Source organism: Electrona antarctica (assembly GCF_951216825.1).
Source record: "Electrona antarctica genome assembly, chromosome: 5".
NCBI classification, from domain to species: Eukaryota; Metazoa; Chordata; class Actinopteri; order Myctophiformes; family Myctophidae; genus Electrona; species Electrona antarctica.
This window is the reverse complement of record NC_136810.1, coordinates 3,136,525-3,280,703: the sequence shown is the minus strand read 5'-3', so window position 1 is coordinate 3,280,703 and position 144,179 is coordinate 3,136,525. Positions and strand designations below refer to the sequence as shown.

The window sequence follows — 144,179 nt, the reverse complement described above, 5'->3', positions numbered from 1 at the left end:
TACAGACAACCTTAATGTCAGTTATGTCCAGGTATAAGTGACACTACAGACAACCTAAAGGTGGCCTTACACTAGCCGATTTATTTCAATCTGAAATCTGATAGCACCACACACTGCAGGATAATCGGAGCGGGGCAGAGCAAATATCAAACATTCTTGATGTTGATCGGGCAGATCCCGATCGTGCTTTGAGCGGTCGGGCACCCCCGAGTGTCAAAAATGCCCGATTATCGGCTAGTGTAAGGCCACCTTTAATGCTAGTTATGTCCAGGTATCAGTGACACTAGAGACAACATATATATACGGCATTAGCCAAATGTCATCATGCTTTAAGTAGCATGTGTCAAACATCTAACCCTGGATGTGTGGAAAAAGTTTGCACACGTAAGATGTTACCAAATGGGGGGGGGGGGGGGGGGGGGGGGCAGGTTAACCACAGAGGAAGGGTTAGAAGGGTTGCTATGGTGATGAGCTCACAGCACACGCGCGCGCGCGCGCGCGCGCACGCACGCACACACACACACACACACACACACACACACACACACACACACACACACACACACACACACACACACACACACACACACACACACACACACACACACACACACACACACACACACACACACACACACACACCAGTCAAATAGTCGATCAGTTACTAAATGTATTTTATGTAACATTTTATACATACAGAAAGTTCTTTACTTACTGAAGGCATGAGAATAAAAGGCAATATAAATAATATGATAGAAAATGGGGTGGGGTGGGGGTGGGCTCCTACCGTGGTAGTATACTGTAAACTACTCAACATGAGTTTAAATATTAGCGCCCCTCACTTCACACGGGTGTGATTTTTTATCTCCCTACATGATTTCCTGTTTGTTTTTAGTTCAATATTAGTTTTAAAAACTCCATTGACAATGAAGGGAACATGTACGCCATCTTGTCCCCTAACACAAACATTAAACTCCATTGACAATGAAGGGAACATGTACGCCATCTTGTCCCCTAACACAAACATTAAACTCCATTGACAATGAAGGGAACATGTACGCCATCTTGTCCCCTAACACAAACATTAAACTCCATTGACAATGAAGGGAACATGTACGCCATCTTGTCCCCTAAACACAAACATTAAACTCCATTGACAATGAAGGGAACATGTACGCCATCTTAATGTCAGTTATGTCCAGGTATCAGTGACACCACAGACAACCTTAATGTCAGTTATGTCCAGGTATCAGTGACACCACAGACAACCTTAATGTCAGTTATGTCCAGGTATAAGTGACACTAAAGACAACCTTAATGTCAGTTATGTCCAGGTATAAGTGACACTAAAGACAACCTTAATGTCAGTTATGTCCAGGTATAAGTGACACTACAGACAACATTAATGTCAGTTATGTCCAGGTATCAGTGACACCATAGACAACCTTAATGTCAGTTATGTCCAGGTATCAGTGACACTACAGACAACCTTAATGTCAGTTATGTCCAGGTATAAGTGACACCATTAATGTCAGTTATGTCCAGGTATCAGTGACACTACAGACAACCTTAATTTCAGTTATGTCCAGTGCTTTGAGCGGTCGGGCACCCCCCGAGTGTCAAAAATGCCCGATTATCGGCTAGTGTAAGGCCACCTTTAATGCTAGTTATGTCCAGGTATCAGTGACACTAGAGACAACCTATATATACGGCATTAGCCAAATGTCATCATGCTTTAAGTAGCATGTGTCAAACATCTAACCCTGGATGTGTGGAAAAAAATTAAGTTTGCACACGTAAGATGTTACCAAATGGGGGGGGGGGGGGGGGGGGGCAGGTTAACCACAGAGGAAGGGTTAGAAGGGTTGCTATGGTGATGAGCTCACAGCACACGCGCGCGCACGCACGCACGCACGCGCGCACACACACACACACACACACACACACACACACACACACACACACACACACACACACACACACACACACACACACACACACACACACACACACACACACACCAGTCAAATAGTCGATCAGTTACTAAATGTATTTTATGTAACATTTTATACATACAGAAAGTTCTTTACTTACTGAAGGCATGAGAATAAAAGGCAATATAAATAATATGATAGAAAATGGGGTGGGGTGGGGGTGGGCTCCTACCGTGGTAGTATACTGTAAACTACTCAACATGAGTTTAAATATTAGCGCCCCTCACTTCACACGGGTGTGATTTTTTATCTCCCTACATGATTTCCTGTTTGTTTTTAGTTCAATATTAGTTTTAAAAACTCCATTGACAATGAAGGGAACATGTACGCCATCTTGTCCCCTAACACAAACATTAAACTCCATTGACAATGAAGGGAACATGTACGCCATCTTGTCCCCTAAACACAAACATTAAACTCCATTGACAATGAAGGGAACATGTACGCCATCTTGTCCCCTAAACACAAACATTAAACTCCATTGACAATGAAGGGAACATGTACGCCATCTTGTCCCCTAACACAAACATTAAACTCCATTGACAATGAAGGGAACATGTACGCCATCTTGTCCCCTAAACACAAACATTAAACTCCATTGACAATGAAGGGAACATGTACGCCATCTTGTCCCCTAACACAAACATTAAACTCCATTGACAATGAAGGGAACATGTACGCCATATTGTCCCCTAAACACAAACATTAAACTCCATTGACAATGAAGGGAACATGTACGCCATCTTGTCCCCTAACACAAACATTAAACTCCATTGACAATGAAGGGAACATGTACGCCATCTTGTCCCATAACACAAACATTAAACTCCATTGACAATGAAGGGAACATGTACGCCATCTTGTCCCCTAATACAAACATTAAACTCCATTGACAATGAAGGGAACATGTACGCCATCTTGTCCCTAAACACAAACATTAAACTCCATTGACAATGAAGGGAACATGTACGCCATCTTGTCCCCTAATACAAACATTAAACTCCATTGACAATGAAGGGAACATGTACGCCATCTTGTCCCCTAAACACAAACATTAAACTCCATTGACAATGAAGGGAACATGTACGCCATCTTGTCCCCTAACACAAACATTAAACTCCATTGACAATGAAGGGAACATGTACGCCATCTTGTCCCCTAACACAAACAATGATCAAAAAAACATTGTACTGTATTCTACATACTGTTAATCAATCAATCAACCAATACATTTATACATGCTGTGTGAGGTCATCTAATAATGATCAATAAAACATTGTGGAAAAAATGAATAGTGTGGAGAAAAATAAAGTTTGTACACGTAAGAAGATACCAAATGGAAGGCGGGGGGAGGGGGGAGGGCAGTGTGGTAGAATGCAGGCAGGAAGTTAACCACAGGAAGAGTTAGAAGGGTTGCTATGGTGATGAGCTGACAGCACACACACACACACACACACACACACACACACACACACACACACACACACACACACACACACACACACACACACACACACACACACACACACACACACACACACACACACACACACCAGTCAAATAGTCGATCAGTTACTAAATGTATTTTTAAACATGTAACATTTTATACATACAGAAAGTTCTTTACTTACTGAAGGCATGAGAATAAAAGTCAATATAAATAATATGATAGAAAATAGGGGGGGGGGGGGGCAGTCGAAACACAGCTGAAAGACGTATAAGCATGTTGTTTTCATTTAAACCTCCTCTCCTGCTGGTTTAGAATTAATCCCTTATTGATACTTAAATCAAAGTTTAAAGTAGTGGTGCAACAGGATTGACATTAATCCAGGTTTACTGTGAAAATGAAAACCAAGATTAAAAAAACAAAACCAAGATTAAAAGGATGGTTCAAAACTAAACCGGATTAGTGAAAACTAGGTTTAAAGTTTGGTGCAACTGGATTAATAGATAAACCTTGATTTAAACCAGATTAAGGCTTAATCTTTCTGATTTAAACCAGATTAAGGCTTAATCTTTCTGATTTAAACCAGATTAAGGCTTAATCTTTCTGATTTAAACCAGATTAAGGCTTAATCTTTCTGATTTAAACCAGATTAAGGCTTAATCTTTCTGATTTAAACCAGATTAAGGCTTAGTCTTTCTTGGTGCAAACGACCCTATGGATCAGAAAAAACCTTCAAAGATTACTATTGAGATTTATTTTGGGTCACGCCCCTTTTTAGATCAGATTGAGCGGCCTATAAGGAGCTGGCTCCTGGGTGAGGAAGGGTCTGATTGGCTGACTCCTGGGTGAGGAAGGATCTGATTGGCTGACTCCTGGGTGAAGAAGGGTCTGAATTTGGCTGACTCCTGGGTGAGGAAGGGTCTGATTGGCTGACTCCTGGGTGAGGAAGGATCTGATTGGCTGACTCCTGGGTGAAGAAGGGTCTGATTGGCTGACTCCTGGGTGAGGAAGGGTCTGATTGGTCAAATGTTACACAGTGTAAACCTACAGGTTGGAGTGACTACAGGTTAACCAGAGAGGAAGAGGAAGGATGGCTGACTACGCACACACACACGCACGCACGCACGCACGCACGCACACACATGATGAACGATGACAAGAGCGCCCCTCACTTCACACAGGTGTGATTTTTTTTTCTTGATAAGTTCTGCACTCACTCCAGAGGGCCACTATAGTTCCACACTCACTCCAGAGGGCCACTATAGTTCCACACTCACTCCAGAGGGCCGCTATAGTTCCACACTCACTCCAGAGGGCCACTATAGTTCCACACTCACTCCAGAGGGCCACTATAGTTCCACACTCACTCCAGAGGGCCACTATAGTTCCACACTCACTCCAGAGGGCCACTATAGTTCCACACTCACTCCAGAGGGCCACCATAGTTCCACACTCACTCCAGAGGGCCAGTTACACACTCACTCCAGAGGGCCACTGTAGTTCCACACTCACTCCAGAGGGCCACTATAGTTCCACACTCACTCCAGAGGGCCACTATAGTTCCACACTCACTCCAGAGGGCCAGTTCCACACTCACTCCAGAGGGCCACTGTAGTTCCACACTCACTCCAGAGGGTCATTATATTTGGGCAACATTGTATAATAGTGTCTTTCTAATGCCAGGTCATTATTGGTCTGTGAGCAGGTTGTGGACAACCTGACAGCTCAGCAGGTTGTGGACACCCTGACAGCTCAGCAGGTTGTGGACAACCTGACAGCTCAGCAGGTTGTGGACAACCTGACAGCTCAGCAGGTTGTGGACAACCTGACAGCTCAGCTCATAATGGAACAAGTCAAAGAAACATTTTGACCCAAAACCAGAGTGATACAAATACATCATCAATCATTTAAAACCAACACTCATTAAACCACAGAGTGATAAAATGACATCATCAATCATTAAAACTCAATCCTACCTGAACGCCACAACAAGAGGAACAGCATCAGGATTCCACCCATTCCTCCCATTGGAGTCTGGACCGGATTCACAGGAGTCTGGACCGGATTCACAGGAGTCTGGACCGGATTCACAGGAGTCTGGACCGGATTCACAGGAGACCGGATTTACAGGAGTCTGGACCGGATTTACAGGAGTCTGGACCGGACTGGACTGACTGACTGACTATAAACTGACTGACTGACTATAAACTGACTGACTGACTGACTGACTGACTGGCTGACTAACGGACTGGCTGGCTGGCCGGCCGGCCGACCGACTGGCCGACTGGCTGGCTGACTCGCTGACTGACTGACTGGCTGACTGGCGAACGGACTGGCTGGCTGGCCGGCCGGCCGACTGGCCGACTGGCTGGCTGGTTGGCTGACTCGCTGACTGACTGACTGGCTGACTGACTGACTGGCTGACTGGCGAACGGACTGGCTGGCTGGCTGGCTGGCTGGCTGGCTGGCTGGCTGGCTGGCTGGCTGGCTGGCTGGCTGGCTGGCTGGCTGGCTGGCTGGATGGCGGGCGAACGGACTGGCTGGCTGAGACTGACAGGAGTCTGAACTAACTGTCACAGAAGTAGACGAGTCGTCCCTTATATCTGTAAGAATATGCTGTCGACGCCTCTACATGTTTATCTGTTCATCAGTGTGTGTGTGTGTGTGTGTGTGTGTGTGTGTGTGGTCACATTTAAAGTCTTCACGTACATTCTGACAGGAAGCTGTTATCACTATCTTCAATCTGACATGGAAACTCCAACTCAACTTGCAGTAAACACTACGTCACATACAGTCCACCTGTCAACCATCTTAACATAATTTACTAAATGTAATATTTAATCACATTGTACCTCTACATATACAACACATACATATATATATATATCAACATACATGTTGCACTAATGACCCGTTCTTGCAGCATGTGTGCGTGCGTGCGTGAGTGCGTGCGTGTCACTCTGTGGAGTCAGCTCATCACCATAGCAACCCTTCCTCTTCCTCTGTGGTTAACCTCCTGAATTCAACACACTGAAAGCACCCTCTTTAAAAGATATATTTATTATTGATGAATTATCAATGAAACCAATGTTTTGAAAAAAGAGAATGCTGGGAATATTATCTTTCTTTAAATAAAATTGCCTGCCTCTCTCTCTCTCTCTTCATGTTTTTATTTCCTTGATAAGTTTATGAAATCACATCAACATAAACAATATCCAACAGATATTGATTGTCCAGAAACAGGACATAACCTTTCTTTCTTTCTCTCTTTCGACATACATGTTGCACTAATGATTGCATACCGTGTCCCGATTGGCCACATCCGGTTAACAGATACGCTTGTTTTATCTATCTATAAATGCACCAAGTCTCTGTCTGTCTGTACGTCTGTCCGTGTGTAATCCACGTAACTCGAGAACAGTTTGCCCCACCGACTTCATATTCAACAGACGTGTTCTACACCCCCACAAGGAGTACAGTGCCCGGTGTCGTTCCACACCCCCACAGGGAGTACAGTGCCCGGTGTCGTTCCACACCCCCACAGGGAGTGCAGTGCCCGGTGTCGTTCCACACCCCCACAGGGAGTGCAGTGCCCGGTGTCGTTCCACACCCCCACAGGGAGTACAGTGCCCGGTGTCGTTCCACACCCCCACAGGGAGTACAGTGCCCGGTGTCGTTCCACACCCCCACAGGGAGTACAGTGCCCGGTGTCGTTCCACACCCCCACAGGGAGTGCAGTGCCCGGTGTCGTTCCACACCCCCACAGGGAGTACAGTGCCCGGTGTCGTTCCACACCCCCACAGGGAGTGCAGTGCCCGGTGTCGTTCCACACCCCCACAGGGAGTACAGTGCCCGGTGTCGTTCCACACCCCCACAGGGAGTACAGTGCCCGGTGTCGTTCCACACCCCCACAGGGAGTACAGTGCCCGGTGTCGTTCCACACCCCCACAGGGAGTACAGTGCCCGGTGTCGTTCCACACCCCCACAGGGAGTACAGTGCCCGGTGTCGTTCCACACCCCCACAGGGAGTGCAGTGCCCGGTGTCGTTCCACACCCCCACAGGGAGTACAGTGCCCGGTGTCGTTCCACACCCCCACAAGGAGTACAGTGCCCGGTGTCGTTCCACACCCCCACAGGGAGTACAGTGCCCGGTGTCGTTCCACACCCCCACAGGGAGTACAGTGCCCGGTGTCGTTCCACACCCCCACAGGGAGTGCAGTGCCCGGTGTCGTTCCACACCCCCACAGGGAGTACAGTGCCCGGTGTCGTTCCACACCCCCACAGGGAGTACAGTGCCCGGTGTCGTTCCACACCCCCACAGGGAGTACAGTGCCCGGTGTCGTTCCACACCCCCACAGGGAGTACAGTGCCCGGTGTCGTTCCACACCCCCACAGGGAGTACAGTGCCCGGTGTCGTTCCACACCCCCACAGGGAGTGCAGTGCCCGGTGTCGTTCCACACCCCCACAGGGAGTACAGTGCCCGGTGTCGTTCCACACCCCCACAAGGAGTACAGTGCCCGGTGTCGTTCCACACCCCCACAGGGAGTACAGTGCCCGGTGTCGTTCCACACCCCCACAAGGAGTACAGTGCCCGGTGTCGTTCCACACCCCCACAGGGAGTGCAGTGCCCGGTGTCGTTCCACACCCCCACAGGGAGTACAGTGCCCGGTGTCGTTCCACACCCCCACAGGGAGTACAGTGCCCGGTGTCGTTCCACACCCCCACAGGGAGTGCAGTGCCCGGTGTCGTTCCACACCCCCACAGGGAGTACAGTGCCCGGCGTCGTTCCACACCCCCACAGGGAGTACAGTGCCCGGTGTCGTTCCACACCCCCACAGGGAGTACAGTGCCCGGTGTCGTTCCACACCCCCACAAGGAGTGCAGTGCCCGGTGTCATTCCACACCCCCACAAGGAGTGCAGTGCCCGGTGTCGTTCCACACCCCCACAGGGAGTGCAGTGCCCGGTGTCGTTCCACACCCCCACAGGGAGTGCAGTGCCCGGTGTCGTTCCACACCCCCACAGGGAGTACAGTGCCCGGTGTCGTTCCACACCCCCACAGGGAGTACAGTGCCCGGTGTCGTTCCTGACTGACTGACTATAAACTATAAACTGACTGACTGACTGACTGACTGACTGACTGGCTGACTGACTGACTAGCTGGCTGACTGGCGAACGGACTGGCTGGCCGGCCGGCCGGCCGACCGACTGGCCGACTGGCTGGCTGACTCGCTGACTGACTGACTGGCTGACTGGCGAACGGACTGGCTGGCTGGCCGGCCGGCCGACTGGCACAGAAGTAGACGAGTCGTTCCTTATATCTGTAAGAATATGCTGTCGACGCCTCTACATGTTTATCTGTTCATCAGTGTGTGTGTGTGTGTGTGTGTGTGTGTGGTCACATTTAAAGTCTTCACGTACATTCTGACAGGAAGCTGTTATCACTATCTTCAATCTGACATGGAAACTCCAACTCAACTTGCAGTAAACACTACGTCACATACAGTCCACCTGTCAACCATCTTAACATCATTTACTAAATGTAATATTTAATCACATTGTACCTCTACATATACAACACATACATATATATACATATATATCAACATACATGTTGCACTAATGACAGGTTCTTGCAGCATGTGTGCGTGCGTGCGTGCGTGCGTGCGTGTCACTCTGTGGAGTCAGCTCATCACCCCCACAGGGAGTACAGTGCCCGGTGTCGTTCCACACCCCCACAGGGAGTACAGTGCCCGGTGTCGTTCCACACCCCCACAAGGAGTGCAGTGCCCGGTGTCGTTCCACACCCCCACAGGGAGTGCAGTGCCCGGTGTCGTTCCACACCCCCACAGGGAGTACAGTGCCCGGTGTCGTTCCACACCCCCACAGGAAGTACAGTGCCCGGTGTCGTTCCACACCCCCACAGGGAGTACAGTGCCCGGTGTCGTTCCACACCCCCACAGGGAGTGCAGTGCCCGGTGTTGTTCCACACCCCCACAGGGAGTGCAGTGCCCGGTGTCGTTCCACACCCCCACAGGGAGTGCAGTGCCCGGTGTCGTTCCCACCCCCACAGGGAGGGCAGTTCCCAGCAGCCACGCTACCGGGAACGATATGACACCGGGCGGCAATGCAGGAGTGGACTGGTGGTCCAGCCTGAGACATACCCGTGGACTGGTTGTTGGTGGCCGGTGTAGGATGCATGCCTACACTACCCATGGAATGCTGGGTGGCATTCTTGTTGTATCGCGACATATTACTTGATTTTGTGGATGTAACTTTGCTGCACCTGAACTATTTATGTCCTTGTATGCAAATTCCTCTGTGTGGACATAAATACATTGTTAAAGTGTGTGTGTGTGTGTCTACTGCAGTTTCTACTGTATGGCAGCTGGCTGCTATGTCACAGCCCCAGTGCGGAATTTAATCGAGTCCCAGCCTAATTTAAAAACAAAATATGGGAGGAAAATAACAGCTCTTAATCAATGTTTTAATGAAAAAGTACATATACATTACATCATAAAGTAGATCATCTGTACAGTATAGAGTTAATTACAGTCTGGCCCCTTTTCCACCAGGGTTGAACAGGCCCGGTTCTTAGTCCATGAGCCAGAGCCCCAAAATTGGAACGTTAATTACGAATTGAGTGTGCAAAACCATACGTATATTCAATTGGTTATAGGATCAATATAAGTGAATTAATGTATGATAACCCTTCCACAGGAGTAGCTTTTTCATATTCACACATTGTTATTTTCACCTACATTATATACAGTAAATGATAAGGTGAATAGGTAAAGATTTAATTAATAGTTATCACCATGAAATGTCCCCAGTTAATTTCTTACACAGAAGACAATGATGTATTGTATTACAAGTTTTCTGAAATTGTATATTTAAATATGCAAATGATGCATTATATAGTCAAATATGCAAAAGAATATAAAATATGAAAAAGCTACTACTGTGGAAGGGTTACCATGTTAATGTACTTATATTGACCCTATGGTTCTGCTGCCCACTCATAATTCATAATTAACGTTCCGATTTTGGAGCTCTGGCTCATGGACTAAGAACCGGGCCGGTTCCAACCCTGGTGGAAAAGAGGCCTCCGTACCTGAGATTAGTATAGTCATATTCTCTTGAATAGTTTTCATTTAGTTTTAGTCACATTTTAGTCACCTGGAATGTTTTAGTGTTACAGCTACAGATGATTTTGTCGACTGAAATGTATTTTGGCGGGCCTTGATGCCGTCGTAATGACTGTTCTTACACTTGCTGAAAATAGCCGATCTACAAGCGCACAACGCGTCGCAGAGCTTGTAGATCTGCTATTTTCAGCATGCAACCAAATGCAAAATGACTTATACTGGAAAAAGGTAGTCGACGAACATTTTTCGTCTTTCGTCTAGTCGACGAAATAAACACTGGGTGACCGTCCACTGGAGTCATCGCCTTTTTTGTATCTCAGCAGCACTTGGCTCGCCTCTGTTCCATAGCCGATCTATAATTGCGTTGTGAGCTTACAGGTCGACTAATTTCAGAGAATGTTTGTTCAGCTATTTTCACAGAATGTTCGCCTGCTAGGACAGAGACGCTGCTACAGAGTGAAGGAACGACAGGGCTTGTTAGGGCTCCCGTGAAGTGATCGTCTGCTTGCCAGTCCATAGAGCCCAATGTGAACAAGGGCATTTTGAGTACCCAAATGTTTTAGGTTAGAAATATTGCGTATGGGTCCCCAGCATGTAACAACTGCTGGATGCTAACTTGCATATATGTTGAGTAATTTTCATAATTGGCATATGTGGGGGGGGGGGAGAAAAAAATCATCATGCTTTAACTCATTTTAGGCGGGAACCCGTTGGTGTTTCAAGCATTATGTAATACTTTAGCTACTGAAAAATAGCAGATCTACAAGCTCATAGCTTGTAGGTCTGCTATTTTTGAAATATCGTGAAAATGTGGTGCAAATCTCTGAATATATATTTCAGAGCGAACATTTTGAACTAAAATATTGGCTTCTGGGGGGGTCCCTGGAACTACATGTTTTGAGATGGGGGTCCGTGGCCCAATAGAGATAATTCTGGGGGTCCTTGACATGAAAAAGGTTGAGCACCGCTGACATAGAAACATGGGGTTTTCAGAAAAATGTTAGGATTTAGATTAGAAGCCTTTTTTTTAATCGACCTCAGTCCAAAATGGGTTAAGTATAGCATGTGACATGTCAAACTGGGGGTTTTCTTGATTCTGAATCCATTCCAAGCATTCGTTTTGCACAAAAAAACACTCCTTGGGCTAAAAACGGCCATAGCCGTCATCACAAATGTGATGAGGTCAGCAGTGGCAACACTCGCATGACTCAAGTAAGAGATGGTATAAGTAGCCTATGCTTAAATTCATAGTTTCAGATGTTAAAAAAAATCACACCTGTGTGAACTGAGTGGTGCAACTCCCCCTTCCTCCCCCCCCCCCCCCTCTCTCTCTCTCTCTCTCTCTCTCTCTGTTTCTGGCACAACAGCACCACTTTTGGTAGTCATTATTGGTACTCGTGGTCATAGTCACATAGTTAGTTAGGTGAACACGGACATTGCTGTTCGTTGGAGTGGTTGCACCACTCAAAAAAAAGAAAAATCTGAGATGATTTGAATCGAATATTTAGGGAAAGTCATGGAAGGGGAACCTTCTGAAAGCTTCATGGACAAAGATAATCATCTTAACCGTCTGCCCGCCGGAAACGAGGAACACGAGGGTGTAAATTAGTACCCTCGCCCGCCAAACCTGAGATTCTCGGGTTTGAATTGTTTAATCCAAGTTTTAATTCGGATCGTATCGTAGCTAATGAAGCTATCGCGTAAACATTGAGTGAGCCACTGGCCGCGGCCATTTTGAAGATGCGCGCGCATCCACTTGCATTGTAAGCCCTGTCTTCAAAGCCCTGTATCTCAGAAAGGACATTGAGGGGGCAGTTTCTGGCCCAGACATTTTTCAACGTTTTCAACGGCCTGTAGCAGGCGCTGTGATACTCGTGGTCAGCTTTTTCCACCGCCGAGCGAGACAACAACCGGTCATGACAACACACACAGCAGTTTGTCATTGTAATATGAGATTACGGATATTTGGATCTTCAAAGTAAGTGTTACGCACGATAAAACCTTGGCAATACGTTAGCGAGGGATTAATAATGCTGTCGGTTAAAGTATTAACGCATTATTTTGTTGCCTCACGGCCACGCTACACCAGGCTTTTCGCGCACAAAACGGGCGCGTTAACCCCCGCGCGTGTGTTTAATTTAGGTCCAGTCCTATTTAAAAAAACGCACACGCAGGCCGCGCGTTTAGGGTAAACACGTGAGAAAAGCCTGGTGTAGCTTGGCCGTTATATGGGTTGTTAATGGTATGGTCACATATTATGCCAAATATGAAATTGCTCAACATGTGCAAGTTAGCATCCGGCAGTTTCTAAATGCTGGGGAGCATACAACTTTAGGGTACTCAAAATGCCAGGGTTCACATTTTGGCAAGTGGACTATGATGGACTTGTAGTTTTGTGGTTAGAGCTTGACGTTCCGTGACACGATGGACTTGCAGATCTGCGGGGACAGGACTACGTAGGTCTTCTGCTCGGGGTCCAGGAAGTACAGAGGGTCTGAGATGTTGTCCGGGTCGAAGCCTTCCTCCACCAACCTCACCTTCTTCATCTTGAACGTCCCCGTCATCTCCAGACAGCTCTGTAAAACACATTCATTCACTCATTAACACTCGTGATGCCCAGAACGTCCACACACGTCCCATCAAATAAAACCGCGGGGTGCCTGTGACTAACATCACAGTAATGACCTGTCATCTCTATAACACATCACAGTAATGACCCGTCATCTCTATAACACATCACAGTAATGACCCGTCATCTCTATAACACATCACAGTAATGACCTGTCATCTCTATAACACATCACAGTAATGACCCGTCATCTCTCTAACACATCACAGTAATGACCCGTCATCTCTATAACACATCACAGTAATGACCCGTCATCTCTATAACACATCACAGTAATGACCCGTCATCTCTATTACACATCACAGTAATGACCCGTCATCTCTATAACACATCACAGTAATGACCCGTCATCTCTATAACACATCACAGTAATGACCCGTCATCTCTATAACACATCACAGTAATGACCCGTCATCTCTATAACACATCACAGTAATGACCCGTCATCTCTATAACACATCACAGTAATGACCCGTCATCTCTATAACACATCACAGTAATGACCCGTCATCTCTATAACACATCACAGTAATGACCCGTCATCTCTATAACACCTCACAGTAATGACCCGTCATCTCTATATCTCTATATCTCGTTGCCGATTGGTTAATTAATACGTGTACGTCCTGATGAAGAGAGGTGGTTGCTGATTGGTTAACACCTGTAGCCTGATGAAGCGAGGTCGTTGCTGACTGGTTAACGCCTGTATATCCTGATGAAGCCAGGTCGTTAAGCAGGCAGGCTGCTGATTGGTTCATACCTGTATCCTGATGATGAAACGAGGTTGTTGCCGATTGGTTCATACCTGTATCCTGATGAAACGAGGTCGTGCGTACGCAGGCAGGAAGCTGCTCACTAGCTTAAAGGTTTCAGCTGCGTTCCACTCCGAGTCTTCTGTCAACGTGACGGCAGCCATGCCGATCCTTCCTTCATGCCCTGTGTAGAAATACATAATAATAAATCATTTGAAGGCTATTCAATTTAACCCATTTTGACCTGAGATCAGATTCTAAAAATGTCTTCTACATCCTGACAGTTTTCTGAAAAAGCTATGTTTCTATGTCAGTCGTTCTTCGATTTTTCAAAAATAGCAGACCTACAAGCTCATAGCGCGCCACTTGGTGGCGCGCTACGAGCTTGTAGATCTTCTATTTTTCAATAGCTAAAGCATAACATAATGCTAACACCAAAATGGGTTAAGGTTACTTCCCATCTCTGTATACATTATATACATTTGTTACATCTATTATATAGTCCTTACCCGTTCTGAATATATGAACAGCAAATGATGTTCAGTGTGGGTAATGTGATAGGGGGAGGGGGGAATTGTTTACCCGTGTGGGTCTGTTGCGCGGAAAAGTGTGTCCCAGTATTAATCTGTGTCCGTCCCAACATGCATTTCACTGGTGACACGTGATTTGCGGGGAGATTTTTTTTTGTTGACGCAAATTAATTTAATTAAGATGAATGTTACAATGTTTGACGTGTGTAATGCAGGGCAGATTGAGGTTGGAGGACAGGGCTGTGCAGCGCTAGGTTCCGTGAGGCGGTCCGTGCGTCGTGGCGTTGTGAGGAGGCGCTAGGTTCCGTGAGACGGTCCGTGCGTCGTGGCGTCGTGAGGAGGCGCTAGGTTCCGTGAGGCGGTCCATGCGTCGTGGCGTCGTGAGGAGGCGCTAGGTTCCGTGAGGCGGTCCGTGCGTCGTGGCGTTGTGAGGAGGCGCTAGGTTCCGTGAGGCGGTCCGTGCGTCGTGGCGTTGTGAGGAGGTGCTATAGGTTCCGTGAGGCGGTCCGTGCGTCGTGGCGTTGTGAGGAGGTGCTATAGGTTCCGTGAGGCGGTCCGTGCGTCGTGGCGTTGTGAGGAGGCGCTAGGTTCCGTGAGGCGGTCCGTGCGTCGTGGCGTCGTGAGGAGGTGCTATAGGTTCCGTGAGGCGGTCCGTGCGTCGTGGCGTCGTGAGGAGGCGCTAGGTTCCGTGAGGCGGTCCGTGCGTCGTGGCGTTGTGAGGAGGCGCTAGGTTCCGTGAGGCGGTCCGTGCGTCGTGGCGTTGTGAGGAGGCGCTAGGTTCCGTGAGGCGGTCCGTGCGTCGTGGCGTTGTGAGGAGGTGCTATAGGTTCCGTGAGGCGGTCCGTGCGTCGTGGCGTCGTGAGGAGGCGCTAGGTTCCGTGAGGCGGTCCGTGCGTCGTGAGGAGGCGCTAGGTTCCGTGAGGCGGTCCGTGCGTCGTGGCGTTGTGAGGAGGCGCTAGGTTCCGTGAGGCGGTCCGTGCGTCGTGGCGTCGTGAGGAGGCGCTAGGTTCCGTGAGGCGGTCCGTGCGTCGTGGCGTCGTGAGGAGGCGCTATAGGTTCCGTGAGGCGGTCCGTGCGTCGTGGCGTCGTGAGGAGGTGCTATAGGTTCCGTGAGGCGGTCCGTGCGTCGTGGCGTTGTGAGGAGGCGCTATAGGTTCCGTGAGGCGGTCCGTGCGTCGTGGCGTTGTGAGGAGGCGCTAGGTTCCGTGAGGCGGTCCATGCGTCGTGGCGTTGTGAGGAGGCGCTAGGTTCCGTGAGGCGGTCCGTGCGTCGTGAGGAGGCGCTAGGTTCCGTGAGGCGGTCTGTGCGTCGTGAGGAGGCGCTAGGTTCCGTGAGGCGGTCCATGCGTCGTGGCGTTGTGAGGAGGCGCTAGGTTCCGTGAGGCGGTCCGTGCGTCGTGAGGAGGCGCTAGGTTCCGTGAGGCGGTCCGTGCGTCGTGGCGTTGTGAGGAGGCGCTAGGTTCCGTGAGGCGGTCCGTGCGTCGTGGCGTTGTGAGGAGGTGCTATAGGTTCCGTGAGGCGGTCCGTGCGTCGTGGCGTTGTGAGGAGGCGCTAGGTTCCGTGAGGCGGTCCGTGCGTCGTGGCGTCGTGAGGAGGCGCTAGGTTCCGTGAGGCGGTCCATGCGTCGTGGCGTCGTGAGGAGGCGCTAGGTTCCGTGAGGCGGTCCGTGCGTCGTGGCGTTGTGAGGAGGTGCTATAGGTTCCGTGAGGCGGTCCGTGCGTCGTGGCGTTGTGAGGAGGCGCTAGGTTCCGTGAGGCGGTCCGTGCGTCGTGGCGTTGTGAGGAGGCGCTAGGTTCCGTGAGGCGGTCCGTGCGTCGTGAGGAGGCGCTAGGTTCCGTGAGGCGGCCCGTGCGTCGTGAGGAGGCGCTAGGTTCTGTGAGGCGGTCCATGCGTTGTGAGGAGGCGCTAGGTTCTGTGAGGCGGTCCGTGCGTCGTGGCGTTGTGAGGAGGCGCTAGGTTCCGTGAGGCGGTCCGTGCGTCGTGAGGAGGCGCTAGGTTCCGTGAGGCGGTCCGTGCGTCGTGAGGAGGCGCTAGGTTCCGTGAGGCGGTCCGTGCGTCGTGAGGAGGCGCTAGGTTCCGTGAGGCGGTCCGTGCGTTGTGAGGAGGCGCTAGGTTCCGTGAGGCGGTCGGTGCGTCGTGGCGTCGTGAGGAGGCGCTAGGTTCTGTGAGGCGGCCCGTGCATCGTGAGGAGGCGCTAGGTTCCGTGAGGCGGTCCGTGCGTCGTGGCGTCGTGAGGAGGCGCTAGGTTCCGTGAGGCGGTCCGTGTGGGTAATTGATTGGAATAGTCATTTTACTTATTCAATACTTTCATATATGCTTAAATGGCTTTTTAATGCAAGATTCTGCACACAAATGGAATAATTTGAAAATAAGTCTTTCCCAATTTGAAAGTATATGCTGAATGAGAAGGAGCATGTTCAGTGAGGGTAAAACACACATAGGCCCTCATTTATCAATCGAGTGTAAAATCTGCCCCAAATTCGAGTGTAGGATTCGTAGTACACCCACGTCGGGTCGGCATTTACAAAGTGATCGCAGACAGCTGTTTCTTCCTTAATTTCGTTCCGACGTTAATAAATGTGACGGCTGAAATCTATCTGGCACGCCCTATGAAATCAAGCCTCGCCCTCGTTTTTGCGACATGAACAACTGCCATACGACCTGGAAACCATGGTTACAGGAAGAAAAAAAAGGTTCCCTCGCTGCCCCCTCTCTCATACACAGGCACACGCAACTAAGGCAACTTGCAACTTGTTGTATCTTAAATAAATAAACCTGCATGAATTAAATAAAGCTGTATAAAGGCCTACCCTGTCTGTTTCTCCTCTCGCTTCGCTTCCCTTGCTGCCTGCCTCACCCCCCCCCGCACGCACGCACGCACATATCGCAATTTGCAAGCAACTGTCACTGTGTGTTGTTAGTTGTATATTAAATTATTAAAGTCTTTTTAATTTAATATACAACAAGATATATTAGTGAACGAAAACCTGAACCTGTGAACCATGAATTAAATAACAAATAGGCACACACACGCTGCTGTTTTGCATAGGTGCTCCTCCTGTCCTGTCTGTCTGTCTCTCTCTATCACTGTGGTCCGTCCGTGACCGTGACCAACGCACCGCACGTTCGACAGTATTTAGATTGCCTCGCAGTCGCTGGGCACTGGTGGTGGTGGGCTGGCTGGGTATAGCCTACCTATCTCCGATGCTGTTCCCACTTGCGCTGGCACGGTACATTTGGCATTCGAGCGACGCGTCAGGTTTATTAAACGAGGAGGAGATTGCACATACAGTAACTCCAGAAAGACATTGGCCTGCTGTAGATTAGGCTACAGTATAGGCTACCCACGTTGGGACTCAGCTGCACTAGCCTATAGTAGCCTACTCTCCAACGTCCCGTCATGGAAATATTTCAGCACAGACAGCCCAAATCCTCGCATGTATGCGCTCATGCAAAACACTGTTTAAATGGCTTGCAACATTGGCAAAACATTGTTTTTAATTGCGCGATTTTAATTACTTGTAAAGTTGGAAATCTCCTACTAATTTCATATGACACAAAGACACATCTTATATGTATTTAGCCCATATATACCTATACAGTTTTATATAAACATTTTAGGAGTGAATACATATGTTTAGATGCCTGTGACAGCCTCTCAGCTGGTCAAACAATGCTGCTCCGCTGTTCTACGACAGAAAAACAGGTGAGGACAAAGCGTACGACAGCTCCCGACCAGACGTGAGTTTTGTCCTGGCTCAAGTTCAAAATCAAACGTTGGCGCAAATGGTAAATGCCGAAAATTGCGGTAATTTCGGCGTACACCCATATTTTGGCGTACGCACGGTTGATAAATGAGGGCCATACTGTATAAATAGTTACTGTAGATTTAAGTCAATATTTCACCCTCAGGAAGATCCAACATGTCCTGTGACTATAGTGACTACAGTAGCCTGGGGAACTAAGCGCTCAGTCCCAAGCCATGATGAGGCAACACGCGTGAACATGTGTGCTGTACATTGAAATGTAACTCATGTTTGCTTCCCACAGACCCTAATAACCGTAATAACACCTATGCTTTCTATGGCATAGGCAGCTCCCGGCAGGATCTGCTGGGAGAATCTAGACGCAGCTGCGCGACATGAGTAATTAATTAGAGCGACAGAGAGAGAGAAGAGGTGTGTCTGTACGTGTGTGCGTGTGTGCGTCAATTTATCAAAGGTGCAGACGATCAGAAATCAGCAGTGATCGACGTTATGCGCTACTGTATGCCGTATTGAAGTGGACTCGGACCCAGACTTTTTTTTTCTCCCTGGAAATATAAACGTCTGTGTTTCCGAGGCTACTAAAAACCGTCACCGTCAAGACAATCTTCTTTCTTTGGTGTATCATGGTCAGATGTCCGGTCTATATACAACAAGGTACAGCCAGGTGGTGATTTAAGCAATATTACACAAGAGGGGTGTGCTTCACTGTCATAATGGCACGTCTCACTCTGGGGTTTGGACTTGGATAGAGGATATATATGATTGTCATTCACTGAGTCCATGCTGTTCCTCCTGACTTCATGATGTGCCTGTGGGAATGTTTGTATAGAGTCAATAATCATGCAGTCTCATGATCCACGGAACTAACATGATGTTAATATCCCAAGGCGTGAACACACACAGACAGAATTACCCTTACTTTGTCCCGCATGCCAGAGCCGTAAAGGCGAGTTTTGTTGAATCAGCGCTAATGCCCGTTTGATTAGCATCACGTTAGCATGTTGCAGCATTTTTAGCTAGTGCAGAGCGATTTTCACGTAAAAACAGCCAAAAATCCCGTGTGATGTGATTTTTAAATCCAGCTCCGTTGAGCCTCCAATATAACAGGATTTTCAAAGCTCCGTATCTCCAAAGGTTCGAGAGCTGTCCATGGTGCGCCGCCGCACACCCAACGATCGTAAATCATTTGTGAGTTTGTACCGCATCCAGGGACGGCTCCAGACATTTGTGCATGGGGGAGCTATGGGGGGGCTGTTTTTTTTTATAGCAGGGGTTAATGAATTTTGGCAAAAACAATGAATAATATATATATATATACGACAAATGACATTCAAATGATTCAATGGTCCTAGGCCACATAACGTAAATACACATTATAAGTGTGACACAACAATGCAAATCATTATTGTGACACGGTCACCGGCTAATTTCCAAAAAGAATGATTCAGGTCCAGACAGAAAATAAGGTTGAGTTGAACTTTATTCCCTATTAATATTACAGGCTGACGGAGGCAAAAAGGTGTGCACTTTATTTGTCCTTCAGACAAAATAAACAGCCACTGTTTCCTCTGCCTAATTTGACATTCCTTGGGCTCTTCGGGGCACAGTGACAGCACAGCATACACACAGACCGCAGTTTGAGAGAGTCCATGAGCCAGACCCCCCTAATTTGCGCGTTAATTACGAAATGGGTGGGCAAATTCTTGTTTGAATTTTTGACTAGCTGTACATCTCTACTTCACATTTTTGTATGATAACAATCGCAGAATAGCATCTTAGTGGTAGTTATCATGCATTGAATACATGCACCCCTATATTGCCACATGCAAATTGTGACAACAAATATATGATCAACTTTTGAACCTTACTTTGTGCAGAGACCAATGAAACCACTTTTCTGCATAATTCAAATATGGGGAATTGATTGGAATGGTTATTTTACTTCCACAAAACTTCCATATATGCTTAAATGGGCTTTTAATGCAGTATTTTGCACACACATCTAAGAAATTTAAAATAAGGCTTGCAAATATCCCCATTTTGGAAGTGTGTGCTAAGAACCAACATGTTCCTAATGGCTATAGAAAACTGCTCACCATTCTAAGCTTTAATTTGAGTGTTGTATGTGTTTATACGTTTTGTAACTCTAGAGATATAATCAGAAACACTATTATAGTGTGATAACACAAGCCAGGGCCATAGCTATAGAATCAAATGGGTGGGCAAAACTGGTGTGATTTTTTTGACTTGTTGTGCATCTCTACTTCACAGTTTGGCATGATAACCATTGCAGACACATAGCTTAGTGGTCGTTATCATGCATTGAATATGTGGACACCTATATTACCACACACATTCTTACAAAAATATATGATCAACGTTTGAGCCATTATTGTGTAGAGACCTATAATCACACCTTTCTGCATAATTCAAGTGGGTAATTGATTGGAATAGTCATTGTACTTATTCAATACTTTCATATATGCTTAAATGGCTTTTTAATGCAAGATTCTGCACACAAATGGAATAATTTGAAAATAAGTCTTTCCCAATTTGAAAGTATATGCTGAATGAGGACATCAACACATTACGTCACCAGCTTTTCTGTGCACAACGTGGGCACCCTGGGCAAGACCTACCCTGAAAAGACTATCAGCGGAAGTGGCGGAAGTGTTGCGTGTAAGATAACTACGTCACGCGGTGCGGCTGTGTTTACTAGTCCCCACCCAATGATCATTTCAGCGGGAATACATCACTTGAGTCGAGCCAGCTGACACCATGCAAGGACTGTCTTTTCATGCATGCCATGCGTGCCAACTACCAGGCTGGTGAACGTCTTAGTTTAGTTGGCTATATAAACATTTACACAACATGAGATATTGAACGTGGTCATTGCGCACCGCCTCTGCATCTTCCCCTGCTTTCTAGCTCTCTCCCAAGCAACCTCCTGCCGCCGCCACCACCACCACCACCACACACACTGTAGCTCTACTAGCCTGTGTGAAGCTATGAGAGAGGTCCCTGCTCCAGCTAAATCTGGAGCCCCCCAAAACAGGCCAGCAGCCTGGGGAAAAGGTAAAAAATACTACGGACACAGTCACAGAGAGGAAAAAGTGACGACAGAAAAAGTAAATGGGTCAGAACGACGTCAGCGAAAGTTTCTCGAGGAGTGGACTGTCGCGTTTCCATGGCTGCTACTACAGCACCGTCCTTCTCTGCAAAGTTTTGCCGTGACTTCCCCAGCTTTCTGACCGGTATGTTCAGTCGGTAAACAATCTAAACATGGCATCATGACGACGCCACAACCCGCTTCGCGAGTCGCCAATAAAGCTCTGCCCGAGCAACACTATGCGGCGATGCTCCTTCGTACGGCGGTGTCGCGCCTCGAGTGTTGCATGCATGCTTCACAATGCTTGGGATGCGATGCGCCGTGAGCTTGTGTGTGGATCAGCTGTTTTCACGCACACACCACCGTTGTACCACAAAGTAAATCTCGCAGAACGTGCACAGTGCACACATCAATATACATTGCCTGCAAATTGTCAACAATACCATCACTGGTTGTTGTCTCCACCAGGCCGAAGGCATGATCAGGCTCCTACTTGGCCTCACCCCCCGAACCCACCTCACCCCTGCCCACTTTGACAGACTGGCATGGCTTAGGGTCGGCGACAGAGTACAGCATCTTGCAATGGGTCTGGTCCACAAGATTCGATACTCCACCAAGATACCCATGTACCTGTGTAGATACTTCCTTAATGTTAACGAAGTCCACACCCACAACACCAGAGGGAGTGCAACGAATCATGTTCAACCCAGATTCTGCACAAACAAGGGACTAAATTATTTTCGCTCCTATGCCACCAAAATGTGGAACGCCCTACCAACAGTCATTAAGACATGCGAATCCCTTGACTCCTTCAAAACCGCTCTCAAAGGGCACCTACGGATGGCTGCAATTCGAAACTGGCCCCCGTAAAATCTGAATCCCCCCCCACCGCCCCCCCCCCCCTTTTTCCCCTCACTGTATATGTTTCTTTTCCCTTTTTACCTCCATTATGATGAATTCCTGTACTGTTCTTTGTCTATATAGAAGTGTCTATTTGTACGTCTCTAAATGTTTTGATGAATTGAACATGGTGGACCCTGTTGTAAACAAGTGTAATGCTTAATTGGGTCGTCCACTCACAGTTAACAGCCTTTGTATTGAGTTTGTGCTTGAAATGTACTGTAATTCTGCAAACTGTTAATAAAATTTTCAATCAATCAATCAATGGGGAGAGAGTATGTTTTGCACTCCGTCCGTGTGTGTGTGTGTGTGTGTGTGTGTGTGTGTGTGTGTGTGTGTGTGTGCGTCCGTCCGTCCGTCCTTCCTTCTGTCCGTCTGTTACCAGCTAATCTCCGGCACCATTGGCCCGATCCATGCCAAACTTTGCACACACACTCCCTGGATGCCAACGACGAACCTCTGCCCCAAATATTCTTCAACGGCCTGTTATAGCGCCACCATGAGGCCGATTTAGGCAAAACACATTTCTGTAGATTACTCGTACACATTTTATCCATACATCACACAATTCGGTATACACTATCTCCATAGTCATGTGATCAACACGGATCTGCACCATTTCCCATCTTCCATCCTGATTGGCTAAGATTCGCTTCCAAAGCTCACATGATTGGTCCGTTTCGAACAAAATGCCACAAATCACAAACACCGTGTGCAATTTCCGTGAAATTATACACGCACATTTCCACTAGGCTGAGGACGACATGACACAATTTATTTTCCAAACCAGCCTCATGGTGGCGCTATAACAGGGCAATTCCTGTTTTTACCTATAACTGCCTCGTTCTGTGTACAACTTTGTATGCGCACTCCCTAGAGGCATGGAAAAACATTTTCCCTGCATCCCTCCACATTCTACACTGATTGGCTAAGATTGCCTTCCAAAGTCTTCAGGAGTGGCCCCTGCTCATCCAGAATTCTATCCTCAGAGATGCTATGAGTGATCTGACTCTGCATTTCCTCAACACAATGAAGAAAATTGTTGCAAAAAACAAACAAACATGTTTATATCACTCCTAAACATTTTGCCAAACATCACACACACTCCTATCCTCCTGGTGGAGACCTGTGCCCAGAAGGGCACTTTTTCTAGTTTATTGTGTTTTCAGAACGTCGTTGTTTAATGGTTGCCAGTCATTCAATACTCATCTCATGCTGATACTGATAGTATGCTAATGAATGTGTGAAAGTGGAACCTCCAGTAATGAGGTGTCCTCCCAATGGAAGAACAACTATGAAGATAGCTACCTCTAATGTTAAAATAAACCTCATATTGTTAAAATAAAATATAGTATTTACATTACTTGATTGTTCACTGTAGCCTATTGTGACTGTGACTTAAAAAAAACATAATTTTCAAAGTTTTCAACTGGGAAAGGAAACGTTGCAACCATGCAAGTAGAAAGTAAAAAATCACACCCGTGTGAACTGAGTGGTGTAAGGTCTTATATAGACTGATCAGCTGTGGTCTGACGTAATGTCTGACGTAATGAAATCACACCCGTGTGAACTGGGTGACCATAGCAACCATGCTCATTTTTTGTTACGAACAGACAGACAGACAAACTAACAAAGCCAGTTGTAGGAGTGGTTTACACCACTCGATAACAAAGCCAGTTGTAGGAGTGGTTTACACCACTCAAAAATACGTTAAAATAAACAGTAATGCAAAATGTAGGCCTACGAATATATTTTGGGGGGCAAGTGGCCATGACCTTTACTTGCCCGACGGGCAAGTGCCTCTGAGACCTTAGTGTCAACCCCTGGGATCTCCAGCTCCTGATGTAGTGTTGCAGCTGCTGCAGTCGCAAATGCAAGCTCCCAGGATGCACGTGCTTGACATGGCTTGAAATGCACATCAATGTGCAAATTACAAACATGCAATAACCAACCCCAAGAAGAGGACCTGATTATCACAGAGGTAGCCTTGACTGACTCGGAAATAAAGGACTGAATTTACCAGTGCTCCCATGGGCCAGTGCCCGTGGGAGCCTGGGCAGGGGCCCTGCCCAGAGCCTGGGCAGAGGACTTTTGTGGCGGTTCTGGACAACCGTGGGTCTGACCGACTCGACACCGGGCACTGCACTTATATTGTAAGGACCTCTTTAAAAACAACATTGCAAAACCCAGTATTGCTCAGTGGTTTAGGGAGCTGTCATTGTGTCTTCCTCTGGAAAGAATCACTTATACTTTGAAAAATAAACAAGAGATGTTTGATAAGATATGGGGACGGTTTATCCAGTATATTACGGTTAATGATTTATCTTATTTAATGGTGGAAACTGAAAATGTTTAATTGTATTCTCTGCAGCTATTTGGTCTTGTGGCCATAAGGACTCTGTTGTTGTTACCAGTCTAAGTGCCCTTATTTTATTTTAATATACTGTATTCATATGTATGTACTGTATGTTTGTTTTGTTTTTGTTTTGTTTTTTTAAGTAATTGTATTGTCTGATGTATTATGTATTGTTCTGTTGTATTGTCTGTTTGTAAAAAAGAAAAGAAAAATGCAATAAATATATTGTTAAAAAAAACAAAAACAACATTGCTGATAAACTGGCACTTCTTGTTTGTCTCTTCATCTCGAGCAAGAATGCCTGCTTGATTTGCTAACCCTACTGGCCGCCACATAGAACTGGCCATGGCTGAAGAAGTCCCTCATGCAGAAGACCCCAACACGGTGTAGTGTCTGGCCCTGAGACTTATTGAGTCATGCCGAAGCAGGGTCTCACTGGAAACTGTTGGCGGGGCAGAGTGAATGGATAGATGTCGGTTGGACACAGGGTGATGCGTGGACTGAGTGTGCATCCCGTATTGACACCAATCACAGATCTTGCAGCTTTAGGCGTGCATCTCGTGCTTTGTCTGACTCAGCTCTCTGTGCACGTTGTTGTGTGTCACGCATCCAGTTGCGGTAGGCTCGGGTACCTTTCGGCATAATTATTGGCATGTAAAAAAGGTGATCTGTAACTGCCATCTATTAGCCAATGTATCATTCTGTTGAGCTGGTCAAGTCATGGTGATGTCAGCGGTATCACCTTTTATGCCCATCTTTGTCAGGCATGCCCAAATATGGGGTCTATGCAGATGTCAGAAGTCGGTGGGACGAACCCGTATTTAGGCATGCCCAAATATAGAGTTGCAGAGGCAGAGGCCTTGTGATGTCAGCTGTGGCCCGGGCAGAGGCCTTTTGTGGCGGTTCTGGACAACCATGGGTCCGACCAACTCGACACCGGGCACTGCACTCCCTGTGGGGGTGTGGAACGCGTGTGTCGAATTTGAAGTAGGTGGGGCGAACGGTTCTCGTGTTACATGGATTACAGACGTACAGCTGTACAGACACAGAGACTTTTATATTTACATTTATAGTTAGATGATACATTGGCTACTACCGGTATATGGACATTGAATATTCCCTCGTTTAAAACCTTTGACTTTGACATGTTAACAAAATAAAATAAGAATGTTGACTCTGTCAATACAATATTCAATCCAATATTTGGATTGAATATTGATTCGGGAAAGTTAGGCAAAATCAGGCATATTTTCCTATATAATACCTAATTTGCATATTTAAATATACAATTTCAGAAAACTTGTAATACAATAAATCATTGTTTGCATGTAATTAATCAACTAGGGAAGTTTCATGGTTATCACTAGTTCTTAATTATTTTCATCCTATTCACCCATCATGTATATAGGTGAAAATAACAAAATGTGTGATAAATATGAAAAAGCTGCTCCTGTGGAAGTGTTATCATATATTAATTTACTTATATTGACCTTCTAAACAATTTAATATAGGTATGGTTTTGCCCACTCATTTCGTAATGAAAACTTGTCCGGCTCATGGACTAAGTGGGGCATCCATCCATCCATCTTCGACGACGGTGGCTCAAGAGGTAGAGCAGGTCGTCCAATGATCCATGGGTCGGCGGTTCGAATCCCGGCTCCTTCTGGCTACATGTCGAAGTGTTCTTGGGCAAGACACTGAACCCCAAATTGCTCCCGATGTGCTGGTTGGTACCTTGCATGGCTTCCGCCGCAATCGGTGTATGAATGTGTGTGTGAATGGGTGAATGTAATGCACAATCTATGTAAAGCGCCTTGGATAAAGGCGCTATATAAATGCACCATTTACCGTTTAATTTCAAGGACCCCCCACCCCCAGTTTGACATGCATTAGTCTACGGTTGCCTCCCTCGCTCTCTGGCGGTTCCTTGGGATGCCTCCCTCGCACATAACAGAGCCACACTTCTTTACAGTTTGTCTAAAGTCTGTGTGGGTCAGTTTTACAGTCGAGCAGCAGCTGAAAGACAGATCACACAAACAACAGTGAGGAAGATAGAGTGTATATCCCATACAATTTATTGTCTCCACCAGGCCGTAGGCATGGGGAGAGAGTATGTTTTGCACTCTGTCCGTGTGTGTGTGTGTGTGTCCTTCCTTCCTTCCGTCCGTCCGTCCGTCCGTCCGTCCGTCCGTTATCAGCTAATCTCCGGCACCGTTGGCCCGATCAATGCCAAACTTTGCACACACACTCCCTGGATGCCAACGATGAACCTCTGCCCCACATTTTCCAGAACGGCCTGTTATAGCGCCACCATGAGGCAGCTTTTCACATTGTTTACCTAAAACTGCACCGATCTGCGTGATACGTTGCATGCACACTCCCTAGAGGCCAAGGACAAACCTTTGACCTGCATTTTCCGCATCTGCCTTTTATAGCGCCACCAGGAGGCCGACTTTTGTAAAACACATTTTTGGATATTACTCCTCCAGATTCTGTCCAAAAATCTCACAAATCGTTACAATGTATCTCTATGGTCATGTGCTCAAGTCGGATCTGTCCGATATTTCATATTCCATCCTAATTGGCTATAATTGGCTTTCACAGTTTGCAAGATTGCCCCGTTTTGAACAAAAGCCTCAAATCATGAACGCAGCATGCAATTTACGTGAAATCTTTCACACATTTTCTTACTAGGCTGAGGAATATATCCCACCCTTTTCACATTGGCCTGTTATAGCGCCACCAACAGGTTGATTTTTGCAAAACACATTTTTGGAACAAAATGCCTCAAAAACATGTTTATATTAATCCTAAACATTTTGCCAAACATCTCACACAGTCCTATCCTCCTGGTGGAGACCTGTGCCCAGAAGGGCACTTTTTCTAGTTGTTTTTGTATTTATTATAATCACTAACAATTATTTGTTTACAAACATTGGGACTGGGCACACGGGTGACTGTTTCATGTAATCAATTCCCAACAGATCTCCAAACCTGTTGTTTTGGGGAGTGCTGGTTTCAGTCCATTCAACCTCCTCTTGTGTGTTGGCTAGTGAGGTGCACCCTAGGATACATTTATACTTCATTGTGTGTTGGCTAGTGAGATGCACCCTAGGATACATTTATACTTCATTGTGTGTTGACTAGTGAGATGCACCCTAGGATACATTTATACTTCATTGTGTGTTGGCTAGTGAGGTGCACCCTAGGAGACATTTATACTTCATTGTGTGTTGGCTAGTGAGATGCACCCTAGGATCAATTTATACTTCATTGTGTGTTGGCTAGTGAGGTGCACCCTAGGAGACATTTATACTTCATTGTGTGTTGGCTAGTGAGATGCACCCTATAGACATTTATACTTCATTGTGTGTTGGCTAGTGAGATGCACCCTAGGATACATTTATACTTCATTGTGTGTTGGCTAGTGAGGTGCACCCTAGGATCAATTTATACTTCATTGTGTGTTGGCTAGTGAGGTGCACCCTAGGAGACATTTATACTTCATTGTGTGTTGGCTAGTGAGGTGCACCCCAGGAGACATTTATACTTCATTGTGTGTTGGCTAGTGAGGTGCACCCTAGGAGACATTTATACTTCATTGTGTGTTGGCTAGTGAGATGCACCCTAGGAGACATTTATACTTAATTGTGTGTTGACTAGTGAGATGCACCCTAGGAGACATTTATACTTCATTGTGTGTTGGCTAGTGAGATGCACCCTAGAAGACATTTATACTTCATTGTGTGTTGACTAGTGAGATGCACCCTAGGAGACATTTATACTTAATTGTGTGTTGACTAGTGAGATGCACCCTAGGAGACATTTATACTTCATTGTGTGTTGGCTAGTGAGGTGCACCCTAGGAGACATTTATACTTAATTGTGTGTTGACTAGTGAGATGCACCCTAGGAGACATTTATACTTCATTGTGTGTTGGCTAGTGAGATGCACCCTAGGAGACATTTATACTTCATTGTGTGTTGGCTAGTGAGATGCACCCTAGAAGACATTTATACTTCATTGTGTGTTGGCTAGTGAGATGCACCCTAGGAGACATTTATACTTCATTGTGTGTTGACTAGTGAGATGCACCCTAGGAGACATTTATACTTCATTGTGTGTTGGCTAGTGAGATGCACCCTAGGAGACATTTATACTTCATTGTGTGTTGGCTAGTGAGATGCACCCTATAGACATTTATACTGCATTGTGTGTTGGCTAGTGAGATGCACCCTAGGAGACATTTATACTTCATTGTGTGTTGGCTAGTGAGATGCACCCTAGGAGACATTTATACTTCATTGTGTGTTGGCTAGTGAGATGCACCCTATAGACATTTATACTTCATTGTGTGTTGGCTAGTGAGATGCACCCTAGGAGACATTTATACTTCATTGTGTGTTGGCTAGTGAGATGCACCCTAGGAGACATTTATACTTCATTGTGTGTTGGCTAGTGAGATGCACCCTAGGAGACATTTGCCCACTTTTTTAAACCGCCTCCTCGCCACTCGCCCTACACACTTGCCCTCGATATGCGCGTTCACGCGAGGCTGCGCCGTATTAAATGTCGTCCGAAACCAAGCAGCCTTGAGTGGAAGTGGCTTATAAAGCCCCCAAGAGCGAGTCTGTGCCGATCTAGACTCCATTACCTTGTGCTGATAAATAAACTGCTCCTAAACAATCTTCATCTGATGCAGAATAGACAACACTCCAACTGATGTTCGAAAGGGCACTTTATTTACCCCACTGTGAAAAACTATAAATGAAACCACACAAACGAAACAACTTTTAACACAATGATTTATAAACACCATGGATGTATATGTCATGTCCTTTTTGACAGTCACGCTGTATTTCCTTTTAAATGTCCATATTAATGAAATCCACATGACACACAAACATACACGATGCAATGCAATATAACTGTACAAACAAAATAACAGGTACAATTGCATGAAAAAAAACCCTTACGGTCCGTATTTACTCAGTGCTTAGAGGTAACAGTGAAAAGGTGTAGGCTGAAGCCCAGGCTTTATTATGCCAACCCAAGAGTAACTTTCTTACTTACAAAACAAAACCAGGGGGTCCCTATATAGCCAAGATTGGTGGGAACCAAATGGACCCTTAATGTTAATACATTTGAATTGAATTGAATTGAAACTCAGCGTACAAAAGGAACCCATATGCTGGCACATATGCACACATGGCATCAATGCATGGTGTTGTGTGCTGGCACACTATACACTCTGTCTTTCTTTTATCTGTATTGTATTGCATTGTATTATACTGTATGTGTCGTTGTAGGTTTAGTTTTACTACCTTTTTAAGAGCCTGCTCAGGGACTACAGATGAAAATTAGCTTATGGCTAACTCTGGCACATTTACATGGAAGTGAAAACTGAAATGTTGATTAATGAGCATTGTCCCTGTCAAATAAATAAATACAAATAAAAAAACAAATGGACCGGAGTTACGGGTCCATTTGGTTTCTGTTTGCACACTCGATACTACAGCATACATCATGTAGGGGGTCTTCGAAATCAAAACGGTATCAAATGAGGGTCCGTGGGCGCCACAGCCTATGGCCTGACTCACACCTTCGCATCTAGCATACAACATTGTTGGCATGAGACTTGTTTACTGATGCAAGCTTGCAATGCATTTCCAATGGAAGTCACATGGTTTGACACACCATTTGTGTTGTACGGCTTTCGGCTGTGTTTCGACTGCCCCCCACCCCCTCATACAACACAAATGTTGTGTCAAACCATGTGACTCCCATTGGAAATGCATTGTGAGCTAGCATCAGTCAATAAGTCTCATGCATCAGCTATACATCAATCTGTTGCGAAGGTGTGAGTCAGTAGCCTGGCTAATAAGCCAGACTAATATCACACAACACTGTCGCGGTATATTAGTCTGGGCTGGCTCCACTTGGATTTCATTTCCCGGGGGGCGGGTTCAAACATTTTCTCTTCGACGCAATTGGTCAGAGCTACTGTCAGTCAAAGGTCTCAAGCATTGAACGTCACTGTACCAAAGCCCGCCCATATTGCATACCGTGTCCCGATTGGCCCGACCTGTTCTCGGTTGTAGGAAAGAGGCGTGCTACTGAGCCTCGCCAGACCCTAATCCGCTGGCAGGCAAAAAAAAAATTGCCAACGGCTGATTCGGTCTGGTTTATTAACCAGGCTAGTGAGTCAGGCCTATGGCCTCTGTCTGTCTGTCTGTCTGTCTGAATGCCCTCATTTTAATGCAAACAAAAGTGAAAAGACAGAACACATCTTAAAAGATAAAAAAAATAAAGAACAGCATACATAGTATGTCAAAAAGTGGAGTGATAGAATATTGTGTGCAGGGTAGCCGCATGGCCTCTAGGTGGTGCTATAGTGAGGGATTTTACACTAGACTGCAGGTTCCCAAACGTTGAAGCCCCAATTAAATAGCCCCAAGCCCAGAGCATCAGGCTTTACAGAACAGTGGCTACAAAATAATACAATACAATTAGCAGCTCTATGAATTCATTTATTTTCATAGAGACATTTAAACATTCATCTCACGGCTCTTGTGTTTTATGAAGCAGCATAATTATATCCCTGGACTTCAGAGTTCAAAGTCTGAGCTTCAAAAACAAGACTATAGAGTACAGTAACATGTGGACATGACGTCCAGATAGTAGACCTTCTGCTCTCGGTGGCAGCTGTCTGCATTGTCAGCTGTCTGCGTTGTCAGCTGTCTGCGTTGTCAGCTGTCTGTGTTGTCAGCTGTCTGCGTTGGCTTTGCCGTTTGCAGCAGCAGAAAAAGGTAAGAAACACCTTATAGGCCTATGCATAGTTACACACGCACACACAAGTGAGCTTGTAGATCTGCTATTTGCACCAAAGGGTTTAGTTAACTTAAAACCAGCTTGTGACAGAATGCACAAACTGCACGTTATAGATTGAGCAAGAAAATGTCATCCCCCCCCCCCCCCCCCCCACACTTCACAGCAGGCTGCTACTGCCACCCTACTGTAATGTCATTCCCCCCCCCCCCCCACCCCCACAGCAGGCTGCTACTGCCACCCTACTGTAATGTCACCCCCCCCCCCCACCCCCACCCCCACAGCAGGCTGCTACTGCCACCCTACTGTAATGTCATTCCCCCCCACCCCCACCCCCACCCTACTGTAATGTCATTCCCCCCACCCCCACACTTCACCGCAGGCTGCTACTGCCACCCTACTGTAATGTCATTCCCCCCCACCCCCACCCCCACAGCAGGCTGCTACTGCCACCCTACTGTAATGTCACCCCCCCCCCCACCCCCACCCCCACAGCAGGCTGCTACTGCCACCCTACTGTAATGTCATTCCCCCCCCCACCCCCACCCCCACAGCAGGCTGCTACTGCCACCCTACTGTAATGTCATTCCCCCCCACCCCCACAGCAGGCTGCTACTGCCACCCTACTGTAATGTCATTCCCCCCCACCCCCACCCCCACAGCAGGCTGCTACTGCCACCCTACTGTAATGTCATCCCCCCCCCCCCCCCCCCCACAGCAGGCTGCTACTGCCACCCTACTGTAATGTCATTCCCCCCCCACCCCACCCCCACCCCCACAGCAGGCTGCTACTGCCACCCTACTGTAATGTCATTCCCCCCCCCACCCCCACCCCCACAGCAGGCTGCTACTGCCACCCTACTGTAATGTCATTCCCCCCCCTCCCCACCCCCACACTTCACCGCAGGCTGCTACTGCCACCCTACTGTAATGTCATTCCCCCCCCACCCCCACCCCCACCGCAGGCTGCTACTGCCACCCTACTGTAATGTCATTCCCCCCCCCCCCCCACCCCCACCGCAGGCTGCTACTGCCACCCTACTGTAATGTCATTCCCCCCCACCCCCACCCCCACCGCAGGCTGCTACTGCCACCCTACTGTAATGTCATTCCCCCCCCCCCCCCACCCCCACCGCAGGCTGCTACTGCCACCCTACTGTAATGTCATCCCCCCCCCCACCCCCACCCCCACAGCAGGCTGCTACTGCCACCCTACTGTAATGTCATTCCCCCCCCCCCCCCCACACTTCACAGCAGGCTGCTACTGCCACCCTACTGTAATGTCATTCCCCCCCACCCCCACCCCCACAGCAGGCTGCTACTGCCACCCTACTGTAATGTCATTCCCCCCCCCCCACCCCCACCCCCACAGCAGGCTGCTACTGCCACCCTACTGTAATGTCATTCCCCCCCACCCCCACCCCCACAGCAGGCTGCTACTGCCACCCTACTGTAATGTCATCCCCCCCCCCCACCCCCACAGCAGGCTGCTACTGCCACCCTACTGTAATGTCATTCCCCCCCCACCCCCACCCCCACAGCAGGCTGCTACTGCCACCCTACTGTAATGTCATTCCCCCCCCCCCCCCACCCCCACAGCAGGCTGCTACTGCCACCCTACTGTAATGTCATTCCCCCCCACCCCCACCCCCACAGCAGGCTGCTACTGCCACCCTACTGTAATGTCATTCCCCCCCCCCACCCCCACAGCAGGCTGCTACTGCCACCCTACTGTAATGTCATTCCCCCCCCCCACCCCCACAGCAGGCTGCTACTGCCACCCTACTGTAATGTCATTCCCCCCCACCCCCACCCCCACAGCAGGCTGCTACTGCCACCCTACTGTAATGTCATTCCCCCCCACCCCCACCCCCACAGCAGGCTGCTACTGCCACCCTACTGTAATGTCATTCCCCCCCCCCCCCCCCCACCCCCACACTTCACAGCAGGCTGCTACTGCCACCCTACTGTAATGTCATTCCCCCCCCACCCCCACACTTCACCGCAGGCTGCTACTGCCACCCTACTGTAATGTCATTCCCCCCCCCCCCCCCCACCCCCACAGCAGGCTGCTACTGCCACCCTACTGTAATGTCATTCCCCCCCCCCCCCCCACCCCCACAGCAGGCTGCTACTGCCACCCTACTGTAATGTCATTCCCCCCCACCCCCACACTTCACCGCAGGCTGCTACTGCCACCCTACTGTAATGTCATTCCCCCCCCACCCCCACACTTCACAGCAGGCTGCTACTGCCACCCTACTGTAATGTCATTCCCCCCCACCCCCCCCCCCCCACAGCAGGCTGCTACTGCCACCCTACTGTAATGTCATTCCCCCCCACCCCCCCCCCCACAGCAGGCTGCTACTGCCACCCTACTGTAATGTCATTCCCCCCCCACCCCCACCCCCACAGCAGGCTGCTACTGCCACCCTACTGTAATGTCAATCCCCCCCCCCCCCACCCCCACACTTCACAGCAGGCTGCTACTGCCACCCTACTGTAATGTCATTCCCCCCCCACCCCCACCCCCACAGCAGGCTGCTACTGCCACCCTACTGTAATGTCATTCCCCCCCACCCCCACCCCCACAGCAGGCTGCTACTGCCACCCTACTGTAATGTCATTCCCCCCCCACCCCCACCCCCACAGCAGGCTGCTACTGCCACCCTACTGTAATGTCATCCCCCCCCCACCCCCACCCCCACACTTCACAGCAGGCTGCTACTGCCACCCTACTGTAATGTCATTCCCCCCCCACCCCCACCCCCACACTTCACAGCAGGCTGCTACTGCCACCCTACTGTAATGTCATTCCCCCCCCCCCCCCACCCCCACACTTCACAGCAGGCTGCTACTGCCACCCTACTGTAATGTCATTCCCCCCCCCCCCCACCCCCACACTTCACAGCAGGCTGCTACTGCCACCCTACTGTAATGTCATCCCCCCCCACCCCCACCCCCACAGCAGGCTGCTACTGCCACCCTACTGTAATGTCATTCCCCCCCACCCCCACACTTCACAGCAGGCTGCTACTGCCACCCTACTGTAATGTCATTCCCCCCCCCCCCCCCACCCCCACAGCAGGCTGCTACTGCCACCCTACTGTAATGTCATTCCCCCCCACCCCCACACTTCACCGCAGGCTGCTACTGCCACCCTACTGTAATGTCATCCCCCCCCCCCCCACCCCCACACTTCACAGCAGGCTGCTACTGCCACCCTACTGTAATGTCATTCCCCCCCACCCCCACACTTCACAGCAGGCTGCTACTGCCACCCTACTGTAATGTCATTCCCCCCCACCCCCACACTTCACAGCAGGCTGCTACTGCCACCCTACTGTAATGTCATTCCCCCCCACCCCCACACTTCACCGCAGGCTGCTACTGCCACCCTACTGTAATGTCATTCCCCCCCACCCCCACACTTCACAGCAGGCTGCTACTGCCACCCTACTGTAAGACTTTAAGCACTATTTTCACCAACAGCTAATGACATGCCCAACATTGGGATGCCTGATCAAATGTGGGGGACTCGATTTAGTAGAAGTTTTGTCTTAAACCAAAGCCTTGTTTGTGGATGCATTAATGGAGAGTATTGTCTATACCAGGCTGTATATGTTTCTGTGTAGAATGGCCTGATGTGGAAACTAATATATAGGCTGGGACGATAAAGTCTAATCTAATATAACATTCAATAATAAACTAATATATAGGCTGGGACGATAAAGTCTAGTCTAACATTCAATAATAAACTAATATGGGCTGGGACGATAAAGTCTAATCTAATATAACATTCAATAATAAACTAATATATAGGCTGGGACGATAAAGTCTATCACAGCTGTGATATTGTCAAGTGGAAACACTGCATGTCTGTCCAAAAACCTTAATTTGTTTTGTAGTTTATAAAACATTTATAAAACACACTGAACCACTTACAACGTAATATTTTGGGCATGTCATTATTATTAGTTATTATTATATTTACATTTACCTGGTAGCCTAATAGATTAACTTGTAGATCTGCTACTTTTGTTTGACGCTGTGGTGTGATCAAGCAGGACGTTAATTTACGAAAAAGTGCCCTTCTGGGCACAGGTCTCCACCAGGAGGATAGGAGTGTGTGTGATGTCACAGGTCTCCACCAGGAGGATAGGAGTGTGTGTGATGTCACAGGTCTCCACCAGGAGGATAGGAGTGTGTGTGATGTCACAGGTCTCCACCAGGAGGATAGGAGTGTGTGTGATGTCACAGGTCTCCACCAGGAGGATAGGAGTGTGTGTGATGTCACAGGTCTCCACCAGGAGGATAGGAGTGTGTGTGATGTCACAGGTCTCCACCAGGAGGATAGGAGTGTGTGTGATGTCACAGGTCTCCACCAGGAGGATAGGAGTGTGTGTGATGTCACAGGTCTCCACCAGGAGGATAGGAGTGTGTGTGATGTCACAGGTCTCCACCAGGAGGATAGGAGTGTGTGTGATGTCACAGGTCTCCACCAGGAGGATAGGAGTGTGTGTGATGTCACAGGTCTCCACCAGGAGGATAGGAGTGTGTGTGATGTTTGGCAAAATGTTTAGGAGTAATATAAATGTTTTTTTGATTGTTTGTTTCTTGCAACAATTGTCTTCATTTTGTTGAGGAAATGCAGAGCCAGATCACTCATAGCATCTCTGAGGATATAATTCTGGATGAGCAGGACATGTGCAGCATTTTGTACAAAACGGGCTACTCCTGAAAACTTTGGAAGGCAATCTTAGCTAATCAGTGTAGAATCTGAGAAATCCAACAGGCTCGTCTTGATCACATGACTACAGAGATCATGTGTACCGATTTGCGTGAGATTTGGATGAAATCTGTGCGACTACATAAACAATGGGTTTTGCAGAAATCGGCCTCATGGTGGCGCTATAACCGGCAGATGTGGAGGGATGCAGGGAAAATGTTTTCCATGGCCTCTAGGGAGTGCACATACATAAGTTGTCGATGCAGTTATAGGTAAAAACAGGAATTGGCCTGTTATAGCGCCACCGTGAGGCTGATTTTGGAAAAAAATAGTGGCATGTCGTCCTCGGCCTAGTGGAAATGTGCGTGTATAATTTCGTGGAAATTGGACACTGTGTTTGTGATTTGTGGCATTTTGTTCGAAACGGACCAATCATGTCATCTTTGGAAGCCAATCTTAGCCAAACAGGATGGAAGATGGGAAATTGTGCAGATCTGTGTTGATCACATGACTATGGAGATAGTGTATACCGAATTGTGTGATGTATGGATAAAATGTTTACGAGTTATCTACAGAAATGTGTTTTGCCTAAATCGGCCTCATGGTGGCGCTATCACAGGCCGTTGAGGAATATTTGGGGCAGAGGTTCGTCGTTGGCATCCAGGGAGTGTGTGTGCAAAGTTTGGCATGGATCGGGCCAACGGTGCCGGAGATTAGCTGATAACGGACGGACGGAAGTGGGTTAAGTACAATTGTGGGGTATTTGTACTTTGTATTTGTTCCTGTACTATATTGAAACAGATTGAAGCTGCTGCCAAACCAAAATAATTGATACAATAGATTTTTCAATGGATTCTGTTACTATTGGGTGTGCTAAATAACATACTAGGTTTAGGAATAACGAACAACCAGAAAGGCATCGTTTTCAAGATGGCGTCCACGGTGGCTAAAATGAGCAAAACTGGGATTTAATACATATAAAAAAGTTATAACAATTTTTTACTTTTTGTAACTTTTCAAATTTTGGTGGTGTTAGGTATGGGCATAAGGTTTTCTAATCTAACTAATTTAGCAATGAAACCACTATTAGATATGTCAGTATGGTTGAAATATACCATATACCAAATAATTGATAGAAGAGATTTGTCAATGGATTATGTTACTATTGTGTGTGCTAAATAACATACTACATTTTCATGAAAGACAAACAACTAGAAAGGCATTGTTTTTTGAAAACCTTATGACCATACCTGACAGCATGCCAAAATTCAAAGAGCAGTTACCAAGTGCATAATTATTGTTGTTATTTTTTACATTAATCCCAGTTTATACAGTTTAAGTAAAACTCACTCTGGATTAAAGAAATCACACTCGTGTGACGTGAGGGTCGCTCTTATCATCATACATCATCACATTCCGGCCAATCACTTTTGGCGTCCTCACTTTTTATCCTCACATTCCGTGCTCAGCCAATCAAAACATTGCTATGGGGTACACACAAACACACAAAACTGGGCATAGGAGCCCCTCAAAAAGTGTTGGCAGGATTTAAACAGAGAGTGAAGGGGCCAGTTTGATCCCCCATAGGTACAAGCTTAGTGCATGGGGACCACCAGCAGCAGCTTGCCTGCTGTCTGCTGATCTCAATGTCCTTGCGGGGACAAGGTCAGAAATATAAGATTGTGCTAGCCCATGGAAAGATTTATAAACAAACAATACAATTTTAAACTTAATCCCCTAAAACATACAGGGAGCTAGTCAACTGTTATTAGTCAATTACTATGATCTGGTTCATTTTCTTATATTTTGTAATACAGACATTGAAAACAAAGTCATTTGAGTGGTGTGCGTACGCGTGTGTGCTTGTATGTACTTGTATGTACTGTTATTGTGAGCGCCAAATGTCCCCACATGAATAACATTTGAGAAATAATTGTCCTGCGGGTTTCCTCGCCGTATTTTTGAGTGGTGTAAACCACTCCTACGACTGGCTTTGTTAGTTTACGTGTCTGTCTGTCTTGTTCGTACCAAAAAATGAGCATGGTTGCTACGGTCACCCAGTTCATCCGGGTGTGATTTCATTACGTCAGACATTAAGTCAGACCACAGCTGATCAGGCTATATAAGACCTTACACCACTCAGTTCACACGGGTGTGATTTTTTATTAATTTAGAATAGATTCGGGTTAAAAGTATGTATTTAGAGGTTAGGTTCGAGTTATGCTGAAAACACTTAGTTGTGGCAGCAGTATGATCAAAGCGAACGATGCTGAGGTCGTTGGGGTTCTGTGTTGTAAATGTAAAAGCCCAAGTGAAACAGTTACGGCCAAAGGTCAACTTCAGCAGCCAGGAAGCCATGAGAGGATAGTTACCCACCAAAGGTAGAGTTCATAGGCGCTGATCCGCCACAGGTTCAGCCTCTCTGCTGCCGTAATCCGAAACCACTGCATCCTGGACCTCGCCGTGCTCTTCTTGTGACTCGCGAGGGCACGGACGCAGCAGCGTGACATGTTGATGAAGCTGGACGAGCTGGCTCTGGTTTCCAGCGCCACCTCGATGCCGTGCAGCAGGTCGTTGGTCTTCAACAGCAGCAGCAGCGGACGGGGCATGCGGTTGAGAAGCTCGCTGATCTGGGGCAGGTACAGCGCGGCATTAGTCCGGATTTTCACATCCTCCGAGTTCGTGAGAGGTGTGGAGCTGATGCCCGTGTTAACGGAGGACCAGGCTCTGGCGGTGAGGATGCAGGCGAACAGTGGATACAGATCTCCGGCACCCATCCTACGACTATAACGCTCCACCTCTGACATGTCCGCTCTGATCAGAGCCTGCCACAGATGACAGTAGTCCAACCTTAAGTCTGGCTGCAGCACCTGGTAGAGTCCGTGGTCGAGTAGGACAATCTCCGTCTTGTTACTGAAGGGACACTTGTGTACCAGCACATTGCCAGGGTGGGGGTCACAGTGGACAAAACCGTGCACAAATATCATCTCGCTGTACATCTCCCCCAAGTTCTGGGAGATATCATTGACGTTGATACCATGTCTCTTCATGTAGTCGCGGTCGCTGACCTCTCCACCGTCTGCAAAGTCCATGGTCAGAATTCTGTTGGTGGACAGGTCCCGGTGGACCCGAGGGATCTTGAGGAAGGTCAAATGCGATAGCATGAGCGCCACCTTCTCTGCATTGCGTGCCTCATTGAGGAAGTCCAGTTCGATAGGGATGTTCCTCTTGACCTCGTCCACTAGCCACATGAAGGCAAAATCTGGGAAGAGCCAGTGGACCGCCTTGAACAGCAGCTCCATGACCTCTATATCCTTGGAGCTCTGTTTGCGGACTTTGGGGTGCTGGACCTTGACGGCCACCGTCCTGCCGTCATGGAGCACAGCTTTATGGACCTGGGCTAAAGAAGCTGCTCCTCGGGGCTTCTCTTCAAAGGACGCAAATAGCTCAGGCAGGTCTTTGCCCAGGTCCTCTCTGATGACCCGCCGGACCTCTTCCAAGGTGCTCTGTGGAGCACGGCTGTGCAGAACCTTCAGAGTGGAGGTGTACTCCTCAGGCAGCAGGTAGTTCATGGCTCCCAGGTGTTGGCCAACCTTGATGAAGATCCCACGGTTGGCACAGCACAGGTCCCTCAGACGCTCTGCTGAACGCCTGTGTACCTTGGAGCTGAGGCTGGAGTACGCCTCTGTTCCATATTGCACGTGTCTGAAAGCAGTGAGGTAATCATAGCTGATGACAGCCGTCGTGGCAGCGGCGTGTCCGAAGCGAACGATGCTGAGGTCGTTGGGGTCCTTGTTGTAAAGGTAAAAGCCAGAGGAGACAAACGCTGTGGCCAAAGATGACACTTTCAGCAGCCGGACAGCCATGTGAAGACAGACACCAACTAGGATATTTCATATCGCTTTCTTGGTACAGTTTGTACTTTTGTGCGCCGCTCCATGCCGATTTAGTACCCAGTCTGTCCACGGTGACAGACAGCCGAATCACCAATGACGTCATAACATAATAACCATATATGGCCAGAAACTTTCAAACTACATCAGACTCCAACATTTACTACTTTTGCTTAAAGGGCCACTTCACCCCTTTTGCAACCAGATCTTATTTGAATGATGTTTGGGAGACAAGAAACACTTTCCTGGGGGTTTTTATGTGGGTAAAATGTGTTTTTAGATATTTCAGTATTGAAATATCTAAAAACACATATTACCCACATAGAAAACATGACATCATGGACACTGGGCTCACTTATTTCCTGGACTACATGTTGTCTCAGTAAGACAGCCCTCCCCCTATCCACAAGGAGAAGCAGTGGACCAAAGCATTATGGGAATTGTAGTCCAGGAAGGAAGTGAGCCCATGCAGTGTCCATGACATCGTGGAGCCCATGGACATTTTGAAATATGACAATGTGTAAAAACACACATTACCCACATAAAAACCGTCTGTCTGTCTGTCTGTCTGTCTGTCTGTCTGTCTGTGTCTGTCTGCAGATAATCTCGCAAACTACTACTATGACACTGATCGGTGAGATCAGTGACATTATTATTTCCTGTGCATGTTTTCATTGGGCCAAAGAACTAAATTAACTTAAATACTTTCCCATTTTCCTGTGGGACCTACATTGTAACATCCTTCGCTTTAATTTAACGATACTCTTCACAGTAACTCCTCTCAGCTAGTGTCAGGGCACAGCCGTAGAACACGACCATTCTGTCTCACCGGGACAACGCTCCACACGTCACAAACTATTCTCCCTTCTGGCTCCAAAACTATGGAATGCACTTCCCATTACAATCAGAACTGCAGCATCACTCCCAATCTTCCGCCATATTCTGAAAACCCACCATTTCAGACTCCATCATGGCCCGTAGCACTGCCCTAGCCCCTTAGATAGCATTTTATACAGACTTATAGCATGTTATGTAGACAGCACTAGAATTGCATTTTATGTAGTCATAGCACTTTATAGTATGTACAGCATAGTATATATGTATAGTTTATATGTATAGTTTCATTATATAGATATTCCAATGTTACGTTCTCAGTTTACGTTTCATGATAACTACTTTTTATGTATGTGATGTATTGCCATGCTTTTTGTTCTTGCTCTCGCTCTGGATTAGGAGCATCTGCTAAATGCCTACATTGTAAATTGTCTCTGTTCTCCCCCCTTCCCGGACATACTGTAGCGCCTGCCAGCAGATGCGTATGACTTCACCTGGGCTCCATCAATAACCAGTAGATGCGTATGACTTCACCTGGGCTCCATCAATAACCAACAGATGCGTATGACTTCACCTGGGCTCCATCAATAACCAACAGATGCGTATGACTTCACCTGGGCTCCATCAATAACCAACAGATGCGTATGACTTCACCTGGGCTCCATCAATAACCAACAGATGCGTATGACTTCACCTGGGCTCCGTCAATAACCAACAGATATATCTAGCAACCCGTCATGACATACTGTATACTGCCTTTGACCTGCATGCTCACAGCAGCTGTGCATAACTCCTTGTCCTTGTGTGCATTCTGTAAGTGAATCCCAATACAGGAACTACTCAGTGTGAACTGTAGGGGGCGCCTGTGTGAATCGGCGTAGTTAGGCATGAATGGCAATGGTTTGCTCTGGTCAACCTATATTAGGTGATCTCCATGTTTTCCAGCTTCAACGCCACCATCTGAACCACTGAACATTTTTAATCCAGTTTTAGTTGCTGTTAGAAAGCAGGAAGAGCCGGGGGAACACGATGAAGCTTATAACAATCCTTGCAAATACGGTCTTTCCGGATCAAAACGAACTGGAGGTGGCACAGAAGTTTCTGGAGCAGGCGGCGATTGAGAGCCTGCCGTCCTTCCTGGTTGAGTTGTCCAAAGTCCTAGCCAATCGAAGGAGCACCAAAGAGGCTCGCATGGCTGCCGGCCTGCAGGTGAAGAACTATCTGACCTCCAAAGACCCAGACACCAAGAAGCAGTACCAGGAGAGATGGATGACCATTGATGCCAATGTGCGATGGAGGATCAAGGCCTTCGTTCTTAAGACACTGGGTACAGAGCCATACCATCCAAGCTCTGCACCCCAGTGTGTGGCAGGTATCGCCTGTGCTGAGATCTCGGCCAACCGGGGGGCCGAGCTCATTTCTGACCTGTTGAATAATGTAACCGACGCCAAAAACACTGAACGCCTGAAGGTGTCAACATTTGAGGCCATTGGATACATTTGCCAAGACATAGACCCAGAACATCTACAGGATAAGTCCAACCAGATCCTGACAGCCATCATCGAGGGAATGAGGAAGGAGGAATCCAGCAACAAGATCAAACTGGCAGCAACCAATGCCCTGATCAACTCATTGGAGTTCACCAAAGCCAACCTTGCTAAGGCGACAGAGAGAGAGCTCATCATGCAGGTGGTATGTGAAGCAACACAGTGTCCGGATATCAGAGTGCAAGTGACGGCCTTACAGACCTTGGTGAAGATCATGTCTCTGTATTACGAGTACATGGAGACCCACATGGGCGAGGATCTCTTCCCGATCACCACAGAATCCATGCGCAGTGACATAGACGAAGTGGCCTTACAGGGCATCGAGTTCTGGTCTACTGTCTGTGACAAGGAGATAGAGCTAGCTGTTCAAGTTTACGAGGCTACGGAGAAGGGCCAGTTTCCGGAGCATACCAGTAAACATTTTGCCAAAGCGGCCTTGGAGGACCTGGTCCCCATCCTCATACAGACCCTCACCAAACAGAATGAGAATGGCGACGATGATGATTGGAACCCGTGCCACGCAGCCAGTGTATGTCTGATGTTGCTGGCCACCTGCTGTGAGGATGATGTCATTCCTCACGTCCAGCTCTTTCTCAAAAAGTATATCAAACACCCTGACTGGCGTTACCGCGATGCCTGCATCATGGCCTTTGGTATCATCCTGGAAGGACCTGATCCCGTCCTACTGAAACCCCAAGTCATAGAAGTTATGCCCACCCTGATAGAGCTAATGAAAGACCCCAGTGTGGTGGTGAGGGACACCACAGCGTGGATAGCAGGCAGGATCTGTGCACTGCTGCCCGAAGCAGCCATCGATGAGAGCCACCTCCACCCCTTGCTGCAGTGTCTGATAGAAGGACTCGGGGATGAGCCCCGTGTGGCCTCCAAAGTCTGCTGGGCCTTCTTCTGTCTGGCGGTAGCCGATAAGGCTCCGGATTCAGCGGACCAGGAGAAACCCAGCACATACTGTCTGTCTTCCTCCTTTGAGATCATCCTACAGAAACTGCTGGAGGCCACAGACAGGCCCGACGGCCACCAGAACAACCTGAGCTCAGAAGCCTATGATGCTCTGATGATGATTGTCATGAACAGCCCCGAGGACTGTTACCCTGCCATCCAGAAGATCTCGGATAAGGTGATGGAGTCCCTGCTGAGAATGTTCTTCCAGAGCAGTTCTGGAGGGGTCCAGGAAGATACTCTAATGGCCATATCCACCCTATCCAACCTTTGCTGGACGCTGAAGATCAACATCCTGCCTTACTGTGACGAATTCGTGCAGCTACTGCTGGAAACCTTGGGGAATGAGAACGCCCCCTGGTCAGTAAAGCCCCAGATTCTGTCTGCGTTTGGTCACATTGCTCTAAACATCGGAGGAGAGTTTGAGAAATACCTGAAGGTTGTCCTGGACACTGTGCAGCAGGTCTCCCGTGCCCAGGGGAACAGGACGGAATGTGACACGGTCGCTAACCTAAACGAATGGAGGGAGGGTTGTCTGATGGCCTACACAGGCATCGTTCATGGTCTGCATCCCCACGAGATGCTGGTGCAGCCGTGGGTGGGGTTCATCCTGGCCTTCACCAACCAGATTGCGGAGGATGAGCACCACTCCGATGCCATCTTGGCCAGTGCTGTTGGCCTCATCGGTGACCTGAGCAGGGCGTTTGGTAAGGGTGTGCTTCTCGTAGGGAAATGTCCTCTCCTCGGCAACTTGCTCTTGGAGGGCCGGCGCTCCAAGACCTTGAGCACCAAGAAACTGGCAATGTGGGCGACGGAGGAATACAAGAAGCACAAGAGCAAGCACAAGAACAAGGCCTGATGTGACTCTACAGACTATAACAAATAGGAGGGCAGCTGTAATTCCCAGACATTCCTTTCCAGTCAGTTACTCCAGACCTGATGATTGAAGCCTAACCCAGTTGCGGTCCAAACATTGTCATTAAGAAACTATTTTCCTGGAAGCTGACACACAAAATGTTGACTTTTTCTTCTCTCCAGCTCTACTGAGAGCACCTTTCTAGTGGTATTATATTATCAACAAAACTAAATGTAGTAGCATAGTATAGAATAGTATGAGTACAATAATTGAGCAGTTAAGACGAATAACCATCCAAGTCCATAATTTATTCTGACCCCTCCCCGAAAAGGCCTATGTGCCCTGACCCCTCATTATCCATGATTTATACATTATGGATAATTAGTATGGACTTTACGGTCGTGTCTATAAACAATGCATTATTTTATATATTCATTAAATACGTATATTTTGGGTGTATAATTATAGTTGTAAGCAACTGATAAATAATATTCATCACTGATGCGGTTATAAAATAAATAACAGTAATAATAACACTTTATAAAGCATTTTATAATGAATTATGAATTATCATGATCGCTCGATAGTCGTTGGACTTTATCTTTTTTTGAAAGATAATATAAGTGTCATAGTCGTATGTGACCTATACACACAAAGCCACACATTGGAGCAGCCTCTCAAAAACAGATGTGGGTTTTGGATCGACAGACATCCACAAACATCTTTGCTATAGTGAATGAGTTAACCTTTTCAACTCTGCCTCCAACTCCCTCTATACCGGGTGTCGTGTGATACTCCTGACCTCACCATACATTATATGGAGCGTCCATAGGCCTATCTCCTTGTATGGTACGTTCTGTCCGTGACATGTCGGTCTTAAAGGGATAATTCACACTTTTCGAACTTAAGTTGTATGAAATACTTGCCATTAATATAGTGGTTGCAACTGTATTGAATATTAAGTAGTTCCGGTCATTTTGTGGGGGACACAGTGGGGCCACGCATTCACAAAACTAGCGCCATTTGTATTGTTGACCTATTTCTAAAATAGGTGGAGTGGATTAAAGTGGATTATGTATCTCAATGTTTCATCTTCAAAAACAGAGTGGTTTAAGGAGCTAGCCGCGGGTCAAATTTGACCAACAAAAACAAACGCTGTTATCCATTATCTTCATTATAGGACCTATAATGAAGATAATGGATAACAACGTTTGTTTTTTAACTTAAAAACATGTTATTAACAATGTGTTGTGGGTGTTATGGGTCAAAATATACCCATTCCCATTTACAGGAAAGAAAAGTACCGCCATACCACCCTCACTTCACACGAGTGTGATTTTTCAAAAAACCAAACTTTTTACTCCTAATGAAGCAAATGCAAATTGAGGGCAAGTTTCTCCCCATCTCAAACATGTAAACATGCTGGGTCATATTTGACTGGTAATGTAGGCTATATATACACGCACCTATAGGCAACACACACTATTGTTCTCTTTGTGAGAACTTTTGCCAGCAAAGTGAACCTGATTTTTGTTAACGTTTGCGCAACAGAACAGTGAAGATTTTGTCATGCTTCACACACTGTTGTCACTGTATAATATATTATATAGTATAGTATGTATAGTTTACATAGATACTCCACTGTTACGTTCTTAGTTTACGCATGATTCATGATAACTACTTTTTATATATGTGATGTATGCCATGCTTTTGTTATTACTTAATGTAAATCGCTCTGGATTAAGAGCGTCTGCTAAATGCCTAAATTGTAAATTGTCATGCTTCACATGACATTATAATACCAGTAAGACGCCCTGAAGGTGAGAACTAAGTGCGAGGTTGTGTGCACGCATCCGCCTGGGTGACAGCAGACTGCTGGGCGAGCACTGGCACTTTGGCATGGGGGGTCAGATCAACATATGGAATGTCAGAACAGGTCAGCTCCATAAATGGCAATCTAAGGGTGGCACTGGCAGTGGTCTTGAGTGTACAGGTTTTGAGGAGGCCCCAGGTAGGGCCGGGCCTTAATTTTGAATGTACATGGTATCAGTCAAAAGGGAGACATCAAAGAGGAAGGACGGAAACATATGGAATGTCAGAACAGGTCAGCTCCATATATGGAGATCTAAGGGTTTGAGGTCAGATGTAGAGTTGCTGGCCGGCTCCATATACATGTATGCAGATCTAGGTGTTGATCCAGTCTTTTCCATGTATGTCTATGGTTTGATGAGGTCAGGTTCTATCTTCAGCTTCCAGTGGATTCCTTGAATTTCCTAGAATTAAAGGTCTCCACACACCGAGCGCGAATTCGGATTTTTAAGCAGCGTTTCTCCATCGATTTTCCGAAAAACGCGGCCGGTGTGCAACCACCTTTAATCCCATAGACTTGGCTGCCACATGACATCACGGGGGGATCGAGGCTGCACACACAAAACCACGCGTTTGAGTGGCTATAGCGTCGCTCAAAAGGTTGAGAATCACCGATTTAAGGCCTTTCGTTTGTGAACGCGCCGCGGGCGACTATAGACCTGGATTGTGATGATCTTTCTTTTCACACTGTATGCGTCCTGTCGCTCCCCGTCTGAAACGGCCTTTATACTGGGAAAGAAAATATGGACAGCCCTTCATGCCAGTCTTCTGAAGCCTCGAGTTCAGCCATAGAGCCCCACAAAAAAAGTGCACAAACAGATTATATTTGTGGATTTAATTCATTGGCCTATAGCTGGCAGCCTACACAAAAAGTGGGCGCTGATCAGTCCAGCGTCATTGTACGTTGACTAAATTGGCAATAAAATGGTTTAAAAAAAACATAAAAGAAAACAGCTGGCCAAGTTGGAATGAGTTCTCAGCACTGTGTGAATGGGATGCATAAAGGGGCTACACACCCTCTCCAGCCCAACAAGGGAGGGATTAGCAAAAAATTAAATAAAAATGCATTTAATGCAGATGAATTTGAACTATTACTTTCTAGGAGATTCAAAATATTAAGTGCCGCCCCGTCTTCTTTCCAGTAGTCGTCTCACACACACATAACTTCACATCCTATATTCTGGCACACAAAGTTCTGACATTCATTTTTATTTTCAAATAAAGCAGTCATCTTTCAGCAGGTAGAGAAGCCCGGTAGAACAGGTGGGATTAATGGATCACTGGAGGTTTGCGGGACCTGTCGGACTCAGTGAGGGCCTCTGGAAGGTTTGTGGGACTGGTAGAGGGGGAGGCGTTGTTGCTCCCGTCGGCTCAGCTCCAGTGCCAGGGCCATCTCGTCCTCGACGCCGTTGATGAGGACCTTTTTCAGCTCCCCGTCCTCCTCGACCTCCGTCCTCTGCTGCCCGTTCTCGTTGATGTTCGTGGTGGTGGTGCGCTTGCCGTTGTTGAGGTGATGTGACACGGTGATGGACTTAAAGGAGCCCCCTGTGCCCATGCCCATCGCCCCTTGTTTTCTCACCGAGGGGAACACGGAGTGGACTCGACTGTAGCCGAACTGAGAGAAGCCCGGCTGGTCTTCGAAGTCGGGGAAACTGTTCAGTTTCGAACGTGTAAAATCGTTGAACGGATCCTGCCCGCAGAAAAAGTCTCTGAACACGTCGAGTGGATTGCGGAACGGGTGGTTGAAATCTGGGAACTGCGAGGAGGAGGAGACGTCTGCGCTAGAGAGGCCTCTGGGTCTCGCTCCGCCGCAGCCATGGTCGTACGCCTCCCGCTTAATCTTATCCGACAACACTTCGTAGGCCTCGGCCACTTCTTTAAACCTCTTCTCTGCGTCGTCCTGGCTGTCGGGGTTCTTGTCTGGATGCCATTTCAGTGCCAACTTCCGGTAGGCTTTCTTGATGTCTTCATGAGAGGCCATTTTGGAAACGCCCAGGATGTCATAGTGATTCACCATTTCGGCCCTCCCTCCTCACAACAGTGTTTGTATATACCTTTTGGGATGGATCGGTAAGTATAGGTCGGAGTTTTAAACCTATGGTTCAAGTTCTTTTCGTAGCAGTGCCCCGCGTTTGTCCCTTCTTCGTGACAGTCTCTCACTGCACACAGTTTATGACTTCTTTCAATTCTATAATCTTGAAGAGAAATGACACCAATGCTCAGTTTAAGTACCGTCGAGCCAGCGAGGCATGATGTCATACACCCCTCAACCAATCACGTGAGGTCGGAACCTAATCCTATGTTAAAATTGTCCCCAATGACAACCGCAATGTGTCGTCTATAAGGGGCATTGCCCATATATGGGACGGGTCTATACTGATGACATCAGCGAGCTTCATGTATGGGCAAAACATGGCTCTGGGGCATAAAAGGGACAAGGGCTGACATAGAGATATAGGCTATGGGCACAAAAGGGACGCAGACAGACCAGTACAATGGGTATCTAGTCTCTCAAGACGATGGGATACTCAGATTGATGGGTATCTGACAAAGCTCCCGACACCGACTCAGACATAGGCCTATTGGTCGGATGGGCGGTGTGGCGTAGGTGTGACGTAGGTGTGACGTAGGTGTGACGTAGGTGTGAGGGCTGCATTGGTGGCCTGTTTATTTGCTCGGTCTACTTCATGGACTTTGAGTCCAATTTAAGTCCATATAAGGATCTGACTGAAACTAAAAGTAAAAATACTCATATTGCATAATGTCCCATTTCACAAGTTCAAACTGTGTACAACATCTTTTGAAAATAGCAGATCTACAAGCTCACAATGTGTCGCGACGCATTGTGAGCTTGTAGATCTGCTATTTTCAATATATATTCAAATATATAATATATTCAATATATAATATATTCATATTTATTTTTTTCTTGATTTTGTAGGCCTCAAGATCAGGTAGATTATAGTTAGTCACCAGTGTACACAGTTTTTAAATGTACAAATATTTATTTCCCTTTTTCTTTTTTTACATAATAGGTAGTTAAACAACTAGTCGACTAGTAAACTAGGCAACTAGTAAAAATGACTAGAAGTGAATGCCCTATGCAACATAGCAATTTACAATTTAGGCATTTAGCAGACGCTCTTAATCCAGAGCGACTTACATTAGGCAATAACAAAACAAATAACAAAAGCATGGCATTACATCACATATATAAAAAGTAGTTATCATGACTCAAGCTTAAACTAAGAACGTAACAGTGGAGTGTCTATGTAAACTATACATACTATACTATATTATATATTATACATGTGTTCTATAAAGTGCTATGACTACACAACACTTTATAGAACACATGTATAATATATAATATAGTATAGTATGTATAGCGTTGGAAAGTGAAATGTTGTTTATTAATGACGACTTTTGTTTAGGTTCTTCCAGGTTTTTTACAAAGACATGATCATTCTCAAATACATGATGGTTAAAGACATGATCTTCAATACTATTTACACAATAGAAAGGTACCCGGCGCAAACCGATATACAATCAAAAAACTCTAATCTAACTTTAATTAAACACCAACTTACCTAACGTGAAATAAAAGTTACAATAGAGCACCGAAGTCCTGACGTCACTGTCAGTAGAGGGCGTCAATCCACAGGTTCGTCTACTTTTTATTTGCATTGTAATCTCCATAGGGGGATTTTAGATCGCCTCATAAGAACTGTGTTTGCAAAATAAACCGATCACCCCGGCCTTTTCACTCATATGGATATGAAGCATCGACTGAAGGTGGAAATGTACAAATATACCCAAAGAGTAACAAAAAAAGCGAAACGAGTGAAACAACCCAGAGACTACATTTCCTGGTAGGCGGGTGGCTGCATCTGCCCGTCGCACATCAGAAACTGAATGTTAATTACGTTTTTTTTTATTATTGATATTTAATGTTTCGTGGTTAGTACGTGTCGAGTCACCACCAGCTGAGCTTACGTCAACGAGGAATCTCAGGAACGCAATGTGTTGACAGCTGGGCGTGACGTATATTAGCAGCGACATTGCCTTCATATATGTAGTTTCAAGGCTTTTGCGGCCACATTAAATCCATTTTCTCCAGAAATAAAACTGGCTGTATCAAATATGAATGGACATCATTAACGACGCACAGCCACTCCCCTGACAGAAAGGCTGGGGTGGTCGGTTTATTTTTCAAACACAGTTCTTATATGAAGCGACCTAAAATCGCCCTATGGGGATCTCAATGCAACTAAAAAATCACACCCGTGTGAACTGAGTGGTGCAGTGACGTCACATACTAACCATAGCAACCATGCTCACCCGTACAGGCACAAACACACACGGGTACTAACAAAGCCAGTTGTTGGAGTGGTTTGCACCACTCAAAAAATACATGCACCTGTGTATTGGCGCCCTCTACTGAAAGTGACGTCAGACTTCGGTGCTCTATTGAATTATAATCTAACTACTCTAAGCTAATCTGTTCAAACGTTGGCAGTTACACTACTACTACTACAATACTACTACTGTTTGATGTTGAGTTGTGTCAAACCTCCATGGCAATGCTGCACGCTAAAAGTCTGTGATGACATTCTGAATGTGCCAGTGTTGTCCGCTACACGGTAGAATAATAAGCTAAAAGTCTGTGATGACATTCTGAATGTGCCAGTGTTGTCCGCTACACGGTAGAATAATAAGCTAAAAGTCTGTGATGACATTGTCAATGTGCCAGTGTTGTCCGCTACACGGTAGAATTATAAGCTAAAAGTCTGTGATGACATTGTCAATGTGCCAGTGTTGTCCGCTACACGGTAGAATTATAAGCTAAAAGTCTGTGATGACATTGTCAATGTGCCAGTGTTGTCCGCTGCACGGTAGAATGATAAGCTAAAAGTCTGTGATGACATTGTGAATGTGCCAGTGTTGTCCGCTACACGGTAGAATTATAAGCTAAAAGTCTGTGATGACATTGTCAATGTGCCAGTGCTGTCCGCTGCACGGTAGAATGACAAGCTGTCCCTGGGCGATCTCCAGACATCGCTTAGTGGCCCTGTTCCTGATTTGGTGACCCTGCAACATCATGTCAACAGTTATTGAATCAGAATGTGGGTGTAATCAGCAAAGTTACTGCAATCCCAAAAGAAACTAAATATATACATTTTGTAATTTCAAATAGACACACATGACATATATTTAGAAAAGGTCACGCTAGGGTAGCCCTCTACTAGATTAAAGTTAAATTCGGTTCAAAATTTCTCTCTCTGATCTTTCTTTTATTTTATATATATATAATTTTTATCCCACGATTTTGCAACCCATTCATTTCACCCAGTGTCAATTATCTAATGTAATCCTGGGCGCTACACTTCCTCTGCCAACCTGAGGGGGGCAGCGGACTGACCTCATGCTTCCTTCTATGCATGAGTGAGGAAGGAACACGTTATTCCGACCAGTTCCTTTCCCCTCCATCAGGCGCCCCCCGGCTGGCCAGGGGGAGGCAGTTTAGAGACCAGGATTACTGCATATTTTTTTTGTGAGGGTACCTACTGTACCTCTCTCTGATCTTTGAAGAGTTAACTCCGCCAGAAACCAGGAACACGAAGGTTTAAATTAGTACCCTAGCCCGCCAAACCCCAGATTCTCGGGTTTGAGGGCTTGTATTCTTGAATCCATTTTTTGATCGGATCGTATCGCTAGCTGATGTTGCTAACCACATCAACACAGAGTCAGACACTGGCCGTGGCCATTTTGAACATGCGCTCGCATCCACTTCCTGTCTAAACCCACCATTCACAGCTCTGTATCTCAGAAAGGACATTGAGGGGGCCGTTTCTGTTGAATACAAGGGTTTTCAACAGGCTGTAGCAGGCGGGCTGACACTCACGGACGGCTATTTCGACCACCGACCGACACAACAACATCCGGGCATGACATCACACACACAGCAGTTTGTCATTGTAACATTCGGTTACGGATATTTGGCTCTTCAAAGTAAGTGTAACGCCAGGGCTCCACCGGACGCGTTGCGTTGCGTCTGCGTCGCGTCAAAAAACGCACCGGTTCAATTTTAATGCACGCGTCGCGTCTCCGTCAACGCGGGCAGTGGAGCCACCCTTCATTGATTAAAAAGGGAACATTCCCTGACGGTGACGGAGACGCGACGCTGACGCGTCCGGTGGAGCCCGGCCGTTACGCGCGATAAAACCTTGGCAATACGCTATCGAGGGATTAATTAATGCTGGCGCGAATTGAGTTAACCCATTTTGGGCGGGAACCCCTTTTGGTGTTAGCATTATGTTATGCTTTAGCTATTGAAAAATATCAGATCTACAAGCTCATAGCGCGCCACTCTGCTATTTTTGAAAAATCGTGAAAATGCGGCACAAATCTTTGAATATATATTCTTTCGGAAGACTTTTTTTTTTATTTCGACGTCAGGCCTAATTGAGTTAAAAGCCCCCTGAGGGTCTCACCTGTTTAAAGTCCCAGTACATGTGTAGTTCATTGTGTTCATGTGTAGTCCGGGCCAGGTCACAGCTCTGCAGGGTGGGGGCGGTCCCACTGCCTGGATCCACAAGGCAGCGGTTGGCGTTGCTGTTGTACTTGTGCGATTGAAGTCCTCCCACGATGATTTCACCCTCCGTCTTGTAGAAACAGTGCTGAGTGACAAGGATGAGAAATTAGGCCATACGGTATACACACGCGACGTAATAATACTTGGGGCTATAATCTGTAACTGTAGACCCAGTGGCGTGCACAGATAGACACTAGGGGGTGCTAGAGCACCACCTGCCCTTGCCCTCTGGACAGCAATGTGCCCTTTTGAAACAGTGTACAGTATGTGGTCTGGACCACATGGTGACATTGATCAATTCTTGATTAAAAAAAAAAGCTTCTAATATATTATTTATGCCCCAAAATCTATAAATCTCACACTATTAACCCTGGACTACTGTTGACGGAATTGACGGATTTAATTAATTAATCCAAACCTACCGTTGACGGAATTGACGGATTTAATTAATTAATCCAAACCTACCGTTGACGGAATTGACGGATTTAATTAATTAATCCAAACCTACTGTTGACGGAATTGACGGATTTAATTAATTAATCCAAACCTACTGTTGACGGAATTGACGGATTTAATTAATTAATCCAAACCTACCGTTGACGGAATTGACGGGCTGGTTTAATTCCCTATAATCGGGAGCTTAATATAACAAAATGTAGCAACTTTTGGCTAATTTGGCTAACGGCCGATGTAATCTACCTAAAACCGGCCGAAATCCGCGTGATCGCGCATGCATCGCTGCGTAAAATGCGATATTTTGGGCTTGATTAGAGCTTAATTTGACTTAGTTATAAAAAATACGATGATAGCTTAGCATTCCGGACATCTGATAGTGCTGCACAGTAGCAAAGATACTACCGGATATTTTGATCGCTAACCGGAAGTGATCTCACCAGACTCGCTCTATTTGGTCAAAATCTGCATAATGGTGACGTTACCGCCACCATCAGGACTGAGTGTCCAATACTATAGTCTTGCCCTGTGAAAATGAGATAGTGTATATCGCAGATTTTTCTTTTGGCATTAAAATTATGAATTCAAAATATGAATATATGTCACTGAAAAGCTGCTATTGGGAGTGGCAGTCCAAGGGTTAAGGCAACCGGCCGGTTCCACGCGCTGCACAAGGTGCCCTTTTTTCACTTGAGCACCTGCCCCTCTAAATGTCTGTGCATGCCACTGTGTAGACCAAATGTATACTATAATATACTGTACCTACTAGTACTTGACACCAGGTTGGGTTGGTCTGTCTATCTGAATGTCTGAATGTCCCCCCACACACACACACACCACTGTTTGGTTACCTGGGCTGATCCCGTATGGCAGCCATAGAGGATGGGGATGTTTCCCGGTATGGCTCCCTGGTCCAGGCAGTAGGTCGTGAGGAGGCTGTTGTGCAGCTGTGCAGGTCAAAGGTCAGTACGAAGTCAAGGTAATTAACAAGACTTAACCCATTAAAGACCTGAGGCCGATTCTACAAATGCCCCGATAGTGATACCGTATCAGTGTCGGGAAAGTATCGGTATCGGCCCATATTTGTCATATCGGTATCGGCGAATGTGCCAGTCTAAGCACCGACACACAGGGGTAAGGGGTTGACACTATGGCAGGTAATAATCATGATAAAAAAATATTTTCAAGATATCTAAACAGGTAAGGGGACTAGTACAGAGACCTGGTGCACTCCACCCGGTCACCTAAGTATAATGTTTAGGAAATGTGTGTGGTTATTGGTTAACCAATGTTGGGGCGGGAACCCCTTTTGGTGTTTTAAGCATTATGTTATACTTTAGCTATTGAAAAATAGCAGATCTACAAGCTTGTAGGTCTGCCAATTTAGAAAAATCGTGAAAATGTAGTGCAAATCTTTGAATATATATTCTTTCAGGTCAAATGTTTTTTTTTAACTCAAATCTTTGCTTCTGGGGGGGGGGGGGGGGGGGGGGGGTCCCTGGAACAACATATTATCAGATGGGGGTCGGCGGCCAAATACAGATAATTCTATGGGTCCTTGGCATGAACTAGTTTGAGACATTTTGTAGAATCGGTCTCGGTCGAAATAAATGAACCTTACCGTCCCATAGGCCAGGAGACCGTCCAGTGGCTCCAGACTAGTGTAGATGTTCTCCAGGTACCACTTGAACGGTTTACATTTCAGCTTCTCTCTCAGCTTCTTCCTCTCCGACACGTCTCCAATGTCTATCTCATTACCCTGTTGTTTAGAAGACAATGCAGGACTTATTTTAATGAATAATTAATAATGATATTAATGATTTTTAACCCCATCTGTATGAGAGATGCTAATATGACTAGCACATGGCGTAAAAGCACATTGGAGGTGGTCTGCCTACTCTCCCATTGAGACATGTAGTTGGGTACGACACAGATTATTGGTTGACAGTCAAAGTTGTTTGAAGCAGACTGCAGTGCTCTGCAGAACATCATACCCCTCACTCAGGTGACCCAGCCGGGGTGATCAAGTCCCGACTTACGTCCCGGGAGCTACCCTCGATCAGACCCACTAGGGAAAGACCAGGGCCACACAATCCGTTGGATTGGCAGCGGTGGCCGAACGGATTGCGGAGCGGTCTTGATACCGGAAGGTCGCCAGTTCGAATCAGTCCGACACGTTAAAATTACCACCGCTGAAGTGCCCTTGAGCAAGGCATTGAACCACTACCATGAAATGTTCTATGAGCAGGGCCTGGCTGGAAACAAGTTCTTGAGCTTAGCCCAGATACCCTGGGTAAATATAGTAACTTTGCTTTGCTTTGCTTTCCACTCCAGAACTACTCTGCCGAGACTGGGAGGCACAATTCTGGCATGTGGTATATTGGATGAATGTATTGTCTACAGACTATAATCAAGCAGAAATAGACTCACACCCACCTTCAGAGGAAGGTTCCAGGCAATCTTCACATTGTTTTTGTACTCATCCATCCAGATCTCTGCAACTCTCAGGGCGTTCCTCTTCATGGCGGGGCTCAGGTCTAGCATGTAGGGCTTGTGGGCCCTCTCAATGTGGGCTACCTTGGAGCACGGAACCACCTCTATACTCCCTCCACACGTCCACACCTGACCGGGAACACACAGATCACTTCTTAGGACACAATATAGTACTCATTTGTCAGGAGGCGGCATCATTTCATTACACAGTAGTACTTAAACCAACCTAAACCACCACAATTCAGTGTTTCTCCTACAGCCATAACCTGAAGATGTGGGGGAGGAGGCGCAGCTAGCGTGCAATGCACAGGGTTCACAGAATGCATTTTGAGCTAAAATACAGAGATTCACACGAGTAGGAGAATGTCTGTCCTCTGTATCAGAGGCGGCAGTGGATCACGGGTAGAGTGGCCAGTAGAGGCCAGTTCGAACCCGGGCTCCCCCAGAGTTAGTGTCGAGGTGTCCTTGAGCAAGGCACTGAACCCTAAATTGCTCCCGATGTGCAGGTTGGTGCCTTGCATGGTGTCCGCCGCCATCAGTGTATGAATGTGTGTGTGAATGGATTGGTGCCTTGCATGGTGTCCTCTGCCATCGGTGTATGAATGTGTGGTGTGGTGTGGTGTGGTGTGGTGTGGTGTGGTGTGGTGTGGTGTGTGTGTGAATGCAATGCACAATCCACGTGAAGCGCTCTGAATGAAAGCGCTATATACTGTAAATGCACCATTCAGAATTTCATGAAGATAGGTTGAAAATGTCGACCCTTTAACCCATTTTGAGATCAGATTCTAAAAATGTCTTCTACATCTTGACAGTTTTCTGAAAAAGCTATGTTTCTATGTCAGTCGTCAGTCATTTTTCAAAAATAGCAGACCTACAAGCTCGTAGATCTGCTATTTGTCAATAGCTAAAGCATAACATAATGCTAACACCAAAAGGGGTTCCTGCCCAAAATGGGTTAAATGAATTGCATCTCTGTATTACTGAACGGCTGAGTTTATACTCACACGGATCCCCAGTTCGACGTTCTCTCCTCCGTACACCATCATTCCACCGTCCAGACCACCGATCTCTCTCAGAAAGACCCGGTCGGCTGCAAAGATGCCCATGACAGAGGGGCTCCTGGACACATTATTAACATGTAGAGACTTGAGAATCATACTGTGCATTGGCAGGGGGCTACAGGCAAGACCAAACTAACAAACTGGGCAAAGACAGCTTTTTCTGTCAATGGCCCAACCTCGTGGAACGAACTTCAAAACTCCTTAAAACTGAGCTCCCTGCCATCCTTCGGTCAGTTCAAAGGAATGCTCCAGAACATTTTTCACCGTGATTGCTCCTGCTTCAATTGATTTATTGTACTGGTTGTTCTGCATTTAAGTTCCTTTGTAATTTATCCTGATTTATAATGTTGTGTTGTATTGTTTTGACTGTATTCTGTGTATTGTAACCTCGGCTACATTGAAAATGAGGGCTTGCCCTCAACTGTATTTCAGAGTATAAATAAAGGTGATGATAACACAATAACACTGGAAACCCCTGCAGGAGGATTCTGCCTTTGAAGCAATATTTTACTTGATCTTCTTTTTTGTTCAGGTACAGGGGATGGTGTATGTATGGGGAACATCTATGGGGAGCATCTAAATCAGGTACAGGGGATGGTGGATGTATGGGGAACATCTATGGGAAACATCTATGGGGAGCATCTAAATCAGGTACAGGGGATGGTGGATGTATGGGGAACATCTATGGGAAACATCTATGGGGAGCATCTAAATCAGGTACAGGGGATGGTGGATGTATGGGGAACATCTATGGGAAACATCTAAATCAGGTACAGGGGATGGTGTATGTATGGGGAACATCTAAATCAGGTACAGGGGATGGTGTATGTATGGGGAACATCTAAATCAGGTACAGGGGATGGTGTATGTATGGGGAACATCTATGGGGAACATCTAAATCAGGTACAGGGGATGGTGTATGTATGGGGAACATCTAAATCAGGTACAGGGGATGGTGTATGTATGGGGAACATCTATGGGGAACATCTAAATCAGGTACAGGGGATGGTGTATGTATGGGGAACATCTAAATCAGGTACAGGGGATGGTGTATGTATGGGGAACATCTATGGGGAACATCTAAATCAGGTACAGGGGATGGTGTATGTATGGGGGACATCTATGGGGAACATCTAAATCAGGTACAGGGGATGGTGTATGGGTATGGGGCAAATGCAATGTTGTTTTTGGCAGCAAATTTAGATTTTTAGTTTTAGTCATAGTCTCTTGAATAGTTTACATTTAGTTTTAGTCACATTTTAGTCACCTGGAATGTTTTAGTGTTGGTCTAGTTTTAGTCGACTAAATATCATAAGATTTTAGTTGACTAAATCTACAGTTGATTTAGTCGAACAAAATGTGTTTTGTCGGGCCTTGATGCCGTCGTAATGACGTTTTTTTCACTTGCTGAAAATAGCTGAAAATAGCCGATCTACAAGCCCACAACGCGCCACCCTGCTTAGTTTTAGTCATCATAGCTTAGTTTTTATTTAGTTTCCATTTAGTTTGTCAGTGGAAAAAGGTAGTTGACGAACATTTTGAGTCTTAGTTTTAGTCGACAAAATCAACTGGTGTGGTGTGGGGAACATCTAAATCAGATATATACTGTACTCTTTACAATTACAATTGAGGAATTTAGCAGACTCTTTGAACCTAGTCAACAAACAGGTGAAATGGTCACATGAGTATAGTATAAAAAATCGATTAAGTCCTTCAAAGATACAATCAATCAATCGTCATCACAATAGCGCGATGCTATACTTCCGCCCCTCGTCCAATGATAATATGTACATTACTGTAGCCGACAGCTATGCCTGTAGTAGTTTTTAAATTGTGCATTATTATCCCCGTCAAATATACAGTATTAATGCAAAACAGTACAACTAAAGTAAAAGTGAGCCGTCATTCATTACTCAGGTGAGGATTTCAATGTTATAAATGCCACATACATACTTCCCTGGCTGCGATTGGTCGTTGAGCTTGGACCACTCCGGCGGGAAGGACTCGTACAAGCACCACAAGGCCCAATCAAAACCGTGCGCATACGGATCATAAGCTTCGACGTGGAGGTCAGTGAAGTGGACCTTATCGAACACAGGAGAGACCACCACAGTCCTGTCGGCTTTGATCCGGGCCAGCAGAGGTTCTGCCCTGAACGACCACAACAACATACAACAATGAGTCGACTCAACTGTTTGGAACATTCACAATCACAACGGAACTTCATTACGAAAATAATCGATGGTTTCAGCCTTTCTTTCGGACAACTTAACCCATTCTAGGCGGGAACCCCTTTTGGTGTTTTAAACGTTATGTTATAATTTAGCCATTGAAAAATAGCAGATCTACGAGCTTGTAGGTCTGCTATTTTTGAAAAATCGTGAAAATGTGGCACAAATCTTTGAATATATACGTTTTTAACTCAAATCTTTGCTTCTGGGGAAGTCCCTGGAACAACATATTTTCAGATGGGGGGTCGGTGGCCAATTGCATATAATTTTTCGGGTCCTTGACAATGACATATTGAACACCACTGATATAGAAACATGAGGTATTTCAGAAAACTGTCAGGATTTAGAAGACTTTTTTTTTTAAATTTCGACATCAGGCCTAAATGGGTTCAAAGTGACTCACCATCCCTCCGTGACTTCAATGTGGGCGTCCAGTATGACCACGACGTCGGCCACGGCCCGTCCCCAGCCCGACAGGCGGGCCTGAGCCAGGCCCCGTTGTTGCTCGTGTCTCACTCTCTGGACCAGGCCAGGCCTCTCTGTGTTAACCAGTGTGATGTAGTTTTCTAACGGTTCTCCAAGGTCATCTGAAAACGTAATATATACAGTGAAATCTACAGTAGGCCTATACACTCACTGGAACGAAGGAAAACGAACAAACCATTTATTTATGGAGCTAGATGGTTTCTACAGGGGTGGAGATAAACTGAGCATTAACAAACTAACAGGAAGGATATGCACAGTAATTGGAAAATGGACTGCATTTTATACATGTAAAGTGCTTTACATTGTAGCCTACTTCACATTCACCCATTCATCATGACACACCGAGTGTTAAATTGAATCGCCACAAGTGTTAAATTTAACACAATCAACAGCCAATGAAAGGTCCCAGGAGCCCTTGCCAGGGCCTCAAACGCAGTACTGCACGGGCCAATTTCCTTGGCCCAACTGGCCCAAAGGCCCTGACAATAGAGCGTCGCAGTCCCGCCCCCTCGAGAGACCCGGAAAATAATTCCCCGTTCATTTTCCTCATAGACTTTTCAAAAAGTATTTATTTAAAGACGTTTACGCTGCGGACAAAGCCAACTCGAGTTGTGACACATCATGACAACACACACAATGTTTTGGGCCAAACAAAGAATTAGAAAGAAGAAAAAAACAGCAGGTTACACTGTTTTTGTTGTTTTTATTCTTTGTAATTATTTGTTTCCAAAATATTGTGTTTGTTGTCATGATTTGTCACGACTCGAGTTTGTACGACTTTGTACGACGCTTATAAGGTCTTTAAATAAATAAGTTTTGAAATGTCTATGGAAAAAATGCATTGGGAATTATTTCCTGGGCCTGGCGTGGTCATGAAAGGGGGCGGGACTGTGACGCTCTATACCACAGCTACAACAGTAGCCTACACACACACAGGCTGGTCAGTTCTTACTATTGGTGCTGTGGTCGTCCACCAGTATGATTTCCTTCAGCAGGTGTTTGGGGGTTCGGCTGATGATGCTGCGGACGGCTCTCTTGATGATGGACAGGGCCTCGTTCAGGTAGATCAACACCACTCCGATGCTCGGCAGCTCTGTGGGGTAGACCTTCTGCAGACATCTGGATGATGAGAGAGATGGACATATAGTGAGACACACCCACATGGCAGCTCTGTGGGATAGACCTTCTGCAGACATCTGGATGATGAGAGAGATGGACATATAGTGAGACACACCCACATGGCAGCTCTGTGGGATAGACCTTCTGCAGACATCTGGATGATGAGAGAGATGGACATATAGTGAGACACACCCACATGGCAGCTCTGTGGGGTAGACCTTCTGCAGACATCTGGATGATGAGAGAGATGGACATATAGTGAGACACACCCACATGGCAGCTCTGTGGGATAGACCTTCTGCAGACATCTGGATGATGAGAGAGATGGACATATAGTGAGACACACCCACATGGCAGCTCTGTGGGATAGACCTTCTGCAGACATCTGGATGATGAGAGAGATGGACATATAGTGAGACACACCCACATGGCAGCTCTGTGGGGTAGACCTTCTGCAGACATCTGGATGATGAGAGAGATGGACATATAGTGAGACACACCCACATGGCAGCTCTGTGGGATAGACCTTCTGCAGACATCTGGATGATGAGAGAGATGGACATATAGTGAGACACACCCACATGGCAGCTCTGTGGGATAGACCTTCTGCAGACATCTGGATGATGAGAGAGATGGACATAGTGAGCAGTGGTGGAAAGTAACTTTTACTTAAGTACTGTACTTAAGTACAATTTTGAGGTATTTGTACATTTCCAGTACTTTTACTTCTACTCCATTACATCTCCATTTGTACACTCTCAGAGTTAAAATAACATTGATTTTACAATATAAATTGGGGGTTCCAGAGATAGAAATGCCATTAAATGGTCCATAGTCTAATGCATGTCAAACTGGGGGTCCTTGAAATTAAACTGGTTGAAAATCACTGCTAGAGCCGTACAAATCTTCTCTTATGGAGGGGTCCCTGGCATACCTCTTCAAATGGGGGTCCGCGGGCTGATTATATAGTGTCAATTTGGGGGTCCTTCTTGACATGAAGAAGTTTGGGAACCACTGCCCCAGTGGACTCAGGTTTGTTTTTGATTGATTGAAATATGTATTAACAGTTTGCAGAATTACAGTACATTTCAAGCACAACTCAATACAAAGACTGTTAACTGTGAGTGGACGACCCAATTAAGCATTACACTTGTTTACAAGAGGGTCCACCATGTTCAATTCATCAAAACATTTAGAGACGTACAAATAGACACTTCTATATAGTCAAAGAACAGATCAGGAATTCATCATAAAGGAGGTAAAAAGGGAAAATATACAGTGAGGGGAAAAGGGGTGGGCGGTGGGGATTCAGATTTTACGGGGGCCCGTTTCAAATTGCAGCCGTCCGTAGGTGCCCTTTAAGAGCGGTTTTGAAGGAGTCAAGGGAGTTTACCTCTTGGGTCTTGTGTCCGGCAGCTGGCGGTCCAGAGGAAGCCGGTCACTGAGGAAGACGTTGTATCCATATTTCATGTACAGATCCTCAGCCTCTCTCTGCTGTGCCTCTGATAGCCCGTCGCCCCACGAGGCGAACAGACGGGAGTCAGGGAACAGTTTGGTTACCACTGGGTTTGGTTTCTCCTCCTTGTTTTGCGCCGCCGGCTGCTTTTCCACAACAACTGGAGCCTTATTGTGGAGATCTGAGGAGGATGCCTTATGACTGGATGACTCCAGGAACCTTACTTTGAAGAAAGAAAGAAAATATTAAACTACAAGTGCGCACGCACCAGGGCCGGTTCTAGGGGGGGGCAGGGGTGGGCATAGCCCACCCAAACGTGCGTCCTGCCCACCCAATGTGGGTTTGACACCCCACCCGCGCCGGCGGAGTCGCCCCCCCTTACAATTCTGTCTGCCCACCTGAGTGGGGCTGGCTAAATCCGGCCCTGGGCCACGCACACTCGCACACACACACACACACACACACACAAGTGACATGAATGATAATTCTCATGTTTGTATCTTCTAATGTAAGTTTCATAATGTTTCACCTATTAATAATGCATACTAGAGTCCAAGCGATACCAATATGTAAAAGCCATAACAAGAGACTGTGGCAGTTTTCATTTTAGCAACGGGTTGCTTGTGATTATTGATTTGCACCATACAGAATGCAATACGTGTGATGTATTGATTTGCACCATACAGAATGCAATACGTGTGATGTATTGATTTGCACCATACAGAATGCAATACGTGTGATTTAGTGATTTGCACCATACAGAATGCAATACGTGTGATTTAATGATTTGCACCATACAGAATGCAATACGTGTGATTTAGTGATTTGCACCATACAGAATGCAATACGTGTGATTTAGTGATTTGCACCATACAGAATGCAATACGTGTGATTTAGTGATTTGCACCATACAGAATGCAATACGTGTGATTTAGTGATTTGCACCATACAGAATGCAATACGTGTGATGTAATGATTTGCACCATACAGAATGCAATACGTGTGATGTAATGATTTGCACCATACAGAATGCAATACGTGTGATTTAATGATTTGCACCATACAGAATGCAATACGTGTGATGTAATGATTTGCACCATACAGAATGCAATACGTGTGATTTAATGATTTGCACCATACAGAATGCAATACGTGTGATTTAATGATTTGCACCGTACAGAATGCAATACGTGTGATTTAATGATTTGCACCATACAGAATGCAATACGTGTGATTTAATGATTTGCACCATACAGAATGCAATACGTGTGATTTAATGATTTGCACCATACAGAATGCAATACGTGTGATGTATTGATTTGCACCGTACAGAATGCAATACGTGTGATGTATTGATTTGCACCATACAGAATGCAATACGTGTGATGTATTGATTTGCACCGTACAGAATGCAATACGTGTGATTTAATGATTTGCACCATACAGAATGCAATACGTGTGATTTAATGATTTGCACCATACAGAATGCAATACGTGTGATTTAATGATTTGCACCATACAGAATGCAATACGTGTGATTTAATGATTTGCACCATACAGAATGCAATACGTGTGATTTAATGATTTGCACCATACAGAATGCAATACGTGTGATTTAGTGATTTGCACCATACAGAATGCAATACGTGTGATTTAATGATTTGCACCATACAGAATGCAATACGTGTGATTTAATGATTTGCACCATACAGAATGCAATACGTGTGATTTAATGATTTGCACCATACAGAATGCAATACGTGTGATTTAGTGATTTGCACCATACAGAATGCAATACGTGTGATTTAATGATTTGCACCATACAGAATGCAATACGTGTGATTTAATGATTTGCACCATACAGAATGCAATACGTGTGATTTAATGATTTGCACCGTACAGAATGCAATACGTGTGATTTAATGATTTGCACCATACAGAATGCAATACGTGTGATTTAGTGATTTGCACCATACAGAATGCAATACGTGTGATTTAATGATTTGCACCATACAGAATGCAATACGTGTGATTTAGTTCTGTTAATCATGATATAGATTTTAGCATGCCATTTTCAGGCAGGGTTTAAACGCTCATTTTATTCTCACTGTTTTGATTCGTGAAAGCCTGCATTAATAAGAGTTAATTTCACATCACTTCCCCTGTCATTTAAGGCTGCCTGTTCCCAAAGTGGGGTCTGGGGACCCCTAGGGGTCCTTGAGAGTTTCAGGGGGTCCCCAGCTAAGTGATAGTTTGGAACCAAATGGACCCTGATGTACTCTTTTCATCAAGCCAAGCCAACTAGCCAAGGACAGGGGTTAGGCCCAAGTAGCATTTCCATGTACACATTTGAGGTCATATTCAAAGGTGAATTTTAAATTTGGCAGCTTTGCAAATTGCAATGTGTGCACGGGGCTCCTTTTTACTCTAATCCGTCCCTGTTTGCACAGGCATTATTCCTCTCGATGGATTAGGCCTACCTGCCATTACAGGTCTTCTTGTGGATTTTAATCAAGGTTGTATGTACTTAGAGATCAGGACAGAAAAGGATGTTTACAGTGTGGGTGGTTCTCAAACGCTTGCGTTTGTTAACTGGCCGATGCACAGCGTAACCAAAAATAGCTTTTGAAATTCAGCCTCGGATTGTATTTCAAATCAGACATTTGCAGTACAATGGCGCCCCCCTGTGTTCATTGTGTCGGGTTCGAACACAGGAGCACAATGAGACAGAAGACGTATTGAAGTACAGTCGCTACAGCAGGGGTCTGCGACCTGCCATGTTTTTATTTCCTAGATCGTCAGTGTGCCATATCAACATTAATTCATTTGAATGACACCACGTGGAAAAATTCCAACATATTTTGATTGTCCACCAATATAAAGTTTTTCCTTCTTTTTAAATATTTTCTTTCACGTTGTTATAATGATCATTAGACTCAGAGCAATAACAGAGTTCAGTTTTAATGAATGTAGAATGCAGGATGTAATTTACACACAAATGTGAGGGACTTAATTTATTTGACTGCAAATAGTTTATTTATATGTTGGCACTGGTGCCTAAGGTTGCCTACCCCCCTGCAGTACAGTACAGTACAGTACAGTACAGTACAGTACAGTACAGTACAGTACAGTACAGTACTCAACCCCAGCATTTGAGTCAAAGTTGACATATTCCTGACCCAATTATATCCTTTACGCAGTAGAGAGATTTACATCAGTTGAACTCAGATCATACAGTAGCCTATGTGAAGTCTTATTTCCTTTATAACATTTTAACCCATTTAGACCTGGTGACAATTCTTAAAAAATAATCCTAAAAGTTTTCTGAAAAACCCATGTTTCTATGTCAGTGGTGCTCAATGTTTCTATGTCAGTGGTGCTCAACCTTTTTCATGTCAAGGACCCCCAGAAGTATCTGTAGGCTATTTGGCAGCGGACCCCCCCCCATCTGACAATATGTAGTTCCAGGGACCCAACCACCCCCAGAAGCAAAGATTTGAGTAAAAAACGTTTGCTCTGAAAGAAGATATGTCATTTGCGCCACATTTTCACGATTTTTCAAAAAAATAGCAGACCTACAAGCTTATAGCGCGGCACTCGGTGCCGCGCTATAAGCAGATAGATCTGCTAAAGCATATCAATGCTTAAAACACGAAAAGGCGTTCCCGTACAGATAGTCCGGGAGCCGTGGGGCTGAACGTGGTTTCGTCAGATAAAGTTTATTTCTCAACTGATTCTTGTAGCTTGGGGTCACCTCTCACGAATTCAAGAGGGTGCCCAGTGATATCCCTTGGGCAAATTTAGTTATTAACCCCTTAATGCCTGAAATACTAACAAATCCCTGAAAATAAAGTTTTATGGTATTTTATGCGAATTACTTGGTCTAAATGCATCAAATTTGCTTTCTACATGCGTTTGTGGATGTGGATAGGCACAATGTAGTAGATTTATGATGAATGCATTATTAATTCATGCATATTAACCCCTTCATGCCTCAAATCCCATAAAATATATCGTTTAAATGCATCAAATTAGCTTTCTAGAGTGTTTATCCGCATGAATGTGGATATGTACAATATATTTGATTTCAGAATAGGGCATTTTTAGATATTAACCCCATCATGCTTAACACAGCAAAAGCCCATAAAATAGGCCTACAATAATTAATGCAAAAGCAACAAATTTGCATTCCAAAATAAATGCTTATTTGGAAGTGGTCATGTCCACCACACCTCCTTTCCTATGAATTAAGTCGATCACTTATTACTTTATTACACTTATTACTTGTATTACTTTATTACACTTATTACTGCAGGTCTTTAGGTAGATTGGTAGGGCTCAGTGGCCTGATAGATCTGTCTTTAGGTAGATTGGTAGGGCTCAGTGGCCTGATAGATCTGTCTTTAGGTAGATTGGTAGGGCTCAGTGGCCTGATAGATCTGTCTTTAGGTAGATTGGTAGGGCTCAGTGGCCTGATAGATCTGTCTTTAGGTAGATTGGTAGGGCTCAGTGGCCTGATAGATCTGTCTTTAGGTAGATTGGTAGGGCTCAGTGGCCTGATAGATCTGTCTTTAGGTAGATTGGTAGGGCTCAGTGGCCTGATAGATCTGTCTTTAGGTAGATTGGTAGGGCTCAGTGGCCTGATAGATCTGTCTTTAGGTAGATTGGTAGGGCTCAGTGGCCTGATAGATCTGTCTTTAGGTAGATTGGTAGGGCTCAGTGGCCTGATAGATCTGTCTTTTTCCATCCAAACTACTCTCGGTCTCATGCTGGTGTAAGATGCCCATCAACATTTTGCCACAAAGATGTTTAAAAGTGGGGGATCTATACATTCTCAATTAATCTGTTGGTGGTAGTGCAGCTGGTTTGATGTACCTGCATGACCTTTCCCATTCTTTTCTCCCAGACTAGTAGTCTAGTTTCCTCCATAGTTTCCTTAACGGAACAGGACCTGAAGGTCCAGATGGCACTTGCTGGAGTGCCTATAGCACAAGATGAGGAGTGTGGAAATCAGACCTCAAAAGGCGGCTGTTTGTAGCTACAGTGATTGGAGGAGATATATCATGATAGGACATGGTATTTCTAGCTGACCCCCGTCTCCCTGGCATCTCTGCTGACTGACCTGATCATGACCATGATGTAATCACAGACTTCACAGTAGACCTATATCTCGAAGATTAGGTAGACATCACTGTCAGACAGGTATGTGGTTGACATCAGCTGGATGGTCCAAAGGTCTGATACATCAATGACAGTGACATCTGCATCAGCAGCATTCCTCCCGAAGCGACGTCTTCAATGTGGACGTGGCTTTCTGAATTAGATCAATCACTTATTTTCAATGTATTTAAATAATCGATTTTCACTCATCTTCTAACACCTTGCTCATGCTTCTAATCTTTTTTTTAATTTTATATATCTTTCTTGGACTTTGTCTTTCTACAACAAAGTGCTGCCTCTTTTCCAATATGCATGTTCATATTTATACCTTGCTTATTAGATGATGCCGTTTATTATTATTACTGTTCATCTGTGTTGAGGACCCCCTCTAAAATGAGATGATGCATCTCAAGGGGCTTATCCTTTCAATAAAGGTATATACATTTGCATTCCATCCTCTGTGAACATGGCAGTTAAGACCATTGAATATATATAATTTAGGTCATACACTTTGGAGTGTATCATTGGATTTGGCTGTTGTTGCCACCATCTTCAACCTGGAAAGAAATATGCTACAGTTTCACTAATACAGATGGTAGAAAGCAGATTTGATACATTTGACTTGATTATTGTGCATACAATCTCATTCTCAAAATATATATTTTATGGCATGTTGGGGTTTCCAGGCATGAAGGGGTTAATAATATGCATTAATAAATAATGCATTAATCATACAGTTTATACATTTATACAATGTGGATTGCATATCCACATTCATAAACACTGTAGAAATCAAAGTTGATGCATTTTTGCATGAAATACCATACAACTCTATTTTGGGTGGATTATTTTGTGTTTCGGGCATTAAGGGGCTAATAACAAAAAATGCCCAAAGGATATCACTGGGCACCCTCTTGAATTATTAAGAGGTGACCCCAAGCTACAAGAATCAGTTGACAAAAAAACTTTATCTGACGAAACCACGTTCAGCCAAAAATCACCCTTCGGTTCCCGGACTAAGAATGGGTTAATGCAATTTGGAATGTTATTGAAAATCTTTTTTCGGAAGAAAACAAAACACCACTGTGCATTGTGCAAGGTCCGTGTCATCAACACGGTTAGATACATTCTGATATGTTGTTTACACGTCATGTCCAGTTGGCCACTCCATCATATTCTGTTGGACGACACAGATAGAACTTTGGCCCAGACCGTGTTCCATATAGGTCATATTTTGTTTACAGCAAGCAGGGAAAGAATGTTATCTTCAGGTTGCCATAGCAACGCCAGCCTCTGTGCTTTCCCGGTCTATGGCCCTCAATGACGGAACCAAGGAAGATGTCACGATACCAGTCTCATCATCCAAGTCCTGGTCCAATGAGCGCTCGACAACCAGCGCCACCGTGGGATATTGCGGAAATGAACTATCTATTGAGCCAATGAACGTTTATCAACAACTGACGTGATCTACAGTATAAGCCAGGAAGATACTGTGAAAGGTTCAGTTCGGATCCATATTGGAACAATTGAATACTCTAAATTATAGTGATGTATTGTACTATTATTATTATTATCTGAACCATGTAGCACATTCTCTATGTAAATTGACTTTATTACCTACTAAAAAATTACAGTTAAAACCTTAAACTTCCTCTCAGAACTTTATTTTGTCTGTCTCCAATTCGTTTTTAAGGTATCCTTCTATTTTTTTATGGTACCGTGGCTGTCATTCAAGATTCAAAGGGCTAATCACTAATTTTTAAGGTAAATACAGCACGGTATTTGGTCTCCCTGCTGGGTTATTGAAGGTATATATTTACAGTCCTTTCTAATTAGCATTACAAAATAGATATCATTTATTTTTATCCATTAAACACAGATATTCACTCACCCACTTTATTGAGCTTCTGTTCAATCTGCTCCAGTTTTCGCCCCAGAACCTCTTGATCCACGGGCCCCCCTCCTCCTCGAAGAGCCTGGCGCTCCGTTCTCAGGCCGCCGTGCATGTAAACGATGATATTCATCAACAGCAAAAAGGATCCAAAGATAATTCCAATCGTTCGCAGGGAGCACGTCTTCATGGTTGCTTCTCAGGGAATATTAATTCTGCCCTACGCACGTCAGGGAACATGAGGCGACTTTTCAACAGACCTGTATAACTACTTCAACACCAAACAATAAACTGAGCCATTTCTAATCAAGGATATCATCGTCCATAGTAAAGTATGTACTAAAAGTAAAAATAAATAAATAAAAGCACAAATTAGCTCCAAAAAGAACTAAATGGGCAACAGCTATTAAATAGTTATTGCCATACAAGAAAGTAGGACAGAGTGAGTGAGTGACAGGATAGTCAGTTGGCACCAGCTAAGCAGTGAGGGCGTCTCTCTGTTTCACTCACCGAATCACCACACCCACCATCAGCTCCCTGTAGCCAACTTACCAACATGTCTTTAGTTATCCAAAGCCGGGACCAAACCACCCAGAACCTTCATGCCATTTCAAAGGCAAGTGATCGACTTGTTGCCACGACGAGGGCTACTTTGAGGGAGATTAATGTGTCTCAAAGGTAGATTTCTAGATAATAAATCGCTGATCGCTTCTGGAGATAGAGGATGTCAAAGGTTCAAAGTACACCAAACCTAACATGAATGATTATAGTTGCCTATAGAAATCCTTCTGAACTGCATTGCTGTAATGTATGTTTGTTCATGTGTTATGAAGTTCATAGGCGTAACCCTACAATAAACAAAAAAAATAACTGAAGTATTTCCGGAGGCTCATAATATATTTATTTATGTACAACATAAAGAAAAACAGAATAAGGGGATCAACCTAATAGGCTACCAAGTTGACACCGGAGCAGCTTTAATAGGCGACGGTCTTGGCCGGCTTAGTCTCGTCCAGCTCGGCCTCCAGGTAACGGAAACGACGGTGGCGACGCAGGATCTCGATGGCCTTCTGCTCCACGGTGGAGGGAACGATACCCAGGTCCTCCAGACCAGGCAGCCCCGGGTACTTCATGTCCGTCAGGTGGAACTGGAGACAAAACAAACAAACAGGTGCATTGATGATCATGGGCTGGACACGCCTTGTTCATTCACCACTCGATAACATCAAATTAATGTGACCAGATTTGACTGAGAGACTGCCATCGCGCAAATTCCAGCTTTTCACCAGAGGAGAAAAACCTTTTTTTAATTAATTTTTTTAAATGAGTTAATATCACAGGCAGACTCTTCACATACTAGAGCATGTCTGAAATAAGTGTCAGAGCTGAAATCGACATGTAAATATGAAATAAATGCTTAAACATGTAGCTAGTGTAATGTTAGAGTCCACAGAAGTGAACCTTTCAAGCTTGTTTTCTCAACTAGCTGTTTCTCTGCAAGACATTACTCTATAAGCCATATCTCCAAAACTGGTGGGTCAAACTGAACAACCAATATGTCACTTTGAAGCCATGATTCCCTGCTTTCATATGACATGAAAAAACGAAAATTCAAAAAAATCCAATGGCAGTCCCTCAGTCAAATTTGGTAATTATGTAAGGGATAATGTATGGCTGAGTGGTCATTGTTTATAGATGTACATCTATAAACAATGACCACTCAGCCATACATCATCCCGCTTATTCCATGGCTACTTAATACATAAATTAATAAATTGACCCAAAACACAAAACGAGATATTTCCTTGCTTGCAGTAATGAAAGTACTCCATAAGTGTCGCGCTGGCCGGCTGCAGCGCTGTCTGAGAACCAGGGTATATTAAATGGAGGTAAAGACACCAAACTGCACCCGGAAGTTCAGCAGAATGCACTGGAGAGCTGAGAGCTCAGTGACCAGCTCATGAACAAACACTATATCTGAATGACTGAGATCTTTTGTAAAGCAATCGCTTCTGGCAAATAACAGAAGACATATAGCACATTATTGTCTGCTATGTTGCTTTTCGATGTGTACACCGTATAATTTTTATAGAGGCATCTAAAGAGCAAAAAGTACGTTTCTGAACGTGCCAAGTATCGCAAGACTGCACACCGTTTCCCGTCTGGCAGCCAAATCTCACGATACCCCCGGGACAGAAACGATACCTGCTGCTGTTTAAATCCTCAAATAAAATGATATACTGTGCACTCTGTGCACATCGAAAAGCAAGTGATTAGAAAGCAACCAGTGATATGTCTTCTTTTATATGCCTGAACCGATTATATGACACAGGACTCAATGGTTCATAAAAAATGTTTGTTATGAGCTGGTCAAGCTTGCTCCATTCACTGCTTTGTATTCTTTTTTTTTTTTCTATTCTACAAAGCCACCAAACAAAGCAGCTCATTGCCATGACTGACTAATGCAACATTTGATCTGGCAAAAGCATTTTGGCACACGTTATTTCCGTTTGCATTTGTAGAACACGAGTTGAATCACGCCCTCAGAGTTTCAAGTTATGCCAAGAGTCCTTTGGCCCTAATTTATCAATGTTGTAGAGTAGCCACAGAACATGATTACGCACAGCATCCTGGGGCTGGACATGGTATAAACAGAAGCCATAGATATATAGATATATCTATATCTATATCTATATCTATATATATATATATATATATATATATATCCACATTTCTGATCATGAATAATGATCAATCAAGTCACAAACCATGCATGTTCACAGTGAACTCTTACAGACATCTTCACTTGGAAAAGAAAAAAAAAGCTAATTCATAATACATTCTAAGTCAGACACATTTTAAACCTATTGAAAAAGAAACAAACTGCATACAATGTTTACTTCCATACATTCAACTAGAAAAACGGTGCTCAAAAACAGACCCCCATTTGAAAATATGTTGTTCCAGGGACCTCCCAGAAGCAAAGATTTGAGTTAAAAACATTCTGAAAGAATAAAAACGCTCTGAAAGAATATATACTCAAAGATTTGCACTACATTCTCACGATGCTGCTATTTTTCAATAGCTAAAGTATAACATAATGCTTAAAACACCAATTAACTTGCTAATCCTGCTTTGTGGAACAGAGTACCCAGGTGAAATGGAAATACCATTCATCAAAGGGAGAAGAGACTGCTCCACCAAAGGGGCAAAATGTCAATAAAATGGATGACCACCAGGTGAGACGGAATTAGTCGTTTATTCTTGCTCTTTCAAGCCACTTCTGAGTTGCTTTCGGAATGAAGTTCCTGCAGCATCACAGGTGTGCATTAATGACGTTAAACCACCACCTCTCCTGTAATATTGCTTAAATTAACTATAAGCTAGTCTTGAGTAAAAATGTCAGTGGAAAACGCAGTCATTTCAGTGCATTCCACTGTCAAAGTATTCAGCTTGCATTTATTTCACTTGAACCTCTTTTTAGATGGGAGCTGTGGGAAGCTCTCTCAATGAAGACCAGTCATTATTGCTGCTTTTCAAGTTAAATACCAAGAAAAGGATTGGAAGAGTGAGGTTCAGACCAGTGTTATTTTTGGCAGCAAATTTTGATTTTAGTTTTAGTCATAGTCTCTTCAAGAGCTTTCATTTAGTTCCAGTCACATTTTAGTCACCTGGAATGTTTTAGTTAGTCTAGTTAGTCGACGAAAACAACACTGGTTCAGACAACCCTTATTATGTCCTGCAGAACTTATAAGGAAGGTTTTCTACCATAAATTGATATGTCAAGGTGTTTCTTCATGTAAATGAGAGCCTGGTGGTCACTGGCTAGAATGTTTGAGCTTCACCAATGTGGATTATTTTGCATGGGTGTGTGCATTTGATAAATGCAAATAATCTCACACGTTACGGACATTCCTAGTGTTGCACGCGTCACTGAATGGAGCCAACTAATTGGACGCCTGCTGGCCAAACGTGGTCCAGGCGCATCATGCCACATATAAGCTTTGGCCTGACAGCGCGTCGCACGTTCGAGTCCCGTTCCTGACGACCTTTGCTGCATGTCTCTCCCCTTCTCTCTCTCCCTCTTTCCTGTCCCATCTTCACTTGATACTATCAATAAAGACAATTTATTTTGGTGCTATCCGTTTTGGACTGAGTGTTTGACTGTACTCTGTTGCTGTTTTTACATTCTGTCTAATAAACTAATCAATCAATTCATAACATTTCTATGCACTGTTGAAGAGTGAGGCGCCTGCTGAGCTTGGTTTTGGATTTGCATGGTTTACTTACCCGGTCTACTTTGTCTGGGGTGGTCCACGGCTCAAATGGATTCATCGCAAAGAAACTTGCAAGTAGGCTGAAACGATAAGACGAGAGGCCGTTACGTCAAGACATGAGCAGGGTCACAAATTATGTGATCATGTCACATAAACAGGCTGGGCGTTTTACCAAAGACCTTGATATTGATGTTGTGGGGGAGTCGGGACGGGTTGACTATTGGTGCTTTCTTAACATATGTAGCCACGGTTGTAAACAACTCAACTCACAGACAAGACCAACCTGGCACGCCTACAGTATGTTGGCCATGTCCAAAATGTTTCAAAAATAGTCTATCAATAATTTGCAGACGTGACCATGTTGTAAACTTGTAGGTCAGCTATTTTCAATACTTCAGACATACAAATTTAAAATTAGGATGTTAATTTATGGAAAAAAAAACAAATTATGGATTCAAGGTTTCTGCCTGCCAGTGATGATATTCTCCTTTATGATTGTTCCAGTTTGCATATAATAATGCTACAGCAAATAACAGCATAGTACAGCCTTCTCAAGTGTTTAAGTGGGCGTCTCCATGCGCGGCAGGCGTGACTCCTTAAAAGGCCAGTGCGTTGGAAAGGTAAACAAACCAGAAAAATAACATTGAGGATTTCATGCTGTATGGTAAATAAATGATTGAATGAATGAATGAATGAAGTGCTTGACTGCACTTACTGATATAACGGGCGTGGCAGAGGGTAGGCCACAAAAGGCCTGTGTGCGATGGCGTACACATACTCCACCAGGTCATGCAGAAGATACCTGTTGGGACTTAAAACCACAAGAAGATAAACATGTCAAAAAGATGCACCACACACACACACGTCCACACCCCTGTAGATCTACGGATCACTGTTTAGGATTAACTGCCTCCGGATCCGATTAATCCGGTTAATCCTTTATTAATCCAGTTAATCCCCTGTAGGATTAACTGCTCATATTTACCCACAGTTAGGGGTGTAACGATATATAGTAACTGCATTGAAAAATCGATTTTAATTTCAAGAATCAAAGTATATCGAAATGAAAACAGCAAAATTGACTATGTATCGTATCGTTTTGCAATGCAAATAATCGGTATCGAATCGTTTTGCTGTGAAAATAATCAATTGTATCAATGCTACATTTTTGTGCGTGGTATTTAGCAATTAATCGGTCCGATTGATTCATCGAACCGATGCCGATTAATCTACAAACAACTCAAATCGGCCGATACCGATGTGTTTGCTGATTAATCTCCCATCACTAATATGTACTATATAGCGCTATGTCTACATAAAATGCTATCTAAGTTAGATAAATTGAGCCTTTGTCATATGCCTGTAAGGTCGTCAAGGCTAGGGCAAGTGCTAAGGGCTAAGATGGAGTCTGAAGAGGTGGGTTTTCAGACTACGGCAGAAGATTGGGAGTGAGTCTGCAGTTATGATTGCAATGGGAAGTGCACTCCATAGTTTTGGCGCCAGAAGGGAGAAGAGTTTGTGACGTGTGGAGTGCGCTGTGGTACCGTTTGCAATGTGCTGCTGTGCACATTAACACACAAGTATTGTACCGTTTACCATTCACAAGTTCCACAACCTAGCAGAGAACCTCTCGTCATGGCAATGAATCAAATGAGACTGTAAATGTAAATTATATGAGGTTTTCAAACCAGTGGTAAACTGCTGCCTGCTTACCCAACAAGGGCATAAGTCTTCCCGATGGCATCTGGGTCTTTGATGGCATTGATGATGGCCTTGGCTACGTCTACCACCTAGGGGGTAAAGACACACATTACACCAGATTAGTAAGACATCTGATCATAGAGCGTCGCAGTCCCGCCCCCTCGAGACCCGGAAAATAATTCCCCATACATTTTCCTCATAGACTTTTCAAAAAGTATTTATTTAAAGACGTTTACGCTGCGGAGAAAGCCAACTCTTGTTGTGACAAATCATGACAATAAACACAATGTTTTGGGCCAAACAAATAATTAGAAAGTAGAACACTTTTTTTGTTGTTCTTCTTTGGAATTATTTGTATGGTCCAAAATATTGTGTCATGATTTGTCACGACTCGAGTTGGCTTCATACAACGCTTATAAGGTCTTTAAATAAATACTTTTTGAAATGTCTATGGGGAATGCATTGGGAATTATTTCCTGGGCCTGGCGTCGTCATGAAAGGGGGCGGGACTGGGTCTGGCGTCGTCATGAAAGGGGGCGGGACTGTGAAGCAGGATGGACTGCAAAAAAAAACAAAAACAAATGTGCACAGCAAGAGAGATGTAGATTCAACTGTTTAAAGAGGATGTACCTGAGTGCAAGTGATTTTATTTCATTATGTTCTCGTTGTTAAAATACTAATCATTGTAATTAAGTGTTGCGTAACAGGGGTCTACCTGTCCATCTTCTAGCTCTTCAGTTAACAGAAAACACATGTTCAGGTTGGGATATCAATTTGGTCCAATCGGGAGAGAGAATCCATGCAGGATACACGATAAACAAGTGAAATAGTGAAATTGGGAGCGATGGAAAGGAAAAAAAGGAAAAGAAAATAGCAGACAGAATTCAAACTCAAACAGCTTAGAATTGAAGCTGTTAAATGATCTTTGTGGGGTTCTCTCTCCTCACTGGAGAACATTGGTACGCCGACATGAATATGCATTTTCTGTTTACTGAAAAAGCTCAATCTGAACCGTTTCTATCCACTTTTTCTCTTGCTCTACTTCTATCCTCTCTTCTCACAAAATGGAGCGCATTATCTTTTCAACAAAATACTTTTGTTCTATATATTCATGCTTGAAGCAGTATCGCTATCAGGCAGAAATCCAAATCAACTCCAGGGTTGACGGTTGGGTTTAGAAGTGGACCTCAACTCACATGAACAGGCTGCTTCACCGTCTTCCTCCCCATGGAGATGAGAGGCACAGCTCTGCCAAACCAGCGCATGTCTGAAACGCAGAGGGACAAACTCACGCTCAGGGCTGGTCGCCATGTTTACACCATGCTGCTTAGCCCTCCCACCCCACAGAGGGACAACCCACGCTCAGGACCGGTCGCCATGTTTACACCATGCTGCTTAGCGCCCCCACCCAACCCAACGTAGAGGGACAACCCACGCTCATGACCGGTCGCCATGTTTACACCATGCTGCTTAGCGCCCCCACCCAACCCAAGCACACAACCTGCACCAGTGATGATTTTGCCGACTAAAACTATGACGAAAAATGTTCGTCGACTACCTTTTTTCACCTTTTTTCACTAAAAAGGAAACTAAATGAAAACTAAGCTATGATGACTAAAACTAGGACTAAATATACTGACAATTTTGTCAACAAATAAAAACTAGACTAAAATGGTAGGAAGGGACTAGTGGATAAGAGTCATTTTACATGTGGTTGCATGATGAAAATAGCAGATATACAAGCTCACAACGCGTTGCGCTGTGAGCTTAATAATAAATACAAATAAAAATAATAAGTAAATGGGATCGCAGGTTAATTATTTTTCTCATTTCCTGAAACTTTTTTTTTTAAATTTGAACATACAAGGTTTTCACCCGACAGTGATGGGAGTGTTGAGTCAGGACATTTTGTTGCCAATGCCTCATAAGCTGGGAAAGATGCAACCACAGCTCCCCCTGCAGTCCTGGCCAAGAACTGTTAGCTAGGCATGAATATGTCGACACTCTGTTACACGATGAAATGCATTGAATAAACGTCGCATAATACCTGCAGTTAATATTCCATAGTTGTTTTAACGACAAGATTATAGTGTAACCCTAATTAAAATTAAATTGTAAACCTTCTAGTCACATCACATTGCTTTAAGAAAAATATATGACATACATAAAGACAAGATATAGCCACCGTCTCTCTCTTATGCACACACACGCACGGCTGACTTACTAGCGAAATGATTGAAGAATCTGTCCTCCCTCCCAAACATCTCAGACGGCTTCATTATGATGGCATCAGGAAACTCATCTCGAACAGCAGTCTCCCCCACAGCCTACAGGGGGCGCACACACACACACACACACACACACACACACACAATTCCTTTCCTCAGGATGGGCCAATATGATACAAAAAGAAGGAAATGTTTACTATTTGCTACTGCAGTATGTGTACAATTACTACCCATATTGCTGTGCCAATATCATGACACTGTCTTTCTTGCAAATACAGTACTTTGGTTTGAGATTCATGTAGTAATTTGGAGTGAAAACCCATAAGATAAAACAGAGTACTCCACCTAGTAAACTGTGATGCAAGTTTCCATTCAACTCTGGGAATGCAGGCGATAATGAATGCACGACAGAAGAGAAAACTGCTCCAGTGTGTGTTACCTTGTTCCTGAGGTATTTAGAAGGGCTGCGTATGTCTGCGTTCAGGTGGGACATGTGGATGAGCTTGGTGATGCCAGCCTCCCTGGTGGCCTTGGCGATCTGCTGAGGGATGCTCACATACACGTCCTCAAACCGGTAGTTTCTGGAAGCAACAAAGAGGGAGAAAAAGAATGCAGCCCTGAATCAGTGTTGTTTTCGTCGACTAAAACTATGACGGAAAAATGTTCGTCGACTACCTTTTCTTCACTGACGAAAACTAAATGAAAACTAAGCTATGATGATTAAAACTAAGACTAAATATACTGACAATTTTGTTAACAAATAAAAACTAGACTAATATGTTAGGAAGGGAATAGTGGACAAGAGATCCAGTATAAGTCATTTTACACTTGGTTGCATGCTGAAAATAGCAGATCTATTGAATGCTCCAGTACCGTGTCTCCCACTCTCTGCCCACCAAGTTGATGACAACGTTTGAATGCTCCAGAGCCCTCTTGATGGAGTCTTTGTCCCTGGCGTCCCACTCCTGGAGGGGGGGGGGGGGGAGGAGAGAGAGAGACAGACAGACAGTTACAGATGTGGAAATTAGGGCTGGGACTTTTAAATAATAATGTAGTCCAGTCAACCCCTGTCCGCATGCGCAGTACTACCGCTTCCGTAAGACTGCATTGGGACAACATGGTACTGGCTGACAAAAGAACCGCTTTGTAAGCAGTTGTTTCACCCCCGACTTTTAAACTTTTACATTCACAACAATCTGTCGATTGCACCCAGGACTAGCAGGTCCTTTAGGGTCAAAGACTCCACACTGGAAGCCGAACAGTCTGTTACAACATTCGGTCAAAATGTCCTCTCAGTACAGGGTTGTGTAGCATGGAATGGCCTTCCTCTGCGTATAAAGGGATTGTGCTACATCATTTCCATTTTCCACTTTTAAATTCAATCTGAAAAGATGGTTGCTTGAAACCAAAGCTGCAACCATTTGTGATCTTGTTTTAGGTGTATTTTGTATGCTGTGTTCCCTATGTAATGTTATGTAAATGTATTCCACTGTTTGTCTGTCTGTTTTCTGGTTTTGTGTTTCTTTGTGAGGACTGCGGATGAAAACTAGCATCTTTGCTAAATCCGGGTGTATTTACGTCCATGTGACGTCCAACACCTTAGAAGCCCGGAACTATTTAATCCATTTCATCCAGGGTGCCCATCATTTGTAGCGCACGGACCACTTTTACGGGCGCACCGGAAGCTGGTGTGCATGTCTGTGTAGCAGCTAACAATAGCCACACCACTCTAGAGTGGAGGTAATAATAAATCTATCGCGACTAGCAACTGGACTGCTGAGCGCCGTCTAACACAGGATCTTTTTTCAGAATTAGACGGGATGATTTAGATCGGGAGTTATGATCGTTTTAAGATTTTCGTATTCGTCAGCTAAACAGGCAGGGGAGATTTTCGATGACTTTTTGACACGTCATCGGATCGGGCAACAAGCGCTCCAAGGCTCTAGAGCGATGCGAACGGTTTTGTTTTCATTAATCTCCGTCCTGTTTATCAATCTCCGGCTTGGGCACTTGACCGTGACCTTGAACTTGGACGGAGAACTTCGGCTTGGACATCGAAGGTGTTAATATGCATTGTCCTGTCCAAATATCCAAATAAAAGCCGGTCTTACCATGAAGATGATCTGTCCCAAGTCCCCCATGGGCCTCATGTACATGAGGTCGTACTGGTCACACCGATGAGGGACTATAATCTGAGAGCCCTGGCGGCCTGCCAAACACAAAGCACATCCGTTTAGAAAACACTCCTTTTTCTAATTAGAATAAAAATAGGAATAGCACTTCTGTAGAAAAAGTCAAATAATATTTTAGCAAATCCTTTTTGTATTTATACAGCATGGAAAGGAGTCAGCTGAGGTGGTTCGGGCATCTGGTTAGGATGCCTCGCGGGCGCCTCCCTAGGGAGGTTCTCGACGCACGTCCCACTGGGAGGAGACCCCGGGGCAGACCAAGGCGCAGTTGGAGGAAATACATCGACTCACTGGCCTTGGAACGTCTCGGAATCCCCCAGGAGGAAGTCACTAATGTTGCTGTGGAGAGGGAAGTCTGGAGCACTCTGGTGGAGCTGTTGCCCCCGCGACTACGGATAAGCGGTTGAAGATGGATGGATGGATGGATGGCTCTACAAGGGGCTGCTGTTTATGAGAGGGTCTGACTGTGTATGTGTGACTATGCAACAGCCCCTTATATGCACTTGAAATGCAATATGGAATAAAACAATCCTAAATATTGTTGCCAACATATAGATTGTACAATATGCTTGCGAAACTTCTTTCATAATTGATAAAGGCAGTGGTTAAAGTGGAGTCTGTGAGGGGGTTCCCAACAACATGTATGATAGTCAGGAATCAAATGGACCGTTAACAGTTCTACTGCATAACCCGCCTTCCCCGATATTTAATCCATGTGTCGGTGCTGCGTAATACGCTAAACCCGCTATTTGTTTAATTCGCCGTTTTTTTATAATTAAAAGGAAAGAGCGGACCTGGTGACGAGCCTGTCGCGTTATGACCGGAAATCAAGCCATCCTCTGGGCTGCTAGGGCTTCTGGGAAAATTAGTTCAATGCAAGTGAACGGCTGGTTTGTTTGGACTACAACATGCTGTGGAGGCTGTGTTCGTCTCGCATCGTAATGGCGGCATGTTTTTCTCTTCAACAACAAACCATGGGATGGGACTAGTATTTTCCACCGGATTTTCGACGATCAAAGCTGCAAATACTTTGGCGTATGCTCCAAAGGTAATAAGACAATCTAGGCAGCCTAGATAGGATGAATTTAAAGCCCCGAAATTGTTAAAAGGACTCTGTGACTCGGACAGTGTACAAATGTGGGCGTGAAAACGTTTTGAGAACCACTCACTGCTTTGAAAGCATTCGTTATTATGGGACTACATTCACAGAACTCACCCAGTCTGTTGAGCACATATCGACCCAGGAACCCATTCGTTATTATGGGACTACATTCCCAGAACTCACCCAGTCTGTTGAGCACATATCGACCCAGGAACCCATTCGTTATGTGGGTCTAAAGTTCAGAACTCACCCAGTCTGTTGAGCACATATCAACCCAGGAACCCATTCGTTATGTGGGACTACAGTTCAGAACTCACCCAGTCTGTTGAGCACATATCGACCCAGGAAACCATTCGTTATTATGGGACTACATTCCCAGAACTCACCCAGTCTGTTGAGCACATAATATCGACCCAGGAACCCATTCGTTATTATGGGACTACAGTTCAGAACTCACCCAGTCTGTTGAGCACATATCGACCCAGGAACCCATTCGTTATTATGGGACTACATTCCAGAACTCACCCAGTCTGTTGAGCACATATCGACCCAGGAAACCATTCGTTATTATGGGACTACATTCCAGAACTCACCCAGTCTGTTGAGCACATATCGACCCAGGAACCCATTCGTTATTATGGGACTACATTCCAGAACTCACCCAGTCTGTTGAGCACATATCGACCCAAGAACCCATTCGTTATTATGGGACTACATTCCCAGAACTCACCCAGTCTGTTGAGCACATAATATCGACCCAGGAACCCATTCGTTATTATGGGACTACAGTTCAGAACTCACCCAGTCTGTTGAGCACATATCGACCCAGGAACCCATTCGTTATTATGGGACTACATTCCAGAACTCACCCAGTCTGTTGAGCACATATCGACCCAGGAAACCATTCGTTATTATGGGACTACATTCCAGAACTCACCCAGTCTGTTGAGCACATATCGACCCAGGAACCCATTCGTTATTATGGGACTACAGTTCAGATCTCACCCAGTCTGTTGAGCACATATCGACCCAGGAACCCATTCGTTATTATGGGACTACATTCACAGAACTCACCCAGTCTGTTGAGCACATATCGACCCAAGAACCCATTCGTTATTATGGGACTACATTCCCAGAACTCACCCAGTCTGTTGAGCACATATCGACCCAGGAACCCATTCGTTATTATGGGACTACATTCCCAGAACTCACCCAGTCTGTTGAGCACATATCGACCCAGGAACCCATTCGTTATTATGGGACTACATTCCCAGAACTCACCCAGTCTGTTGAGCACATATCGACCCAGGAAACCATTCGTTATTATGGGACTACATTCCCAGAACTCACCCAGTCTGTTGAGCACATATCGACCCAGGAACCCATTCGTTATGTGGGACTACAGTTCAGAACTCACCCAGTCTGTTGAGCACATATCGACCCAGGAAACCATTCGTTATTATGGGACTACATTCCCAGAACTCACCCAGTCTGTTGAGCACATATCGACCCAGGAAACCATTCGTTATGTGGGACTACAGTTCAGAACTCACCCAGTCTGTTGAGCACATATCGACCCAGGAAACCATTCGTTATTATGGGACTACATTCCCAGAACTCACCCAGTCTGTTGAGCACATATCGACCCAGGAACCCATTCGTTATGTGGGACTACAGTTCAGAACTCACCCAGTCTGTTGAGCACATATCGACCCAGGAAACCATTCGTTATTATGGGACTACATTCCCAGAACTCACCCAGTCTGTTGAGCACATATCGACCCAGGAAACCATTCGTTATTATGGGACTACATTCCCAGAACTCACCCAGTCTGTTGAGCACATATCGACCCAGGAACCCATTCGTTATGTGGGACTACAGTTCAGAACTCACCCAGTCTGTTGAGCACATATCAACCCAGGAACCCATTCGTTATTATGGGACTACATTCCCAGAACTCACCCAGTCTGTTGAGCACATATCGACCCAGGAACCCATTCGTTATGTGGGACTACAGTTCAGAACTCACCCAGTCTGTTGAGCACATATCAACCCAGGAACCCATTCGTTATTATGGGACTACATTCCCAGAACTCACCCAGTCTGTTGAGCACATATCGACCCAGGAACCCATTCGTTATGTGGGACTACAGTTCAGAACTCACCCAGTCTGTTGAGCACATATCGACACAGGAACCCATTCGTTATGTGGGACTACAGTTCAGAACTCACCCAGTCTGTTGAGCACATATCGACCCAGGAACCCATTCGTTATTATGGGACTACAGTTCAGAACTCACCCAGTCTGTTGAGCACATACGGACCCAGGAACCCATTCGTTATGTGGGACTACAGTTCAGAACTCACCCAGTCTGTTGAGCACATATCGACCCAGGAACCCATTCGTTATGTGGGACTACATTCCCAGAACTCACCCAGTCTGTTGAGCACATATCGACCCAGGAACCCATTCGTTATTATGGGACTACATTCCCAGAACTCACCCAGTCTGTTGAGCACATATCGACCCAGGAAACCATTCGTTATTATGGGACTACATTCCCAGAACTCACCCAGTCTGTTGAGCACATATCAACCCAGGAACCCATTCGTTATGTGGGACTACAGCTCAGAACTCACCCAGTCTGTTGAACACATATCGACCCAGGAACCCATTCGTTATTATGGGACTACATTCCCAGAACTCACCCAGTCTGTTGAGCACATATCGACCCAGGAAACCATTCGTTATTATGGGACTACATTCCCAGAACTCACCCAGTCTGTTGAACACATATCAACCCAGGAACCCATTCGTTATTATGGGACTACATTCCCAGAACTCACCCAGTCTGTTGAACACATATCAACCCAGGAACCCGTTCGTTATGTGGGTCTACAGACAGTTCAGAACTCACCCAGTCTGTTGAGCACATATCAACCCAGGAACCCATTCGTTATTATGGGACTACATTCCCAGAACTCACCCAGTCTGTTGAGCACATATCGACCCAGGAAACCATTCGTTATTATGGGACTACATTCCCAGAACTCACCCAGTCTGTTGAACACATATCAACCCAGGAACCCATTCGTTATGTGGGACTACATTCCCAGAACTCACCCAGTCTGTTGAGCACATATCAACCCAGGAAACCATTCGTTATTATGGGACTACATTCCCAGAACTCACCCAGTCTGTTGAGCACATATCGACCCAGGAAACCATTCGTTATTATGGGACTACATTCCCAGAACTCACCCAGTCTGTTGAGCACATAATATCGACCCAGGAACCCATTCGTTATGTGGGACTACAGTTCAGAACTCACCCAGTCTGTTGAGCACATATCGACCCAGGAACCCGTTCGTTATGTGGGTCTACAGACAGTTCAGAACTCACCCAGTCTGTTGAGCACATATCAACCCAGGAACCCATTCGTTATTATGGGACTACATTCCCAGAACTCACCCAGTCTGTTGAGCACATATCGACCCAGGAACCCATTCGTTATTATGGGACTACATTCCCAGAACTCACCCAGTCTGTTGAGCACATATCAACCCAGGAACCCATTCGTTATTATGGGACTACATTCCCAGAACTCACCCAGTCTGTTGAGCACATATCGACCCAGGAACCCATTCGTTAAGTGGGACTACAGTTCAGAACTCACCCAGTCTGTTGAGCACATATCGACCCAGGAACCCATTCGTTAAGTGGGACTACAGTTCAGAACTCACCCAGTCTGTTGAGCACATACGGACCCAGGAACCCATTCGTTATGTGGGACTACAGTTCAGAACTCACCCAGTCTGTTGAGCACATATCGACCCAGGAAGCCATTCGTTATGTGGGACTACAGTTCAGAACTCACCCAGTCTGTTGAGCACATATCGACCCAGGAACCCAGTGGCTCCAAACACCGTGGCAGCCACCCCGCTGGAGGACGAGCGGCCTCCTTTCCCTCGGGGCACGACCTCATGGTGGAGCTTCCTCTGCTGCTGGAGCGCTGCTGGGACCGCCGACAGAGCCACAGGGGAGCAGGCGCCTGCAGCAGGGAGGGAACACAGCCAATGGCAAGCCACAATTATTACAGTCACCTCAGCAAGAGATTAAAAAATAGGGTGCATTTTGCATCCCAAAACTCAGTTTATAGTTAAGGGACACAATAAAACAAGGACCACTGCATCCACGCGATGCAGTACTGTACTCAGCGTGTACAGTAAAAATACACCCTAGCTTTAGTTATAATAATTAAATCATTTCGTCTTCTGTTTTCTACATGAATATAACCACATTATAACCACATAAAATGAAATGGGAGTTAAATGCTGCAATTTGTAAAAATGACAAAATATGACTCGCTGAAATGGGACTCATCAAATGTCCCTGGGACTCATTTCTAAAAGACCATCCCTGCATCCCGGGACTCATTACATTATTTACATCACTGCCTCGTGGCAATTATTTGAGATAATCGCCAATATATTGCACAATCGTCCAAATTGTTTCCACGTTGAAATGTTCACACACATTTTCAACAATTGTTGAAATATGTTGTGAGCTTGTAGATCGACTCTTTCCACAATTATTTTAATATTTGTCTTTGAGTGTACAGTACACAAATTAAACATAGCCTATTTTGGCCATAGTACATTATTTGTTTTGATTATTGGTACAAATGTCATTGTATACGTTATTTAAAATCATTTGGCATGTTGTCTACCCTTTGAAATGTGCGTTTAGAATCCTAAAGGGCGAACATAAATAAATGTGTTATACTCCAATGTTGAACCAAGTTAAAAATCACAGAAGTTGAGCCCTGAGTAGCCGCAATTTGCAACTCTAGATTTTTTTATAATGGGATGAATCTAGAGTTGCAATACCCTCCATTGACTCCCCACTCATCCAATTTGGTTTGTGATCTGCTTGTCTTAAACAACGTTAAACTCACCAACATTGCAGCTGTAGTCCAAGCTTGAATTATCCTCTTTCAATCTGCCGAGCTTGTTTTTCATAAAAATCCCCCGTAGACATGTTATGAGCTACTTTCTGTCAAGACATCCTCTGTAGGTGATTATTTTTCTAAGTGTTGCAGTTTGGAAGCACTCGTTTGTGTTAACGGTTCGCGCTGCTGCCTCCTGCATTATGTGCAAATTCGAAACAGGTGGTACGCTGGGCCGTTCAGTGACTTATGACGAGTGCTTCCAAACTCCAGCACTTAGAAAAAGAATCACCTGCACAGAATTTCTTGACAGAAAGTAGCTCATAACATGTCTACGGGGGATTTTTATGAAAAACAAGCTCGGCAGATTGAAAGAGGATAATTCAAGCTTGGACTACAGCTGCAATGTTGGTGAGTTTAACGTTGTTTAAGACAAGCAGATCACAAACCAAATCGGATGAGTGGGGAGTCAATGGAGGGTATTGCAACTCTAGATTCATCCCATTGTAAACAAATCTAGAGTTGCAAATTGCGGCTAAGCCCTAAGTGTCTGTGTACTGTGTCGTCTCAGCGTTAAGGACTACAGGTATGTACACTGAGGTTGTTACAAACACTTGAATCTGTAGTATAGTAGTAGTAGTGTATAGCTTAATTTTCCCTCATATTAATTACTGTAATATTGTCTGGGCTGCTACATATTCAACACATCTCTCTAAATTACTGATCATTCAAAAAAGGTTTCTGAGAATGATTTCACATTCAAATCGGTATGAGCCGTCTGCCCCGCTCTTTATCAAATATTCACTATTACCCATTGACAAAGTAAACGTTTTTCAGACCTGTTTATTTATGTTTAAATTCAAAAAATGCATACAAGACATTCCCTCTTCTTTTCACAATTTTTTCCGTGTTACTTCTGACATTCACTCCTACCCCACAAGGCAAAGAGATGATTTTGAATTACCTTTTTGTCGTACTTCAAAACATCAATCTTTCATCAAATTTAGAGGCCCTCATCTTTGGAATTCCCTAGATGCTTCACTTAAATCCTCATTATCCCTGTCAATATTCAAAAAACATCTAAAGAAATATCTTATGTCTTCCTCTCTGTAGATTACATGATTTACTTTTATGTGTTATATTTTCTTTTGTATGTTTGTTGTTTTGTTTATTTCCCTTTTTTGTGCAGTCTGTTGTTTTTTATTTCTTTATTGCACATCTGCCCCCCTTTGCCAAACCTCTTAGACTTTTGTATTGTTCTTAATTGAACTTTTAATCTGTTTTAAATCAATTGACCTCATACAGGAAAGGATTCCAAATAAGCCAGCTGGCTTCTTCCTTTCCTTGCATTGTATTTTTGTTTTTTGATATGTATTGTCTATCTTTTGTACTACATGCTAAATAAATAAACCTAAAAACCTAAACCTATACTGTACAGCTTGTGTTTGACAAGCAGATAGCGTGCCGTCCAAGTTGCTTTCGGCTGATCAACACTACCCATGTACCTGTCTAAATAATTCCTTAATGTTAACGAAGTCCACACCCACAACACCAGAGGGAGTGCAACAAACCATGTTCAACCCAGATTCGGCACAAACTAAATTATTTTCGCTCCTATGCCACCAAAATGTGGAACGCCCTACCAACAGTCATTAAGACATGCGAATCCCTTGACTCCTTCACGGCTGCAATTCGAAACTGGCCTCCGTAAAATCTGAATCCCCCACCCACCCCTTTTCCCCTCACTGTATGGTTCTTTTCCCTTTTTACCTCCTGTTCTGTTCTTTGGCTATATAGAAGTGTCTATTTGTACGTCTCTAAATGTTTTGATGAATTGAACAAGGTGGACCCTCTTGTAAACAAGTGTAATGCTTTATTGGGTCGTCCACTCACAGTTAACAGTCTTTGTATTGAGTTATACTGTAATTCTGCAAACTGCAAATATTTAAATCAAAACACACTAAAATGGCAATGCTAGCATGCTAACGTCATTTGCTTCACAAATAAATTCACAATCACAACAACACAGTACTACTACTGTTCAACATGTGGCATCGTCAGCTCAGTCACTAGTAAAACTAGATATTAAATATAATATTCAACAAATAGGTTTGTTTACCAAATGTTGCTAATGGAGCTAACACTAGCAGCTGCAGCTAGCTCAGACTGTTAGCAAGGTCACATAAGGCAACAATGTCGCCGACAGCTCACCACGTTGTGTGACTGCGTACAAAAGTAAACCATTTTTGTTGCTAAACGTTGCTTAAACGTGTCGATAAAACCTAAACACTTGTATTGGTTATAGTTGCGACTCACTTGTAATCTTAGGAAGGACACTCACAGGACGGCCAAGCACAGCGGCCGCCATCTTTACAACTACAGTGCAACGACGGCAAGCCGGCTGGTTCAAATTGTACGACCGCGCGTCTGTCGCTGAAACGGAATACTGGACAACTCACCCCGAATTCCTCTCGGAATTGTCCCCTCCAGTGAGGGGACAATTCCGGGACAGTTCAACATAAATTGAACTGTACTTCCATCCATGTGCTTTTTCTAAATCAATCAATCAATCAATCAAAAGCTTGTACTTCTGCTATTTTCACATTGGTTGTACAACAACAACAACAACAACAACAACAACAACAATTACACCTAAGTTTGGACACAAAGGTGCTTTGGACAAAAGGTGCTTTGGCTTTGGACCAAAAGGTGCTTTGGACAAAAGGTGCTTTGGACAAAAGGTGCTTTGGACAAAAAGGTGCTTTGGACAAAAGGTGCTTTGGACAAAAGGTGCTTTGGACAAAAAGGTGCTTTGGACAAAAGGTGCTTTGGACAAAAAGGTGCTTTGGACAAAAGGTGCATTGGACAAAAGGTGCTTTGGACAAAAGGTGCTTTGGCTTTGGACAAAAAGGTGCTTTGGACAAAAGGTGCTTTGGACAAAAAAATGCTTTGGACAAAGGGTGCTTTGGACAAAAAGGTGCTTTGGACAAAAGGTGCTTTGGACAAAAAGGTGCTTTGGACAAAAGGTGCTTTGGACAAAAAGGTGCTTTGGACAAAAGGTGCTTTGGACAAAAGGTGCTTGAAATGAAATGAAATGAAATCTATATTTACCCAGGGTATCTGGGCTAAGCTCAAGAACTTGTTTCCAGCCAGGCCCTGCTCATAGAACACATTTCATCGTAGTGGTTGATGCCTTGTTCAAGGGCATTTCAGCGGTGGTAATTTTAACGTGTCGGACGGCTGATTCGAACTGGGAACCTTCCGGTATCTAGACCGCGCCGCTATCCGTTCGGCCACCGCTGCCACGCTGCCACGCTGCAAGCTTTGGCTTTGGACAAAAAGGTGCTTTGGACAAAAGGTGCTTTGGACAAAAAGGTGCTTTGGACAAAAGGTGCTTTGGACAAAAAGGTGCTTTGGACAAAAGGTGCTTTGGACAAAAAGGTGCTTTGGACAAAAAGGTGCTTTGCACAAAAGGTGCTTTGGACAAAAGGTGCTTTGGACAAAAGGTGCTTTGGCTTTGGACAAAAGGTGCTTTGGACAAAAAGGTGCTTTGGACAAAAGGTGCTTTGGACAAAAGGTGCTTTGGACAAAAAGGTGCTTTGGACAAAATGTGCTTTTGACAAAAAGGTGCTTTGGACAAAAGGTGCTTTGGAGTGACCTATGCTATATAGGGCTTAAAGTGGTTGACATTTCCTAAAAGTATTTTACACTGACTGCACCATCTCCCTCTTTCAACAGCTTGCACGTGTGTGAGGCCTTTGCATGATTCAGGTCTGAGTTGATGCAGAGTGTGTGGAGGTGAAGTTGGGGTCCTGATGCTGGGGGGGGGGGGGGGGGGGGTTAGCCTGGCTAATAAGCTAGACCCTTTTTTTTGCCAACGGCTGATTCGGTCTGGCTTATTAGCCAGGCAAGGGGGGGGGGGGGGGGGGGGGTACAAAGATGGTCCTGATGCTGGGGGTGGAGGTACGAAGATGCAGAAAGAGATCAAGATAAAGATAAAAGATAAAGAAAACTTTATTGTCCATTAAATTTACATAAAATGGAAATAAATTTGTCTTTGGCACACCGGCACTCAGTTTAACAATAAAACATTACATAAAATACACAGATGCATTAAAATACTATATAAAATGCATTCACATAAACACAGCAACAGTGATCATGAACAGTGGGGATTATGTGAGCAATTTAAACATTTTTTTATTTAAAATGTCCACAGCAGTATTGGCACAAACAAAGTTTTGTAACCCTTCTTTTTAACTAGTTTTGCCCTAAGCCTCCTGCCCGAAATTCAGATTAGAATTCAGAGAGAATTCATTCAAAGAGACTCCATTCAGCATCTGCATTCTGCTCCATAGCCTCGGAGACCACAGGAGTTTTGTTACCTGCAGTGTCGAGGTAACCCAGTGTACTCTCTGCTGCCCCATCTGGCGGAGTCAGGTTAGTGTCGAGGGAAGTTGGCAACAAGTCCCTTCCATTAATTGTCATGGGCTGTGACAGTTTATGACCAACAGAAGCTCCACCACACCCACTTAAATGGTAAATGGTGCATTTATATAGCGCCTTTATCCAAGGCGCTTTACAGAGATTGTGCATTACATTCACCCATTCACACACACATTCATACACCGATGGCGGCAGAAACCATGCAAGGCACCAACCAGCACATCAGGAGCAATTAGGGGTTCAGTGTCTTGCTCAAGGACACTTCGACACTAACTCTGGGGGAGCCTGGGATCGAACTGGCAACCTTGCGGTTACCATCCAGTCACTCTACCCCTGAGCCACCACCGCCCCTTAAATGATTTTGGAACCAGAGAGCTGTAACCATTGGTTAAAAAGTAGAATATGACATGTTTCTGTCTCACGATTTCACTCATTTCTATTTTAGAAAGGACTGAAGAAAACTGTAGTCATGAACAAAAATCCTGCACACAATTTTTCATTCAAATTGACAGATGTTTTGATCCCTCTGATCATCAAATGGGTTCCAATCAGATTTTGAGCCAATTAAAGTCTCCTGCAGGAGGCGCGTCTGAACCTGCACTGGATTCACCAGATGTCAGAGGGACCTAAACATCTGTCAATTTGAATTAAAACTGAATTAAATACTTTTTCATGATTGTTTCGGATGTCACTGTCCAACACACATGCTTCTGAATTAAGTGGATTTCAAGATTTGCACGTGGAGCTTACTGGTATAGGCATAGACCTGAGGACGATTCTACCAATGCCTTCTAAATCATGACAGTGTTCTGAAAAGAAAACATGTTTCTATGTCAGTGGTGCTCAAACATTTTCATGTCAAGGAGCCCCATAATTATATATAATTGGCCGCCGACCCCCATCTGAAAATATACAGTATTGTCCCAAGGACCCCCCCTGAAGCAAAGATTTGAGTTGGAAAAAGTTAGCTGTGAAAAAATAAAAAGATTTGCACAAATGTTCAATATTTTTCCCCAGTGTGCCGCACTACGAGCTTGTAGATCTGCTATTTTGCAATAGCTACATTTTAAAATAATGGTTATAGAGCAAGATGGGTGTTCATGTGTATTAGAGTAAGAGGTGGTGCATCATATTGACAGATACAATTACACTACTATAATTAAAGGTATATTCAGTGATTTCACTTAATTCAAATATCACTTCTTTTTTTGTTTTGTTGTGATAATCCTCCCTATACTATAGTGAGTAAGTATACCCCAGTTAACCCCTGGGGGTCAAAAAACCTTAGGTTTCGTTTTTGGCTAGGTGGCAAAGCCTTCATCCAATCAGCATAGAAAGGGGCCCTCCGCCAATCATGATCGAGTGGGGTTGGGCCTTGGTGTGTGCATGTGCTGCATGCACACACCCCCCCCCCCCCCCCACACACTGTAGTGCGTGTGCATGTGCACATCTTGTTACCGGGGCGGACCGGGGTGGTTTTCCAAATCACCCAAATCACTGAATGCTCCTTTAAAAAGCCAAGAAGTCAAGAGCCGTGAGACATTCCTTTTGAAACAATGTTTTTTTTAATTTTATTTCATCATAAAATACATAAAAATTACTTTCTTGACTTATCATGTTTACAAACTATACCCTGCACCACGCATCTCAAATGTGCGTGCTCCATTGAAGTTGTGCTGCATGTATGGATCCTAATGTGTTGTATCTCTGTGGTTTAGTGAGTTATAATTTCAATTCAGATGAAGAGGATGAAGTGAAAAGATCAAATATTAAATAAACATTGCTATGAGACAGTTGTTACTAGTATATGAAATGTCATTCATCATGACAGCCGACACTATAGCAGTGTTTTGAAACCTTGGATGAAATGTATTTTATTCATACTTTGTAAAGCCAGAGTAGACTAGCCTGGCTAATAAGCCAGACCGAATCAGCCGTTGGCCAAAAACAATTGCCTGCCGGCGGATTACGGTCTGGAGAGGCTCAATTGTACGGCCATTTCCTACACCAGAGAACTGGTGTGGCCAATCGGGACACGGTATGCAATAATGGGCGGGCTTTGGTACATTGACATTCAATGCTTGAGACCTTTGACTGACAGTAGCTCTAACCAATTGCGTCAAAGAGAAAATGTTTGAACCCGCCCCCCGGGAAACAAGATCCATACACAGCATCTCCAGACTCAAATACCACACGACAGTGTGATTTGAGTCTGGCTTATTAGCCAGACTAAGAGTAGACAGCTAGTCATCCTAAACACATTGCACAGCTCTGGTATTCCAGGTACACAAACACACACAAACGTAAAGTGCAAGAATTATAATACTGCAAGGCACAAAACTATCAATACAAGGATTGTCTCTGTGTCTAAAGGTAAAAAATATCAGGAATAGCACAGACATATTTAAAATATATCCCATACAGTTAACAACACAACAAGTAGAACCTTGTCTATAATATTTAACAATAACTTGCATCTTATCTTATGCTCTGCATTAAAGTAAATATAATTTAGAAAATTATACCCAGACAATATGTACAGTAAATAAATGCTAATACAAATATGCCATGATTTGATTGTTTACAATGGTTGAAATATCTGGCATATTATGCCATAATAAGTGATAAATGCAATCATCAATTATTGTTAGAACAAGTAGATGCTTTTGACAGGGCACATTTTTGATATAGGCCTAGTTTAAAAAAAGAAAAAGCTATTTTTGGCTCAGCCTTTATTGCACACAAATCTTCAAAATTTGAATAAGTCATTCCATTGACAGTAAAATTATGATTAAAGGAAAAGAGAAAGAAAACCATACGCATGATGTTTTGTTTTAACTCCCATTTCTTAAGTCATGCAGTAAACAGCTGCTAGTAAGGTAGGGGGCACTAGGGGGCAGTATATACAACGTGATGTCTACTGTAGTGTAAATGTGATGTCTACTGTACTGTAAAGCCAAGATTCATGTAAAAAATAAAAAAAGATAAAAATAAAAACTCAATGTACAGCAAAGATAGGGTTCAAGACACGAGGCATGGAACCCATAATAAAGCAAACGACTAATGCTTTGTTATGGTTCCTGTTTTGAACGATTTAAAACATGTTTTAACCCATTTTGAACTGACGTCGAAATTTAAAAAAAATGTCTTCTAAATCATGACAGTTTTCTGAAATACATATGTTTATGTATCAGTGGTGGTGCTCAATATTCATGTCAAGGACCCCAACAATTATATGTAATTGGCTGCCGGCCCCCATCTGAAAATATGTTGTTCCAGGGACCCCCCCCAGAATCAAAGATTTGAGTTAAAAACTGAAAGAAAATATATTCAAAGATTTGTGCCGCATTTTCACGATTTTTCAAAAATAGCAGACCTACAAGCTCGTAGCACGGCACTCGGTGCCGCGCTATGAGCTTGTAGATCTGCTATTTTCCAATAGCTAAAGTATAACATAATGCTTAAAACATCAAAAGGGGTTCCCGTACAGCATGGGTTAAATATGCAGCATGTTCATATCTTTCAACCGCGTGACAGCTGAACATAGTGTACACTTACTTACAGAGATACACAGCTGGCCGGTCGGACACCAATATCCTGATACCTTCATTTTTTTTAAATATTTTTTATCCCACGATTTTGCAACCCATTTTTTCACCCAGTGTCAATTATCTAATGTAATCCTGGGCCAACCTGGGGGGGGGGGCAGCGGACTGACCTCATGCTTCCTTATATGCATGAGGAGTCCAAGCTGCTTCTTTTCACCTGACAGGGGGGAGTTTCCCTGGCCGGACGTAGCGCGTGGAAGGAACACGTTATTCCAACCAGTTCCTTGGTCAGGGGGAGGCCGTTTAGAGACCAGGGTTACTGCATGTTTTTTGTGAGGGTACCTACGGGGACACAGGGAGAACATGCAAACTCCACACAGAAAGGCCCTTTCGCCAACCCCACCTCGGGTATGGGCACTGATGACGTGGAGGAGGGAGCACGGACTCTGGGACACAACCCACTGCAGGGGGTTCCACGCCGTTAGGAACCAAATGGATGTGAGTGTACAAATGGAACCAAATGGATGTGGTTAAATGAACACTGAGGTTTTTACAGTGTACAAGATTGGGTCCCGGAAATGAAAATCATAGCAAATTGGGGCCTCATGTGACCTAATGCATATCAAACCGAGGGTACTTGAAATGAAAAGAGTTGAGAGTCCTGCTCTAAATAAAACAGAGGAGACCTAAAAATGTGTTTTTCCAGTTATTACATTATGGCTGTTTTTAGTCAAACATGCACATTGTTGCACAGAATATTGCTGACACAACCGGCATCAGCAACGACACATTCATCACGGTGACCACTTTGGTGCACAATACTTCCATCAATGCCCGCGTGAAGCTGGGTGGAAATACAGTGCTGGCTTTAGCCAGCGTCAAACCAGAGGTCTCCATGTGTCTCTGTTGAATTCAGGCAACTAGACAGGGGGCAGATATAGAGGGCCAAAGTTTGTAGTCTTATAACCTGTAAATGAGTGAGTTGGCATTTTTGCCATTCCGGTTCCATCAGCTGGAAGAATATGTTTTTTGTCAGATGCCTGAAATGATTGGTTTGCGGTTAACACAAGTGAGAGTGAGTTTCATGCTTTGTCTTCCTCATGAAATGAAGGTTTTACATCTCTTAAAAATTAACTCAGACCTTTAGTGGTGGTGAACATGCCGTGTATCGCCTTTTACTTCTGCCAATTGCATGAACTCTTTAAAAAATCATAAAAGTGCTGTTCACTTAGTTGTGAATATTATCTTGCTGTACAAAACGTGTAACTATTTGCCACAGAGCTTAATTTCAGCAACAATACAAAAAAATCAAATCAAATGTTGACGACACCAGGAAGATGCTAAACTTCCTCCTCCCGCCTGCAAATGGCTCTTTTCCACTACGAAGGGAACCCAAGCCAGAACCTTCCATAACCTGAAACTTTCCAGAACCCGTGAAATTCTGTGATGCTTTTTTTTGTGTGAACGCAATAACGCATTGTTAGCTTAGATGGGGCTATTTTTCACAAATGTTTAAAAATGTTGTTAGTACAACAGTATAAGTTCTGCTTTCCCAGAACTCAGGGTTGGTACCACGTCCTCAGCAGGTCTCTGAGAACCGTATCTGAAACCGAGCCATAGTGTTATGGAAACAAATCCCGGCGCCTCTGGAATACTTTACGCGGTGTGACACGGTTCACTTCAGTATCGTTGTTGTAGTGGAAAATAGCCAAGACATTTACGTCCTTCCTGATATAGATCCCAAAAGTTAGATTGCGATCTACCAGTAGATCACAAAGGCTGTGCAGGTAGATCACATGATATGACCCTAAACAATATTTAATTAAAATATTGATTGACATAAAAAAGGGCCTGTCAGCTCAAATCCACAATGCAATCTTTTGTTTTCAAGAGTATTGCTGTGCACAAATGTCGGGCCGCTATTCCAAAGCCCCCTCAGGTACACATTGAAACTATTTTCAGCAGGGGTATAGTATTATAGTATACAAATTCTTCCGGTGGGTAGATCTCGTTGAGCCGGTCATTTTGAAAGTAGCTCTCGAGTCAAAAAAGTGTGGGCACCCCTTCCTGTATACCATGCACTCTTATGGAGACAGCTGCTCGCTCTGTTCTCGGTCCGAGCCCACCTCCTGTTGAGACTTGATGATGATGTGAACGGACCTCTCTCCGCCCGTCTCCTGTGGTTTGGTGTCCGTGGTGGAGACCCTCCCCCGGCCCTCGCACACCTCCTCCTCCGCCGACGCCCCGATGGGCCGCAGGCGCTCGGCGGGGCTCGTCTTATTGGTTTGTGTGGTGGTAGAGTTGTCCTTCTTCAGTTTGTCACTGCTGTTGCTTTCTGAGTTCACCCCTGTGTGGTGGAAACACACAGGGAGTTATTACAGTAAGTTATTACAGTATTCAGAGAGAGAATGCGTGCGTGCGTGCGTGCGTGCGTGCGTGCGTGCGTGCGTGCGTGCGTGCGTGCGTGCGTGCGTGCCTGTATATATTTACGTTACAATGTGTATACATCTGTATATATATATATTTATGTTACAGTATGATTGGAAAGGAAAAAACAATGTATGTAGAGAGAGAGAGAGAGAGAGAGAGAGAGAGAGAGAGAGAGAGTCGGCTGTCATTAAATCTTTGTGGCTTTCACACTAAACGATTGATCGCCGACCAGGGATCACACACTGCAAGAGTTCACCAAGATGCGATCCAGACCCGATACATATAGTCTACATGATCAGATCATTTGTTTTTTATTCCAATTCATTTTGACATGCACGTGCAGGATGCCGTGCATACAAGCGCGAGACCTGCACACAGGGCGCATCTATCTCTCTCTCTCTCTCTCTCTCTCTCTCTCTCTCTCTCTCTCTCTCTCTCTCTCTCTCTCTCTCTCTTCATTAAATAACTCTGTCGCTCGCGCGTGCACACACACACAGCGCACGAAAGGTTTGCTCAAATTGCTCTGCACTGTTGATTCCGATTTGGTTTTATCAACATTATTCAAGTGCAATGCGTAACGGCAATATTGGGCTAATATAGGCTACCAATATGTACGACACAGGGATTTACAGACGGAATGAAGGTTATATATCTTATCATCTGATCATCTATCGATACAGTCGACATACAGACAGACAGACAGACAGCAGTGCTGTGAGCAGTGTGCTCTCATTGGCTGTAATACAGGCCTTATCAGGGCGCAGTCGCAACCCAGTTCATACTGTATGATATCCAGTCGGCGACAGAGTCAAATATCAAACGTGCTAGATATTCAGAAATGGTCGGGGAGGCGTCGGCGAGCGCTTTTATCGGCGCTGGATCTTCTCGCAGCTCCTTTCACACACAGCGAGCAAAACCTCGCCGATCAAAGCCCGATCTTGAGTCAGATCGGGGGTTTTGTCGGCGAGCGCCAAAAATGCTCCCCGACAGCATAATCGGAGCAAATATCGGGCAGTGTGTACGAGCCATTACCTGGTCTGTTGTTGGAGCTCTCTGAGGCCTTCCTCACCGTCGGCATGGTTCTGGGTTCTGTCGGCTTGGTTCTGGGCCGGACGCGGTTGAAGTTCCCGTCCATGATCCACTGGTGCTGTAGCCCTTCATCTGGGGTCAGGCGTTTGGTCGGATCCCAACTGGAAAAGCACAGACAAAGTTTGACAACCAATGGCTCTCAAACACTTTAATTTGTATAAGGGTCCATTTTGATCATAACTATCAAAAATAGACCCCTAGGGTAAGTTACTGATTAACGTGAGTCTAATTTCAAACAAAAGATTCTTGTTAAAGGTCCAGGTGTTATTTTGTACAAAAGTGCATTATTGGCTATTTCCCCTATAATATAAGCCCTCAATGGGGGTTGGGTTTTTGTGCTAATTCACTTATTTCCATCGAAATAAGTAGTAGTGTGGTGCTTGGGATACTATTTACATCATGAAGAGAGGATATATACACAAAAAAAATATTTTTGAGCGATGGAAATAGCAAATTAGCATCCCGATGCCCCATTCAATTCAATGCAATTCAATTCAATTCAATTCATTGAGGGCTTATGGTAGGGGAAATAGCCAATAATTTGAACAAAATAACACCTGGACCTCTTTGGTGGGGACGTAACAACTACAAATAACACCTGGACCTCTTTGGTGGGGACGTAACAACTACAAATAAAGGTAAGAAAGCCTTCTAGTATGGAATTCTCCTTTAACAAATCCACCATGAAGGTAACGTACGTGAGGCAGCGTTGAACGAAGTCCAGGAAAGAAGCGTCGCTAGCCTTCAGTACGGTGGGCAGCTCTCTGGAGCCCGGCTTGCGTTTCTTCCCTTTGCTGTTGGTGATGTTTCTGGGGTTGCCCTTGGAGTCTGCAGGCAGGGCATCAAACACAGGGTTCACTTTTATCACTATTGATGATCTTCTTAACCATTATTCCATCAAGAAGCATATATTTCTTTAAAACATTACAATTTAAAACACAATTATTGAATAAATTGAGTAGTCTGATTAGCCTTCTAACTAAGCCCTGTTTTGAGTGTTGTTGAAACTAGCCAATGTACTGTACTGTACATGTACTGTACATGTACTGTACATGCTCATGTAAAGCGCCACAAAAGTTCTCACCAAAGAACAACTTTTTTCTAGATGCCGTCTCAACGAAATCGTCTGGAGGCAATCCAAGAACCTGCGAATTAAAGAAACACATGAAGGCCCCTTATACTGTGAGTCAGCCAGATACTAGTCTGGGACATTAAATGCAAATGCCCTCCTCTCCTCTCCTTTCCATGCCATGCTGGAAGGCAGCATTCAGGAGAATTGCTTTTTTTCCCGAAGTCTCCTGAATGTGAACACAGTATTTTGCGCTGAACAAATTTGTTTAGAAATCCATGTTGTTACACCTGCATCTCCACTAGCTAAAGAGTGCTGGATTGCACCCTGAAAATAGCAGATCTACAAGCTCTCAACGCGTCGCAGCGCGACGCGTTGAGAGCTTGTAGATCTGCTATTTTCGCTATTTTTTGTCCAAAAAGTGCCCTCTTACGGGATTTTAGCCCCTGCCTCTCTAACACTCTCTGCACGTCCCTGGTCTGGCGGTGGTGGCTCAGGGGTAGAGTGGCCACTAGGGGGCGGCGGTGGCTCAGGGGTAGAGTGGCCACTAGGGGGCGGCGGTGGCTCAGGGGTAGAGTGGCCACTAGGGGGCGGCGGTGGCTCAGGGGTAGAGTGGCCACTAGGGGGCGGCGGTGGCTCAGGGGTAGAGTGGCCACTAGGGGGCGGCGGTGGCTCAGGGGTAGAGTGGCCACTAGGGGGCGGCGGTGGCTCAGGGGTAGAGTGGCCACTAGGGGGCGGCGGTGGCTCAGGGGTAGAGTGGCCACTAGGGGGGCGGTGGTGGCTCAGGGGTAGAGTGGCCACTAGGGGGGCGGCGGTGGCTCAGGGGTAGAGTGGCCACTAGGGGGCGGCGGTGGCTCAGGGGTAGAGTGGCCACTAGGGGGCGGCGGTGGCTCAGGGGTAGAGTGGCCACTAGGGGGCGGCGGTGGCTCAGGGGTAGAGTGGCCACTAGGGGGCGGCGGTGGCTCAGGGGTAGAGTGGCCACTAGGGGGGCGGTGGTGGCTCAGGGGTAGAGTGGCCACTAGGGGGGCGGTGGTGGCTCAGGGGTAGAGTGGCCACTAGGGGGCGGCGGTGGCTCAGGGGTAGAGTGGCCACTAGGGGGCGGCGGTGGCTCAGGGGTAGAGTGGCCACTAGGGGGCGGTGGTGGCTCAGGGGTAGAGTGGCCACTAGGGGGCGGTGGTGGCTCAGGGGTAGAGTGGCCTCTAGGGGGGCGGTGGTGGCTCAGGGGTAGAGTGGCCACTAGGGGGCGGCGGTGGCTCAGGGGTAGAGTGGCCACTAGGGGGCGGCGGTGGCTCAGGGGTAGAGTGGCCACTAGGGGGCGGTGGTGGCTCAGGGGTAGAGTGGCCACTAGGGGGCGGTGGTGGCTCAGGGGTAGAGTGGCCACTATGGGGCGGTGGTGGCTCAGGGGTAGAGTGGCCACTAGGGGGCAGTGGTGGCTCAGGGGTAGAGTGGCCACTAGGGGGCGGCGGTGGCTCAGGGGTAGAGTGGCCACTATGGGGCGGTGGTGGCTCAGGGGTAGAGTGGCCGGATGGTAACCGCAAGGTTGCCAGTTCGAACCCGGGCTCCCCCAGAGTTACTGTTGAAGTGTCCTTGAGCAAGACACTGAACCCCTGATTGCTCCTGATATGTGCTGGTTGGTGCCTTGCATGGTTTCCGCTGCCATCGGTGTGTGAATGTGTGTGTGAATGGGTGAATGTAATGCACAATCTATGTAAAGCGCCTTGGATAAAGGCGCTATATAAATGCACCATTTACCTCCATGATGCAGGCGATCTGCTCCACCTCGCTCTCCCCAGGGAACAGGGGGTATCCTGTGTACAGCTCGGCCAGGATGCAGCCCAGGCTCCACATGTCGATGGCCATGCTGTAGGGCTGGCCCAGGATCACCTCCGGGGAGCGGTAGAACCGGCTCTGGATGTATGTGTACACTGAGAGGGGAGGAAAGGAAAACAGTTTATTTTCTATTTGCTTTTTTACAATATTGTCACGATAAAATACATATCTGCATAGGAATAAAAACATTATTATTAATATTATTATTTTTATTATTACAAAATAATAAATAAAGAAATCTCCATGTTTTAACTTTTTGTGGGGGGTTTTTCCGTACATGAATGCCCTAATTGATCGTACTACAACGTCACACAAAATAATTAAAAGTAGCAGATCTACAATATTTGGTTGCTCAGATGAGACAAGGGCCCTTCCATCCCACCAAAGACAGATCCTTAAAGGGAAACTGTTAATGAAGTTTAGAAGTCATTCTAAACATATAATTACAATTACATATAATGCTGGGGGTCCTTGACATTAAATAGTTTGAGAACCACTGACATAGAAACATGATTTAGAAGACAGGATTTAGAAGACGTTTTGTAGAATAGTCCTCAGGTCCTCTGGGTTAAACACTCACCCCTTTGCTGTTCATAACAGCTGGAACCAAAGTCCACCACTTTGATGTTGCCCCCCGGACCTCTCTGGGACAACAGGATGTTCTCCTGTTCACAAACAGAGGGCCAACATTATTCCACACAGGATTTATTTCTTTATTTTTTTTCTCCTTCTTCTTCACAGTTTGGTTTATCCAAGATTTCAGGGTATACAGTACGACACACACAGGATTTATTTATATACTCCAGCAGGGGGTGCTGTTGTACCATACCGTCACAGCGTAGTAGGGGTAAAGTTGGTCCAATATAAATATGTAGTACAGCTGACAGTACAGTGACTCCCCTAATGGGGGCGCTATAGCTCTAGCAGTAGCATCCTCAGATTTGTTCTATTGTACATTCCATAATGTTAACCACTTTCAACCAACCTGGCATCCCTACTTTGAGTATGTAATTATAGGCGCACGTTGCAAAAAATGTGAAAATAACAGATCTGCAAGCTTCTGCGTCTGCAACGCATTGTTTAATTTGTGAGCTTGTAGAAAGCCTATTTTCAGGTCCAGGCACATAAGGCTAAACCCCCTATCCCTAAACTTCTTTGCCTTTTTATTATAAAATGTGGCGCAAATCTTTATATATATTCTTTCAGAGTGAACGTTTTTAACTCATATCTTTGCCTCTGGGGGGGTCCCTGGAACGACATATTTTCAGATGGGGGTCGGCGGCCAAATACATACATTTCTGGGGGTCCTTGACATGAAAATGTTTGAGAACCACTGACATATATAGAAACATGGGTTTTTCAGAAAACTAGAAGGCATTTGTAGAATCGGTTTCAGGTCTAAATGAAAAATAGTAAAAAGAAGAAGAAGAAGAAGAAGAAGAAGAAGAAGAAGAAGAAGAAGAAGAAGAAGAAGAAGAAGAAGAAGAAGAAGAAGAAGAAGAAGAAGAAGAAGAAGAAGAAGAAGAAGAAGAAGAAGAAGAAGAAGAAGAAGAAGAAGAAGAAGAAGAAGAAGAAGAAGCGCCTACCGGCTTGAGGTCACAGTGGATGATCTTCTCCCGGTGCAGCATCTGAAGACACTTCAGCAGAGCGTGGGCGAAGCGTCGGATCAGAGGCAGACTGAAGCCCTGGAAGTTGTTCTTCTTGATCAACTCGTACAGGTTCACCCTGTCAACAACACACAACGCAGGGCCTTCAATCACATGGAGCACTTTTTGTCATGCGAAAAAACTCAGTCCCATGTGCGAGAAAGATTATTGCCATCTGTGACATAATCTGGCTGGTGTTCACCATACGTTCTGTGCATGTGGACACTGGACAGGTTTTCTTTTTTTTCTCCACACCGCGACAGTGTTATAACCGTGAAAGATGCAGTCATGACACATTACAGGCGAGTAGTTCAGATTATAATGAAGGATGAATATAGGAGGAATATGTGGTTTGAACAATGCCACTTGAACCTGGGAGTCTACTGATACTGGTAATAATACTACATACTAAATGATGACGGCCTACTTGATCATACTACAGGTCACAAAAAACCCCATCAAAAGTAGCAGATGTACAATGATGAGGTTGATGATGATGAGATGAGGTTTCCACCCAACAGAGACAATATAGTACAATGGAATCTGAAGCCTAATTCACACTCCAACATATGTGACCAAATTTGACTGAGGGACTGCCATTGGATTTCTTTTTGAATTTTCGTTTTTTTCATGTTGGTTGTTCAGTTTGAGTTTGGAGATATGGCTTATAGAGTAAGAAGAGGCTTAACAGTATTCCCTTATATAAAAAGATATATATTTATGTATTTATTCCTCCCCCTGGAATAAACAGACTGAATAAAAATACATGCTAAATGTGCTGTTAGTCTACGGTTGCGGCTGACACATACTAAATTAAAATAGTTTGGCGCGGGAACCGTAAACTCGGAACTGTTAAACTCATATGGTGGAAACAATCCGCGTGGCTACGTGATTTCTCCGGGGACAGATAGAGGGGACGGACGTGCCCTCCTGCTATTTCCTGCTACTTGGTAATAAGCATAATCTTCTTTGGGCTCCGGTGTAACAGGAGCCTTTCACAGTCACTATGAAGCAAGCAGGGTAAAGAGATAGGGCTATAATCAAGGCATTAACTAAGGGATTCAGTGACGGTAACACAAGACAAGGTGCTGCTTGGTCCAAAATCGCCCTCTAAAAGGTCATTGACGCTGTCTGTCTTTCTGCCACACAAGACTATCTTCTGTTCGCCGCTAGATATGGAGAGCATGAAAGCAATCCAAGCTTATCCTGCATTTCTACCACTATGTAGTACCGGTCTCATCCCATACTCCAGGGGTTCAATCCAAGCTTATCCTGCATTTCTACCACTATGTGGTACCGGTCTCATCCCATACTCCAGGGGTTCTCCTTTCCCACTGGTACCGGTTCTCATCCCATACTCCAGGGGTTCTCAACCTGGCATCGCCATTTGGTCACCTCGGGGGGTCGCCAAATTGTTTTGGGGGTTATTTTTATGTATTTATTTTTTGCAACTGAATGGCTGGAAAATGGAAATTAAGAGCACATTAAGAGCACACATAGTAGGCTACATTAATTTTAATTTAATATGTTTTATCCCACGATTTTGCAACCCATTTTTTTCACCCAGTGTCAATTATCTAATGTAATCCTGGGTGCTGCACTTCCTCTGCCAACCCGGGGGGCAGTGGACAGACCTCATGCTCCCTTCTATGCATGAGGAGTCCAAGCTGCTTCTTTTCACCTGACAGGGGGGAGTTTCCCCCAGCCTGGACGTAGCGCGTGGAAGGAACACGTTATTCGACCAGTTCCTTTCCCCTCCATCAGGCGCCCCGGCTGGCCAGGGGGAGGCAGTTTAGAGACCAGAATGTGACATCTATAACTAATGAGTTATTCTAGAGATGCGTATGCTTTTACAGGTACTCCATTGCACTTTACATTAATAAAAAATGATCACTTCGATTCATCCATAAACTGAATGCATTTTCCACAGTATACAGTAGAGGCTTTGCTTGGCTGGGAAATCAAAAAGAGCCGGCGGGTTAAGACGAGTTGAAGCCGGTACCGCGAAGTGGAACCGCATCGTAAACACACCCAATTGCTTGCGGCGGCTCGCAGCAATCACCCATTCAGTACGGGAACCCCTTTTGGTGTTTTAAGCATTATGTAATGTTAATGGAACAACATATTTTCAGATGGACACTGGGCTCACTTACTTCCTGGACTACATGTTGTCTCAGTAAGACAGCCCTCCCCCTATCCACAAGGAGGAGCAGTGCACCAAAGCATTATGGGAATTGTAGTCCAGGAAGGAAGTGTTTTTTTTGGGTATTTTTTGGTATTCAGACAGCCAGCAATGAGTAAAATGCTCCCAAAAGAAGGGGCCACAATCTGCATTCCAAAAAAAATCTAAATTTTTCAATACTTTCCTTTACACCTATACTCCACTACATATTTTATTTAGTAATTACTTTGTGTTTTAGATATATTTTTAACGACAGCATGTGTGTGCTCTCATACCCGAGGAGCTCGAAGGAGATGCAGAGGTGGTTGCGGAAGTAGAAGTAATCCTTCATGTGGATCACGTTGTGCAGGTTGTCCTTGTCTTTCCTCTTCACCGCGTCCAGGATCTTCAGCTCCACCAGAGCCTGGTGATGGAACCTGCAGGCGGAGATAATTAAAACCCATTTTAGACCTGAGGACGATTCTACAAATGTCTTCTAAATCCTTAACCTGGCCCCAGCCCTGAATCGCTAGCCACGCCCATTAAAAAAATATGTTCTGGCGATAAATTCAGTGTCAGGCTACTAAATCCTGACAGTTTTCTGAAAAACCCATGTTTCTGTCAGTGGTTCTCAAACATTTTCATGTCAAAGACCGCCAGATTCTGTATTTGGCCGCCGACCCCCATCTGAAAAAAATTTGTTCCAGGAACCCCCTCCCCCAAAAGCAAGGATTTGACTTAAAAACGTTTGCTCTGAAATACTACAGAATGCATAAAAAAATCTTGAGGAAGGTCCAGGGATGTATACTATATCATTATCTTCTTAGTGATTATTCTAGTTTACTTTTTAGATTCATCAAATAACATAGAAGCATTTTTGTGGGATATGTTTTTTATGGATATGAATAGACAAATATGACAAAGTAGACAAAGCCCAATTTCATTTCTTTTAACGGTGTCGTGCAAAAACAACTGAAAAATACAAGCTCTGTATTTAATTTATTGTATTATTTTTTAAATAATCAATTAAATGGATTAGTTAAATGTGTAGAGAGATATTTCCTGTTTGAATGGCAATGGATATATAAAGTATACACAAAGTGTGCTGATTCATTACTTATGTCTCTAGTTTGTCAACCTGTGGATATTTAGGAAAAGATATATATATGCACACTGCACACACACACACAAACCAACATGTGGTATTTTCTTCGGGACCACCATGTTACGCTGTCGTCATGTAAACATGTCCAAATCAAAATTCTTATTTAATGGTGATGCGCTCTGACAGGAAAGATTACACTGACACGTTCATGCTAAAAATAGGCTGTATGCCTGCTGGGAGCTGCAGTCCCAGCCTGTGTGATCGCGTGTGGGAACATATCTCAAGACTCCATTGATATGAGAGTATAAGGGATAAGGGTGAAACAGTTGATCAAACTAATCGATTCAATCCATTATTTAACCCATTTTGGACTGAAAAACACTCATTGGGCTAAAAACGGCCATAGCCACTGACCTCATCACATTTGTGATGAGGTCAGTTTTGTTATGCAAAACTAATGCTTGGAATGGATTCAGCATCATGAAAACCCTCTAGTTTGACACGTCACATGCTACTTAAAGCAAAAGGAAATCTAGAAAATATTTGCCTTATATTGGATGTCTATGGTGGCCACACTGTACAGACCATTTTCAACACTTTCCCCTCAGACAATTCCAGGCAACTTTTTTTTCTGTCATTCAGGATATATTGAAGATACAAAATCAGCTGAGTTTGGTTTTTTTTGCAATTAGTTTGAGGTCGATCCTGTATTTTCCATAGATTCGTGTTATTGTATAAAACGGAATCAGTCAGAAGATGTTTTTTATATTACGTCATACAGTTGGAGGCCATCGATATTGTCCTTTTCTTTTTGCTGAGGTTTGCGTGATCTGCGCAAAAGCACAGTTAACCCATTTTGGGCGGGAACCCCTTTTGGTGTTTTAAACATTCTGTTATAATTTAGCTATTGAAAAATAGCAGATCTACAAGCTCATAGCGCGCCACCGAGTGGCGCGCTACGAGCTTGTAGGTCTGCTATTTTTGAAAAATCGTGAGAATATTTATTTCAGAAAACTGGAGGATTTAGAAGGATTTTTTTAAATTTTGAGGTCAGGCCTAAATGGGTCAAATGATAAGGGACAATATCGGTGGCACCCAACTGTAAGTGCTCTAAACAAACATTAAAAAGGTCCACAGACTTGGCTGCCAACATGACGTATAATCTTCAAAAGCCTTAAGCGATAAAAGGTCCAGAGGGAAGAGGACAGTTAAGCCCGACACCCTGAGGTGCCGACTGTCTGTCCTATCCATCTAAAACAGGATCTCGCCGATTGGCAGGAACAACGAAAAACGATCACATGCGACTGATGCAAGGCATGTGTGAAAAGCCCGGGATGAGCTCACAGTAGCTCCACAAACCACTAGTGGCGGTCTTAATACATTCTGGACGGGAAACCCCTTTTATGTTATGCTTTGGCTATTTAAAAATAGCAGATCTACAAGCTCACGAGCTTGTAGATCTGCTATTTTTGAAAGATCGTGAAAATGTGGAGCAAATCTGTGAAAAATGTTCAGAGCATTTTTAACTCAACTCTTTGCTTCTGGGGAGGTTCCCTGGAACAACATATTTTCAGATGGGGGTCGGCAGCCAAATACAGATAATTCCGGGGCTCCTTGACATGAAAAACGCTGAGCACCACTGGTACAGAAACATAAGGTTTTTCAGAAAACTGTCAGGATTTAGAAGACATTTTTAAAGTTTCGATGTCAGGGCCTCAATGGGTTAAGTGACCGTCGTCACGTCGCAGACACCCTCTAGAGTGGTGGCTTTTTTAATTTCTTGCACTCTGCATGGGTTTGATATGCATTAGGGTTAGGTGACAGACAGACCCCCCACTTAGGTGACAGACCCCCCGGGACCCCATTTGATATTTTACCCCAACCCAGTTAGTTAATCTAACTCTGAGAGTGTATAAATAAATGGAACCAAAAGGAAGCGTTCCATTTGTACTCCCTCTGAGTTACAGGGCGACTGTGGCTCAGGAGGTAGAGCAGGTCGTCCAATGATCCATGGGTCGGCGGTTCGAATCCCGGCTCCTCCTGTCTACATGTCGAAGTGTCCTTGGGCAAGACACTAAACCCCAAATTGCTCCCGATGTGCTGGTTGGTACCTTGCATGGCTTCAGCTGCAATCGGTGTATGAATGTGTGTGTGAATGGGTGAATGTAATGCACAATCTATGTAAAGCGCCTTGGATAAAGGCGCTATATAAATGCACCATTTACCATTTATTTACCATTTACAGACCAATAAAGGGTCCATTTCACTGCGTGAAAAGAGGAGTTAACGGGCAATTATGGGCACTGTATTTTGCCCGTAAACCTCATGTTTAGCAGCATATACAGTTAATATACGGTAATATACAGGTGTGATGGTACAATTCAGGAGTTTACCACAGTTTGTTGGAAAGTTTAACGGGAGTTTCCTGTAATATACACATCCGTATTCCATGTTTTTTTGCGCAGTGTTTGCTTTGGTAAATAACAAATTATTTAGCTGATGTCGCCCCTGCTATTTTTTGGAAAATCATGAAAATGTGGCGCCGCAAATCTAAAAATATATTCTTAACGTTTTTTACTCAAATCGTTGCTTCGGGGGGGGGGGGGGGGGGGGGGGGGGTCCCTGGAACTACATATTTTCATATGGGGGTCCACTGCCAAATACAGATAATTCTGGGGGTCCTTGACATGAAATATTGAGCACCACTGATATAGAAACATAAGGTATTTCAGAAAACTGTCATGATTTAGAAGACATTTTTTTAAATTTCGATGTCATGTCTAAATGGGTTAACACGACATTGTGACTGTGTCTAAATAATAACTATATTGGATTCTATTTTAGACATATACAAGGTTTCCCCCCGAACAGTGACGCAATACACAAATCCCCCTGCAGGCTTACAACCGCGTACCAACCCCGCCAATAAACCCTTTTCATAGCAGGCCATTTTGACGGATAAACACAGCTGAAGGCAATAACATTGATTTCGGGTGCGACATTTGGTGCCACTGTGACAGCTAGCTATGGCCAAAGCATTTCCAGGGGTCCCCCAGCCAAAAACGTTGAGAACCCCTTAGGGTAGCTATTTTATACAGCTGAGCTGACTTCATCCAGGCAAACAGAAAGAAGAAAACATTCACAAAACACACCGACAGTAAACATTATTACCGTCAGCTGCGTCTGTCAAAATGCCTGCGTCTGTCAAAATGTCCGTTGGTGTTCGTTGGCAGAGCCCCAGCGAAGCCGCGGATCGAGGCACCCTCTGCCAGAAATCAAACCCGGGTCTCTACGGCGTTGGGGGACAGTTTTGTCCTTCTACTACACCGGCCTTTACAGCACAGACTTAACCCATGGGCGGGAACCCCTTTTGGTGGTTTAAGCATTTTGTTATACTTTAGCTATTGAAAAATAGCAGATCTACAAGCTTGTAGCTTGTAGATCTGCCATTTTTGAAACATCTGAACATATTGTTCAGATGGGGGTACCACAGCCAAATACAGATCATTCTGGGGTCCTTGACATGAAAATGGTTGAGCACCACTGACGTGGGTTTTTCCGAAAAATCCAGATATTGAAGACATTTTTTAGAATCGTCTTCAGGTCTAAATGGGTTATGACAGAAGATACTGTAGACCAGGGGTTCTCAACCCGTGGGTCGCGATTTTTATTTTCACGATTTTTCAAAAATAGCAGACCTACAAGTTCATAGCGCGCCACTCGGTGGCGCGCTATGAGCTTGTAGATCTGCTATTTTTCAATAGCTAAATTATAACAATGCTTAAAACACCAAAAGGGGTTCCCGACCAAAATGGTTTAAGGTTATTGTAGCAGTCAATTTATATTGGGGGTCGGGAGGGGGCGGGGCGGGGGTCCCGAGACATTGCCAAAGCATTTCCGGGGGTCCCCGGCCAAAAACGTTGAGAACCCCTGCTGTAGACTAGTCACTAGTGCAGTACATGCATCATTAGTGGGTGACGCCCACCTTTGCATTAAGCACTTGAACTCCAGGATTCATATTCTCAGGGGGACATTAGCCAAAAATAGCCAAGCTACAAGCAATCTTTGTAGATCAGCTATTTTTTGGAGAAGAGATTTGGTGTAGAGTGGAAAAAAGCAGCCCAAGTGAGGTCTGTTAACTAAATCTAGAGGAGACATAATAGACAATGCATTCTCACTTATCAAGGCGGCAAATGGGCAGAGGCGGACTTACCATTGGGCTAGGGTGGGCTACCCATACTTTACAATTTCAAATGATTTGAAATTGTAAAGTATTGCTATCCAATTCAAGTGAGATTTATGTTTAGTTATTGTACATTTAGTATTATGGTTAAAACATTGAGAGCTTCTGCTCAGACAGTGACGCTGTGTTGTGGTAGCTGTGGAAACCCCTGCCAATGTCACTGTGCGTGGCAGCCTGCATTCAGCGACTAGTCTGTCTGCCTGGCGCCTGCCTGCCTTTCTCTTTTGGGGGGGCTGGGTACCCCAAAATTACAGCGAAATTAGAACAAAATACGCCAAAAGCCGCGTGGCTTTGCCGCGCGACCAAAATGCACCGCACAGCCCAGGGGGGGGCCCTGAAATTTTGTCTAGCCCGGGGGCCCTTGGGAGGGTAAATCCGGCCCTGCAAATGAGTGATGGCTTATAGGACGGATTTGACCAAAGGTCACATTAAGACTCGGCGGCCGGAGGTTGAGTTGACGTGAGTTACGGTTCTCTCCGTATCGAGATGTATCTCAAATGGCGATGAGTTGGCTGAAGCGGTCAGGAATACACGTGGGCGAGCACGAAGGCGATTGGTCGGATGGTTTCCAAGATACGCCGAAGGACACACTCACTCACTCTGTAGGGAATTTATAGACGCATACCTCTTTTTATTACGTATCATCTTGATGGCAACCATCTCGTTGGTCTTGTGATCGCGACACTTCAGCACCTGACCGAAGGAACCTTTCCCGATGACCTCCAGGACCTCATACCTGTAGGCCACGTGGTCATGGAGCACCTGCAGGAACAACCCACAGACTAATTACCTTTAAATTATCACTCAGGATTTAAAGGGCCACTTCACCCCTTTTGCAACCAGATCTTATTTTAATGATGATTAGGACACAAGAAACACTTTGTGTGTGGGTGTGTGTGTGTGTGTGTGTGTGTGTGTGTGTGTGTGTGTGTGTGTGTGTGTGTGTGTGTGTGTGTGTGTGTGTGTGTGTGCGTGTGTGTTTTTGCACCTGCTGCTATTACGTTTGTGATGTCATATACCGTACCAAACCACCCGCCCACATCACGTCAATGTCAGTATGTTTGAGATACTGAAGTGATACTGAAGTGAAATTAAACTGAAGTGCGTGTCTTGTGCGCAAATTTAATCTTTCCTCCAGCAACATGGATCCTTACCCTGATGTAGCTGCCGTGCTCTAGCACCCCCTAGTGTCTATCTGTGCGCGCCACTGATCCTTACCCTGACGTAGCTGCCCTGCTCTAGCACCCCCTAGTGTCTATCTGTGCATGCCACTGATCCTTACCCTGTGCTCTAGCACCCCCTAGTGTCTATCTGTGCATGCCGCTGGTCCTTACCCTGACGTAGCTGCCCTGCTCTAGCACCCCCTAGTGTCTATCTGTGCATGCCACTGGTCCTTACCCTGACGTAGCTGCCGTGCTCTAGCACCCCCTAGTGTCTATCTGTGCATGCCACTGGTCCTTACCCTGACGTAGCTGCCGTGCTCTAGCACCCCCTAGTGTCTATCTGTGCATGCCACTGATCCTTACCCTGACGTAGCTGCCGTGCTCTAGCACCCCCTAGTGTCTATCTGTGCAGGCCACTGATCCTTACCCTGACGTAGCTGCCGTGCTCTAGCACCCCCTAGTGTCTATCTGTGCATGCCGCTGGTCCTTACCCTGACGTAGCTGCCGTGCTCTAGCACCCCCTAGTGTCTATCTGTGCATGCCACTGGTCCTTACCCTGACGTAGCTGCCGTGCTCTAGCACCCCCTAGTGTCTATCTGTGCACGCCACTGATCCTTACCCTGATGTAGCTGCCCTGCTCTAGCACCCCCTAGTGTCTATCTGTGCACGCCACTGATCCTTACCCTGATGTAGCTGCCCTGCTCTAGCACCCCCTAGTGTCTATCTGTGCATCCTTACCCTGACGTAGCTGCCGTGCTCTAGCACCTCCTAGTGTCTATCTGTGCACGCCACTGATCCTTACCCTGATGTAGCTGCCCTGCTCTAGCACCCCCTAGTGTCTATCTGTGCATCCTTACCCTGACGTAGCTGCCCTGCTCGTCGTCGTAGCCAGAGTTCTGTGGCGCGCTGAGGGAGCCCTGGATCTTCTGCGCGCCGAGGCCCATGAACCACACCTCGGAGAAGTCCATGATCTCCTCCTGCTCGAACTCCGACAGCTGGTCCTGGAAGTTATTCAGGGCTTCTGCAATAAGAGATCAAATCACCAGCAGAATTATTATTGTTGTTGTTGTTGTTGTTGTCGGGGCAGAAACCTCGTATCTCCATATTTCCTTTTTTCCGAGGCCCGAAATTTAAAAAATGTCTTCTAAATGATGACAGTTTTCTGAAATACCTGTTTCTATATCAGTGGTGCTCAATATTTCATGTCAAGCACCCCAAAAATTATATGTAATTGGCCATCGACCCCCATCTGAAAATATGTTGTTCCAGGGACCCCCCCTCAGAAGCAAAGATTTGACTTAAAAACGTTCACTCTGAAAGAATGTATATTCAAAGATTTGCGCCACATTTTCACGATTTTTCAAAAATGGCAGATCTACAAGCTCGTAGCGCGGCACCGAGTGCCGCGCTATGAGCTTGTAGATCTGCTATTTTTCAATAGCTAAAGTATAACATAATGCTTGAAACACCAAAATGGGTTAATGCTTCATCATACTACAGTTTAGACGATCTACAAGCTCACAGCGCATCTCGTGATCTCGTGAGCTTGATCGGCTATTATTGCTAATTTTTGTCTGTGGGTTTTATAAATATTTAAGCAATGAAACGTGTTAACAAGATTATTTAGTGACAACAAGCTTGTGACTAAATAATAACCTAGAACTACGTTGGATTCATTTTGAACAATTAATGCAGGTTCTTTTTGACAAAGTAACCTGACAAAGTAACCTTTACACCCGACGTAAACGACATGGAAATAAATCCCTTTTGTTCACACAGTTACATATGAAGATTTGTCTGTATAATATAGAGATGTATTTTCATTTTACAACAATTATTTATAGGTAAACGTCATTGAAACGTTTTGAAAATGTTACCGCCCTAGAATGACATTCCCAAAATAGGGACACCACGTTTTTAAAAAGAACATATGGTTGTAAACAGGAGAACACGTGTGTATACGTTACACGTGTGTGTGTGTGTGTGTGTGTCACATACTGTACATAACTACATACAGTATCACATGTACTGTAAACAGATGGGAGTGAGCGTTATGTCCACTGACTGACTGTAGCACCGATCTAAAATTAGATTACTGCACAAACAAACAAAAGGTAGATAAAAGAAGTGAAGATTCAGCAAACGTTTTAAACTCAAATCTTTGCTTCTGAAGGTCCCTGGCAAAATATTTTTGAGATGGGCGTCCGCGGCCAAATACATGTCATTTTGGGAGGCCTTGACATGAAAACCCACTGTGCTAATTAAGGGGTGGCAATTATTGTCATCCCCAAAATGAGACCCCTGTGGGGTCTTTCTTTGTCCTGGTCCGTACCTGTCGGGGACATGGGCCCCCTTTGTTCTTCTATTGTCTTGTCTTTGTCCAGCTTGTTGGTCAGAGACTTGGTTTTGCTGAGAGAGTTGGAGACGTTCTCCATCGCAGTGCCGAACCTCATGCTGAACGGCTGGGCGGGCTTGGGCTTCTCGTCCTGTCCAGGTATAACACACAGATCATTTATACAACTGTCCAATTATTACTCACAATTTACCATTTAGTTCAATAACTGTTGATTGTTGAGGCAAGGAGGCAACCGGGTGCTCAACGGAGAGGTGCAGGTAGATAGAAAATAGTAAAAAAGGTGCTCCTGGGATCAATCTGGATAAAACATCTATAGATAAAAGGCGGAGATCCGGGCACACAAAATAGTTAAAAAGGAGGAAAACTTTATTAAACCAACATGTTTTGACCTATACCGGTCTTACGACCTGATCAGCCCTGATGAAGACCTGATGAAGACCGGTATAGGTCGAGACATGTTGGTTTAATAAACTTTTCCTCCTTTTTAACTATTTTGTGTGCCCGGATCTTTGGGCTGTTGATTGTTGATACATACCTTGTGTGTTGTTGTTGTTATACTACTGACTTGTAAAAGTTTGGGAGGCCCTGCTCCAAAGCCTTAGGCCTCACTCACACCTTTCGATCTAGCATACAACATTGTTGGATGCTAGATGTAAACAAAGGGTAAGTGTCATGGCCGCTCCAATGCATTTCCAATGGAAGTCACATGGTTTGACACAACATTTTTGTTGTACGGCTTTCGGCTGTGTTTCGACTGCCCCCCTCACCCTCATACAACAAAAATGTTGTGTCAAACCATGTGACTTCCATTGAAAATGCATTGCGAGCTTGCATCAGTGACCGTGTGAGTGAAGCCTTACCCCGTAGGACTGGTAGTTGTTGTGAAGCCTTACCCCGTAGGACTGGTAGTTGTTGTGAAGGTGTGAGTGAAGCCTTACCCCGTAGGACTGGTAGTTGTTGTGACCGTGTGAGTGAAGCCTTACCCCGTAGGACTGGTAGTTGTTGTGAAGCCTTACCCCGTAGGACTGGTAGTTGTGAGTGAAGCCTTACCCCGTAGGACTGGTAGTTGTTGTGACCGTGTGAGTGAAGCCTTACCCCGTAGGACTGGTAGTTGTTGTGAACGCCTCCCTTGTTGGCGATGTGGGGCAGGATGATGTCGGCCGGCTGGTGTAGAGTTTTGGCGTTGCTGACCACCAGCTGGACCACCGGGGGCTCGATGTGAGGCAGGGTCCCGCCCCCTAGGCCAGACGCAAACTTCTGCAACCCACAGAGATGATAAGGCATGATATTATTGTAAATTATAAAAGTATAATAGGGGGTTCAAATAGGCAAATAATGATAAAAAACAGAGAGAGAGTGAGACAGACAGACAGACAGACAGCTAGCTGTGTGATAATGGACAGGACGAGAGTGTGTGAGAACAAAACATGGCAACTCCCACTGGGCAACGTTCCAAAATCCAGCGGTTTGTCCCCCTGTTTCTGTTTCTAAGCAGGATCAAGTGGCAGTAAATAGCTGTGAATACGATACAACAGTAAATAGCTGTGAATACGATACAACAGTAAATAGCTGTGAATACGATACAACAGCACAGCTAATGAGTCACCGGGTAGCTTAGCCAGTTAGTGTGTCTAATGTCTATACATCACTGGTGGAGAGTCACATTTAATTAACTCCTGTACTCAGGTACATTATGTATGTGGTACAATATACTTCTATTCCACCACATCTCATATGTTGTACCTTTTACTGCGTAGGTTTAGATTATAATTACAAAACGAAACGAATTAAGCCCTATTTTACACAAGCTCACAGCGCGTATTTTCTTTTTTTTTAATGTTTTTTTCCCACGATTTTGCAACCCATTTTTTCACCCAGTGTCAATTATCTAATGTAATCCTGGGCGCTACACTTCCTCTGCCAACCTGGGGGGGGCAGCGGACAAACCTCATGCTTCCTTATATGCATGAGGAGTCCAAGCTGCTTCTTTTCAAGTTTCCCCGGCTGGACGTAGCGCGTGGAAGGAACACGTTATTCCGACCAGTTCCTTTCCCCTCCATCAGGCGCCCCGGCTGGCCAGGGGGAGGCAGTTTAGAGACCAGGATTACTGCATGTTTTTCAGGTATGGGCACTGATGACACAGAGGAGGGAGCACGCCGCCAGCGCCCACAGCGTCCCCAGCGGGAATCGAACCCAGGACCTTCTAGCTGTGAGGCGACAGCACTACCGACTGTGCCACCGTGCCCCAGCAACGAGTATTTTCAACATCGTATTGCTACTTTTATTGGAAAAAAAAAGATCTACACACACACGCAGACACACACACACACAGACACACACACACACTATATATTATTTATTAGCTATGCTAAAAATGTGAGCACAATCGTGTCTTTATTTAAAGCCTGCCTGCAGGTTGCATTTGCCAGTATCTCCTCCCATTGGCCGGCCTCTCATCGTTACCAACTGTCCGCTAGCACACTGTTTCTCAACGTCGGGTCTGGGGACCCACGATCGGTCCAAATGGACCCTTATTGTACATTTGCTATTTATGAATAGCTAACGTATAATGATTAAAATGATCGTGATACTGTATTAACAAAATGTTTCCCCGGACCCCACTTTGAGAACCACTGGACTACATTGCTGCATGTCTGTCCAGTGTAGGCCGGCCAACAGGAGGCTCAGGTGACCTGAGGACCCCCCGCCACGCCACGGCCACAGACTGGAATTACTGATCTGGGCGACGGTGAGATGAGAACAAAAGACCCCCCGAAATGACGACCTGACAGAGTCTGTCACTGAAGCTTCTGTGTGTGGGGGGGGGGGGATGAATATAGACAGCCTTTCTCCGCCTGCCATTCTGCTTGTTTCTGAGAGCACGATTACACGTGTACCGCCGGCCTGCGAGCCACAGCGCCGCTTAACGATGATTACACGTGTACCGCCGGCCTGCGAGCCACAGCGCCGATTAACGACGATTACACGTGTACCGCCGTCCTGCGAGCCACAGCGCCGCTTAACGATGATTACACGTGTACCGCCGGCCTGCGAGCCACAGCGCCGCTTAACGATGATTACACGTGTACCGCCGGCCTGCGAGCCACAGCGCCGCTTTAACGACGATTACACGTGTACCGCCGTCCTGCGAGCCACAGCGCCGCTTAACGACGATTACACGTGTACCGCCGTCCTGCGAGCCACAGCGCCGCTTAACGACGATTACACGTGTACCGCCGTCCTGCGAGCCACAGCGCCGCTTAACGACGATTACACGTGTACCGCCGTCCTGCGAGCCACAGCGCCGCTTAACGATGATTACACGTGTACCGCCGGCCTGCGAGCCACAGCGCCGCTTAACGATGATTACACGTGTACCGCCGGCCTGCGAGCCACAGCGCCGCTTAACGACGATTACACGTGTACCGCCGTCCTGCGAGCCACAGCGCCGCTTAACGACGATTACACGTGTACCGCCGTCCTGCGAGCCACAGCGCCGCTTAACGACGATTACACGTGTACCGCCGTCCTGCGAGCCACAGCGCCGCTTTAACGACGGGCGAAATTAGACCTCGAAATGTTCTGAGCCAAGTTCACTAGTAGTCAACTGGAAGTCCTGAAGGCCAATTACTCTATATGTGTGTCAAGATGAATTACTGTTATACCGTTAGTCTGTTTCTGTTGCCCCGGCTATATTGCATCTGTTATAGAGCGTCGCAGTCCCGCCCCCTTTCATGACGACGCCAGGCCCAGGAAATAATTCTCAATGCATTTTTCCTCATAGACATTTCAAAATGTATTTATTTAAAGACCTTATAAGCGTCGTACAAAGCCAACTCGAGTTGTGACAAATCATGACAACAAACAAATAATTACAAAGAAGAAAAACAACAAAATATGTGTTGTAACCTGCCGTTTTTTTCCTTCGTTCTAATTATTTGTTCGGCCCAAAACATTGTGTTTGTTGTCATGATTTGTCACGACAAGAGTTGGCTTTGTCCGCTTTGTAAACGTCTTTAAATAAATACTTTTTGAAAAGTCTATGAGGAAAATGAACGGGATTTATTTTCCGGGTCTCTCGAGGAGGCGCTCTATATTGCATCCGTTATTGCTTTCTAGAATAGGAAAAGTAGCAGATCTACAAGCTCCCAATGAGTCACATTACAAAATGTTGTGAGATTGTAGATCTGAAATGTTTGCAATGTTTGCCATATAGGGAATAACCCATTTAGATCTGACATCGAAATTGAAAAAAGGTCTTCTAAATCATGACATGAAATACCTCATGTTTCTGTATCAGTGGTGCTCAAGATTTCATGTCAAGGACCCCAAAAATGATATGTAATTGGCCGCTGACCCCAATCTGAAAATGTGTTGTTCCAGGTAACCCCACAGAAGCTATTGTTTTAGTTAACAGTTTGACGGCCGCTAATTGTTTAATCCAGGGTTCCACCGCGAGTAATACGGCATTCCCGCTATTTGTTTAATGCGCTTAATTCGCTGTTTTAAAAGAATTAAAAAGAAACGGGACCTGATGACGAAACCGGAAATCAAGTCATCCTCTGGGCTGCTAGGGCTTCTGGGAAATTGAGCTCAATGTAAGTGGACGGGGTTTGTTTGGACTACAATGCCTCATAGAGGCGGATCCTGTACCGCATTGTAATGGCCCCTGGTGCTGATGATCATAACATGCCGACGGACCATTCTTCGCCGGATTCGCCCAAATACTTCAGCGTATGCTCTAAAGGTAATAAAACAATCTCGGCAGCGTAGAATATTTGATTAAATAGCGGGTAACGCGTGTTTCGCAGTAGAACTGTTAAAAAACACTCTGAAAGAATATATATTCAAAGATTTGCGCCACATTTCCACGGTTTTTCAAAAATAGCAGACCTAACAAGCTCGAGCTATGAGCTTGTAGATCTGCTATTTTTCAATAGCTAAAGTATAACATAATGCTTGAAACACCAAAAGGGGTTCCCGCCCAGAATGGGTTATAGTGGTTACATAATTTCTACTGCATTCCAATACCTGAACTAAATTAATTCTGAACAATTCTCCTTAAAGATAATTTATGCTAATCAGGCATACTGAACCCTGTGCTGTACTGTATGTATACTGTATGTATACTGTATATACTGTATATGCCTGATACGGAATGCCAGTATTAGCCTTCCAGGCTTTTCTTTCTTTCTTTTTGTTTCTGCATTCAGGAACAAAACCCACATACCGGTATGCACCCGAGTGCGTCTATAGAAATAGCGCAGATATTTCATCTCACGTGTAAAGTCCACATGCATGCTCTGCCATGATGCATAGAGATAGGGCTAAATATAGTCTGTAGCACCTGGCACTGCCACGACAGGCACGCATGTTGTGGTGCGTAGTACAGTGCAGTACAGCACAGCACAGCACAGCACAGCACAGCACAGCACAGCACAGCACAGCACAGCACAGTACAGTACAGTACAGTACAGTGCAGTACAGTACAGTACAGTACAGGCACGTGCACACATAGACTGTGGCCTTGTGGTTAGAGTGTCCGCCCTGAAACTGGGAGGTCGGGGTTCGATCCCCGGCCGGGTCATACCAAAGACTGTAAAAATGGGACCCAATGCCCTCCCTGCTTGACACTCAGCATCAAAGGGTTGGATTGGGGGGTCAAATCTACTAATCAAATGATTCCCGAGCGTGGCGCGGCTGCAGCTCACCGCTCCTTGGCTGCGGCTCACCGCTCCAAGAGATGGGTCAAATGCGGAGAACAAATTTCATTCACTGCGGTAACGTGTGTGACAAATCGTATGACTTTGACATCAAAGGGGGCTTCGGCCCCTGCCCTTTTATACCCATCTAAACAACTGCCCTCTCCAGACCACGAATGCAGCATTTACTACATGGTGAAAGAAATGCAGATGCCACTCGTTTCCTTTCCATGCCATACCGGAAGGCAGCATTCAGGAGAATTGCTTCTTTCCCGAAGTCTCCTGAACTTGGAACGCACCATTTTGCGTTGAACAGATTTGTTTCGAAAAGTAGATACAGAGTGCTGGGTTGCACCTCGAAAATAGCTGATCTGCTATTTTTGTTCAAAAGTGCCCTTACGAGATTTCAGCCCCTGCCTCTCTAACACAACAACTGCTCCTGACGGAACGTTCCGTCGTGTAAGCTTTATTATTGATATCAAACGGGTTCGCTCTTTTATTTATTTTTTTATTTATTTTTTTTGCTTGGCCTTTCCTTCTTCAGAGATCCTAGACCGGTTCCGCTCATGATGCGCACTGCCGTTCACTACAGGCTGCTGCTGAATAACTCTAAATCTACGGAGCTCTCCATGGTTTTGACAAGACACACGATGTTCGGACTGACCTGAGAGTAGGGCCGGTTGGACACGATACGGCTGCCGTCTATGGGCAGTCTGTGGGGGTGGGGGAAGGCCTCTGGTCGCGTTGCCTGCGGAACCAATGACAGAGATGGATGAATAAAATGGTATACAGGAAGTCTGTTTTTTTTCTTTAGGGCTTGAGCTTTCGGTCTGTCCACAAACTTTGTCCTACACAGACATTAAATTCCCATTGACAATGAATGGAGAATTTCACATCATAGTGTCTGAGCAAATAGACTTGATAAGAACGCCCCTCACTTCACATGGGTGTGATTGTTAACATAGGTACGGATGATATATCGGTCAGCTTATTGGTGTCATTGGTATTGGGGTCGATACCAAAATGATAGATGATGATGATGATGACGACACATATCTTAATGGAACATATTGGATTTGAATATCATATGAAACATGCAACTGTGCAAGTTTAAAATGCCATTGCTCAGAAATGTTTATTTTTTAATTTTTGGCAGGAAGGTGCAGAACCCTGCACAGTGGGTGGTGTTCTCAGATACAGTCCTGGCTGTGTGGGCCCTGGACAGCCCAGCAGGGCTTCAGTACTGGCTGTGAGGGCACTGGGGAGCCCAGCAGGGCTTCAGTACTGGCTGTGTGGGCCCTGGACAGCCCAGCAGGGCTTCAGTACTGGCTGTGTGGGCCCTGGACAGCCCAGCAGGACTTCAGTACTGGCTGTAGTGTGTGGGCAGCCCACTGAGCCCAGCAGGGCTTCAGCCAAACAGAAGTGATCCTTAAATAGAGCCATGTGGAAAAGTCCCCGAGGGTCCATCATCACCGTTACAGCAGCTCGCGTGTGTGTGTGTGTGTGTGTGGGGGGGGGGGGGGGGGGGGGGGGTGCAGGTGTTCACACATGTGCAGTCAGGCCAGGGCTGCACATGTGTGACCAACACAGATAGATCCAATTGCAAGTGAAAGTTGCTGTCAAATTAGTACTTCACTAACTAGATAAAGTGCCCCTCGGGGCACAGGTCTCCACCAGGCCAGGTCAGGTTGTGGCGCTATAATAGACCAATGTGAAAAGGGTGGGATATATTCCTCAGCCTAGTAGGAAAGTCTGTGAAAGATTTCACGTAAATTGCACAATGCGTTCATGATTTGAGGCTTTTTGTTCAAAACGGGCCAATCCTGCAAACTTTGAAAGCCAATGTTAGCCAATTAGGATGGAATATGAAATAACGGACAGATCGTTCTTGAACACATGATTATAGAGATACTGTGTAACGATTTGCGGGATTTTTGGACAAAATAATATCAAGAGTAATATCAAGAAATGTGTTTTACAAAAGTCAGCCTCCTAGTGGAGGCCGACAGGCCGTTCTGGAATATTTGGGGCAGAGGTTCATCGTTGGCATCCAGGGAGTGTGTATGCAAAATGTGGCATTGACCGGGTTAACGAAGATTAACGGACGGACAGGCATACGGACGGAGTGCAAAAACCTAGCAAAAGGTGCCTGCCTTCGGCCTGGTGGAGACAATTAAGTTCATGCTTAAGAATTCAAAAAGGTACAAATTAACAACGTACATTTTCTTTTTAAGATCAATACATTCCTGTATAAAATCTTGACTCTCGAAATCAGATTGTCCATAATGTTCAGAAAATATGAACAATGAGTGAAAATAGCTGATCTACAAGCATCTTAGTATAAATGAGCTGACACTCAGAGCTGGTGATATCTACACAGATGCTGACATTGCTGAATAAACACATAGCTGATACGAGTGGGTCAGCAAACGCTTTAAAACTTTGCAGAGCGATGCATTAATAAAGCATATTATTATTTCAACAGATCACTGTGTAAATTCTCCTGACGAACTCTACATGTTCATTTTGCTCCTCCTCGGCTGTGGAATGCCCTCCCCGACCACCTGAGAGCACCACAGTCTGTAGATGCTTTTAAAAAAGGGACTAAAGACCTTCCTTTTCAGCAAGGCATTTGCCTAGTTGGACTTCTAACCTGCCCTGTGTGCTTCTTTTACCTGCGGAGGAGTCCACGGAATGTTTTAATTGTTTTTATTCTTATTTTTCTTTTTAAATATTTCTGCTTGTAGCACTTTGAGATTTGTTTCAAATGTAAAGTGCGTTATAAATAAAATGTATTATTATTATTTTCTGCAATACTATAAACCCACATAAACCCCCATCAGTGAGGGCATCATAGACACTGGAATGAGTGGAATAGAGCTTATTACCCCTGATTCATACTAGAAAATAGCCGATCTACAAGCTCACAATGTGTCACGTTGTACACGTTGTGAGCTTGTTTTCGGTGTGAGCCGTGATGTGCAAGTGTGTGCGTGTGCACGTGTGCGAGTACGTGGGTGTGTGTGTGTGCGCATGTGTGTGTGTGTGTATGTGTGTGTGTGTGTGTGTGTGTGCGTGCGTGCATGCGTGTCTGTGCGTGCAAGGAAATAACGTCAATGCTAATGTACAACATGCTCCAATGGCTTCTGAATTCACTGAAGTCAAACGGCCTGCATCATCAGGTCAAAATGCATAATTCAACTAACCACTCGATTGAAGAGAGAGAGATTCCTATTGGTGGTTGACCGGAGGCTCTATACTGTACTATAGCCCACTCCTGTTTTAGTGCACACTTAAAATATTTATTTTAAGACGATTATACCACGGAAAAAGCCAACTCGAGTTGTGACAAATCATGACAACAAACACAACATTTTGGGCCGAACAAATAATTACAAAGAAGGGGAAAAAAAGGGTTTTCTTCTTCTTTCTAATTCTTTGTTCGGCCCTAAAAATGATTTGTCACAACTCGAGTTGGCTTTGTACGAGGCTTAAAAGGTCTTTAAATAAATACTTTTTGAAATGTCTATGAGGAAAATGAACGGGGAATCATTTCCTGGGCCCTGGTAGGGGGCGGGACTCTATAGGGACTCTATAGACTCTATTTGTACACTTTCAAGGACTATGAGGCTCCTTGAATTTAACATCAGTTTGAGAAGAAATGCATAACATGATTCTCAGGAGAATGCTGTCCACTTAATGTGGGTCACCTGTGAAGGTGATGTCATTGTCACTGCATGTGCCAATGGAACAACCAGTGACTGCAGCATGTGCGTGCGTGCGTGCGTGCGTGCGTGCGTGCGTGTGTGCGTGGGTGCGAGCGAGAGGCCACATATATATATATAAAGCCAAAGATAGACACTCACGTTGCTGGACTGAATGGATACGAGGATGCCTCCTTGTCTCAATGTCAGATCACTTTGTAAGCTCAAAATAAGCCATCTTATTGTGTCTTGTGTATCATGATTCTGTCTGAGTATCAGTTGATCCACCTCTCCACACTTAGACAGTAGTCAGTAGGTTTGCAGCTCCAGACAAGACACGCAAAGGACATATACCGGTCAACATCGGTACCGCGCTATGAGCTTGTAGATCACAACATAATGTAACATAATGCTTAAAACACCAAATGTGGTTCCCGACACTTCCCGTACAGAATGGGTTAACCACTTCAACCGTATCGCATCCATATCCCTCCATTCCATCCAATTCCAAATAACAGATCTACAACCTCACAGGTGTGCAAGGGGGGCCCCTATAGTACAGAGTCCTTGAGAATCCGGTCAACTGAGTATTATTATAGGGTTTAAGTGGCTTCACTTTCAACCAGACACAACAATCATTATAGTTGAAAAGGTTCAAATCATTTCAATTCTCCAACGTATATAATACAAAGCTTGTGAGCTTGTAGATCAGCTAATTTTGAAACAGGACTGAAGTGGTTAAAGTCAGGTTTAGAGGTAAAAGGTCTCAGAATAGTAAAGGCAATGAATAGTAAAATAAGTAAATAATTATAAATAATAGTAAGTAGTAAATAATAGAATAGTAAAGGCAATGCGATGAGACTGTTTTTGCCAGTGGTGGGAAGTACATTTACTTAAGTACTGTACTTAAGTACAATTTTGATATATTTGTACTTTACTTTAGTATTTCCAGATTTCCAATACGTTCACTTCTACTCCACTACATCTCAGAGGAAAATATTGTACGTTTTACTCCACTACAATTATATGAAAACATTAGTTAGGCTACTTGTTACTTTGTACATTCTGCTTAATTTATTACAAAACAACACTCTAACCACTTCAACTCCCCTATTTGAAAATTGCAGATCTACAAGCTCATTGTGAGCTTGTAGATCGACACATTTGTATACTGGACTTTTACTTGTAACAGAGTATTTCTACATATAGTAATGATAGCCTACTTTTACTAATTTAATAAGTAAAGAATGTGAGTACTTTTTCCACCTCTGTTATTTCTGTTTGCCAATGTATAACTAACTACCCCCTGCTGAGGTTGTGCACACACGTGCACCACGTGTGCACGTGTGATGACGCATATTTAAAGTGGGAATAGGGGCTTTTCCCTGGGAGGCCAGGAGGGGAGGGATCATCTCTGCACGTGTGTGTGGAGATCAGCTTTATGGGCTTCCATCAGGTTCTGTAAGCCTTACAGTTTAAGGGGCCAGTTGGTCACAAGGTCATAACACAAACAACAACAACCTGCTAAACAATAAACTCAACTCACACCGCATTGTCAGATAATAACACAAAGATAAAATAATGCCCTATATATGCCTATTATAGGCCTACTACAGCATCACACAAAAATAATAAAAAGTAGCAGATCTATATACAACCTTGTAGATCCCACCCTTTTCACATTGGCCTGTTATAGCGCCACCAACAGGTGGATTTTTGCAAACACACATTTTTGGAACAAAATCCCTCAAATCATCCAATTGGCCATGCATCCAAGGCATAAGAAAGAATAAATGGCACCCTTTTCACATTGGCCTATTATAGCGCCACCAGGAGGCCACAACCTGACCTGCAGGCCTGTGCCCCGAGGGGCACTTTTTTCTAGTTTTCTATTGATAATTAGAATCCTGAAAAGTAACAGTTTTGGACATTATGAGGTTTCCACCTTATATAGACAATATTCAATATTAATGGACACACTTCCCAGACATTGCTCCTGCTTTGACGTACAGCAAATGTTGGTGTTCTTTCTTGCTTTTTAGTTTATTAGCTAATTCCGTTGCTTATACTGTAGTTTTATATATTAGCCCTTATTGGTTAATGCATTATGAGACGTTTCTGTTCTTCCTTTGAGCTTCTGCGTTAGTGTGTACTAGGGATGTCCCGATACATTTTTTTCGCTTCCAATCCGATCCCGATACCACAATTTCGTGTTAGCCGATACCGAATACCGATACCAGTGTCGTGATCTCGTGTTGTGTTTATAGCTATCTAGCTATATATCGCATGTTGTGTTCATAGTTATCTACCTATGTATCTCGTGTTGTGTTTATAGCAGACTCCTCACTCAAATGTGCACTTGCAGTTTGGGCAACTCCAAAGCAAACTCCACATGTCCCAACATTTTATTTACCTTCCATATAGTGTCAACCTCTTACACTTATGTCAGATCTGTGGTTAGACTGGCTTCACCGACTTCACCGATACCGATATGACCCGATATGACAAATAAGGGCCGATCCGATACTTTTCCCGATACCGATACAGTATCGGGACATCTCTAGTGTGTACTGTACTGTGTTTATGAATGTTACTGTACACGTCTGTCCTGTTATTGTTACTGTTGTTGCTGTGTTAATTATGTCGCCTCTTCTCTGGGCCAGTTCACACTGTGTAAAAGAGACTTTATAGACTCTCAATGTGGTTTTTACTGGTTAACTCATTCAGGCCTGACGTCGAAATTTAAAAAAAAAAAGTTTTCTAAATCATGACAATTTTCGGAAAGATTTGCGGCACATTTTAACGATTTTTCAAAAATAGCAGACCTACAAGTTCATAGCGCGCCACTCGGTGGCGCGCTATGAGCTTGTAGATCTGCTATTTTTCAATAGCTAAATTATTATAACACCAAAAGGGGTTCCCGCCCAAAATGGGTTAATGGTTAATGTGGTTAAACGCTAACGTGACATGGATGCGTTCCAGGTCTCAATGGATTAAATCAGTGGTTCCCAAGGTGGGGTCCGGCCGGGGACCCCCAGGGGTACTTCAGGGAGTCCCCAGCTAAATGGTAGTTAGGAACCAAACGGACCCTTTTGGGTCTGTAACTCTGAGAGTGTACAAATGGGTCCGTTTGGTTCCATTTGTACACTCTCAGAGTTAAATAAAACTTTGATTTTACAATATAAATTGGGGTCAATGCCGGGTCTGTAGACTAGTATTATGCAGGTCAAACTGGGGGTCCTTGAAATTAAACGGGTTGAGAATCACTGGTCTCTGGATATTTTCTAATGGGGGTCCGCGGGCTAATAAATGTCGATTTGGGGGTCCTTGACAAGTCCTTGTCACCACTGGGGGGAACCACTGGGTTAAATAAAAGGTTAAATTAAAATAAATATAATATATATATGATCCTTTTATAAGACGATTAATGGTCATTGATAATATAAGACCATGCTCATGATGAAAATGTCACCCTATTTTAACTCTCTCCACAACCACATGAACATGTATGAATTATTAAAGCATTATTAGTATGCAATCTGACAGCATGACACAGCATCATGTCGTCTTTGTGAACATTCCAATAATAGCAGGACAGCAAGATCCAAAAAAAGAGATGGGAGTTAAATTTGTTGGGTTGCCATTTAAGGTGTGAAAAATACACCAGAACAGTATAGACTTACACACAGTGTGTGTCAGCAACACAACACATAAACATGCTAAAGAAGACAGCAATGTAATTGGTAATATTTGGATCATAATTATTATAATGATCACAAGATCATTTTGTAGGCTATAGGCCTATAGACTTAGGGAGTTCCCCATCTTTTCATCTTATGTTGCTTCTAGTGTAGCCTATATACAGCCTAGCTTTAACTTCACATAAGTAAATACTGTAGGTATACACAGTGGCGTGCACAGACATTTAGAGGGGCAGGTGCTCAAGTTAAAAAAGGGCACCTTGTGCAGCGCGTGGAACCGGCCGGTTGCCTTAATCTATTGAAAAATAGCAGATCTACAAGCTCATAGCGCGCCACCGAGTGGCGCGCTACGAGCTTGTAGGTCTGCTATTTTTGAAAAAAAAAAAGGGAAAAAAAAGTTGTTTTTTTTTCTTTTTTTTTCAAAAGGGCACATTGCCAAAAGGGCAGGGGGTGCTCTAGCACCCCCTAGTGTCTATCTGTGCACGCCACTGGGTATACACTGCTTAATCAATATGGTTTCGTCCACATGAAGTAGCAGTTTTTGTTGTGCTTTGGTCCATTCTATATATACTGTGAAAAATGTTAAATCAATTTCAATCAATCATTTCAATCATATCAAAAGGAAGGGTGATTGGTTAGCCTAATTATTATTATTTTTTAATAAAATACAGTAGCCATAAATAGAGGATTTTAATAGGCCTACACATAAAGTAGGCTATAATAAAACACCAATTTGAAATGTCGCATTAAATATTATTTATGAAGATTTTTGGGGGACGAAACCAAAGCATGCATATACATTATTCATAGGCCTCCATATACATTCCAGCAAGCAAATATAAAGTCCTCACCTTGGTATTAATATCTGGCAGCATACTGTTTTGACAATGTCAGTGTTTAGAAGTAAAGGTTATATTTCCAAATACAACAATATAGTCCAGTAGAGAGTCTCAAAAACGGGAAAGGATCAAATCCAAGAAGAAAAGCATATTATATCCACCGGTGTCAATCCAACGGACTCCATGCACCCAAACTAACTTCTTAATGTCTGTCTGACTGACTGGCCTACTTTACACTTTACACCGTCCGGGAGCAGCTCCTTAACGTAAACCTGTCACCAATAATACTCCTAATTTCACGCATATAAGGGTCAATTAAGTGATGTCGTCAGCGGGAGATTAACGACTCGTGCGAGGCAAGCTGTTTAGCGCCTTGACGCAGCATCGGACGGTCTGGAGGAGAAGAGAGGACACCTGTTCCCTTCGGGACTCTGCGGTCTGTCTGCCGCTGACAGCTCGCACCACCTCCCCGTTATATATTTGTTTTGGTCGGTTTCGTGTCGTCACCCACACCCACACACACACGCGCGCGTCTAGTGACTGATGCGTGGCTGAACACCGACGCTGCTAGCGTGCAAGGGTGGATGTGTGTGTGTGGAGGAGAGGAGAGGAGAGGAGAGGATTGGGGGAAGAGAAGAGAGAAGAGCAGAGGGGAGGGGAGGGGAGGGGGGAGAAGAGAAGAGAAGAGAGGAGAGGAGAGGAGAGGAGAGGAGAGGAGAGGAGAGGAGAGGAGAGGAGAGGATTGGGGGAAGAGAGGAGAGGAGAGGAGAAGAGAGGAGAGGAGAGGAGAGGAGAGGAGAGGAGAGGAGAGGAGAGGAGAGGAGAGGAGAGGAGAGGAGAGGAGAGGAGAGGAGAGGAGAGGAGAGGATTGGGGGAAGAGAGCAGAGGGGAGAGGAGAGGAGAGGAGAGGAGAGGAGAGGAGAGGAGAGGAGAGGAGAGGAGAGGAGAGGAGAGGAGAGGATTGGGGGAAGAGAGAGGAGAGGAGAGGAGAGGAGAGGAGAGGAGAGGAGAGGAGAGGAGAGGAGAGGAGAGGAGAGGAGAGGAGAGGGGGGAGAGGAGAGGAGAGGAGAGGTTTGGGGGAAGAGAGAAGAGGAGAAGGGAGGGGAGGGGGGAGAGGGGAGGAGAGGAGAGCTCCAATGAGCGCATCGTGCCAAACACAATGAGGAATATTCCCCAAACAAATACATTTAAAAATAAGAAGAAGAGTATACAGACAGACCAAGCCCCCAGTAAGGCTATCCAACGTTGAAGCTGACACTACCTACTGGCGAAATGTGGAATTGCAGCACTTTAATGGAGGTGGACGGACATGTGCGTAAGCACCGCTAGGCTAGGCTAAACTTCCACTCGCTCGAGCCATTGAGTTATAATTGTACTTCCGGCAGTCTTCCAGGGGCTTCAAAACGCCACTGAGCAACTTCTATTGAAATGAATAGCGGGGGGGCGGGGCTAACGCTGCGGTTCGGTCTCTATCCTTTTATTACTCTATGAGACAGACCCATAAGGGTCCATTGAGACCCCTAGTGGGCCCCGTACCAGACATTGAGACCCCTAGTGGGCCCCGTACCAGACATTGAGACCCCTAGTGGGCCCCGGACTAGACATTGAGAAGCAGTGGTCTATACTCCAATCAGCACTTCGAGCTCCTTGATTGAAGGAGCACACACTGGCAATGGGAAGGAGATGAATCTGATTGGAGGACTTGGGGTCTGTTATTATGGGAAGGAGATGCATCTGATTGGAGGACATGGGGGTGTTATTATGGGAAGGAGATGAATCTGATTGGAGGACATGGGGGTGTTATTATGGGAAGGAGATGAATCTGATTGGAGGACATGGGGGTGTTATTATGGGAAGGAGATGAATCTGATTGGAGGACATGGGAGGTGTTATTATGGGAAGGAGATGAATCTGATTGGAGGACATGGGGGTGTTATTATCCATCAGTGCTGCTGTGGTGCTTCAGCAATCAGCCTCATCTAATCCAATCAGCCCCAGTTCTCACCTGGTGGGCATTCATTTATTTACACAGGGTGCGTTCGGAAATGCGCCCTGAACGCACTGGTGTGCTCTCTTGTCGTTTGTTTATTCAGTGCACTCGGTGCGTTGTCTTTCGAAAATCCAGTGCGCTGCGCACCAGTGCCGAGTGCCCGCACTGAGCGACCCTACCCTGAAGCTGGGGTTGTCCGGTGTCGGCGGTGTGAATGCGTCACAGCTGTGGCCTAAATAAGGCACTCTGTGACGTCACCGCCCATCACACTCAACAAACTGGCCACATTCCCGGTGCGCATTTCCGAACGCACCCACAGATAGAGAGAGAGAGAGAGAGAGAGAGAGAGAGAGAGAGAGAGAGAGAGAGAGAGAGAGAGAGAGAGAGAGAGAGAGAATGCGACAAATATAAAGACATCAGAGAATCATTCTTCCCTAAATTCAGTCCAAATGCACAGTTTTGGCAGCAACGTATACGTGTGGAGATCAAGATTTGTTTTGTTGTATGCTTTGGCAATGTAGAACATATGTATCATGCCAATAAAGCATGAACTATTATGAATTATGAACAGACAGACAGAGACAGTGTGAGTGAGAGAGAGAGAGAGAGAGAGAGAGAGAGAGAGAGAGAGGGAGAGGGGAGAGAGAGGGGGGGAGAGAGAGAGGAAGAGGGAGAGGGAGAGGGGAGAGAGAGGGGGGGGGAGAGAGAGAGAGAGAGGGAGAGGGGAGAGAGAGGGGGGGGAGAGAGAGGGAGAGGGGAGAGGAGAGAGAGAGAGAGAGAGAGAGAGAGAGACAGAGAAACATCATCATATTACCGGGAAGTCATGGGAACAGCAACTGAGTGGCAAAAAACGACTTTCTGGCCTTAACAGCTCATACATCCCATACAACAGAAAGGTCCTAACTGATTGTATTAAACTACGTTAAACTCACTTTTCCACTCGATTTGCCATTAATTGTATGCATGCGCATACCCTCTAAAAGGGCCTCTTAGAAGTGGAGGCTCATTTAGATCTCATGAGACATAAAGACTATAACATAACATGTACATCATTGATTCTCTCTACCGTTGTCATTTCAAGGAAATGACAACGGTAGAGGAAAGGAAATGACAACGGTAGAGGAAAGGAACGGTTCCAAGGTTCCAAGGATTTGTATCCTTGGATTTGTATCCTTGGAACCACAAGAATGTACTGGTCAGGCCTACATTATGGTCTGTTATTTTGGTCAATAATTTCTTTACTCATGTGTGCTGTGGTTATAGAGATAACAGTGAAGCTCTGATCATCAGCCATATCATGTACGTTCAGTCTTATTTAATAATGGTGAAGGTGAACGATCAATAATTCAGCTGATGACCCCCTGGAACCCCCTTGCGGTCCTCATTAGGTGAGGGAGGACCCCCTGGAACCCCCTTGCGGTCCTCATTAGGTGTGAGATAGTATCGCGTAGCCAGACAACTATTCCACAATCTCCGAATTCTAGTCTGGAACTACAGCCCCATGAGCTGAGTAAGGAATGCTATATAGTCTGGAACTATAGCCCCATGAGCTGAGTAAGGAATGCTATATAGAGTCTGGAACTATAGCCCCCATGAGCTGAGTAAGGAATGCTATATAGAGTCTGGAACTATAGCCCCCATGAGCTGAGTAAGGAATGCTATATAGAGTCTGGAACTACAGCCCCATGAGCTGAGTAAGGAATGCTATATAGTCTGGAACTATAGCCCCATGAGCTGAGTAAGGAATGCTATATAGAGTCTGGAACTATAGCCCCCATGAGCTGAGTAAGGAATGCTATATAGAGTCTGGAACTATAGCCCCCATGAGCTGAGTAAGGAATGCTATATAGAGTCTGGACCTACAGCCCCATGAGCTGAGTAAGGAATGCTATATAGAGTCTGGAACTATAGCCCCATGAGCTGAGTAAGGAATGCTATATAGAGTCTGGAACTATAGCCCCCATGAGCTGAATAAGGAATGCTATATAGAGTCTGGAACTATAGCCCCCATGAGCTGAGGAATGCTATATAGCGTCTGGAACTATAGCCCCCATGAGCTGAGTAAGGAATGCTATATAGAGTCTGGAACTATAGCCCCATGAGCTGAGTAAGGAATGCTATATAGAGTCTGGACCTACAGCCCCATGAGCTGAGTAAGGAATGCTATATAGAGTCTGGACCTACATCCCCATGAGCTGAGTAAGGAATGCTATATAGAGTCTGGAACTATAGCCCCATGAGCTGAGTAAGGAATGCTATATAGAGTCTGGACCTACAGCCCCATGAGCTGAGTAAGGAATGCTATATAGAGTCTGGACCTACAGCCCCATGAGCTGAGTAAGGAATGCTATATAGAGTCTGGAACTATAGCCCCATGAGCTGAGTAAGGAATGCTATATAGAGTCTGGACCTACAGCCCCATGAGCTGAGTAAGGAATGCTATATAGAGTCTGGAACTACAGCCCCATGAGCTGAGTAAGGAATGCTATAATAGAGTCTGGAACTATAGCCCCATGAGCTGAGTAAGGAATGCTATATAGAGTCTGGAACTATAGCCCCATGAGCTGAGTAAGGAATGCTATATAGAGTCTGGAACTATAGCCCCATGAGCTGAGTAAGGAATGCTATATAGAGTCTGGAACTATAGCCCCATGAGCTGAGTAAGGAATGCTATATAGAGTCTGGAACTATAGCCCCCATGAGCTGAGTAAGGAATGCTATATAGAGTCTGGAACTATAGCCCCATGAGCTGAGTAAGGAATGCTATATAGAGTCTGGAACTATAGCCCCCATGAGCTGAGTAAGGAATGCTATATAGTCTGGAACTATAGCCCCCATGAGCTGAGTAAGGAATGCTATATAGAGTCTGGACCTATAGCCCCCATGAGCTGAGTAAGGAATGCTATATAGTCTGGAACTATAGCCCCCATGAGCTGAGTAAGGAATGCTATATAGTCTGGAACTATAGCCCCATGAGCTGAGTAAGGAAGCTACCATTTCCGTTCACGAAAATATATTGTAAAATATCTTTACATTTTATTTTTGTATTTTATGTTCTGCTAAGCAACAAGCTATATATGCTTAGATGATTTCTATTTATAAATGTGCGCGACTGTAAAGACGGAACGGAAGTGGGGAGGAGGCTCCACTTCCGCTTTATCGCTTACTCATGACAGCTCTTCTGTTGGTCCAGACTGTATGATGAAGCATTTGGAAATTGCGAGAGTCAACATAGTCTGGTAACACGAGACTAGGTGTGAGACAGTGAGAGCCTCACACCTAGTCTCGTACAGAGTGCCTTACATCAGGGGTATTCGACTATGGGGGTTCGGGACCCCTAGGGGGTCCTCAAAGCTACAACAGCCAACACTTTAGCCAAAAATAGCTACAGCTACAAGCTGTTGTGAGCTTGTAGATCAGCTATTTTCCGGCAACGAGGTTTAGTGCAGGGACATTCAAATAGCCGAACCTGTGGCTGTGGGCCACAATATAAAAACCACTGTGGTAGGTATCTGATTCTACCATTGTACACTGTACAGAGACTTAACCAAAAACTGGAGAGCAGAAGAGAATTTGAGACACGGCAGTCAGCAGATGAGATGTTCCAATGTTCCGATTTCAGAGTACAGCACAGCAGAGGCACACACAGGAGCCTGGCTGCATGGCCACAGGTAGTAGGGATGTCCCGATACACTTTTTCGCTTCCGATCCGATCCCGATACCTCAATTTCTGTGTTAGCTGATACCGAATACCGATACCAGTGTCGTGATCTCATGTTGTGTTTATAGCTATCTAGCTATACATCTCGTGTTGTGTTTATAGCAGATTCCTCACTCAAATGTGCACTTGCAGTTTGGGCAACTCCAAAGCAAACTCCACATGCCTCCACATTTTATTTCCCTGCCATAGTGACAACCCCTTACCCCTGTGTCGGATCGGTGGTTAGACCTGGCATATTCACCGATACCGATATGACCCGATATGACAAATAAGGGCCGATCCGATACTTTTCCCGATACCGATACAGTATCGGGACATCTCTACTAGTGACCAGCCCCAACTGACTGACCATCGTATTCTGGTTAGCTTATTTAAGCAGTTTACATGAGTAGAGGGTGTCGACAGAAAAATGCATATACTTTAGAGCTAAATCCTTTGATCAACCATTTGCTCCCAGCTATCAACACAAATTGCTTTGTTACACAAATTGCCACAGGAAGAGACTCAGCAGTGTAAGCAAACCATCACCCTCCTGTCCTATCAGTCCAGGTGGGACTTTGAATAACAGTAGAACAAAGACAGGCCTTGGAGACAACTGGCTTGCATAATTAAGCCAGCCAGCTATAGCCAGACCTATGTAGGCTTAGGCTGAATACACGAGAACACACATATGTCCAAGAACATGGAATCCCAGATATCACACCACAATATAAAACCTGTGAGCCACAATATCAAAACTTGTGGGCCACAATATAAAACCTGTGGGCCACAGTATAAAACCTGTGGGCCACAGTATAAAACCTGTGGGCCACAGTATAAAACCTGTGGGCCACAGTATAAAACCTGTGGGCCACAGTATAAAACCTGTGGGCCACAGTATAAAACCTGTGGGCCACAGTATAAAACCTGTGGGCCACAGTATAAAACCTGTGGGCCACAATATAAAACCTGTGGGCCACAGTATAAAACCTGTGGGCCACAGTATAAAACCTGTGGGCCACAGTATAAAACCTGTGGGCCACAGTATAAAACCTGTGGGCCACAATATAAAACCTGTGGGCCACAGTATAAAACCTGTGACTGTGGGCCACAGTATAAAACCTGTGGGCCACAGTATAAAACCTGTGACTGTGGGCCACAGTATAAAACCTGTGGGCCACAATATAAAACATGTGACTGTGGGCCACAATATAAAACCTGTGGGCCACAGTATAAAACCTGTGGGCCACAATATAAAACATGTGACTGTGGGCCACAATATAAAACCTGTGGGCCACAGTATAAAACCTGTGGGCCACGATATAAAACCTGTGGGCCACAGTATAAAACCTGTGGGCCACAATATAAAACATGTGACTGTGGGCCACAGTATAAAACCTGTGGCTGTGGGCCACAGTATAAAAATGGCAAATGAAACATGGCGGTATTGAATTTGCATTTTGCATGAGATGTTAAAATGAAAGCATCCATCCATTTTGGTTGCCAGTTCTCGGCAGCAACGCTTGCTGAGAATCATCTTTGCTGCTGATTTTCTGGCTATTTTGTTTTTATTATTAATTATTTATTTGATTGGCAGGCCAGTCAAAACTGGGCCAGCCCTTGGGCCAGCGTTTGAGTAGTAGGGCAGAAAAGAGCGGACCAATTAAAGAGCCCAAGGTCAAGTTTACCAAGTATTGACGGTTTAAGTGGTTAAATGTCGGACAATACACATGATGAAGCTACTGTATCTATGAACAAGTTGGATCTTTTATACAATATGTATAGTGGGGGTCCCTGCTTAATCGCTCTCTCAGCTAAGGGGTCCTTGGGCTGAAACACGTTAAAGACCCCCTGCCTTATGTCCAGAATTACCGCTGCATAGAACCCTATAGAACTGAGAGGTATAACAACCCTGCTAAGACATTGTAATGTTTAACTTTGTCCATGCCAGAACTATAGGTTATTATGACCCATAGCTCAGACTGATTATCAACAGGCTGTTTGTTCAATAGTAGCACTTCTGCTGACATGGCACAATTTTAGACCGCCCGTTTCATTCATTCAGGTTAGTGGTGGATATTAACCCGTTTCATTCATTCAGGTTAGTGGTGGATATTGATTCATTCATTCAGGTTAGTGGTGGATATTGATCATTCAGGTTAGTGGTGGATATTGATCATTCAGGTTAGTGGTGGATATTGATCATTCATTCAGGTTAGTGGTGGATATTGATCATTCAGGTTAGTGGTGGATATTGATCATTCAGGTTAGTGGTGGATATTGATCATTCATTCAGGTTAGTGGTGGATATTGATCATTCAGGTTAGTGGTGGATATTGATCATTCAGGTTAGTGGTGGATATTGATCATTCAGGTTAGTGGTGGATATTGATCATTCATTCAGGTTAGTGGTGGATATTGATCATTCAGGTTAGTGGTGGATATTGATCATTCATTCAGGTTAGTGGTGGATATTGATCATTCAGGTTAGTGGTGGATATTGATCATTCAGGTTAGTGGTGGATATTGATCATTCATTCAGGTTAGTGGTGGATATTGATCATTCATTCAGGTTAGTGGTGGATATTGATCATTCATTCAGGTTAGTGGTGGATATTGATCATTCATTCAGGTTAGTGGTGGATATTGATCATTCATTCAGGTTAGTGGTGGATATTGATCATTCAGGTTAGTGGTGGATATTGATCATTCAGGTTAGTGGTGGATATTGATCATTCATTCAGGTTAGTGGTGGATATTGATCATTCATTCAGGTTAGTGGTGGATATTGATCATTCATTCAGGTTAGTGGTGGATATTGATCATTCAGGTTAGTGGTGGATATTGATCATTCAGGTTAGTGGTGGATATTGATCATTCATTCAGGTTAGTGGTGGATATTGATCATTCATTCAGGTTAGTGGTGGATATTGATCATTCAGGTTAGTGGTGGATATTGATTCATTCATTCATGTTAGTGGTGGATATTGATCATTCAGGTTAGTGGTGGATATTGATTCATTCATTCATGTTAGTGGTGGATATTGATCATTCAGGTTAGTGGTGGATATTGATTCATTCATTCAGGTTAGTGGTGGATATTGATTCATTCATTCAGGTTAGTGGTGGATATTGATCATTCAGGTTAGTGGTGGATATTGATCATTCAGGTTAGTGGTGGATATTGATCATTCAGGTTAGTGGTGGATATTGATCATTCAGGTTAGTGGTGGATATTGATCATTCAGGTTAGTGGTGGATATTGATCATTCATACAGGTTAGTGGTGGATATTGATCATTCAGGTTAGTGGTGGATATTGATCATTCAGGTTAGTGGTGGATATTGATCATTCAGGTTAGTGGTGGATATTGATCATTCAGGTTAGTGGTGGATATTGCGTGCAATCTCACGATAGATATGTATCACGATACAGAGGCCACAATACGATATATCAATATATCGGTATATCTCGATTAAACGATTATGCAAAAAATAATGACCATGTTGCACAAATACAATAAAGCATTTTCAGGCCCACATAGATCTTTAAATTCAAATAAAATGTCTAAACATCCTAACAAGGGCTCTGGGAAGGGAGTGCATTGCAACTTGCAAGGGGAGGCTTTGATAACGTTAAACAGAGGCACGTTTGGCAACACGGCGTCACCCAGGTAATTCATGCCGTTTATTGCCGTATCGATACAGCAGCCTCTCGATCGATGCACCTATTGTTCGGATTGTCGATCGATATATTGCCATATCAATTAATTGAATGCACCACTAATTCAGGTTATGTTGGCTGAGCATCTTTTTTTATAGCCTGACACTCAGCCTGAATTAGAATTCCCTTTCACTCCATGGCTCGAATTTGGGCCCGTGTATATTAGCTCATTTAGATAGGGACCCCTGGACCCCCCTCAATGACCCCTGTGGGGCCCCCGTCCCCACTTTGAGATCCACTGTATTAACCCATTTAGACCGTACGACGTGTGGGAACGTCATAACTAATCCAACAGACGGGTTGCTAGGACGTGTACACACACGTCCTAGCGCATTTTCATTGATTCAAACGAGAGAAACATATTCTGAATTGTTGGCCTGGCCTCTCCTTCTGCACCATACTCCTTGCTCTTTCGTGCATGCGCGTTGTCGTTCACTTCCCTGTTTACCGTTCACAAAGAAAGGCTAAGGAGCTCTCCGTGGTTTTGACCAGATGGATATAAGCTCTTCATTTCTGACTTCAACATGCCTCTCGTTCAAAATATGAAGCGAGCGATCACCAGCGCCTTATATCGTAATCCTAGCGAGGTAAGCAAGCAAAAATATGTCTGGAACGAAAGGGGGGGGGGGGGGCTTACAGAGTAAAAGCGGCCATATCTTCCCGGCACCTCAAGCTTCTATTTTGAAAGAAATCCTGGCGCACAGTAATACATCTAATGTTTCACATTAGATTTAATCAGAAGAGCGCTAAAGAGAACCACATTGTCAGGTGCAATGAATTACCCCCCCCCACCCCCTAATGGAGGCTGGAGTGCACATGGAGGACTCATTATGCCCGCATGGCTTCTATCACCCAGGTGACGGACACACAGTAAATCCCTAGTGTTAATATGTGACAGTTAACAGGTCCATTTTTACACTTCCGTTCCCTTAACCCATTTAGGCCTGACGTCGAAATTTAAAAAAATGTCTTCTATATCATGACAATTTTCTGAAAAAATGTTTCTATATCAGTGGTGCTCAATATTTCATGTCAAGGACCCCAGAAATTATATGTAATTGGTTGCCAACCCCCATTTGAAAATATGTTGTTCCAGGGACCTCCCAGAAGCAAAGATTTGAGTTAAAAACTCACATATATGTGACCAGGTCTAGCAAAATGGTCCTCATCTCGCCTATAATGAAAAGGCAGAAAATCTATTTTTGTGATTTTCGTTTTTTTTTTCATATTAACACAGCTTGAATGTTGAAGAAGGTTTTCATTCCTACAGATTATTGATTTGGGCAAATTAAATGTATACATTTATAAGTCAAAGTAGGCTAGCCAGCTCTAGGTGTTGAAATGTTGTGAACATTCAAAGGGGATTTCATTGAATGATACATCATATGAAAACTTACATTCTGTACTTTAATAATCTGTAAAAAACTGAAAAATTACTCTGGTCGAGATGAGGGCCTATTTGCCAGACCCGGTCACATATATTGTAAGATTCGGGCCACATTTTCAAGATTTTTCAAAAATGGCAGATCTACAAGCTATTTTTCAATAGCTAAAGTATAACATAATCCTTAAAACACCAAAAGGGGTTCCCGTTCTGAATGGATTAAATGAGCAGCCTGTGAGGATAGCTGACGGATAATAATACTGATACTCTACATGGAGCCAAAACCAACGTGGCCCAAAGCGACTGAACCATTCTCCAGTTGGAGCCTTAACCATTTAACACTAGCATGTCTGAGAGCTCATAGATTTTGAAGTTAATTATCTTTGCCCATGAAGCTTTCAGAAGGTTCCCCTTCCATGACCATCATCATCCATCACCATTAGCCTACATCATCTCATGTTTTTTGACATCTAAAACATTTTCTAAATATGCATTTAAGCACATGGTACTTGTGTCTCATTTTACTTCAGTCATGCTAGTGACCTTGTACAGTACTTGGCCGTGCGACGCTGTCCCATGTGGAAAATAAGACCAGTGGTTCCCAAACTTTTTCGTGTCAAGGACCCCCAAATCAACATTTATTAGGCTACGGACCCCCCCATTTGAAAACATATGCCAGTGACCCCGATAAGGGAGGATCTTTACTGCTCTAGCAGTGATTCCGAAACATATTAATTTCATGCCCCCCCCCCCCCCAGTTTCACACGCATTATGCTACGGACCCCCGATTTAATGGCATTTCTATCTCTGGAACCCCAATTTATACACTCTGAGAGTGTACAAACCAAATGGAGCCGTCAGGGTCCACTGAAATAGACGATCTAACAGTGGTTGTTCGCACAACAGCTCGAGACCCAAAAGACAAATCTGAAGTTTCTGTGAAATACTACTTTTATAAGTTTTATTTTTTAATATTTTTTTTATTTATAGAATCTATTCGATTTTTTTTTCATTCTTGAAATTCTTTAGATTTTCATTTTCTGACTAAAATGTATAATATATATTTTTTAATCTTTTGAAATAATTCCCCATAATAAATGGGTCTCGGGTTTCCCCCCAAAAAACAAGCTCACAATGAACAATGAACAATCGACAAAAAGGGGGGGGGGGGAAGAAAGATGATAACCCATTTAGGCCCAACGTCAAAATTTAAGTTTTAAGTTTTCTGAAAAACCTGTTTCTATATCAGTGGTGCTCAATATTTCATGTCAAGGACCCCAAAAATGATATGTAATTGGCCACCGACCCCCATCTGAAAATATGTTATTCCAGAGACCTCTCAGAAGCAAAGATTTGAGTTAAAAACGTACTGAAAGAATATATATTCAAAGATTTGTGCCACATTTTCACGATTTTTCGTATAGCAGACTTGCTATTTTCCAACAGCTAAAGTATAACCTAATGCTTAAAACACCAAAAGGGGTTCCCGCCCAGGATGGGATAATACTGATGATGGGGGGTCTCTCTCACCTCAGGCTGGACCCTCCTGTTGCGGCTCCAGCAGCAGCCCTGGAGGAGGTTAAACCCACAGAAGGTGGATGAGGTTGTCCCGTCTCCTCCCATGGTCCTCCTCGTCCATGCTGTCACAACAAGTCCCGTCTCCTCCCATGGTCCTCCTCGTCCATGCTGTCACAAAGCACCAGCTCAGTCTCTAGTCGTCTCCACACACAGTATACCTCCCTCGGGCGATCGGAGCCTCTTAGTCGTCTCCACAGACAGTACCTCTCTCGGCGATCGGAGCCTCTATAGTCGTCTCCACAGACAGTACCTCCCTCAGCGATCGGAGATAACCAACAACACAACAACGCGGCCACTTTTGGAACACTGGACGCTGGAATGGATGCTGAGGCTATAATATAGCCTCCCTCCGCGGTTTGTTTAGCGTAGAGCAAGACCGACGTCCGCTTGCTTACGTCTGTTGACGTCTTCTTTATGTTAATTTATCCCTGTATAAAAAAACAACAGCGACAACAATTGGCGCAACTAACAGACCATTCCATTTCCGCCACGTTTCCCTGCAGTCAGAATTCCAGACACAGTTTCCCCCGTCCGGCGCCCTTTGTATAAGTGGCTCTGGATATACGAGCCTCTGCTAAATGCCGCAAAGTACCTAAAAGTTGTTCACTGTGGCGCTCCACATCTAAAGTCTCAGAGAACTTTGTTAGACTTGAGCAGGGAGATTTATCGCATCATTTACTCATCTTTAAGGCCTCCTCTTCCAGCCTATCACAGAACTCAGAGCCTCCTGAATTTATTTATTTCTTCTTCGTCTTCGCCTTCGCCTTCGTCTTCGTCTTCGTCTTCGTCTTCTTTGATTTGTGGTTGATGGTGGCTACTTCTCTCTGCTCCAGGATACAGACACCGGAGCGTTGCGAGGGGATGCAGCCTGCCGGCAGACAGCAGGAGGATGCTGTGCGATGATGCTGCTGGTACCAGAGGGGAGGGAGAGGCTGCCTCTGACGTGTGGGCGCTACGCGACCAGGGACCCATCTCGAGCCCGGAGACACAGCGGCGGCGGTGATCCCCCCAAACCCCACCCACCCCACCCTCCCGGCGACTTACTTCCTGCTAGAAAGGCCTCGGGGGGCTGGGCTGCAGGAGGAGGAGGAGAGATGGAGGAGGAGGAGGAGAGATGGAGGAGGAGGAGGAGAGATGGAGGAGGAGGAGGAGAGATGGAGGAGGAGGAGGATGCAGACGACGGAGCCTCTCTTCCTCCCAGGTGGACTCTTCTTCACGCAGAGCTGAGGAAGTGAGGCGGGGGCGGAGAGACGCGTCTCGCAACAGAGGAGGGGGGGGGGGTGGTCTCAGGTGGGCGCAGCTGACACCCCCGCATGCAGTTCCCCTTCCTCTGGCTCCCCCGCTGTGACACCGTTTCCTAGAGACAAAGCCGCAGGATCAGTCGTATTCTCTATCATCCTCTTCACCACCACCACCATCTCCTCCTCCTCCTCCTCCTCCTCCCTCCCTCCATCCTCCACCTGCTGTACCGTTGCCGCACCCCCTCCCATGGGACGCCGCCCGCCGCCTTGCTGACAAACAGTGCAGAGATGAAATCTTATCCTATCCAGCCGCGCCCTGGCTGAACCCCGGCCCACTGCAGCAGGCAGGCTGCCCCAAGCAGCGCTCACAGCAGTGCAGCGTGGCGGGCAAACACAGGCTGAATAACCATGGGCTTTAAAGTAGTTATGAGGACGGGGGGACGGGGGGGTAGTATAATTAATTAAGACCCCTTTAATTGCTCGACTGGAAGTGACTAAACATCATTGTATTAGAACTGAATATTGTCTTTTCTTTTTTTGTGTACGAGCCAAATTTAGGTACATTAGAGTCTCGACATTTCACGTAACTTGAACCCTACTGTGGGGGGGGGGGGGGGGGGGGGAACTTGTTAGCTGTATATAAAACAGGAGGCAGCTTACAGTACAGTACAGTATATACTCCAGGAGTTCAGGAGTATATATAGGGTTTAAGCCATTTAGACCTGACGTCTAAATCCTGACCCCATGTTTCTGTATCAGAAACCGCCACCCATCTGAAAATGTGTTGTTCCAGGGACCTCCCCAGAAGCAAAGATTTTAGTTAAAATGTTCACTCTGTAATAATATATATTCAAAGATTTGAGGCATATTTTCACGATTTTTCAAAAAAATAGCAGACCTACAAGTTCATAGCTTGTAGCTCTACTATTTTTCAACAGCTAAAGCATAACATAACACCAAAAGGGGTTCCCGTACAGAAGTGGTTAAAGAAGAGTTTTGGTCTCCTGCTTAGATAATACATGCGTCACATGTTCTGCCCGGCAACTGGAAACGAATACTATAATTTACCTTGTTTTGGTGACAGGAAGAAATGTTACTATTTCTGTACTGGTGAAGCAGCGGCATGGAGTGTCCTGTATTTAATTACCGCTCTGTCAGCTCAGCTGGTGTCGGGGCTCGTTCTAAAAGCCGTGTGGTGTCCTACATTCGTCTGGCTTTGACTCTGACAATGTTTAATCTGTGACACTGAGGGAAACTTCAAATAAGACAACTGGCTTCTCAGCTTAGGGGGGCATTGCGTTGCGGTGGGGCACCTCTCAGCTAGGGGGCATTGCGTTGCGGCGGGGAACCTTCTCAGCTTAGGGGGCATTGCGTTGCGGCGGGGCACCTTCTCAGCTTAGGGGGCATTGCGTTGTGGTGGGGCACCTTCTCAGCTTAGGGGGCATTGCGTTGTGGCGGGGCACCTTCTCAGCTTAGGGGGGCATTGCGTTGCGGCGGGGCACCTTCTCAGTTTAGGGGGCATTGCGTTGTGGCGGGGCACCTTCTCAGCTTAGGGGGCATTGCGTTGTGGCGGGGCACCTTCTCAGTTTAGGGGGCATTGCGTTGTGGCGGGGCACCTTCTCAGCTTAGGGGGCATTGCGTTGCGGCGGGGCACCTTCTCAGCTTAGGGGGCATTGCGTTGTGGCGGGGCACCTTCTCAGCTTAGGGGGGCATTGCGTTGTGGCGGGGCACCTTCTCAGCTTAGGGGGCATTGCGTTGTGGCGGGGCACCTTCTCAGCTAGGGGGCATTGCGTTGCGGCGGGGCACCTTCTCATCTTAGGGGGAATTGCGTTGCGGCGGGGCACTTTCTCAGCTTAGGGGGCATTGCGTTGTGGCGGGACACCTTCTCAGCTTAGGGGGCATTGCGTTGCGGCGGGGCACCTTCTCAGCTTAGGGGGCATTGCGTTGCGGCGGGGCACCTTCTCAGTTTAGGGGGCATTGCGTTGTGGCGGGGCACCTTCTCAGCTTAGGGGGGCATTGCGTTGTGGCGGGGCACCTTCTCAGCTTAGGGGGCATTGCGTTGTGGCGGGGCACCTTCTCAGCTTAGGGGGCGTTGCGTTGTGGCGGGGCACCTTCTCAGCTTAGGGGGCATTGCGTTGTGGCGGGGCACCTTCTCAGCTTAGGGGGCATTGCGTTGTGGCGGGGCACCTTCTCAGCTTAGGGGGCATTGCGTTGTGGCGGGGCACCTTCTCAGCTTAGGGGGCGTTGCGTTGTGGCGGGGCACCTTCTCAGCTTAGGGGGCGTTGCGTTGTGGCGGGGCACCTTCTCAGCTTAGGGGGCATTGCGTTGTGGCGGGGCACCTTCTCAGCTTAGGGGGCATTGCGTTGTGGCGGGGCACCTTCTCAGCTTAGGGCCATTGCGTTGCGGTGGGGCACCTTCTCAGCTTAGGGGGCATTGCGTTGTGGCGGGGAACCTTCTCAGCTTAGGGGGGCATTGCGTTGCGGCGGGGCACCTTCTCAGCTTAGGGGGCATTGCGTTGCGGCGGGGCACCTTCTCAGCTTAGGGGGCATTGCGTTGTGGCGGGGCACCTTCTCAGCTTAGGGGGCATTGCGTTGCGGCGGGGCACCTTCTCAGCTTAGGGGGCATTGCGTTGCGGCGGGGCATCTTCTCAGCTTAGGGGGGCATTGCGTTGTGGCGGGGCACCTTCTCAGTTTAGGGGGCATTGCGTTGTGGCGGGGCACCTTCTCAGCTAGGGGGCATTGCGTTGCGGCGGGGCACCTTCTCAGCTTAGGGGGCATTGCGTTGTGGCGGGGCACCTTCTCAGCTTAGGGGGCATTGCGTTGCGGCGGGGCACCTTCTCAGCTTAGGGGGCATTGCGTTGTGGCGGGGCACCTTCTCAGCTTAGGGCCATTGCGTTGCGGTGGGGCACCTTCTCAGCTTAGGGGGCATTGCGTTGTGGCGGGGCACCTTCTCAGTTTAGGGGGCATTGCGTTGTGGCGGGGCACCTTCTCAGTTTAGGGGGCATTGCGTTGCGGCGGGGCACCTTCTCAGCTTAGGGGGCATTGCGTTGTGGCGGGGCACCTTCTCAGCTTAGGGGGCATTGCGTTGTGGCGGGGCACCTTCTCAGCTTAGGGGGGCATTGCGTTGCGGCGGGGCACCTTCTCAGCTTAGGGGGCATTGCGTTGTGGCGGGGCACCTTCTCAGCTTAGGGGGCATTGCGTTGTGGCGGGGCACCTTCTCAGTTTAGGGGGCATTGCGTTGCGGCGGGGCACCTTCTCAGCTTAGGGGGCATTGCGTTGCGGCGGGGCATCTTCTCAGCTTAGGGGGGCATTGCGTTGTGGCGGGGCACCTTCTCAGTTTAGGGGGCATTGCGTTGTGGCGGGGCACCTTCTCAGCTAGGGGGCATTGCGTTGCGGCGGGGCACCTTCTCAGCTTAGGGGGCATTGCGTTGTGGCGGGGCACCTTCTCAGCTTAGGGGGCATTGCGTTGCGGCGGGGCACCTTCTCAGCTTAGGGGGCATTGCGTTGTGGCGGGGCACCTTCTCAGCTTAGGGCCATTGCGTTGCGGTGGGGCACCTTCTCAGCTTAGGGGGCATTGCGTTGTGGCGGGGCACCTTCTCAGCTTAGGGGGCATTGCGTTGTGGCGGGGCACCTTCTCAGCTTAGGGGGCATTGCGTTGTGGCGGGGCACCTTCTCAGTTTAGGGCCATTGCGTTGCGGTGGGGCACCTTCTCAGCTTAGGGGGCATTGCGTTGTGGCGGGGCACCTTCTCAGTTTAGGGGGCATTGCGTTGTGGCGGGGCACCTTCTCAGCTTAGGGGGCATTGCGTTGTGGCGGGGCACCTTCTCAGCTTAGGGGGGCATTGCGTTGTGGCGGGGCACCTTCTCAGCTTAGGGGGCATTGCGTTGTGGCGGGGCACCTTCTCAGCTTAGGGGGCATTGCGTTGCGGCGGGGCATCTTCTCAGCTTAGGGGGGCATTGCGTTGTGGCGGGGCACCTTCTCAGTTTAGGGGGCATTG

The 144,179-nt window shown here is 45.4% G+C and overlaps 7 protein-coding genes across 9 annotated transcripts; 1 reads left to right on the top strand and 6 right to left on the bottom strand.

Annotated features, from left to right (window-relative positions):
- Positions 1 to 12,799: 12,799 nt before the first annotated feature.
- Positions 12,800 to 14,149, bottom strand: LOC306923273 (long-chain fatty acid transport protein 2-like). The gene is made up of 2 exons (XM_079501305.1): positions 14,023 to 14,149; positions 12,800 to 13,164 (listed from the first exon to the last, which is right to left on the bottom strand). The coding sequence occupies exons 1-2, from the start codon at positions 14,131 to 14,133 to the stop codon at positions 12,988 to 12,990; spliced, it is 288 nt and encodes a 95-aa protein (XP_079357431.1). The 5' UTR covers positions 14,134 to 14,149; the 3' UTR covers positions 12,800 to 12,987.
- Positions 14,150 to 38,527: 24,378 nt separating this feature from the next.
- LOC306923235 (aarF domain-containing protein kinase 1-like) lies at positions 38,528 to 40,054 on the bottom strand (the record flags this gene model as incomplete). Its single annotated transcript, XM_079501267.1, has 1 exon — positions 38,528 to 40,054. The coding sequence occupies one exon, from the start codon at positions 40,052 to 40,054 to the stop codon at positions 38,528 to 38,530; it is 1,527 nt and encodes a 508-aa protein (XP_079357393.1).
- Positions 40,055 to 41,944: 1,890 nt separating this feature from the next.
- Positions 41,945 to 44,278, top strand: LOC306923234 (importin subunit beta-like; the record flags this gene model as incomplete). Its single annotated transcript, XM_079501266.1, has 1 exon — positions 41,945 to 44,278. One exon carries the CDS (start codon positions 41,945 to 41,947, stop codon positions 44,276 to 44,278), a length of 2,334 nt encoding a protein of 777 aa, XP_079357392.1.
- A 3,172-nt stretch (positions 44,279 to 47,450) lies between these two features.
- LOC306923233 (dnaJ homolog subfamily B member 2-like) lies at positions 47,451 to 48,161 on the bottom strand (the record flags this gene model as incomplete). The annotated part of the gene is made up of 1 exon (XM_079501265.1): positions 47,451 to 48,161. One exon carries the CDS (start codon positions 48,159 to 48,161, stop codon positions 47,451 to 47,453), a length of 711 nt encoding a protein of 236 aa, XP_079357391.1.
- Positions 48,162 to 50,727: 2,566 nt separating this feature from the next.
- Positions 50,728 to 69,348, bottom strand: LOC306923045 (putative polypeptide N-acetylgalactosaminyltransferase 8). Of its 2 annotated transcripts, none has more exons than XM_079501030.1 (11): positions 69,090 to 69,348; positions 61,976 to 62,261; positions 60,416 to 60,582; positions 59,381 to 59,564; positions 58,700 to 58,897; positions 56,690 to 56,804; positions 55,629 to 55,814; positions 54,814 to 54,951; positions 54,044 to 54,139; positions 52,639 to 52,824; positions 50,728 to 51,235 (listed from the first exon to the last, which is right to left on the bottom strand). In XM_079501030.1, exons 1-11 carry the CDS (start codon positions 69,277 to 69,279, stop codon positions 51,116 to 51,118), a joined length of 1,866 nt encoding a protein of 621 aa, XP_079357156.1. In that variant the 5' UTR covers positions 69,280 to 69,348; the 3' UTR covers positions 50,728 to 51,115. The 2 variants fall into 2 exon arrangements, with proteins under 2 accessions (XP_079357156.1, XP_079357157.1); XM_079501031.1 differs by having other exon boundaries at positions 61,976 to 62,257; positions 69,090 to 69,135.
- A 619-nt stretch (positions 69,349 to 69,967) lies between these two features.
- On the bottom strand, positions 69,968 to 87,985 carry ndufa9a (NADH:ubiquinone oxidoreductase subunit A9a). The gene is made up of 11 exons (XM_079501405.1): positions 87,853 to 87,985; positions 84,466 to 84,639; positions 79,407 to 79,504; positions 78,169 to 78,260; positions 77,735 to 77,876; positions 77,292 to 77,394; positions 76,264 to 76,334; positions 75,080 to 75,156; positions 74,082 to 74,177; positions 73,380 to 73,446; positions 69,968 to 70,237 (listed from the first exon to the last, which is right to left on the bottom strand). Exons 1-11 carry the CDS (start codon positions 87,902 to 87,904, stop codon positions 70,067 to 70,069), a joined length of 1,143 nt encoding a protein of 380 aa, XP_079357531.1. The 5' UTR covers positions 87,905 to 87,985; the 3' UTR covers positions 69,968 to 70,066.
- A 7,290-nt stretch (positions 87,986 to 95,275) lies between these two features.
- dyrk4 (dual-specificity tyrosine-(Y)-phosphorylation regulated kinase 4) lies at positions 95,276 to 126,645 on the bottom strand. Of its 2 annotated transcripts, XM_079501028.1 has the most exons (14): positions 126,581 to 126,645; positions 118,989 to 119,072; positions 113,718 to 113,879; positions 112,599 to 112,752; positions 111,124 to 111,287; positions 109,729 to 109,865; positions 104,052 to 104,192; positions 101,535 to 101,673; positions 100,529 to 100,613; positions 99,871 to 100,043; positions 98,134 to 98,194; positions 97,748 to 97,877; positions 96,993 to 97,150; positions 95,276 to 95,877 (listed from the first exon to the last, which is right to left on the bottom strand). In XM_079501028.1, the coding sequence occupies exons 1-14, from the start codon at positions 126,602 to 126,604 to the stop codon at positions 95,615 to 95,617; spliced, it is 1,875 nt and encodes a 624-aa protein (XP_079357154.1). In that variant the 5' UTR covers positions 126,605 to 126,645; the 3' UTR covers positions 95,276 to 95,614. The 2 variants fall into 2 exon arrangements, with proteins under 2 accessions (XP_079357154.1, XP_079357155.1); XM_079501029.1 differs by lacking the exons at positions 113,718 to 113,879; positions 118,989 to 119,072; positions 126,581 to 126,645 and adding an exon at positions 113,483 to 113,500.
- Positions 126,646 to 144,179: the final 17,534 nt, after the last annotated feature.

What these genes read in the sequence shown, in the direction of transcription:
- ndufa9a (XM_079501405.1), bottom strand. Translation starts at nt 87,904, where the DNA reads ATGGCGGCCGCTGTGCTTGGCCGTCCTGTGAGTGTCCTTCCTAAGATT. An exon ending in TGTCCTTCCTAAGATTACAA is followed by an intron (nt 84,640 to 87,852) that starts GTGAGTCGCAAC and finishes TCCCTGCTGCAG; the next exon opens with GCGCCTGCTCCCCTGTGGCT. An exon ending in AAGACTTATGCCCTTGTTGG is followed by an intron (nt 74,178 to 75,079) that starts GTAAGCAGGCAG and finishes TGTGGTTTTAAG; the next exon opens with TCCCAACAGGTATCTTCTGC.
- dyrk4 (XM_079501028.1), bottom strand. Translation starts at nt 126,604, where the DNA reads ATGCTGCCAGATATTAATACCAAG. An exon ending in TCCACTGTGACCTCAAGCCG is followed by an intron (nt 100,614 to 101,534) that starts GTAGGCGCTTCT and finishes GTTTGTGAACAG; the next exon opens with GAGAACATCCTGTTGTCCCA. An exon ending in GAGCTCCAACAACAGACCAG is followed by an intron (nt 95,878 to 96,992) that starts GTAATGGCTCGT and finishes TCCACCACACAG; the next exon opens with GGGTGAACTCAGAAAGCAAC.
- LOC306923045 (XM_079501030.1), bottom strand. Translation starts at nt 69,279, where the DNA reads ATGAAGACGTGCTCCCTGCGAACGATTGGAATTATCTTTGGATCCTTT. An exon ending in ATTGAAGTCACGGAGGGATG is followed by an intron (nt 58,898 to 59,380) that starts GTGAGTCACTTT and finishes GTGGTCGTTCAG; the next exon opens with GGCAGAACCTCTGCTGGCCC. An exon ending in GCCATACGGGATCAGCCCAG is followed by an intron (nt 52,825 to 54,043) that starts GTAACCAAACAG and finishes CTTGTCACTCAG; the next exon opens with CACTGTTTCTACAAGACGGA.
- LOC306923273 (XM_079501305.1), bottom strand. Translation starts at nt 14,133, where the DNA reads ATGGCTGCCGTCACGTTGACAGAAGACTCGGAGTGGAACGCAGCTGAA. An exon ending in CTCGTTTCATCAGGATACAG is followed by an intron (nt 13,165 to 14,022) that starts GTATGAACCAAT and finishes TGTGTTTTACAG; the next exon opens with AGCTGTCTGGAGATGACGGG.